Source organism: Cynocephalus volans, chromosome 6 (genome assembly GCF_027409185.1).
Source record: "Cynocephalus volans isolate mCynVol1 chromosome 6, mCynVol1.pri, whole genome shotgun sequence".
Classification (NCBI taxonomy): Eukaryota; Metazoa; Chordata; class Mammalia; order Dermoptera; family Cynocephalidae; genus Cynocephalus; species Cynocephalus volans.
In genome coordinates this window covers 159,126,030-159,268,203 of record NC_084465.1, presented here as the reverse complement: position 1 = coordinate 159,268,203, position 142,174 = coordinate 159,126,030, and the positions used below count along the sequence as shown (strand labels likewise).

General features: G+C 52.7%; 4 protein-coding genes across 5 annotated transcripts; 1 reads left to right on the top strand and 3 right to left on the bottom strand.

Moving 5' to 3' along the window:
* The first annotated feature begins 12,129 nt into the window (after positions 1-12,129).
* NINJ1 (ninjurin 1) lies at positions 12,130-24,292 on the top strand. The gene is made up of 4 exons (XM_063100463.1): positions 12,130-12,270; positions 20,239-20,467; positions 21,655-21,818; positions 23,585-24,292. The coding sequence occupies exons 1-3, from the start codon at positions 12,196-12,198 to the stop codon at positions 21,807-21,809; spliced, it is 459 nt and encodes a 152-aa protein (XP_062956533.1). The 5' UTR covers positions 12,130-12,195; the 3' UTR covers positions 21,810-21,818; positions 23,585-24,292.
* A 4,792-nt stretch (positions 24,293-29,084) lies between these two features.
* CARD19 (caspase recruitment domain family member 19) lies at positions 29,085-44,106 on the bottom strand. 2 transcript variants are annotated; one of them, XM_063100557.1, is made up of 6 exons: positions 44,013-44,106; positions 34,339-34,481; positions 31,950-32,103; positions 30,678-30,728; positions 30,343-30,414; positions 29,085-29,378 (listed from the first exon to the last, which is right to left on the bottom strand). In XM_063100557.1, exons 1-6 carry the CDS (start codon positions 44,017-44,019, stop codon positions 29,263-29,265), a joined length of 543 nt encoding a protein of 180 aa, XP_062956627.1. In that variant the 5' UTR covers positions 44,020-44,106; the 3' UTR covers positions 29,085-29,262. The 2 variants fall into 2 exon arrangements, with proteins under 2 accessions (XP_062956627.1, XP_062956628.1); XM_063100558.1 differs by lacking the exon at positions 30,678-30,728.
* Positions 44,107-44,448: 342 nt separating this feature from the next.
* Positions 44,449-82,780, bottom strand: SUSD3 (sushi domain containing 3). The gene is made up of 9 exons (XM_063101161.1): positions 82,693-82,780; positions 62,052-62,240; positions 60,198-60,351; positions 59,162-59,356; positions 55,028-55,142; positions 45,321-45,495; positions 45,144-45,221; positions 44,651-44,741; positions 44,449-44,527 (listed from the first exon to the last, which is right to left on the bottom strand). The coding sequence occupies exons 1-9, from the start codon at positions 82,778-82,780 to the stop codon at positions 44,449-44,451; spliced, it is 1,164 nt and encodes a 387-aa protein (XP_062957231.1).
* Positions 82,781-102,195: 19,415 nt separating this feature from the next.
* FGD3 (FYVE, RhoGEF and PH domain containing 3) lies at positions 102,196-133,486 on the bottom strand. Its single transcript, XM_063101160.1, is given in 18 exon segments — positions 102,196-102,323; positions 102,326-102,391; positions 102,394-102,469; positions 103,114-103,254; positions 104,803-104,943; positions 108,171-108,293; positions 114,665-114,727; positions 116,005-116,112; positions 116,542-116,572; positions 117,469-117,548; positions 119,144-119,236; positions 120,375-120,521; positions 121,957-122,015; positions 122,678-122,816; positions 126,193-126,349; positions 127,996-128,132; positions 128,849-128,959; positions 133,049-133,486. Coding segments are annotated over 18 exon segments (2,238 nt in total).
* Between the last annotated feature and the right edge of the window lie 8,688 nt (positions 133,487-142,174).

Below are 142,174 nucleotides of genomic sequence, written 5' to 3'. Positions count from 1 at the left end.
TCTGAGGTTTTTAAAAAAATATATGTAGTAGCCACTTATATTTCTTTTGATTCACTGTGACAGAGATAATGCTAAGAGTTTATTCAATAATTTTTTTGGACACACAACTAAACTACATTTCCTGGCTCCATGTGGCTAGGTGTAATCACACAACTAATTCTCACCACCTGCATGTGAGATGAAGTGACCTGCTACTAGGTGGAAATATCCTGCATCCCTGGGATTTAAGTGACAAGCAGGAGAGCCCTCTTACCCACATCATGCATGCATGAGTGAAAAATAAGTCTTATTGTATTAGCTACCAAAATGTTGGGGTTTGATGCTGCAGCAGAGCTTGGCCTCTTTTGACCAAAGTAATGATTTAGTTACCTATTGCTGTGTAACAAGTTACCCTAAAACCTAGCGGCTTAAAAGAAACAATAATCATTCACTATCTCTACCAGTTTCTGTGAGTCAAGAATTCAGAAGAGACTTGGCAGGATGGTTCTGGCTCAGGATCTGTCACGAGGCTGCAGTCAGATTGTGGCAAAGGCTATGGTCTCATCTGAAGGCCTGACTGAGGCTGAGGATCCCCTTCCAAGGTGACTCACTTGCTCACAAAAGGTTGGTGCTAGCTGCTGGCTGGGGCCTCAGTTCTTTCCCACAAGGGGTTCTCCTCAGGGCTGCTTGAGCGTCCTCACAACATAGCAGCTGGCTTTCCCCAGAGCGAGTGATCCAGGGGGAAAAGGCAGATGCCACACGTGCTCTTGACCCAACCTCAGAACTCAAACATCATCAACTCTGCTGTAATTTACTGGCCACACAGACCAGCCCTGATTTGCTGCGAGGGGAGTCAGGTGTGAATATGGAAGTGAGGATGATTGGGGGCATCTTGAGCCCGGCCATCCACTCAATAAATCTACTTTTAGAAATTAATTCTTAAGACAATCAAGGATGTGTGCAAACATTTAGCTACCAGGAGAGGACGGCCATGACAGCATTGTTTTTAGAAGGAAAAAAAAAAGGGGGAAACCTAGACGTCCATCAGGTTTAATAAATCATGACATGACCATAAGTAGAGTTGTATGCAGTCATATGTTGCAGAATTTTTATGACATGGAAAGACACGATTACAACACATAATTTAGTGACAAAATAACATATGTAGATTGACTCTGACTGGTAAAGAATGTGTCTTTATATAAAAGCAAAGGAAAGGTATGAAAGGATAAACATCTGGAATAGTTTGGCTGTAAACCAGCAAGTGTCTATACGCCTCCCCTCCCACTGCAGGTGAAGGACACTTTCCCACCATGTTGATCTTGCTTTGATCAGTGCAACATGGGCAGCATGATCAGTGGCCAGTTCCAGGCCTACACCTTCAGAAGACTTGCATGCTTTGCTCACCTCTCTGGGAGCTTCTGACTCCAACTATGGGAGAAACATGCCCCAGGAACCGAGTGGTCCCAAGAGAATGAGAGACACAAATAGAGCAGACATGAACTGAACCCACAGCTTGGGGCCAAGTCCACCAATACCAGCCAAATGCCAGCCAACCTACAGGTGCAAAAGCAAGACATCAGCACTTACCCTCGGATGCCTCTGAAGTTCATGGTTGTTGTTACTGATGATACAATATTAAAGTATGAACAGTTGTTATTTCTGAACAACAGAATTATTTTCTTCTATTTTTTTTTAACCTTCATTTTCTAAGTTTTCTACAATGAACCTACTTTTATAATAAGAAGATAATTAAGCATACATATATGTAAAACAAGCTTTTGGGAAATTTAAAAAGAAAACCTTGCCCGTAAACCCACCCTGTCTCACCGTTCTCATCCAGACATGTGGTAATCTAGTGATAATCACAGGATGCATGCTTGGATATCCTGTCTTTTCTCTGAAGTTACATTGTAAACACTCTTCTGTGTTGGTACATGTCCTCCACGACTAACATTTACAGTGACTGATACAGCCCACCAAGTGAATGCAACGTAGTATGTTTGTGCTTTTCCCACTGTTGGAAATTTAAGTTATTTCTGAAATATCATCCTCAACAATCACGGAACAATGGATATATTCATACATGTGCTTTCCCCCCTTCTCTTGGAGTTGTTTCCCGAACTTAAAGTCAAGACTTGGGACTATATGAGAAGTAATTAATATTTTAATCCTTCTTGGTATGTATTTAAACTTTTGCCTTCCAGAAGGAATCAGCCACTGTACCCCTCCACTATCTGTATTTACAGTGCCAGCTTGGAGCAAATACTGAATATCACCCACCCCATGTCCCTCAGGAAATGAGCCCTGATTTTTTTCCGAGGGGCAACGTACCCAGCCTACATTGGAGCGTGGGGTAGCAATGAAACGTAAGCAGAATTTATTGAGTGGGTTATCTGGAAAGTTCATTAAGAGGGAACAGGCAACTGAAAATGTCCCCTAAGCTTGCTTCTTGCTGCGACGAGTGGATCTTCAGTGCCATCTTGGTCCATGAGTCTACTTTGAGGGTAGATGTTACGCACTATGCAAAGCAGAAAAGAAAGATCCGCAGTAACATTGTGGAGGTGCCATGCTAGCCTTAGATTGCCTATCTCCAGACTTTGTTCATGTGAGAGAAAAATAAATCCTGTATTAGGGTAAGCCTTTGAATTCGCAATCTGTTGCTAGCAACTGAGCTACTTCTTTACCTCTCCCAAACAGCAGCTGGGTAGGAACACAGGGCAGGGTCCCACGAGCTGTGCCCCCAGAGGTTCTGGTGTATGTACAAGTTTGGGCACAGTAAAATTATAGGTGTCAAATAGGACTTAATTTTCAATCTGCATATTTTGTGGGACATTATAGGCAGAAGAAATAACACGAGCTGGAAAGCAGAGGCATTTTCAATGACACATAAGTCACTTCCTGGAGTGAGAGGCTGTCTGCTCTCATCTTACTGAGAGAAGGGAGATGAAGCATACTGTGGATGCCCTTGGACGTCAGGTGAGCCATGAATTCATGCCATTTACATCTTGAGGAACCACGGAGGCAGAGCATCCCTATGCAGACTTACCCTGTTTCTGTTCTCCCTCCCACCTCTCTCTCTCTCTCTCTCCCTCTCCCTCTCCCTCCCCTTTCTTTCTCTCATCTCCTCCATCTGTCTCTGTCTCTGTCTCTGTCTCCTTAACAGTTTCGGCAGGAGAGGTATCAGGGAGTCCCTTACCCAGGACAGGGGGAGTAACTTGCTTGTGAATATGAACAGGCTGCACAGGTGGAGAAGGGGCTGGAAAACTGACACTCTCCATCCAGAGCAGGCCAGCCCAGCCCTGCTGGCACTCTGTGAAAGGCTATTTCTGTCCTCCCTGCATTCAGAGAGACATGCCTTCCCCGTCCGATAAATGCCCCTTTGTGCTAGGAGGGTTTTCATCAACTCGTGAGATGCCCTCAGCCAGACTCAACTGCACACTGTCCCGGGCTCTGCCTAGCAACGGCCTGCGGGGGCCTGGCTTCCTGCCAGCTGAGAGGCTATTTTGGAGCCAGGGACAGGAAACATGGCATTTTGAGGAGCCGCCCTGGAGGCAGCAGCCTCTGCACAGCCCAGGCAACACGCACAGCCTGAACGGAGAGGCCAGAGGGTCACACAGAGGGGACTGGCTCTTGGACAGACCTGCCTTAAATATGGGGCTATGCAGAGCCACTAACACTCTGGTGGCTTTGCCCCGTGGGATCTGCTGGCACTTGGAGTTGCCTGAGCAGCAGGGGGCACCCCGTGTCCGGCCACAAGGGCACATGGCCTCCTACCTGCGGTTGATGGGGACCGTTTCTTGGACAGTGCTGGCTTCCTGGGCAGGCCACCTTACTCCCCAGACCTCCACATACACTTCCTGAAGAATATCTCAACTTCCAAATCCTTTCTATCAGTTTTGGTTAAGGAAGAAAAGAAGCCAGAGGTTAGCGGGCAAAGCAGGGTACATAAGGGAAACTCGGAAGGAGAAGAGGCTGTTGAGACCAACATTTTCAGACTGCAAGGCACAGACTAGTCTCCAGAGCAGGCAGGCAGTGGCCAGGGGGCAGAGGGCAAAGGGCAAAGAGCAAAGAGTATGGTGAAAGTTAAGCCCCCCTACTCCCTCACCTGGTCATCCTGCAGTTGAGTTCTCAGCAAATAAGGTTGTCTGGCACTGCTACTTTTCAAGGTTCTTGTCCCCACTCCCACCCCGACCCCCCGGCCATATCCTCGACCAAGAGAAGATGACACTCGCTTATCTGTGGGACTGACCGTGCTCTTCAACCTGAGACTTGCCCCAGTGAGGACATCTCCAGCCTGGTCACAATCACCCCATCTGGTGTAAAAACGTGTGAGCCGACCCTTGGGGCTTGGGACAGGACCTCTCTTCGGGCCTCTTCCCTTCACAGATTTATGCAAGTAAAATAACTAAAAATGGAGGTTTTGCAGTGTATTCATTTCTACCATGCCACACTGATGAATCCTGACTTTTCCACGGCAGAGGGACAAGGAGACAGAGGGTCTGTGGGAGGTGCAGGGCACCGGGCTTGCCCACACAGCGGCTCAGAGAGGGCCCCCGCCCTGCCCATGCCCCTTGTCCCACAACTTGGCCCAAATCCCACCTCGGGGCTGCCACCAATGGGGCCTCACCCAGAGGCTCAGGATGAGGCCCCGGAGCAGCAGCTCCAGCACCCCCTGGGGCTGGGTAGGAATGCAGGGCAGGGTCCCACGAGCTGTGCCCCCAGAAGTTCTGGTGTATGTACAAGTTTGGGCCCTCTAGACCATGGGGAATGGTGTTCTGCTCGTGTGGCTGGTGGTTAAAGACCACAGGCTGACTGCTGTGCCCTTTCTGCCACAGGGCAGGGACAGAGGGGGACAGGAGGGACCCATGGCTCAGGCTCCAAGCCCCAACCTTGTCATAGCTCCTGTTGGCAACCGCAGAGGTCTCCCCCGAGGAGAGTAAAGCCTGGGCTCAGCCTCGGGTCTGAGGTGGGCTGTGACTCTCCAGGTAAGACAGGAAAGGCCTCACCATGGCCTCACCGCGGCCGTGAGGTAGCTCCTGGCGGCCGTCTTCAGTGAGCAGAGGGTACAGAGGATGAACTCAGGCAACCTGGGTTCAAATCTCAGCTCAGTTTCCCCGCCTGTAGAATGGGTGCAGCAAGCCCACAGTGAGATAATACACGCCAAGCCTGGGACTGGAGCAACAACTGCTATTCCATGCGTGGCCTCTTGGTGGTGGTGGTGTCTCCACTTTCTTATATGCTTTGGGAAAAGAGCCATAATTCACGGCTGTGGACGCCCTGGCCTAGGGCAGTGGAGAAGTGTCCTGGAGGCCGTTGGGTGCTAACAGAGATGCCCCCCCTTCTGTCTCCTGAGCCATGGCAGGGGGTCTCCAGGGGAGGGAGCCGAGGGTAGAAGGCAGATGCTTTTGGACCCCAGTGAACCTAGTGTGGGAGGGTTATGTGTGCAGAGAGGATGCCCTCAGGGGCATCTGGGGGCTTCTTGGAGGAGGTGCCCCCTGACTTGGAGAAGGACGCTCTGGCCATGGGCAGAGGGGAAGGGAGGCCTACTGCCCATCTGACGCAAATTCACGTTGGTCCCCCGGTGACTGTAAGCCAAGCTGCTGGACCGGACACCGAGCTTTGAGACCCAGTTTACTAAGGAGATGTCACCTCGTCGTGTCCCTGGGGTTGGGCCCTCAGCCCAGCCAGCTCCCTGGACAGGCCAAGGTCAGCAACTGAGGCCAAACTCAGCATGGACTTTTGGGAGAGGAAGAGGGAGGTACGCAAAGTAGACCTGACTCGCCAGCGGATGTCTCTTGGCCAAACCACAGACCACCTGCCCTGCTGGATGCCCGTCCGCACTCCCACGCTTTCTGGCCTGGTGGCTTCATGGCCTGGGTCAGAAGTCCATGTAAAGCCCAAGAGTAAGGAGCCTTGGCAGCCCCTGTCATTAGTGGTTTGCTGAACGTGGGCTGAGCCAAGCAGGCTGGGCAAAGGGACACCTGGCTCTGTGCCTGGAGGCTAGACAAGGAGGAAGTGGCCAGGTCAGGCCCCAGGCAGTAGGCAGAGGGTCAGCACCAGGGGCTTGGAAGTGAATTTCCCTCCCTTCCAGGTGAACCATCACCAAGATGCCGGTCTGTTGGGGGTGGGGGCAGACAACACACACAAACACCCACACAAGGTGCTTTCAGGCTCTGGTCCAGGTGCAGGGCTCCATGGCAGACACATGGCATGCAATCAGGTGACAGGATGGAGCTGGCCACGTGGAGACCTGGAGAAAGATATTCTGGTGGAGGAAATGGGAGCACATAGACCTGAGCAACAGAGGAGTCGATAGGATAAAAGAAGGGTGGATGCTGGGGAGAGGTGAGGAGGGGAGAAGGGAGCAGCTGATGCAGGGGTCCGGGAGGAGGATTTCCATGGGAAGCCTTCAGAGGGATTTAAGCTGGCCAGTGACATAATCTAATTTGCTTTTTCAAAATAGGATTGAGATCAGCTGTATCAGAAAAAAAATAATTATGGCAGCCTCAAAAGAAGGTAGATTTTTTTTCTTACACTTAGAAGCCTAGAAGTGGGCAGCCCAGGGAAGACCTGTGCTCCATGCATTGGGGACGCAGGCTGCGTCTGTCTTTGGCTCTGCTATGTGAGGCTCCCACGCCCAAGGTCCCCTCGTGGTCCAATGTGGCTGTTGGAGCTCCAGCCATTACATTTCATTTTCTCACCAGCAGGAAGGAGGAAGTAATGAGAAATGGCACAACCGCCTCTGCTTAAGGCCCCTTCCCTGATGGTGGGCATACACCTTTCGGTGCCAGAATGTAGTCACAGCCTGCACCTAGCAGTAGGGGACACTGGGAAATGCAGTTCTGATTCTCGCAAGCCACTGGTAGAGCTAAAAATCAGGAGTCTGTGACTGAGGCAGAAGGGAAGAACAGAGAGTGGCGGATGACTACTCTCCCTACCACTTTGCTCTGGCAGCTGGGACAATGGTTTTGCTGGGCATTAGATGCCCATAAGTGCAAAGTGCCATCAGCCCCAACCCGGGCCTCAGGGAACCCCAATGGGAGAGACAGATGCACGAATGGGCAGGGACAGACCAGCAGAGCAGGGCTCAACAGGGGAAGCTGGGATGACTGTCTGCTGCCCCCTGTGCTTGGTCCACAGGCCTGCTCTTGCTGACTCTAATGGCTGCATTACAGTCCAGAGTGCGACGGCTGTGGTTTACTTAGCCATTCTCTTATGGTGGACCTCCACTTTGTTCCAATTGCTCAGTGGCCTTCTTTTTTTTTTTTTTTTTTGTCTTTTTCATGACTGGCACTCAGTCAGTGAGCACACCGGCCATTCCTATATAGGATCCGAATCCGCGGCGGGAGCATCGCTGCGCTCCCAGCGCCGCACTCTCCCGAGTGCGCCATGGGGTTGGCCCGCTCAGTGGCCTTCTAAGGCCAGCTGTGCCTCACTGTGTGGCCTGGGGCATGTCCTTTCTCTCGGGGGCGGGGGGGTTGGGAGGTATAGGACCATCACGTACCCGAGCGGGTGCTCTCTCACGTCACCCAGCCCGTTATCAGCCTTGCCTGACTGTGCCTCCTGTTCCCACTGAGCCCTGCCTGGTGACCTTGGCAAGTCCCTTGGCTCTCAGAGCCTCTGCTGTCTTGTCTAGCGTGGGAATGATGGCACAGCACCTCCTTGCAGGCCTGGCCTTCTGCTCTCCCCCTCCCGGCTCTGTGCCCTGACCTGGTGGGGGTTGTGGTCTCTGGAAACACCTGATAGAAATGCAGGCCCTGGGCCTACCTTGCCAGGCAACGGCCCCCTCAAGTGGGTGGAGTGGATGGGCCACACCCATACTGGCAATGCCACCAGCTCCCGGGGAGCTTCCATTGCCCCAGGCTGACCACCATCCCCTCTTCTCTGCTTGCCCTGGCGGTGGGCATGTGTGGGCAGAGGCAGGAGCTGTGCCTGCAGAGCTGCTGCCTCCAGCAGCTGGGCCACCTTGTGTATGCCATGCTGCCTTTCCAATTTGCTCTCTCCCTCTGTAGAATGGAAATGGCGTCCCTGCCTCCAGGACTCTCAGAAATGGAGAAGGCCAGGCACTGGCGCTCTCAGGCTCCCTGTTCATGAAAACGTGGCCTATCTGAACTGCTGACAGGTTGCAGCTTGAGGCTTCCCTGCACGCTCTCCTAGACCCAAGGGACATGTCTATGCTCCCCCATGATAATGTGGGCATCCCGGCTCCTGGGGTGGCATGGGTGAGGGAATGGCCCAGTTCTCCCGTTTCCACCCTCAGGGCCGGCAAGAGAACTCTCTGCCCTGCAAAGGCCCCATCAGCATGTCGTGCTGAGATGTGGAGGTCTGTGTGCGTGATGAGGGTGTGTGAGGCTCCTCGGTTGTGTCCCTGTCTCTGGCCCACCCACGATGAGAGCTGCTCCTGTCCTGGGTAGAGGCATCACCTCTGGGCTGGTGGATGGATCCGTCTGCTCAAGGTAGCACCGTGAGGAAGGCCTGGGAGTGAAATTTACATGGCCCTACATGCTATCTTTGCTGCCTCCCCACTTTACAGAAGAGGAAATGCACCCCAAGCCACACAGCTCAGAAGGGGCAGATTAGAACTCGACACAACGTGGGCCCCAGAATAACCAGCTCAAGTCCTTGATGTGGGACAGGGATGTGCTGAGCCTCCCAGATACTGGGGAAGCAGCCCAAGATGCCAGCCTCAGGCCGCTCAGCAAAGACCCATGTGCACACAGAAAGGGTGTGTTTGCGTGTGCACACTCAAGCACACCTGGGGTCTCTCTGCTGGACCATGGCTGACAGGACTCAGTCATCGTCCCCCATTGGGCCCATCCCTCTCCAGGCCAACCCCCTCCTCTGTGTGGCTCCTGGGGACACCTTCTAGTGGTCACTTCCACATGGACCCTCGGCTCAGGGTCAGCATCTGGGAGCTGGCCTTGGACGGCTCATGCATTCAGCGTCTCCAAGAGAACTTGAAAGCAGGTGGATGGAGGATGGCAGGGACACAGTGGGCACTATTCCTTTAAGACTTGTCCTGGGCCAGGTCCAGGAGAGAGCAGTCTGGTAAACAGCTCCAAGCACAATGGGAAAACAGACATTTCACAGGCAAATAAGGATGACACAACAGACCGGGAAATCCATCACTGGAGACACACATACACGGGATGGCAGCCAGGGACGAGGCCCTGCACGGCCTAAGCCTTTACACCCACACCCGACATCCTCCAGCAGCCCTAGGAAGAGCACCACCTCCACCCCACTGACATTTGAGGAAACTGAGGCTGGGAGAGGAGAAGCCCTGCCCAGGTCCCAGGAGCTGGCATAGAGCAGATTTACAAACCCAGTGTCTGATTTCTCAATTGTGATGCTGCAATCTTCCTGGCTTCCTCTTGGAAGGTGGGAATGAAGAATCTCACGCGTGGAGTTGCTGTGAGGCCCAAAGGAGAAAACACCTCAGGATGGGCCTGGGGCCTCCCAGGCCTTCCCGCCTGCCCTGCAGCCCGTGACACCCCTTGCCCGTAAACAGGCAGGTACAAGGGTCCTCTGAGAGTGTTCTCTGGTAGTCTCTGTGGTTTCCCCCACATCCCTCCAGAGCTGAGCTCACATGAGCCAGTGCAGCCCCCCAGGGTGGGAGTATGTCCCAGACTGTGAGTGGGGGTTGTTTTTGTGTGGATGGTGCCAACATTTAAAAGTCTAGATTTCCAGCTGCTCGTGAGCAATCAGGTGAGGCAGTATATTGAGAATAACAGTAATCACCACTGTAATGGCCCCTGTGCCCAGACCCTGGCCTAGAGACCCCCTCTGAGGCAGGGCAGAGGCATGACAATGTGATCCTCCATTTTCTCAGATGTAAAGTGGGCCAACACCAGCTCCTCCTTCCCAGGACAGCCCCATCAGGGAGTGCCAGGGCCCTGTGGTGCTGTCATTGTGGGCGGGCACTGTCCTGGCTGCCCTGCCCACACTGCATGCTTCCCATCTCCTGGCCTGGTGGTGGACCGGGCCAACAGAGGCCTGGTGGTCTGAGCTATGGGCTGTGGGACTTGGGGGCCGTGGTCAGGATGAGCTTCCGTGGCCTCCAGGGTGGTCCACACACACCCTTGACCCCCCAGATCCCCAGATGGGCAAAGCACTGAAGAATGCAGAGATGGGAAAAGGGAGGCCAAGCAACCAGCCCAATCCTACAGCAGGTGGGGACTGGGCTGGAATTGGGCCAGGGCTCTGGGCCCCCTCTGTCCCTAGCCTGCCTCCACCACAGGCCACTGGGATGTGCCCATGAGTCAGGAGCAGGGCCTGGCCAGGGCTGAGCGGAAGACTTGCTTTTTTCTGTGTCTTCAGTTTCACTTATAAGACTTGCCCCTCTTCCATAGCAGGGGTGAGGCACAGGGCAGGGGGCCAAGGAGCATGGGGGCTCACATAGGCGAGGCAGGCACTGGGCTTCCAATGCCAACTGGTGGCTGCCTGTCCAGCCTGCTGGCCAGAAAGACCCTGTCTCAGAGACCATTCATGAGGCAGGCACTGGATAGACAAGCCACTGCCTAGAGAACAGCACAGCCTTCCCAGGAGTTCTGAGCATGGACTCCCGGGCTACGTGCTCCCAGCTGGGCCTCGCCCCAGCTGGGCCACAGTTTCCTCCCCTGTCAGATGAGGGGAGAATGCCCACTCCCCAGGCTGTTAGTAAGACAAGAAGTGAGGGCTCTGGCCCCACACGGGGTGGCCTCCATGCCTCTTGTTCACGATCTGTCCCTGTCAGCTCCACAAGGGCAGGCTCCCCCCAACCCCTAGCACCTTGAACGGGGCCTGGCATACAGTAGGTGTTCCATGATTGCAGGATGACAGAATGAGCCTCCCCAGGAACGAGGCTGGGTTGTGGCACGGGCTGCCCTAAGGAGCTGTGTGGGGACCTTGGGCACCACCGCTTAACCTCTCTGCTCTTCAGTTTCTTAATGGGGAGGGAAAATAGATCACGCTCACGCGGCCTTGACCAAAACCCGGACTTATGCTAAGAACGCAGAAGGGCAAGCAGACACACAGAGAGGTTAAGCCACCTCCCTGAGCCCACACATCTACCGGGTGGCAGTTCTGGGATGTAGAGTCCCTGCAGCCTGGTCCCCACCTGGCCTCCACAAGGAGGTTGGGATGTCAAAGGGGCCGTGGGTCTGCTCACTCCTTCGGGGACTGCAGCTCAGGCATCAGCACGAAGTAATAGAATGCAGAAATCTGGGGTGCAGCCCAGCGCGGTGGGTAAAAAGCAGTGGGGTCTGGAGTGATGTCAGGGTCAGGAGGGGGAGGAGAGAGCAGCCTGGCCTTCATCCCAAGCTCCTGCAGCACTGTGTCTTTCCAGGGAGATAATGTCCCCTCCTCTCCGCATCCCACCTGGCTTCCCAGGCCTTGCAGAGGCCCTACAGGACGTCCCGGGAAACATGGGCTGATTGAGTCATCGGCTGGAAGGACCAACACGCCCTACCCAGCAGCGGCGGCTGGCTTGGGCACAAAGTGCCGCCTCAGGTCAAGGCGGGCCCTGTCTCCCTCCCGGACACAGAGGCTGCTCCATCACTCGGGAGGGGCTGACACCAAGTGGGGTTCGGCCACCTTGAACCCCTCTGTGCCTCCACTCTTGCGGCACGTCTGCGCCGGGCGGCCGTCATAACCCCATTTCCCGGGCGGGGACGCCGAGGCTCAGAGAGCCTGGGGAGCCCTTGCCGCTCAGTTCCTGAGCGTACGGAACCAGAGATGGGGGTGGCGGCTGTGCCGGAGAGACTGCGGTCCCCAGGGCGAGCCTCCCCTGGGAAAACCCTAACCCGGGCAGCAGCGGCAACACCCGCCCGCCTTCAGGACGCGCCGGGCAGGTTGTGAAGTGGCCGGGGAAGGGCTGGTTCTCGGCCTCACTTTAGAGGTAAAAAGCCTCGACGGAGGCCCAGAGAGGGGCCTGGCTTGTCCACGACCCGGCGGCCGGCACCGGGGGGCCGGGAGGGGGCGCGGGGTGCTCCGGGCCCCCCGCTGGGCCTGGGCCGCGCAGCACCCGCCCGCGGTCCTGCCTGAGCCCCGCGGGGGCGCCCCGGCCTGCGCTCGGCGGGTGCGTCGGGGCTCCGGGCGCGCCCCTGGCGGAGGCGGAGTCTGGGGACGGCCGCGCGCGGCGGGGCGGGCCGGGGGCGGGCGCTCGGCGGGACGGGAGGCGGAGGCGGGCGCTCTCAGGCCCGGAGCGAGGCGGGCGGCCCGGGCGGCCGCACCATGGAGTCGGGCCCCGAGGAGTACGAGCTCAACGGCGACCTGCGCCCAGGCTCCCTGGGATCCCCGGACGCCTCGGTAAGACGCCCCCTCCCCGTCGCTGTGTGACCTTAGCCGGCCGGGCCTCTGTGGGCCCCGCGCCCGCGGTCTCCAGGGCACCCGTGGGCGCAGGGCCCGGGGCGCGCTGCATCCGCATTGCGGGGTGGGGGGGACGCGGCTCCTCGGGCGAGGTTCCGCTCGCCAGGTCGGGGGCCCGCGTGGTGGCCCCGGGGGCTCCGGCCACCCCGTAGGGGCGCGGGGCGGGCTGGAGCGCTGCCGTCCCCGGCCCCCGCTACGCTGTACCCACGCCTGGCTTGCGCCCCGGAGGGTCCCGGGCGCCGCTTCCCCGATCGAGGACGGCCGGCGCCCTGTTCCCCGCCCTCCCCGGCTCCCGCGCTGCCCTTCCAACTTCCAGCCTGTCCATGCCGTCTCCTCCGCGCACTGCGCCCAGGGCGAGCGGAGAGTAGCAGCCTCTAGGCTCCAGGCCAGCAGCCGGCAGACAGTTACGTCAGCCCACGGTGACCACGCAGTCTGTTGCGTGCGCTGATGGGGAACTTGCGGCCCCAAATCCACTCACCTGTTCGTGAGAAACAGAGAAGCGTCACACTCACAGCCCGCGGGGTGTCCGTCCCCTAGTCTCCTGGGTGCATGTCCACAGCTAGCCCTGCCGGGCCTGGGAGGACTGCGAGTATGGCGAGCCCAGGCAGTGGTCCCTGCGCCTCCCACTCCCCCGCCAGAGTTAGAGCTGGCGCGCACCTCCTGCCAGTCCCCACCATACAGTCCCCCGCTGCTGTGGCAGGGCCTAAACCAGCCGGGGGGGGGGGGGGGGGGGCCCGTGCCTGGTTTCTTCATCCCAGGGCCCAGCACTTCCCGAGCTCCCTCGTGTTTGCGTCGCAGCCCTGGCACTGCCCTCTGGTGACTTGTTGACTTTGGACATGCTTTCATTTTCTGAGCCCCCAGGATGGCGGCAGGGAACTGCTGCCTCCTGAGTTTTTCCAGGCCTCTTATGGTGTGAACTTGACAGGGGCAGACATGCTCCCCAGGTGTTGGTGACCAGTCCTAGGCCAATGCTGTGGGGACAGGACATGTTCAGGGAGGAGGGACCCCAGGAGCGATGGGGGAAATTGGCCCTGGGATTGCGCCAACGTTTGTCCCAGGTTAGAGATGAGGAGCCATCACACTGTGGGACTTGACCAGTGTGTGAGATTCCAGGGACCTGGTCCTGATCCTGTGAAGGAACACTGGAGCAGGGGGTGCCTCCAGTTGTGTGTCCTTGGGGAGTTTGCTTTACCTCTCTGGGCTTTCTATACATGACCTTAAAAAGGGAGAGCATATGATCCCTGCCTGCCTTCAGGGAAGTGGGGGAAGCAAATCAGTAACCAACAGGGGCAGGTGACTTGGAAACTGGTTTGGAAGGGAAGATTCTGTTCCTCCCCCACCCTCGACCTTGCCCAGGCTGTGCTCTCCACTCAGGACATCTCTTCTCACCTCACAGGCAGCAGAGTGGGCTGTGCCTCATAGAGGGCTGGCCCCATCTGAGGTCCAGGGCAGATCATGTTGGGTTTGCTCAAGGATCACTGTCTTGGCTCTGAGGACCAGAGGGAGAGAGACACAGCCTCAGTCCCCTGAGCTATGGTCAGAGAGCAGAGATCAGCCCAGATGAAGCAGGAGAAGCCGAGGCAAAAAGTGAGGAATTCCCAAGGCACTGGTGGGCCGCCATGGTGGGTGGGCATAGAGATCAGGGAAGCCTTCCTGTGGAGGTGGGGACACTGGCACTGGGCCCTGGAAGATGGGAAGGGGAGGCAGAGATGGCCCTCTGAGATGTGGAGAAGGACATCCAGGCAGAGGGAACAGCCAGAGCAAAGGCCCAGAGGCTGGACCACTGAGCGCATGCAGGGCTGGGCAGGGGTGGTGGGACGGAAGGCTGGACAAGAGAAGCCTTGCAGGCCTGATCACAGGTCTGGTGGCCCAGGGGCCACGGAAGTGCTGTGAGGATGAGCATATTTCTCTGGGGGGGTCTCTGGTCACAGGCGGGAGGCTTCCTCGAGGGGCGGCCAGCCATGAAGACTGCTCTGCTCCCCCAGCCTGGGGGCCCAGATCCACCCAGTGGCCCATTCCCCTTCCTACCCTCAGGACCCCGCCTCAGTGTTTTCTTGGGCACGTCAGCACCGCACCTCAGTTTCTTATCCGTGAAATAGGGGTGATAACAGTGCCTCCCCCAGAGAGCCTTGGTTAGGACTAAATGGGCTGATGTACATGAAGAGCTTGGAGCAGGGCTTGGCACATAGTGTTGTCATCATGATCACTTCCTGCCGGCCATGGAGACTCTCTCCTGGTAGTGACACCTGGCCTGTGGTACAGAAAGGCTAGCACTCTCCCCAGGAGTGGGGCCCTGAGGAGACCCCCACGTGCAGCTCTTCAGCAGAGACGCCCAGTTGGGCCTTGTTGGGCCAGGGCAGTGAGGAAGCTCTGTCAATGCCCTATCACGTGCCTGGCACCCATGTTCCTTCAAGTGAGGGCCCCATCAGTGTCCAGGGATTGAGTTGGTGTCTTTGTTAAGTCAGCACACTTTTGGCTGACAGCAGAAGGAGCAGGAAACATCAATCATGTACAATGGCCCACAGCTGTGTCGTGCCCTAGGCTGTGTCCAGGCACTGGGGGCAGTTGTACATCAGACTCTGCAGCAGGGAGGTGGCCAAGCCAGGGTTGGGACACAGTCTCTGGTGCCACCTCACGCTCTTCCTGCCTTCCTGCTCCTCACAGACCTGCAGGGTGAAGGTTCCTGGGGCCACACTTGGGTCAAGAGGCCAGGTCCTCAGGGGACAGAGTTGTGCCCTGCATGACCTCAGCTGCCCAGGGGGAAGTTTGCTCTTTTCCTTATTTCTGCTTTCCTGGTGGGTCATGAGACTGGCCAGGTCTTTGCCATATTCTAAAAGTCGACCCTGACTGGCCAGTGCTGAGACTGCGGGAAGTGGTCCACCCAGCCCAGTCCAGGCCCCAGCTGCTGTGGGGACCCCGCCTCCTGGCACTTCCTGCTGTCTCACTGGGATTTCCTGCTGGGCGACCCTCTCTGGGACTGCTTCCTGGGCTTGCACAGCAGCGGACACAGGCCTCAGATGCTAGCCTCCAAAGCCAGCCCTCCTGGCCCAGCTGTGTGGCCCAAGCCAGGCAGCTTCACACCAGCCATGTCTGGGGAGTGGGCCCAGCAGCTCATGCCCCCACACTGGTGGGTCAGACGAGGGATGCCCAACACCCCAGTTAGGTCCTAGCCCACTGGGTCTGGGGGATGCTCCATTCTCAGATCCCCCCACCATCTACTGTTGCCTGGCTGAACCTGAGGGGAAGGACCTTGGGCACAGCAGGCTGCAGTGGGCCAGGATCTAGACTTGGACCCCAGGGCACTCCCTGGATCCTGCTTAGCTCCTGCCCAGGCTCTCCTTTTTCTTGTTACTGCTGTGTGTGTGTGTGTGCAGTTAATTATGAGCTGGTGGGCGCACTGGGGAGGTAGAGTCAAAGTAGTGAGAGCCAGAATCAAGGAGGAAGAACATCCCAGCCCTGCCAGCCACTGCTGTGCACTCTAATGGGTCATGGGGCCTCTGAGCCTGCCTCATTCAGTCCCCTCCACGTCCTGATCTGCCCGTTTTACAGATGAGGAAACTGAGGTATAGGGCGGTCACTCCGCTGGTCAGTGGTGCAGTGGGATCAGGGAGGACAGAGGAGGTGCCAAAGCAGTTCCCAGCCCCTAGCCCCGTTCTTCACAGACCCTAAGATGCACATCACCATATTTGTGGGGCCTAGCTGGTGGCTCCAGCCCCCCACCCACACTGCAACCCCCATCTTTCATCCAAGTGCTGAGTTGGCAGAGCACCCCTAAGGCTCTGGCCAGAGCCAGGCCTGTGGGTGCAGAAGGCCTGGTTCACATCCTGTCCTGCCCCAGCTTGGCAGGGTGGGCCTGGTACCACGTAGCCACATGGCCTGGTCCCCACACATGCACTGAGGCTGACTGGCCACAGAAGGCAGTGTGAGGAGCGAGCCATCCACCTCTGCACGGAGCCAACTGCCCCACCAAAGCTCCTTCTTAGCTTTTAGAGGAAGAAAATCTGGCCTCTCCAGCTCCTGGGCGTTGCTGAGGTTTGGGGGAAGTCCCGCTGGCCTTGGGGACACATTAATCAGGGTATTTGCTCCCTGCACCGCCCAGGCCATGGCACAAGTCCCGCCGGGGATGCCCAGTGCCACTACTGGTGGCCAACCAGGCCCGTGGGGCTACCTGACCTGTGAGGCATGGGCCCCTGGCTGACCTCGGGCCTTTCTAACCAGGTGGGCTTCCCAAGACAATGGAAAACACCCTGGGCCTGGGGGAAAGGGGTCTGCCTTCCCTGGGACTCGCGTGCACGGTGGTCACCTTCAAGGCTACAAGGCTCAGAGCGCCCCCAGGAGGCCTGGTGTGTGGTCCCCACCCCCACACCAACTGCATGAAGCCCTTAGTCAGCTCACACAGCTTCATTAGTCCCCCTGCCCAGGGTGGATGCCAGCTGTGCCATTTCCTGGGATAGCCCTAAGCTTTGGGACACACACTCCTGGGTTCTAATTCTGATCTGTCGCTTTCTCAAAGTGGCCCTGGCAAGCCCCTTTGAGCCTCATTCTCCCAGTCTGTAGAATCTGAGAGTAGCATGCCCTCTCACTTGGTGGATAGCGGGTTCCCCATATGTGCAGATGGGGAGACTGAGCTCAGCAGAGAGTATGTTGTCAAGGCCACAGGGCCAGGCTGTGGAGTGCTGAGCTTGACCCGGGTGTGGAGGCTTCCCAGCACCCGGGCCCTCCTTATAATTGCAGAGGCCAAATAGGAAGTGGATGGCTAGAGGGTCCAGAAGCCTCTTCACCAGGAGGGGCACATAGGTTGGGGCCCATGCTGGCCACTAGGGCTCCAAGGCCACCCAGAGTGCCTGCTCCACAGCCCCATGGCACACATGGGAGACTGAGGCACAGAGCAGGGATATCTGTCTTGAGGTCATAGAGCTGGAGCCTGGGATAGGGAGCCCCTGGGAGCTTAGCCCCCACAGGGTGGCCCCAGCCCTTGTCCCACCTCCAGGAGACCTGAGGGGACAATGGTATCAGCCACCAGGGCTTCTGAGCCACATAGCATGGGTTCGAACCCCAGCCCAGCCCTCACTTGCTATGTGGCTTTGGAGAAGGAGCCTCTTACACTGAACGTCACTTTACCTACCTTAAGTGGGTGTGAGCTAAGAGCTGAGGTCGGGGAGTCGGGAGCTGGGGGCTCTGTCGCTGATGGTGTTCATCATGTGTCTGAATGTTCCTCATGACTACATAGCTATAAAATATTTAAATGGTTCAGAAGAGCTCAGGCTAAAAAGGCATTCTTCCTCCTGCCCAGAGGCCACCACAGTTAGCCTGGGCATATGTGTATGTGTGGGTGTAGTTTGTGTATGCATGTGTGTATATACATGTGTACTGTATACGTGTGTGTTTGTGTATGTGTGTTTATATGTGTGTGGTATTGTGTGCATATCTATGTATGTATGCCTGTTCGTGTGTATTTTATATGTGTGTATGTATGTGCATATGCGGATGTGTGCATGTGTGCATTGTGTATGTATGTGTGTGTATATGTTTTGTGCGTGTGTGTTTATGTGCACATGTGTTTCTATATATGCACATATATGTACATGTATATGTTCCCCCACAAAAAGTGGAAACCTCTCGCAGGGTCTGCACCTGGCTTTCTTCTCTTTACCACAGTTCCTGAGAAGGAGACCTGAGTGAGCATTAGGGCAGCCTCTAGGGAGGGTACTTTGGCACTTGTGGTTTATAAAACTCAGAGCACATGCCCGCTGCAGGCCAGCAACCTCTGGGAAGCCCTGCACTCAGTGGGGCACATGTGTGATGGGGTGTGACCAGCCAGGTAGCTTTACAAGAGCAGAGCTGGCGACAACTTCAGTACTGGGCATAGGCCCTTATGCATGGGCCATCTGCACCCAGACCCTCGGCAGCCTGGGAGGGAACCCAGAGAGTACAGTGGGAAGCCTAGCGTGGGAGACCCCAGAGGGGCTTCAGGTGGGCATGGAATGACCTGAGAGCAGCACCAGGCCCTGTTTTTCCTGTGCACTCTCACATCTAGGATTTTGGCCCAAGTGAACTTGCTGCTTAGGAGCAGCTGAAGGTGAAGACAAATATTGGAATGTTTAGGCCAAGCTGCAGGCAGCAGAGCCCACCCACCTGCAAATTAAAACTTAAAAATACACACCATGAAAGCAAAACAGCTGCCCGCTATTAGTTCTATATCGGCTGCCTCGTTTGTATTTCACTGTGAATATTTACAGCCTGCAGAAAGTAGATACCTGTGTCTGCCCCTCCGGCCTCCTATCCCTGCATCTTTCATGAGTCTGGAAACAAGATCCCCCAGAATGGGCCCCAGGAGGCTGGCCACTAGCAGTGGGCTCTTGCCACTGCCTCCAACCCGGTGACCAGTCTCGGGAGGCTGCGGTCCAGGGCCTGGCATCCCAGAGTTGCTTGTGGACAAAGGGCCAGGGCTGAGGGAGCAGCAAGTTTGTCCTGGGTGGCTGGGGAGAGGCCTGGCCAGGGCAGCTCGAGGTAGACCGACTCTGGCTCTATAGAAGGAGCAAGCTGGGCACTTAGAGCTACCTTGGAATGAAACGGGCTGGCCCTGAGAGGTGACCTCCTGTGGTAGGAGAGAGGGTCAGGTCCTGCCAAGGGAAGTCCTGGAGGCAGTGACCTCTGGGTAGGGCCTTGGAGCATGAGGGTTCTGGCAACAGAAAGGACACTAGAGGCCCATCAATGACAGGCTGAGTGGGCTGGTGGGAGGTGACTCTGGAACTGGCCTCCAGGGCTAGGTGAGGGCTGGGATGGTCCCTAAGGTAGAGGAGAGGGACGTCACTGGGTGATGCCCACGACCCTGGAAAATAAATCAGAACTTGCATCCCTGCGTTATTATTCCGAAAACTAAGAAGGAAGTTAAGCTGACTGTACATAGTATGCCAAGACATCTATTTAGCGCCTGCTGTGTGCCAGGCGTGCTCTGGATGTAAGCGGTTTGCAGCTCACAGTGGCCAAGCAAGGAGGCCAGACCCTTCTGCAGGGCAGATGCCCCAAGGCTGGGGACAGGTGGGAGGGAGTGGTGGAGCCTGAGTGTCCTGTTGGGCCTGAGGCTGGGAAGTGGCCAAGGCAGGATAGACCATCAGGCCCAGCCTTGGAAGGACTTGTTTCATGCCTGGACCAGTGTGCACAGATCTGTCCTCCCACACGTCACTGTCACTTCCCTTCCTGGCACCGGCTAGGAGCCCAGACCTTGAGGGGAGGGGAGGCTGGGGGCACAGGCGGGCGCGGGTGGGCAGGGAGGAGTGGCAGGAGGGCGAGAGCCACAGCACTTTTCAGTGGAAAAACAGCATGAGTGCTGAGGTTGCTGTTTTATGTTTCCTTCCTCTCCAGGACTTTATTCCTAGGGAAGGTTTTATAAAGACCAAGAACATTCTTGCAGTCTCTCCTTAGAGTAATAAGCACTTCCCTTCCAGCACTTACATGGGTGGGGGCAAGAGAAGTCAGACCCCCCCCCACCAGCCCTGCCAAGGCCCATACCTGCCCCCTGGCCCTGCTTGACTGTTTCCCTCCACACCGCCCCCTCCTCAGTGGCTGTCCCCCTCCCCGCAGCCCCCACCCACTGGCCAGCGCTCTCCCCTCAACCAGCCCGCCCTGGCTGTCCCCCTACTCCTGTAGCCACCCCCTACTGACTGTCCTCCTCCCTGCAAGCCCCCCTCCCCCGCTGACCACCCCCTCCCCGCAGCCCCCACCCGCTGGCTGGGCCCCTCCCTGCAGCCACCCTCTGCTGACCGCCCCCTTCCCACAGCCCCCACCCTCTGGCTGGGCCCCTCCCTGCAGCCACCCTCTGCTGACCGTCCCCCTCCCTGCAGCCACCCTCTGCTGACCGTCCCCCTCCCTGCAGCCACCCTCTGCTGACCGTCCCCCTCCCTGCAGCCACCCCGCTGGGGCTGGAGGAACCGGCCCATCAACGTGAACCATTACGCCAACAAGAAGAGCGCGGCTGAAAGCATGCTGGACATTGCTCTGCTGATGGCCAACGCGTCCCAGCTGAAGGCTGTGGTTGAGCAGGGCCCTGCCTTTGCCTTCTTTGTGCCCCTGGTGGTCCTCATCTCCATCTCCCTGGCGCTGCAGATCGGCGTGGGGGTGCTGCTCATCTTTCTGGGTAGGTGGTGTCTGTTCGCACGCCCCGGGCACTGAGCGCTCACGGAGCTGCCTGGGCTGAGCCCTTCTCCCAGGCCATGTGGTCCAGGGTGTGGCCTCTGCCCACACCCTGCACTTTGAAAGAGCAGGGAGCAGAGTCAGGATCCTCAGGGCCAGGGCCTGTGGGGTTGGGACACCTGCTTCTCTGGCCCTCACTGCTCCGTGCCCCAGATGGTCTCAGCCGTACCAGTCCTCACGGCCTAAGAGGCTGGCCTGCTCATCAGTGCCCAGCACAAGCTCAGGGCTGTCCTTGGTGATGCTTGTCCAGCTAAGTTACACAGGAAGTGAGCGAGGACCCTGGGCCCCAGAGGAGTGACAAGGGATGCTGGGCCCTGACCGCCATTTCTGGACAGTGACTAGCCATTGGCGTTCCTGCTGTTTTTGAGCGTACACCCGATGTTCAGGCTACAGACACCAACGTTCCAGTCTTCCCCCGAACTAAGTAACTAAATATCACGTCCACTTTAGACCGACTTGTTCTGCTGGATGGACAGACAGGCAGAGGGACCACAGGCAGGTGGGGAGGTGGGGCTGGGCTCCTGGGGTCTTCCCTGGAGTCTCCCTGGGAGGCTGTCTTTCAGCTGCCAGAGCTCCCAGCAACCCCCTTGCTGCCCATCCAGGCGGGGACCTCTTCAGGAGCAGCCAGGGTTCCAGTTCACTCTTCCTGACCTGCTCCTGGCTGCGTGACCTAAGACTAGTGACTGACCTCTGGGGCCTCAGTTTCTCCAAATGGGCATAATCAGAGGATTAATAGATTAAGTCATACAAGGGGCTAGCACATTGGTCTTGGAAACCAAACCTGGTCTTGGGCTGACGTCCAGGAGCAGCATCCTCAGCTCTGTGACCTCAGGCGCTTGGCCTGTCTGAGCTTCAGTTTCTTATGGAGAAAGTGGGCGTGAGGATGCCTGCAGAGGTAGGGTCACAGACAGCAGGGCTGCCCAAGCCACGGACCCCATTGTCAGTGTTTTAGTGAAACAGAAGTATTTCCCTCCAGGGGACAAAACTCACCCTAAATGCAGCCGAGGGCCCTGTAAGGTCCACTCAGCACAGCTTGATGCACCGCTCCCCACGTGGGGTCTCCGTCCACATCCCTGGGCTGGGCGCATGTCTGGGCTGCCCTCAGCACCTTCCACTCCCTCTCGCCTGCAGTCAAGTACGACCTTAACAACCCAGCCAAGCACGCCAAGCTGGACTTCCTCAACAACCTGGCCACAGGCCTGGTGTTCATCATCGTGGTGGTCAACATCTTTATCACGGCCTTTGGGGTCCAGAAGCCCATGGTGGATGTGGCGCCCCAGCAATAGGGCACTCAGGTGAGCCGGGAGGGGGGCGTGAGACCCACCTCCACAGCCCTGGGGCTACTTGCCATCCAAGGCTCTTGGGGCATGGTGAGTCCGACCGGGGGAACCCTTGTCTACACCTGCATGGTCTACACCTGGCAGCTGCCTCGAGATTAGCCCTTTCCTGCACTGACCACCCGTGGTCATGCTGTTTAGACAAAACTTTTTTTGGAGCCACCGTTTAAACATCTGGAGAACTCATGTAAAAATGAGATTTCTGGCTTCTCTTGACAAAGTGAGGGCTGGGCACCCTCTTCAGCCCCACTCGGCAAGTGAAGCATCATATAAGCCCTCACCCAAGAAGGGGGCCCTTGTGTGATCCCTGCCAGATGTGCCCACTGGCTACACCACTCTGATCAGGACAGTGAAAGGCGGGATCTTGTCACGCAGAGCCCCTGTGACACCTCAAGTCTGCCCCTTAAAGGGTCTGCATCACCCACCTGTGCTAGGACAGACCCTGGCTGTGTGTAAGCACAATCGAGGCCACCCCCTTCTCGAACACAGGGTGAGGCCTGCAGTGTAGGAAGCACTTCCTACATCACACTCAGCCCTCCCTCTGTCATGCTCAGGGACAGCAAGCAACTGCCTGAGGTCCATGGGGAGGCCTGGGGGGCTCAGGCGTGACCAGGACCACGTACGCCACAGTCCACATGGCCTCTGGCCTAGCATCACTCCTTGGGTTTGTCCTAGAGGTGGAGGTGAGTTGCTGCGGGAGGGTGGGCACTCCTGACAGTGACCGTCTGTCCACCAGTAAGGCCCATGGCAGAGTTGACCGGAGCAGTCTATGCTCAGGGCAGAGCACTTGTGTTCTGGGGATGTAAGAGAAAATCGTACCATAGTAGCCACAGTGAACGAATGGATGGGACCCAGGTAGCCAGGCCTTTGGCTGCATGGCTCAGTTAGGAGTGTCTGGCCTCCACCTGGCCTAGTCCCTCTCCAGGCAGGAGCAGGCTTGGAGTGGCTGCTGCCCATGGTGGTCCACAGCCTCCCAGGACCCCTCAACCATGCCATCTCCCGTGTGGGGGACACAACAGTCCCAGTGCCCTGGCTGTGGAGCCAGAGGCCAACCTCTTGCCACGGCTGGGATTCGGGCGTCCTCACCTGGCATCCAACTCACTGCCAGCTGTGGCCCCTGTTTGTTGTTAAGTTTGCATCCTCACAGAACCCCTGGATGCCAGCACGTCTCTCACTCACAGCATGATGACCAGGCCAGATATTAATCGCCTGCTGTGTGCCCTGAATGCAGCCCTCTATTCTCCCAGATCATCCACTGTCTGCTGGCTGGGAATGGGATGCTGGGGCCTGTGGGCACGTGGCATGCATCCTCCTGAGCCCTGACCTCCGTGGTGACCTGGTGGTGTACTCAGGGTTGTCCTCAAAGGCCCAAGTCCAGGACCACTGTGCATCCTGTTGCTGGAAGCAGCCAGAGCAGAGTCTCGGGCTTGGGTGGCTGTGGTTGTAGCTGCCTGGCTCTGGCCCCCTGCAGTAGGTCAGGCCTTTAGATCCTGGAAATGACCCAGGAACACTTTATTCATCCTGGCTTCAGAGGGGAAACAGTGTTGGAGAGCAACGATGGCTTGCCCGGGTCAGAATTGGGCCCTTCTCTTTCCTGGGTCTGAGTGTCCAGGTGTCCACCTGGCCCTGATGCTCATGGGGTGTCACCAGGATGGGCTCAGAGTCTCTTCTAGGTCCCGCTGGCTGGCCAGGCAACTCACGTCTCTCCTCTCTCTTCTTTTCAGAACCTGGATTGCACCTGCCCAGCCCAGCCACCCAGACCCCAGGAGCTGCCGTGCCCTTGAACTGTCCACCTCCCTACACGTGGCACTCCCCAAAACTGTCAGAGCCCAGGCCAGCCTCTGCTGGGCCATGTCCCAGGATGAGCTGCTGCTCCAACTGCGACTGCCGTACAGAAGGCCACGTCTGTCTCTTGGCTGCTTTTCCCAGGAGGCAGCTCCCTCCTGGCGTGTGGGGGCTAGCCACAGGGTCTGGAAGGTCAGAACTGGACAGCCCAGAGAACTGTGCCCAGCTAATAGTCGTACCTGCCCAAGGACATGCAGCAGGTCTGTGGATGGGCTGGATGAGGGGACAGGGACGACCTCTGTCTCAGAACATTCCAGAAGGACAAGGAGATGCCGCTCCCCTGCCAATGCACCAGCATCCCCATCTCTCATGGGGCCTGCCACGGTCGTCTTGGTGATCCTGGCTCTGCCCACTTCCTATCCCAGAGATGCTGGGCAGCCAGCACTGCCTTTTGGCCCCAGTGGTGGCCACTGTGTCCGGTCTCAGTGCTTGGGCTTGGTGACCATCAAGAGGGAAGTGGGGCCACAGGCCCCGCATACACTCTTCACCAGCAGTGACCGAGCAGAGCCCCAGCCCCCTCTGCGGGGCTCCAAGCCCCCATTTTTCTAATCATGAATAATCAATAAAGCTCACACTCCCCCTTGTAAGGCTGCACGCGCCATCCTGTCCCTCAGGCAGGAGCAGCAGGATCCTGCACAGTTCCAGTAATCTCAGGTTTGGGGAGCTCTTTAGCTCTAATATCTCTCAGGGTGAGGTTTGGGGGCACAGATGCCGGGCTCTGAGGCTCGAAGGCCTTAGATGTCTTTATTTTATTTTTTTTATCTTGGACACACAGAAAAGTTGCAAGAATAGTTCAAAGAACTCATGCTCTCTGATGCGCTGCTTATCAATGTTTTGCCAGATGTGCTTATCGCTTGCTCTGTGGGCGGTTCTCAGCTGTGCTCCTGGAGGCTGCACCGCTGGTCTCGCAGGCACTTGCAGGGCCAGAACCTGGCATGGGCTGGCCTCCAGGGCGTGCCGTAGCCTGGACACCACGGGGTCCCAGAGTTGTCCCCACTGGGACTGCCAGCCTGACTGGAGGAAGCATAGCTGTCCTTATATGCACCATGTGCATACTCAGACCTCCCCATGGGGGCCTGGGTGTCTGCTGTGTCATTTATCCCAAAATAAGTAAAGTAAAGCCTCCATCTGAGTTCAGGGCAGGGTTCTTGCTCTGTCGGGGCTCGTGTGACCTCCCTCAAACTTGGTTCAGGGGGAGCATTTCTAGGGTGATTGGACAGGTTCCTCAGGGCTAGGGGTACGGAGGGCAGCTTACCCCATGGCTGCCCAAGTGAACTTCAGTGGCTTTGGGACTCAGGAACCAGGACTCCCTCCCAGGGTCCCCTCTCCCCAGGGAGTTGGGAAGGGCAGCGCATGTACGTGAGTCAGGAGGAGCAGCTTTGTTCACATGTGCAAATGCCGCCCCCGCTCCCTGTGTCCTCAGGCCTCTGGCAATCCCTGACCTGGGCAGAGGTGACACGTGCATCAGCGTTTTGTTTACCCCTCATGAAGTTCGAGAGCTCTCACCATTTCCTTCCAGTCTGCGTTGTCTTCTCGAGGTCCCGGCCCCTGGTCTGTCCACTGCTTTCCCCCCTGCAGTGGTGTCCGGCCCTGCCCACATTTAGTGGGAATATCCTCTATGGGAGGAGCAGAGCCCAGAGCCCGTCCTGGAGATGGCCACTTGCCACGTGGGGCCGCTCACCCAGCAGAAATCCAACTCCCAGGCTGCGAGCAGCTGACCTCACTCTCTTCTCCCTGGTCCCCATACTTCCCCAGACCCCAAGCCTAACCTGTCCACCCACGCGCCTACCAGCCTGTCCCCTCATCCCAGATGCTGGGCACTTGGCAGCCTGAGCTGCAGCCGAGGACAGCCAGCCCCATCTTCCCTCTCCCGTTGTCTCTGGTTCCCACTGTGGGGTGCCCCACCTGGTCCCTTCCAGGTGAGATACCTGGGTATCTCTTGCCGGCCTCTGCTGTCTCCTCCACCAAGCAAGGAGCCTTCTGGAGCTGCAGGGTGGGGGGTGAGGCCTCTGGAGCTCCTGAGGCCCCACTTCCTCGTCACTTTTTTCTCTGAGCCCAGTGGGCCTGGGGGGTGTGTGTGGCTCCAACACATGGGAAAGTAGCCCCGCGCCCCGCAGTCTGTGCACAGAGCCTCATTCCCAAAGTACCTGGGGGTAGAATGATCTAATCCTGGGCTTCGCTTTAAAATCCTCCAGAGGAATAAAAGTAAGGGAAATAGATGAAACAGACCTGAAAAAGCGCTGACAGCTGTGGATGCTGGGACTCATGGCACTGCTCTCTGCTTTTGTGTTTGTCCCATAAAGGGAGTTTCAGAAAGTAGTTGCTGCCTGAAATGAGTTCCGAGATACACTATGTTGAAAAGCAAGACGTGAAGATGGGTGGTGGGTGCAAAACCTGCCTCCAAATGGGGTGCTAGCTGCATGGCCACAAGGGCGCCTACGCCCTTAGCTCCTAGGCTCAGCTCTGTGTGGCTGGGCTGGCTCAGGTGCACACCGTTCACACTGGGTTGCTCCTGGCATGGCTGAGTGGCCCGTGGCCTGTGGTGTGTGCTGGACAGCAGCCACACAGAAGGAAACGCCACCTGCATGGCTAGTCTCATAGGTCAGCAGCCGGAGATTGGCCAACATGTGGCTGAGTTCCTCCTGTGGCTAGAAGAGGAAGTTTACTTGGACTGCACCCAAGGGGTGACCCCTGATGTCTATGCTGAGCCCTGGGCCATCAGCCAGGCTGGACTCCCTGGTGGTAGGGGCCTTGGGGACAGCGCATGGCTCCCCCTCCAGGTCTGGACCTGGTGGCTGGGGCTGACCTTTGACCAGGCACCTCGGTGTCCAGGTGAGTGCAGGTGTGTCCTGACCCCAGGTGTCCTCCCCCCACTCAGGCACCTGTGCCGGCTGTCCCCCACCTCCCCGCCCTCCAGCTCCCAGGCTCCATCTCTAACTGCCGTGCTCCTGTGGGCTCTGAGCCTCACTCTCCCAGCAGTTCTGTCTCAGTGCGTGCTGTTGTGCTGGTGCTCTCAGGAGAGCTTCCTCCCAGGCCTCCGCTTGGCCATCAAAGCTCATCTCTGAGGCCCCTTCCTGGGGTTTTTCCTGACCAATGTCCAATGCTGCCCCTCCCTGGCCCCTCTTTGGGTTTGAACCCCCTTTGGTACCTTGGGCTAGAGTCACCGTCCCCAGAGAGGTCAGTGTGGCTGGAGGAGGATCCCCCTGGAGCCGGTGTCTGAGCCTGGCCCAAGTCCAGGGCTGGTACCCTGAGAACTAGGGTCCTTGCCCACTGGGTCTCCTGAGAGATGAGAGGCTCTGCTGGAGCTGGGGGCGGGGATGGGCATCCCCTATTCACATCTGTGCTTCTACTTATGGATCTTCCAACATACGCCACTGCCCGCAGCCTCTGTCCCCAGCACCATCCAGCATACAGTAGGTGCTCAATAAATGTCTGAACCCACTTAGTCTTCCACGTGTGCTGGGTGGGCCCTGTGCACCTGTCACAGTAGTTGAGGGGTAGATGGAAAATCAAGGCCCAGAAGCTGGTCAGGGTGGAGCTAGCTCCTGGGTGGGTATGACTACCCTTGTAGAGCCCCAGGACCCAACATGTCCCCTCTGGCCTGACTCTCCCCTGCACCCCTCTGTGTGGCCTGCCAAGCCCCAGGAACCCAGCTCTGCTCTCACAGGGGACAGACAGTGCTGTGGTGGTGTGGGGGTGGGGCGCAGGCAGAGAGTGAACAGGGGTGTAAGGAGCAAGATGTACCTGCTGAGCTGGGGGGGATACCACGCGGGGAGCAGGAGGGGGACAGGCAGAGCTGGGATGATGGGAGGGCCTGTCTGGGAGTCTGGAAAGAATGTCCCCAGCAGAGGAACAGCCTGTGCATGAGCCCTGATGCAGGCGTGAGCTGGCCCTGGTGGAGGAGCAGCCTGGTGGGGGCAGTCATCTAGAGCTGGGAGTGGCCAGGGACACCCGTGAGATCAGAGGGTTGTTTTCTTAACTTTTTTGCTGTAATAGAGAGGTGATTAGATATGTAGGTAGCTAGATGGATAGGTGGATATCTGATAGATGGATAGATAGATGTGATAGAAAACAGATAAATGCTAGTTAGATGGACAGATGATAGATGGATGATGGATGGATGACAGATCGACAGATGATAATAGATTGGTAGATGGATAGAATGATTGAAAGATGAGGTATGGATGGATGGACGGACGGAGGGATGTAGGGCTCGATGGGTTACTCCAAGGCAGTCCCCGAGCTGTGTCCCCAGTGAGAAGTAGCCCTGTACCAATTTCGGTGCCTCACTTCCTGACAGGAATCCCTTGTTGGTGTCTCTCCATCGCTCAGGTGCCCCGTGTGTGTCCTTAGACATTGTGCTCACCCCTGCCCGGCTGAAAACACCAGCTGGGTCTTGCAAGTCTTGGGGGTCTACGGGCTCCCTCCCCACGGCTCTGCTTTCCCCCTCGCTTATCCTCTGAGGACTGGCCCATTTGACAGGAGCAGAGAAGGGGCGAGGACAAGGAATCCCACTTCACGGACGGGCAAGGTGAGGCTCAGGGGCTTGGAGGCACACAGCAGCAGACAGGCAGGTGAGATGGTTGGTAGCTGGGGGCTAACCCTGAAGCCACTCTCTCCGTGGGCACGAGGTCCCGGCAGGGAGGGCTTGGAGGACTGCCTTTCCTCTGTCCCTGCCCTCAGTCCCCTGACAGGCAGAGACGCGAGCAACGATAATGAGCACAGGTGCTGGCTGCAAGGTGACTGGGAACATCACGTCTGGGAGCCCTCCCCATCGTGGTTCCCACTCTTATGTGCTCCTCCCGGAGAGCCTGGGCCGCAGCCACCTCGCCCCATCAGTGGCGTCATCCCAGGGTCAGCGCCCGCTGAGGCGTCGCCGGAGGCAGAACGCACGAGCCTCTGGAAACCCCCAGTGGGAAACACAGACTCATGATGACTCTGCAGCTGACGAGTCCTCTTCCGTCTCCCTTACAGAAGGCTGGGGGCAGCTGACAAGGGGAGGCCACTGGGAGACGAACCCATCAGGGCCCTGCAGTGGGAGCTCGTGTGCGTGTGTCTGTGCACGCACATGTGTGCATGCGTGTGTGTACATGTACCTGTGGGAGGGGCACATTTGAGGTGGAAGGGGAGGGGACAATGCGAGGGAACCTCTGAGGTGGGAGGGGACCGTGAATGGAGGGGACCTCTGAGGGCGAGGGGAAGGGACAGTGTGGTAGGGACATCTGGTGAAGGTGAGCCCCTGTGGAGTGCCTAGTGCCCTGGGCCTGCACCGAGGGCTGGACTCAGAGATGCCAGGAGCTACCAGGGCCCAGCACTAGCTGGAGCAGCCATAGTTGGAATCATCTAGAAAACCGTCCTAAGATAAGGGAGTGAGACAGGTTGAGAAGACTTGAACATTTAATATAATTAAGCACCTTGTAAGGCAAAGGTGATGTGCTTCTTATACAAATTATAAATAATAAAAAAAAAGCATATAGAAAAAGAAGTGCGGGCCCCCTTGGCTGGTGGGCTGGGCTCTTTGGTTGAGCGGCGGGCGAGGCCTGGGGTCTGGGGTCCGTCAGAGCCCCCCAAGGTCATCTGCCAGGAAGGCCAGCAGATAACGGCTGACATGCCTGTCAACGATGATGGGCGAGAAGCCAAGGACACGCCGGGCCCCTGGCAGCCCCTTAGGGTCTGGAAGACAAAGGGGGAGGAGAAAATTCGAGAACCAGTGGTGAAGGTGAACTCCATTCTTCCAGTCTTGCTGGGCCCTGCGGGAGCTGCGGCAGGACAGGAGTTGGTACAGTCACTCCCTCCTACTTACAGTCTTGGTGTTTGAGTGGAAAAGACAAGAATTAAGGCAGACTCTGGAGCCTGCAGCTCCTACCGGAGTGACCCAGGGGCCTCCTAGTTCTGCTGCATCCGGGTTGTGTGAACAAGCGCCTTGTCCCCACTCCCAGCAGGCCTTCCCAGCATGTGACAAACTCAGGCATCATTGAAAAAAGGAGGTGGGCCAGCTGGGCCTCGAGGATAGAGGCTGCCCCCATCAAATCTCCCCCACCAGTGGGGCCTCAGGGACCTCCTGCCCATCATGCCTGTGACACTGGGCAGAGATCCAAGGACCGGGGGGAGGTAACCTGCTCAAGAACCACATGTGGCTCAAGGTCACTGCATGGCTCTAGGTTACATGTATGGCTCAAGATCACAGTGTGGCTCAGGGTCACAGTGTGGCTCAAGGTCACATGTGTGGCTCAAGGTCACATGTGTGCTCAAAGACACATACATGACCCCAGGTCACAGGTAAAACTCCAGGTCACAGTGTGGCTCAAGATCACAGGTATGACAGGGGTTTCTAACCCCCAGAGCCATGCTGTCCCCTTTCTCCCCTTAGGGGTCATCATTCTCTGACTGCAGGGAGCAGCTGGGGCCACCAAGGGCTGGGGACTCCACACCTTATTTCTCATGAGCCCTGCCAGGTGGGTGCTGTCACTGTCCTTCTGCACAGGTGAGGAAAGTGAGGCACGGAGAGGCCAAGGGGTCCCGATGTGTGCAGGGTTTGGGGGCCCTGTCCTGGCAGCCCCAGCTTGGTGGCTGAGGGCAGGCAGCCCTGAGTTGGCGCCTGCTCTGCTCAGGGTCTCGTGAGGCCCACCTGACCCACCTGGAGGGCAGCAGTAGAGGAGGAGGGCCAGTCCTGCAGCCAGGCCCAGGCCGGCAAGGAAGCTCATGGGTCCTGGGGAGAAACAATCGTGAACAGGGGCCCCGTGGGCCTTGCAGGGCAGGTAAGGGTCCTGAGGCCCAGGGGCTGCACAGGGCATGGGGACGCCAGGTGGGGGTGCTGCCTAAAGAGCCCCCCTGCAAGCCCCTCAGGGGGCTGTCCACCGACAGAAAGCCAGGAATGGAGCTTGACTTGGGGTGGAGAAGCCCCCTGAGGTACAGACGGAGCCCTGGGGAGGGAGGAGAGAGAGGGAGGGGAGGGCAGCGAGGAGGCGTTACCCCTGTCACTCAGCTCGCCGCTCCTGTCTAGCTCTGTGCAATCTGAGTTCTCTGGAAACAAAATCACAGAGCATGGTTAGTCATGGGCCAGGCCAGAGAGCAAGGTAGAAGTCACCACTGCAGGGAACCCAAGGCCACTGCTGCCCACTGGGGCCACCGGGCACCCACACAGCTACCACATGGTGCTGGGCCAGACCAGGCCATGGCACCGTGAAGACAGCCCTCCTCGAGGAGCCCTGCACAGTTGTGTCTTCTCCTCTAGTCCAGTTCTGTAACTTCAAGGCCTTGGATGTGGGAAGGGGTCATTGTTCCCTGGTGGCCACAAGGCACCAATGCAGGAGGAACACCTACTGTCGAGAGCCTGACTGGTGTCACTGTGGTGGCTGCCTTACCAGGCGTACCTGGGCAGAGGGCTTTCTCCCCAGACTTTCCATGGGACCTATCCAGCCAGCCAACCTGGTAGACAGGCCCTGGGGGCATCTACCTCCAGCAGGGTGTGGCTTGACCCCATCTGTATTTTGGAAGATCCGTGTGGAGCACTATGGCTGGGGAGGGAAGATCAGTCCTCCCTGCTGGCCTGCTGGCTCCCTGGGGAATGGTCCTGCCCTTGATCCCTCCCCTGCCCAGCGTCTTCACTGCACCTGGTGAGGCTGAGGCCTCCTCGGAGTCAGAGACACTGGCCGGGTACCAGCTGAGTGGCTTGGGGTGAGCCACCCAGTCCCTCTGGCTCCATCCTGTGGTCCGAGGACTGAGGGATAGCAGCCCCTCCTCCTGGGGCCCCAAACACAGAGGCCTCGGATCAGAGTTGCCATCCCAGCCTCACTGTGCCCTCCTGGTCCTGGCAGCCCCAGAACCTTGGGACTCACAAGTCTCCTGGGGCCAAAGTGCTCATTGCTTGGAGGATGGGACCCTCTAAACTGAAAGGCATGGTCCTCTGACCAGCCAACTTTGCCCGAAGACACACACAGAAACACCCACACGTGTGCAGATCGCTAGAGTGAAAGGTGGACACAACCTCAGTGGCTGCTGTGGGGTTAGGAAACTCCAGGCTGGGACCTCCTAGGAGCACCATGCAGCTGTGGAAACAAGGCTGTCACCTGCACGGAAATGAAGGGATCCCCACGGTGAATGAGGTTAGAAAAGAGGGGCTTAGGGGAGGAGATGCCCAGGCGTGGGCGGCTGCAGACTCAGGTGACCACTGAAGATCTCCACACCATCACAGCCGGCCTGGGTGGCCCCCTGGACCAGTGGGCAGTGGGGGTGTGGACTCACGCAGGGCGTGGCGGCTGGGCAGACTGCTGTGCAGGGGCTGGGCATGGATGTACAGCGCTCGGTAGAACTCCCGGCAGTCACGCTCGCTGCTCCGCTGCAAGTGGCTCAGGAGGTCACACAGACGCATGCGCAGGGATACCTTGGGGTTCCGGAACTGAGGGCACAAGGGCAGCAAGGGAAGGTCAGGCCCGAGGGGGACGCTGTGGGTCAGGGTGGGGTGCCGGCTCAGGACCCCCAGACGCAGCTCCCTCATCAGGTATCAGGAAACCCACCGAAAGGCAGAAACTGCGACAGCCACGACCCCTTACCTACACCCCTTTGGTGCCCAGCACAGCCATGGTCACAGGCACTGTCACTAATCCTCACACTCCTTGTGGGTGGGAGGTGGAAAATCGAGGCTGGGAGAGGTCGCAAAGAAAGCACAAGGCAGGTGACATCATTCCAGGCGTTGGGACTTAGTGTAGCTACCTGTGTGACCTTGGCAAGTCACTTCACGCTTCTGAGACTAGGTTTCTTCATTTATAAAGGGGAATAACAAACCCACATGGCAGGGAATTCACAAGATGAGGGAGTGAGTGAGAGCTCCCACTGTGCTGCAGTCTGCACGACCGTGATTCAAGTACTTAAAAAATAAGTGGAGATAGGAATGGCCTCTTTTGATGTGTTTGACAAAGAAACATGTGGTTCTAAAGGTCGTGGACAGGGCACTTGGCATTGACCCCCCACGACCAGCAGACTGTGGCCTCATGCTGCCACCTGGTGGCGGCATACCGTTCTACATGGCTACAGGGAGTGGCAGTGAACAAGGCGTGGAAACTGCATGGGAAAGCAGACGGCAGCAGGCTCCACAGGTGCCTGCGGAAAGGAGTGTGCACATGGAGGCCTCCCCTTTCTTGCATAAATGTCTGAAGCTTTTCAAAATTTTAAAAAATGAACATGCATTAGACTTCTAATTACAATGATGAGATGAATTTGAGCTCATAACTTTTTTTTTTTTTTTTTTTTTTTTTAAAGATGACCGGTAAGGGGATCTTAACCCTTGACTTGGTGTTGTCAGCACCACGCCAGTGAGCGAACCGGCCATCCGTATATGGGATCTGAACCCGGGGCCTTGGTGTTATCAACACCGCACTCTACCGAGTGAGCCACGGGCCGGCCAAGCTCATAACTTTTTAAATTGCTGTGTTACTTTCATAACGTAAGAGATGTCTGAGCCAGTAGTAGGACCTGTGTTGACTCCTGTTCTATTGTGGAACCCAACCTCGTCTGTCCCAGGATTGGCCCAACCCCAGGACAGCCCTGCAGGTGGCACTGAGCCCCACACCAAGTGAGTAAACTGCAGCTCTAAGAGGAGAAGGAATTTACTCAGTGTCACTTAAGGGGATAGTGGCTGGGCAGGACCTGGGCCCCAAAGGCCTAGCAGGTCTCTGGCACACTGCTCGGCCACTCCAGTCTTGGTGACCAGAGCTGGCAGGAGTGGGTGGGGTAGGCAATGCATGCCCAACTATCTCATCCAGTGACCCCAAAACCTGAAGCACCCCTGAGGGTCACCCAGTGCTGGGGGATTGGGCTGAACTAGACATCTTGGGACAGAGCCCAGGAACTGCATCTTAAATGCCATCTCCAGCAGAGCTAGTGTGGCATGGCCAAGTCAGCAGCTCTGAGAGGCCAGAGCCCTGTGACACAGCAACAGCCATCGCCCTGGGCACCTCCCCATGGGCTCAAGACATGGCCTGACTGTCCTGAGATGGGCAACCCTGAGCAAGTGACTGGCTCTTGAGCCCCAGCAGCCTTCTCTGTAGAATGGGGCAGTGACTATGGCTACATGCAGGGCTGCGATGAGAAACCAAGGACAGTCCAGGGAGGAAAGCACTTGGGCAGCTGTTTACCTGGTTCAGGTGGGCCAGTCGTCACCACAGCCTGTGAGCGTGGGGCTCTCACCATACATTTCACAGATGGGAAACCTGAGATTCCCAGCGGGACCAGCCTCACTGTGGCATGAGGACTCGCCTCCTGCCTCTGCCCTCCCTCTGCTCCACCCCCTCCTCCTGTCTTGTACTGTCATGTGCCATTTTGTGTTGTCACATGTTGTCTCCTATAACCCTCCCAGAAACTCTAGAAGGCGTCAGCAGGCCTGATAACATATGGACAGACTGAGGCACAAACAGCTGATGTTCTGGGCCCATTTTGGGTCATTCCAGAGAGACAGATTTGAGCTTGGGCAGCCTAGGTGCCCAGGCCCAGGTGTGGCACCTCCAAGCTGTGCTGACACACCTGGAACATTATTCCATCAGAAGCTGACCCAAGGCAGTTGGTGGCTTCTCCCACTCCAGAAAGGGGGGGAAATTAAGAGGCTTCCCACACAACCCCACCCTCACCTCCTCAGCACCTTTTCCGCCTCCTTGTTGGTGAGGATCTGTGGGTAGTAGCGGTTCAGCTGGAGAATGATCCTGTCCACCTGCTGCTCGCTCAGGCGCCCATGGCCTGTCAGGAAGGGTGTGTCCTGCACTAGACGGTCAGAGTAGGTCTGATCTGAAACAAAGTGAAAGCATAGGGCATGTGCCATCACAGCCCAAGAGGGACCAGAGACAGCAGTCTCAGTGCCAACCAAGAATCACAGACATCTCAGCCCATGTATGTGGTAGACATCGCACCCAGCCCAGAGCTGCCCCCCCAGCCCACCCACCCCAGCAGAAGATGGAAATGGGCGGGTGCAATAAGAACCCACTCAGATGTGCTGAGAAACAGCCAGAAAGGGCCACAACCTCAGGCCCTTCTTCTATGCCCAGGAGCTTATCACAGAAAATAAACTCAGAGGAGTTAAGAATTGGCTTTCCATGGGGCTGCCCACGGGGCCACCTGGAAATAGCTGGGGCCTGGGGAGGCACAGACTGCAGAGGAGGCCCAAATGTGGGCTCTGCAACTCTGCTCAGCGGTGCAGATGCAGGGACACAGGGCTCGGTGTGGCCTGCGCCGGCATCATCACGGGACAGAGCATCTCTGCAAGGCCTTAAGAAGCTTTCTCCAACGGCAAGCCAGCGAGCCCTCCCAGGGAGCTGGAAATGCTTTTTCCTTTGTCTTTTCCTTCAGAATCACTACTAAAGCATCATTGTCGCACCCTATTCTCACTAAAACATTCCTTAGAAGAAAAGGCCTTTAAAGCTGAGGGGTGAAGTGGAGGTAGGCAAGTATGAGGGCACAGGATCCCCATGGGCACAGAACAGGTACATTGCCCTACATACCTGTGGGCTACACAGGGGCTGGAGAAGGGGTGTGGAGCTTTATAGGAGTATAGTTTTTGCATGTAATTGAAGTTAAGTCGGTATCAATTCTTTAGTTGGTATCAAAACTTTAGGATGTTAAATGTAATCCCCATGGTAACCATAAAGAAAATGTTTATAAAATATACAAAAAAAGGGAATGAGAAGGGAATTGTATTAGTCTGTTTCTGTTGTTTATAACAAAATACCTGGAATTGGGTGATCTATAAGAAAATTAAATTTATTGCTTACAGTTTCTGAGGCTGGGAAGTCCAAAGTCCAGGGAACACATCTGGTCAGGGTCTTGGTGGTAGCAACAGTAACTAAGGGGTCTCATATAGCAGAAAATGGCAGGGCAGAGGGAGACCAACCTCTCAAGTGCTCTTCTTTTAAAGCCCTCAGAACCCTGACCATCATTATTAATCCATTCACTACGACATGGTCCTACAATCTAATCACCTCCCCAAGGCCCCACATTTCAATTTCTATAATGTTTCTAATACATAAAACTTGGGGGACATAATTGAAGCTTCAATGAGTTTGGGAGGACATTCAATCTACTATAGGAATCAAAATGTGTTATGACAAAAACAACTAAACAAAAAGAAGGCAGCAATGGAGGAAACGAGGGTCAAGAAAGCTATGAGACATACAGAAAACAAATAGCAAAATGGCAGAAATAAGTCATTCCTCATCGGCAATCACTTTAAATGTAAATAGATAACCTCTCCAATCAAAAGGCATAGATTGGCAGAATGGATTTTCAAAAATAATCCAACTATATGCTGTCTACAAGAAATTAACTTTAGATCTAAAGACACAAAAAGGTTCAAAATGAAAGGATATAAAAAGATATCCCACGCAAATAGTAACCAAAAGAGAGCTGAGGTGGCTAAAATAATATCAAACAAAATAGACTTCAAGTCAAAAACTGTTACAAGAGAGAAAAAAGTACATTAATAAAATGGTCAATTCACTAAGAATACATAAAATGATAAACATATATGCACCAAATATCAGAGCCCCAAAATATATAAAGCAAACATTGGCAGAATTGAAGGGAAAAATAGACATCCCTACAATAATAGTTGGAGACTTCATACACCACTTTTAATAATAGATAGAAACACAGAGAAGATAAATAAGAAAATATTGGACTGGAACAAAACCACACACCAATTATATCTAATAGACATATATAGAACACTCCACCCAACAAAAGAGACTATGCATTTTTCTCAAATGCACATGGAACATTCCTCAAGATAGACCACAAAACAAGACTGGCCAAAAAATAAGTCTTAATTATATTTTAAAAGACCGAAATCATACAAAGAATCTTTTCTGACCAGATGGAACAAAGCTAGAAATCCATAATAGAAGGAAAACTAGAATATTCATAAATATGTAAAAATTAAACAAATGGGCTAAAGAAGAAATTACAAGGGAAATTAGGAAATACCCGAGACAAATGAAAACAAACAAACACCAAAAACTAAAGGATGCAGCAATGCAATGCTGAGAGAAAAAATTACAGCTTTGTAGAAAAAGGAAGATCTCAAATCAATAATCTTATATTTTACCTTAAGGAACTGGAAAAAGAAGACTAAATCTAGAAGAAGAAATGAAAAAATAGACTAGAGCCACTAAAGAGCTAACTAAACCCAAAGCTAACAGAAGGAAGTAAATAATAAAGATTCGAGTGACAATAAATGAAATAGAGAATAAAAAAAAGAGAGAAAGCCAACAAAACCAAAAGTCGATTCATTGAAAAGATCAACAAAATTGACAAATCTTTAGCTATACTGACAAAGAGAAAAAAGAATGAAAACTCAAACTACTAATAGAATTGAGGACATTACTATCAATTTTACAGAAATAAAAAGGATTATAAGAGAATACAAAGAACATTTATACACTAACAAATTTGATAACCTAGATGAGATTATTAAATTCCTAAAAACACACAATCTACCAAACTGAATCATGAAGAAACAGGAAATCTGAATAGACCAATAATTAGTAGGGAGATTATATCAGTCATCAAAAATGTCCCAGGAAAGAAAAGCTCAGGGTCGATGGCTTCACTGGCAAATTCCACCAAACATTTAAAGAAGAACTAACATCAATCCTTCTTAAACCCTTCCAAAAAGGGAAGAGGAAGAAATCCTTCATAACTAATTCCATGAGGTCAGCATTACCTTACACCAAAACCAGACAGACACTACAAAGAAAGTAAACTACAGACCAATATCACTTATAAATGATGATGCAAACATCCTCAACAAAATGCTAGCAAACCCAATTCAGCAGCACATTAAAGATTATGCAATGATTTATTCCTGGAATGCGAGGATGATTCGACATGCAAAAATCAATCAATGTAATACACCACATTAACAGAATGAAGGGGAAAAAGTACATGATCATTTCAACTGATGCAGAAAAAGCATTTGACAAGATTCAACACCCTTTCATGATAAAGCACTCAACAAAGTAGGAATGGAAGAAAACCACCTCAACATGATAAAAGCCATACATGAAAAACCCACAGCAAACATCATACTCAAAGGCTAAAAACTGAAAGCTTTGGGCCGGCCTGTGGCTCACTCGGGAGAGTGCGGTGCTGATAAAAACTGAAAGCTTTTCCTCTAGATCAACAATAAGACAAGGATGCCCACTTTTGCCACTTCTATTTAACATATATTGGAAGTTCTAGTAAGAGCAATTGAGCAAGAAAAGGAAATAAAAGGCATCCAAAATAGAAAGGAAGAAGTAAAATTATTTCTGTTCACAGATGACAATGATCTTATATACAGAAAACTCTAAAGTCTTTTCTCTTTTAAAAAAACTGTTAGAGCTAATAGATGCATGCAGTAAAACTGCAAGATACAAAATCAACATGCAAAAATCGGTTTCATTTCTATACACTAACTATGAATAATCCAAAAATTAAGAAAGCAATTCCATTTACAATAACACTGAAAAGAATAAAATAGGAACAAATTTGATGAAGGCGGTAAAAGATTTCTACTCTGAAAACTACAAAACATTGCTGAAAGAAATAAAAGACCTGAAAAAAAGAAAGTCATCCCATATGCATGGATCAGAAGACTTAATATTGATATAAATAACAATACTATCCAAAGTGATCTACAGTACAGATTCAATGCAATCCCTATCAAAATCCCAATGGTGTTTTTTGAAGTAACAGAAAACCCATCCTAAAATTCATATGAAATTTCAAGGTACTTGAATAGCCAAAACAATCTTTAAAAAGAAGAACAAAGTTGGAGGATTCACACTTAATTTCAAATTTTACTAAAAAACTACAGTAATCAAAACGGTATAGTACTGGCATAAAAACAGACATGTAAACCAATGAGATAGAGTAAGAGAGCACAGAATTAAATCCTATTTTGAGTGAAAATAGAAATGTAAAAAATGAGAGTGAAATGACAACTCACAGAAATGGGAGAAAATACTTGCGAAGCATATATCTCATAAGGAATTAAAATCCAGACTATGTAAATAACTCCTACAACTCAACAACAAAAGATACAAACAACCCAATTCAAAAATGGGTAAAAAAAAGTTGAATACACATTTCTCCAAAGAAGATATACAATTGGTCAACAAGCACATGAACAGAAGCACAATATCACCAGTCATTAGGGAAATGCAAATCAAAACCACAATGAGATAACACCCGCATTCATTAGGATCGCTATATATTAAAATAACAAGTGTTGGTGAGCATATAGAGAAATGTGAACTCTAGTGCAATGCTGGAGGAAATGTAAAACGGGGCAGCCATTGTGGAAAACAGTCTGGCACTTCCTCAAAAACTTAAACATAGACTTACGTGATCCAGCAATTCTACTTCTTCGTGTATACCCTACACAGGTGAAAGCGGGGACTCAGATACTCACACACCAGTGTTCACAGAAACGTTATTCAAAACAGCCAAAAGGTGGAAATAACCCAGATGTTCATCACCAGATAAATGAATTATCAAAATGTGGTATATACATATATACAATGAAATATTATTCAGCCATAAAGAAATGAAATCCTGGGGCTGGCCAGTTAGCTCAGCTGGTTAGAGTGCGGTGTTGTAACACCAAGGTCAAGGGTTTGGATCCCCGCACTGGCCAGCTGCACCTCCCTCCCTGCAAAAAAGTGAAATTTTGATACGTGGATGTTACAATACAGATGAACTTTGAGGACATTATGCTAAGTGTAATAAATCAGACACTCAGGGACAGATACTGTACGATTCCACTTATATGAGGGACTTAGAGTAGTCAAATTCACAGAGACCAAGTAGAGGAGAGGTTATCAGGAGCTTGAGTCAGAGGTGGACAGAGGAGTTACTGTTTAATGGGTATAGAGTTTCTGTTTGGGATGATGGAAAAAGTTCTGGAAATTGATAGTGGTGAAGGTTGGACAACATTGTGAATGGACTTAATGCCACTGAAATGGCTAAAAGGGTAAATTGTATGTTCTGTATATTTTACTACAAAAGAAAAGGTAAATGAATAAATAATATGCTTGTATGGCTCATCCATACAATGAATATTGTTCAGTGCTAAAAAGAAATGAGCTATCAAGCCATGAAAAGACATGGAGGAACCCTAAATGCATATTACTAAGTGAAAGAAGCCAGTCTGAAAAGGCCACACACTGTATGATTCCAGCTACATAACATTCCAGAAAAGGCAAAACCACGAAGACAATAAACAGATCAGTGGTTGCCAGGGAGTAGGAGGAGAGAGGGATGAATAAGTGGGGCGCAGGGGATTTTTAGGGCAGTGAAAATACTCTGCATGATACTATAATGGTGCATACATGACATTATGCATTTATCAAAACCCATAGAATGTACAACACAAGAAGTGAACCATAATGTAAACTATGGACTTTAGTTAATAATAATGTATCAATATTGGTTTCTCAGTTATAACAAATGCTGCAGACCAACCTAAGATGCTAACAATAGGGGAGCCTCTAGGGTGGGGGAGTACCTGGGCCCCTCTGTACTATCTGCTCAATTTTCTGTAAATCAAAACTGCTCCAAAAAATAAGGTTTATTAATTAAAAAGAAATCCTATATGGAAAATTCCACTGTTAAAATTTTAAAGAAAATATGGGGTCACAGAAACAACCCCTGGGTTGAGGTGGGATTACCTGAGAGGAGCACAAAGGAACTTTCCGGAGTGATAGAAATGCTCTGTCTTGATTCTGCCTGGGATGGTAGTTACGTGGTTATAGATCTTTGTCAAAACTAATCAAACCATTCACTAAAAACGAGTGCATTTGCTTGGGAGTGAATTATACCTCAGCAAAGTTGACTTTTAAAAAAATAAGGTCATCATGTTAAGGGAAGTGGGGCCCCCCTCTGGTTTCATCCTTAGGGCATGGACTCAACCGACTGTCTTCCTCATATCTCTTTTCAGTCGCCACTTCCTCCTGGCTGGTCTTTCTTCCCCCAGAACATGGACTTGTAGTTTCTGGATTCTCCAACCCTGGCAGCAGCTATGCTCTGTGGAATTAGCTGCTGCCCCCCACCACATCCACAGTGAGGCCCCCGGCCATTCACCATGGGCTGCATGGGGAGGCAGCTGGGGGCGGGGAATACTGGCAAAGCCCTCAGCTGCAGAGTCCCCAGCAGCCTGTGTGGAAGATGGCTTGTCAGCAGCTCCCATCATGGTGAGGAAGCTGAGCATAGGGACATCCAATGAGCTGCTGAGGCCACATGGCCAGGCCCACCTGGGCAGTCTGGTTCCAGCCCCTGCAGCCTCTCTAATTAGAGAGTTAAAATGAATACTGGCTGAAGTTGATAGGGCAATCCATGTGCCAGGCATTCTGTGGGCTCTATACTTATTCATAAGCTTCATATTTCCGACAGCTCTGTGAGCAGGACCATCATCCCCACTTTCAGACAGGGAAACTGAGGCACAGCGAGAAGATAAGATACCTGCCCAAGACTGCAGCCAGCTAAGAAGTAACGGATCTGAGGTCAGGACTCAGGCACAGCAGCATTGGGAGCTACCTCCTGACATCCAGACTTTCTGCCCCTCTAATTAGCATGCTAATTCACTCTGTAATCAGCTGCATCAGTCTGCTCCCTGCCAGACCAAGGGCAGGTCAGACTGTCCTGTCCATCGCTGCCTCCCACGTATGCACTGTGCTGTGTGCATAGGGCCAGGCACATAGCAGACACTCACTAAAGAGTTCTGGAATGAATGGACATAGGTCCAAGGCTCAAGGGTGAGGGCTGTTGGTGGATGGTGGCCAGCACCGTATAGTGGCCTCCTCCCACCCAGCGAGCTCCTAGCCAGGCGTGGCCTCTGCTGCCCAAGAGCCATGAGTCACCTAGCACAGGCAGCACAACACAGGGGCTGAGGCCAGGCTGTGCTGCTCCGGGCTTCCTGTGGTTGCTTGTGAGCTGTGCACACAAACCACGCACAGGTGGCCACTCGGAAGCACAAAGTCACAAAAAAGGAAACCGCATCAGTGCCATGTCCTGATAAACAAGTCCCAGAACTGTTATCACAGGATAAAGGAAGATGGATTGCTCTGGCTGAAACCCCCACACCTTAGCCAAGCCCACGTCCCTCCCTTCCCACCCAGCTGGCCCCAGGACCACAGACTCCCAACCTGAACCTCCTTCACAGCCCAGACCCAAGCCCTCAGCCTGGCATTCAAGGCCCTGTGAGAGCCTCACACCCTCAGACCCCTGAGGCTTCCTGCCTGGCAGCCCCCAACCGTGCCATACTGCCGTGGACCCCAACCTGGCCTGATAATTCCCATTTCTGTGGTTTCCACCTGGTTAATTCAAGCTCAGCTCACTGTCTTTCCCCCAAGAGGATATCCTGAATTCCTCCGGCCATGCGCCACCAGGGTCTACACACTTGAGCACCAGTCTCCCCTCCCAATCTCTTGCAGAAGCTCCTCTTGTGCTGGCACCCAGCCTTGCTAAGATCACTCATGCCACAGCACACCACAAGGCAGGTAACCTGTCAAGCCCCTGCCCCACACAGACCCATCCTCCATGTTCTGTAGGCATCGGCTTACACATGCTCTCACAGTGAGGGGTGGCTCAAGGCAGGCCCCCAGTTGGTGCAGGGGAATGGTGAGCCCAGGACTATGGTTCTGCAGCCTCGCAGGGCTACCCATCTGGCCTTCCCATGCCTAGGCTCTCTGGGCCTCAGTTCCCTTTCCTGAAAATGAAGGGCAATGAGGGGCATCTAAAGGCCCAGCAAGTAGAGAAAGCACGTGGAAAGGGTGTACTGTTTCCATTCTCTCCTAAAGATAAGGCTCTACAGACAGGGCCTTAAGAGGCCCCTGCCTGAGCTGTGGTCTCCCAGCTCCAGGGTCCCCTCCTGCAGGAAGCTTTCCCTGACTGCCTGCTCCTCCACTGGACGGTGAGGCCAGGGGTGTGCTGCCTCAGGCTTCACCCACATCCAGCCCCTGGGACAGGCCTCCCTGGAAGCCCTCACATCCTGATGAACTTACTAAAAGAGGTGGGGAATCGGAGGCCTGGGCAGGGTGCAGATATAGGCACGAGGGCCAGCGCTTTTGTCTAAGAGACTGGCCAAGTGGCCTGGTGCATCTGCCCAATCTGAGTCTTTGTTTCCTCATCCAAACACAGATAGGATATTCCAAGTCCCCATATGGTCATTCTGGGCAGGAAGCACCCAATTCAGGGCCCAGTGCACAGTAGGTGCTCAGAAACAGCAGCCACAAGTAAGTGTTTGGAGGGAGCGGGTGGCAGCCGAGGTCTCTTCTGACATGGTGTCCTCGAAGTCACCAGTTTCCAGCCCAAGAGAACTTGTGTGCACAACTGTTGTGCAGGACCCAGGCCAAGACTCCAGGGAGCTTGACTGGAGATTTCTGGGGCCACCCTGATGCTCTGGACCACCCCTGGGTGACTTCTGCCCCACAAGGCAGAAGAGTGAGACCCTCAGGAATGAGGTGTGGCTTCTGGGAGTCCCCACATTCCCCAACCTCACTGACATGGGGTTCACTGGCACATCACCCTTATGGGGCTTCTCTAACAGGGGAAGGTCCACAGAGCAGGGTCACCCTGCTTGGCTGGGATCAGGAGGGAGGTGGGCAGGTTCCAGGCTGAAGAGGCCCTGGGCTGGGGGGTGGAGGGGATGGCTGGGCTGGGGGCACCCAATGTGGAGCACACAGCCTTAGGAGGTCCAGTCTTTGTCTCATTCCTCTAGGTCTGTTGGGGGAAGGGGAGCAGCCGGGATCCGTGGGTCCCCGGGGAGTGGGGAGGCGCTGCAGAGTCCCACGGGTACTACACGCTGTCCAGGACTGCATCGCCTGTCCCGCGTCCTCGGAGGTGGTGGTGAGGATGGAGCGTTGTACATCGCGCGAGAATCACAGCAGGACGCCGTGAATACTCGCTGGTGTCGCTTCTCCTACCTCCTGCCCTCTCACACCCAGTCCCACCCTGCCCACCGCCCCAACCCCGGGCGCGCACCGGCCGAGCCTCCTGCCCTGCGGCCCTCCCCGGGTCCCCACCCGGCGCCCCGCCCACCGCGCCCGGCGCCGCCCCGGCACCCATGCCCCGCCCGCAGAGACCCCAGGGACTCCCGCCACCGCGCGCGGCTGCACCCGCACCACCAGCGACATCTGACGGGCCAAGGTCATCTGTCCCCACCGCCGGGACGCGGCCCGCGGGCCACACGCGAGCAGCGGGACCCTGGGCCTGGTGCGCCCGACCCGGGCTGGACAGGCAGGACGCGCGCCAGCACCCGGCCACCCGGCTCGGCCCCGCGCCCACCTGTCATGGCGACAGACGCGGCGCCGCCCCGCCGTCTGCCCCTCCGTCCGCCGCCCGGCCCACCGGCTCCGGTGACCGGTGACCGCGGGCTGGGCTCGGCCCGCCCCTTTCCGCTAGGCCCCGCCCCCGCCGCCGGCCGCGGCGCCCGAGGATCCCGAGCCCCGCCCCTCCTCGCTGGGCCCCGCCCCTCCCGAGCCCCGCCCCCTCGCCGTCTTCCGCGGCGGTCGCGCCGGGAGCCCCGAGCCCCGCCCTTTCCTACGCTACCTAGTCCCTGCGGGCGTCGGCTACGGCGCCACGCGAGTCCCGCCCCCGCCAGCGCCGGACGCGAAGCGAGGAGCCCTGGGTTCCGTCCGTCACCGGGCCGCGCCCCAGCCGGCGTAGGCTACGTCCCGGGAGGGCGTTAAAGCGCTCCTCTGACTCGGGCCCCGCCGCCCACTCACGGCCAGCTGCCAGCACCGCCTCCCGAGAAGCCGACGCGCGCCTCCCTGGGCCCGCCCCGCCGGGCCACACCCATCCTGGTAGCCGGGCGGGGATCCAGGTGGCCCCGGTCCTGCAGGGCCTAGTCCGCCACCCCGCCCGTGCCGCGGCGCCCCACCCCCAGGAAGAGAAAACAGACTCCTGGAGCGGACGTGACTTACCCAAAGTCATGTAGCAGCCCAGGCTGTGGGGAATACAGGGCCAGGCCTGGGACCAAAGGCTGGTGGGCGTCCAGCAGCCCACAGGGATCAGCTAAGGAGGCCGTGCAGGGACAGTGACACTCCCCCAATCCAGGGGAAAGGTCGGACTCAACGGTGTGACTTGGGTGGGGCACCCCCCTCTCGGGGTCCTCAGTCCCGCATCTGCAAAAGGGGGCAGTGGCCTGGCAGTTTGACCCTAACTAGGGAGGTCATTTAGCCCGCCTGAGCCTCAGTTTCCCAGATTGTAAAATAGGTGGCCTTGGGCAAACCTCTCCAACCCCTCACTGCCCCTTCGTCACATGCCTGCCTTTTCATCTCTGGCGCCCACCGCAGGAAGCCCCTAGCCTCACATTGTGCAAACCCAAGAAATGGAGACCCGTGAGGGAAGGCAAAGCAGCACCCTCGCAGCCAGCAATGGCTCACTGGGTTTTGGTTTTATCGTTTTCTTCTGTACCTCTGCCAGCTGTTCCCATTAGCGCGTTCTCATTTGTGTTGCTGGAGCCTGAACCAGAATGCAGGACCAAGTTCACTTCTTGGGACAGCAATAAGAGTCCCAGAGGCCCCTGTGCCTTCCATCTCTGTGCCTCGGTTCTCCCCTGTGCTACGACCTCCCATCACGGGTGGGACGCACGGGGAATCCGGAGAATGGGTGTAATTGTCACCTGGAAGCCCCAAAACTCTTTGGTGGTCACTAGACAGGAGCCGCCCCTCTCCCTGAACACGGGCTGAGCCCCGCTGAGGATCCCCACGAGGCTGAGCAGGCTCAGCGTACAGGTGACTGCCCTGAGCCCCAGCTCCAGCCCAGGCTGAGGGGCAGCACAGGCAGGAGGGCGGTGTTCATCTGGCCTGTGGGTCCCTCCTGGCCTCTCACCTGTGCCTGCACAAGTCCAGGTCGGCTCCGGGCTCCAGGAACCCCTCCTCAGGGAGCCTGGAGCAGACCCCACAGTAGGCCTCCCCGCAGAGGGCCTCTTGCATATCCATCACACCTTGTTGTGGTGTCTAGCACTTACCTGTCTGGGTTCGTTTCACCCCAATCCACCTTCAGGGAGTCCTGACCCCAGTCCCTTAGAGGGAGACCATCATTCCTCCTTTGCATCCATTCCTACGTCCCCAGGACCACACCTGGCCATATAACGGACCAGGAAACTGAGGCTCAGAGAGCGGAGTTCCTCGCCCAAGGTCTAACAGCCAGGACATGCTCTCCCATGTGCAGGCTCCTTGGCTGCCTTAGGGTTTGGGTGCAGGATTTGCTCCAAGGACTCCTTAGGGTTTGCGCTCATGGACTCCTTGCTCCACGCCCCGTGGGATGTGCCCTAGGGGTTGGCAGGTACAGAAGACCTGCACCCAGGGAGTGACAGCCATGGGTGCAGAGCAGTGAGGGGGCTATGAGCCAGGATGCCTACTGGGGGTGGGGAGCTGCAAGCCAGCGGGCACTCCTTGGGAGGAGGGAACAGCACATGCATCCTCTCTTCTGGGCAGCTCCTGCTGCAGCTGCATGGAACCCGAATGGAAAGTAAGCTCCTAGGATGTGGGGGGCCAGGGGCCTGGGGACCCTCATTGGCTCCTTGAGTACTGTGTGTTTCACACAGTGGAGGGGCCTGGATCACCCTGTGCAGACTTCAGGGGTACCAACTGTGGTTGTCCCCAACCCCTGGAGAATGACTGGAAGCCCTGACCTCATACATCATCAAAGAAAAAATAGAACTGGACGGAAGTTACTCTGGTAAAAACAGATTTTATTCAGGTCTATTGCGGTAGGGGAAAAGAGACCTCAGTATAGAACTGAACTCAACTCTGAATACAGCAAGGACAAGTGGGAATTTATAGCCAAGGAGCAGGGTGGAGGTCAGTGAATGGAAAATTACTAAGAGTTGACATTAGAGATAAGCGGGTGCTATGGGTTGGATGTGTCCCCCAAAGTTTCATGTATTAGAAACTTAAACTGCACTGTGACAGTGTGAAGAGGATGGGAGATCCTATTATGATAATTGAAAGGTGGAGCCTTTAAGAGGTGATTAGATCATGAGGACTGTCCCCTTGTGAATGGATTGACCCATTCATGGAGTAATGGGCGTGGTTCTGATGGATTTACGAGAGTGAGTGAGATGCTTAGCTCTCTCTTGCTGAAGCCATTCACCATGTGATACCCTGCAACGCTGCAGAGAGTCACTACCCACCAAAACGGCCCTCACCAGATGTGCCCCTTGGTCTGTGGACTTTCCAACCTCTGACCTGTGAGAAATAAATTTTAGTTTTTTATAAATTACCCAGTTTCAGTTATTCTGTTTTAAGCAACAGAAACAATTGAATGCAGGAGGATTCAGGCTAAACAGTGCTAAGGGGATCCCTGCTGAAGGCAGCCAGGGCGATCAGACATCACCTGGGGATGGTGTAGGAGGAAGAGCCTGATCAGGTACGGAGCGATCAGATACCGAGGGTGGGGGGCTCTTGCTGCGCTGGCTGAGCAGGGTTCTTGTTAAAACTGGACCATGCAAGGAAGTGCACGGATGGGCTACGGGGAGGTTGAGGAGCTGACTAAAGTTTGGTCAAGCAGAGGATCTTTGTCAGCATCAGATATCCCAGCCCTGACACCCTCCCCACACCTCCCAACTGTCTCCATCTCTGTCTTTTGCATCTTTTGAATTTTATTACCATGACATGCTTTAGCAGATCAGAAAATAAACACCATTTTAAAGTTACATAAGGAAGGCTCATTCCCACGTGGGTTCTTATTTTCACAGGGGCAGCCCCTTCCTTACTGAGGCTTCTGCTCACCTGCCCTGCCCCCACCTGTTGGCTCTCCCTTCCGAGTACATCCCACATCCAGCCCTGCTCCCACCTCTGTGCCCACCATCCCATCATCTCTTGCCTGGAAGGTGGCAGCCACCTCCTCACTGGCCCCCTGCCCTATCCCCACGCAGCAGCCACAAGGGCCATAACCCACCCTGAGTCCGACTGTTCTCCCCACCTCACATCCTTCCTGTTCCCCCAGCAGCCACCTCTGCCATCCCACCTTTGTGTATGCTGTGCCCCCTACTGGAACGCTTCTCCCGACTCCCCACCTCACATCCTCTCTCCTCTCAGGCTCTGCTCCATGTTACTTACTCTGTGCCCTCCAAGTCTCTGTTCTTCAGAGTGCTATCACTGCCTGATGATGGTTTCCCACAGTCTCTGTGGCAGCATTCATACCACAAGGGCCAGCATGCAGTTGGCACTTGATGAATGCAAATGAATTAATGTTGACAACTGGGGTGAGGGACTGGAGGGCAAGGACAGGGGCTGTAAGAGGATATTGGGGCCCAGGTAGTCTCCCTGAGAGGCTGAGGCTGAACACAGGGTGTTCCCAGGCTAGGGGCAGGAGCTATATGACCCCTGTAGGGTGCAGGAGGCCTGCATGGCTGGAACTGACCTTCATTCTGCAAAGGGGCAATGTTGGGCAGTGAGGGGCCTGAACACTGAGAAGAGGCAATGACATTTTCTTCCCACATCCTCACATGAGCAGGGGTACCATTCGTTCATCCATTCACTCAGTAATTCATTCAACAAATGTCTCCTAAACGTGTGCCCAACCCAGAGCCAGATCACAGGGAAGGCAGAGGAAGCCCTGCACCCATGGGGCTCCTCCATTACTGGAGGACACAAACAGATGTTGTATTAGTCCCTTTCTGTTGCTTATAATAAAACACCTGGAAGTAGTAATTTATAAGAAAATGAAATTTATTGCTTACAGTTTCTGAGGTGGGAAACCAAAGTCCAGGGAACACAGATGGTGAGGGTTGTCTTTGGTGGTTTTATAGCAATGCTGGGGCCTCACACGGCAGAAAATGGCAGCGTAGGAAGAGAGAAACTCTCACGTGCTGTCCTTTTAAAGCCTTCAGAACCATGCCCCTGACCACCGTTAAACCATTAACTTAATTACTCCTTCAAGGACCCACCTTTCAATGACCATAATAGGATTTCCCACCCTCAACAGTTATGGTGGGAATTAAGCTTCTAATATAATATATAGACTTTGGGGGACACAATTCGATCAATCCATAGCACATGTCTATGTGTAGGTTCTAATAAGTGCTATCACGGACAGTCAGGCAGAGTAAGAACTGAGGATTCCTGGTGAGGTCACCAGCCTCCAAGATGGCCCCAGTGATCCTCACATCCTAGTCAAGCCCTTGCATGAACCAGGCTGGTATGTGACCAGTGAAGTGTGGCAGAGGTGATGGTGTGTGACTTCTGAGGCTGAATCATGGAAGGCATTGTGGCCTTGTGCCTTGGGATAGCCAGCTGCCATGTTGTGAGGATGCTCAAGCAGCTCTGTGGAGAGCCAAGTGTAAGGAGGAAATGAGGCATCCAGCCAACAGCTGGCACCAACTTGCTGTGAGTGAATCACCTTGGAAGTGGATTCTCAGCCCCAGTCAAGACTTCAGATGAAATCGCAGTCATGGTTGACCTCTGGCTGCAGTGTCAGGAGAAACCCTGACCAGAACTACCCTGTGGAGCCCAAATTCCAGACCCATCAAAACTGTGGAAGACAGTAAATGATGATTGTAGTTTTTGAGCTACTATGTTTTGGAGCTATCAGTTACGTGGCAATATGTAACTAACATGCTAGACATTTGAGCAGAGGCAGGCTGAAGTGAGGGAGCTACATGATAGCTGGGAAGAGTGTTCTAGAGGAAACAGCACATGCAGGAGACCTGAAGCAGAAATGACCCTTCTGTGCTTGAGGGACAGCCAGTGTGGCTGGAGTGGAGTGATCACAGGGGCCAATAAAACAAAGTGAGGTTGGGAGGTGAGGGGCAAATCATGCAGGGTTGCTGCAGGCCAGGCAGCTGGGAGCCCACCATCAGGGTCAGAACTTGCAGAAGGGCATGGTGATCTGCTCTGATTTACATATTTTTAACAACATCTGTATACATGAAAGAATTGAAAGCAGTCTCAGAGATTTTTGTATACAGATGTTTATAGCAGCATTATAGCCAAAAGGTGGAAACAACCCAAGTGTCCATCAAGGGATGAATGGATAAACAAAATGTGTTATGTACACACAATGAAATATTACTCAGCCTTAGAAAGGAAGAGAATTCTGACACATGCTACAACATGGATGAAACTTGAAAACACAGCAAAAGCCAGTCACAAAAGGACAAATATTATATATATTTATAATATATATATAAATATAATCAAATATAATCATATAATCATATATATATATATATTATATAGTCAAATTAATCGTAACAGAACCTTGAATTATGGCTGCCAGGGGCCGGGGGAGGGAGGAATGGGGGGTTAGTGTTTAATGGGGACAGAGTTTCAGCTCGGGAAGATAAAAAAAAGTTCTGGAGACGGGCAGTGGTGGGTGGTGCGCAGCAATGTGATTGTACATAACGCCACAGAGCTCTTACACTGTAAATGGTTAAAACAGTAAATTTCATGTCATGTCTATTTTAGCACAGTGAAAATCAAACCCTCTGGCAGCTGTGTGGAAATCGACTCTGGGGGGCTTGGCTGGAGGCAGGGTGACCATGAAGAGGCTACTTCAATGGTCCAGGGAGAGGAGGCTGAAACCAGCATGGTGGTTGCCCAGGTGGGAGAAAGGGTAGATTCTGGATGAATTTTGAGGGTGATCCGACAGACTTAGGAAGGATTGGATGTGGGTCTCACAGAAAGGGAAGGGCATGGGGTTATGGCCTGAGGGCAGGAGGGGGAGACTCAAGGTTCTTCTCTGAACACGCTGAATTCAAGAAGTCTGAGGGCACCCAAATCTGAGCTGTGTGACTGCTTGGCCAGTAGAATATTGTTCCGGGCCTAGGCCTTAAGGCACTGACAGCTCCCACTTCCATCTCTTGGGAAGCTTACTCTTGAAACCCAGCCGCGGTGCTGGAAGGAAACTCAGGCCATGCGGTGTTTCAACTGAGAGCCCAGCTAAGGTCCCAGACAGCAGCTTGTGTCAACTGCCAGACGTGCAAGTGAAGACACCTCAGGAAGATTTGCCCTGGCCACTACGTAACTGCAATCGCATGTGAGTTCAAACAAAAATCACCGAGCTGAGCCCAGCGAGCGCACAGAACCACGAGAGGGAATGATAACATGGTGGCTTCTGCTGTTGTTTTAAGCCACTGAGTTTTGGGGTGACTCACTGAACAGCAATAGGAAAATGAGATACCTAGGTAACTAAACTGTTGAATCGACTCACGAGACAAGTTTTTCCCCAAGTGGCGGATATTCCAGTGAATAATGATGTCTCTCCTTTGTGACATCTTAACCCAGTTCTATAACTTTTTAGCCACTTCTGGTATTAGATTGGCACCATTCTAGTACGTAAGGCTGACTCATGTTTCTTTGATAACTCAGCTTTCATATCATCTGAAAACCATGGGTCTCCCCAACACCAGCTATGAAAAACAGTTGAATCAGACCTCAGAGGACTTGGGGCAACAAGGAGGACACGGTCTCTGCCTGGGTGCTGCTCATGCTGTCTGCTTTTCTTCTCCTTTTGCACACCTGGAGGAGTGACCCTCCTGGAGCCTTTGTGGCTGGGTGGGGTCACATGCTTACCCGGTCAACGCTTCATGAACAAGAGTGATGTCTGTTCCCTCCAGGCCAGAGCGTTTTTTTGCTGGTGCAAGCCCCTCTGGCATCTCCTTCCCCTGCCCTGGAGATTGTGGACAACTGTGTTGGAATGGGGGCTGCTCCACCAGCTGGGGCCCTGGTGACTCCACTGAGCAGAGTCCCTGCCAGTCTAGCTGGACACAGTTGTAGTGGGTTAGAAATCTTGATTCTCCTTTGATCTTAGAATAGGATTTTTAGGTAATGCATAAATGAGCCAAAAGGGGATGAAAGTCCACAGGTAAGTTTGGCAAAAGCCATCTAATCAATTCTAATCACTCTTTAGGGATGGGATTGTGTACTTTGACTGTTTTAGGTTGCTGGTTTGACTCCGGCTTGAATGACTATTGACTAACCTACTGATGGTTCTTAAGATATGTTAAGGAAACTGCTTAAATATGCTAAGGAAATTGCTGTAGCAAGTATGTGGAAAAGTATGTAGCAAGTATGTGTAGTAAGGGTAAGCGGTTTGTTGGTGGTGGATGGACTTAGCTTTTTACAAATTGCATTCTGGAATGTTACATTGTTAATTTACTGCTGTCACTAGTTTTACACTGCCTGTTTTTATGTCCTTCTTTGATGATTGAATCAACTGATTTTTCTTTTGGAACTTCCTTGCTTGTCAATAAAAAGAATGGCAGACTTTGAATCGCTGCTCCTCCCCTGATGGGCGGCAGTCCCTCCTGGCCTCACTCATGTTACCTTGAGTGAATTCTTTCTTTCTCTTTTTTTCGTCTCAGTTGCACAGAGGGAAGTGTAACACACAGTGTGACCAGGAAATAAACTCGGTGGTTTGAGCCCTGAGATCCGGGTGTGTGTGTGTTTCTGCAGCGTACCCTTGCTGATCTGATGGATATAACAGAAGTCACTGTTTTCTGAGCTGGGAAGGTAAGTGTGGGAGGGGGTCATGTGGCCAGCAAGGGCCAAGTGTCCAGGTGGAGGGAACAGCATGTACTAAGGCCTTCAGTGGGCACGAGCTGGGTGCGGGAAGTGGTCCCTCTTCTCTGTTCCCAGCTCTAGTGGGAATTGGGCCTCTAGGGTTTTTTAGGGGAGGATTTGGGACCAATTCCTCCCCATCTTGTCACCTGGGGCTGAGCCCTACAGCTCTGACAATGCCCACAGGAGGACTTGGCTCTCTGATCTGAGGCTGAGGTGTCTCCCAGTCTAGCTGAGAAGCCCCTGTCCATGGTGCAGATTTGGAGGGTCCAGTGTGTTACTCTGCAAGGGGCTCATGCCCTGCCGCTCTCCTGGACAATGGCTCTACCCTGCCAGGCCAGTCATTCCCCTGCCATGGCATGGCCATGTGGACAGCCATTTCTGGAATTCTCAGTTACTGGAAGCTGGAGCCCTTCAACAAAATTCTCCTGTCATCTCCTCCAGCAGCCCAGGGTCAGCCACTTGGGAACAGAGCACCCATTTCCCTTCACATGCCCCCAAAGGCAGGCCTCTCGAACCCTCTAGCTCAGGCCCCAACCTGCCCCGCACAGTGGCTGGTCTATAGCCTCCCTCTGCTTGGCTCCCACCTCACCCCAATGGGAATCAGGGGAGTGGAGAGGGCTTGGGGGTTGGGGAGGTCTGGAGCTTAGAACAAGGACCCAGAGCACTTTGTCATCGCTCTGTATGGCTGGGGCTGCTGGAGTCCTGTAAGGAGCAAGGATTTTCTGACCCCTACAACATGAATCACCATCACCCTGTGTCCAGGTCAGCAAGAGTGGGTGGGCCTGGGTGCCCCCACCTGTCCCTGACCTGCAGTGGAGCCACAGGACCCTCAAGGCACGTGGCCCAGGGGCGCCGCTTTCTACTCCTGTAAAAGCTGGGGAGAGCATTCAGGAACATGCCAGATACCCCAGCAGACGACAGTCACTCTGCCCTGGCGAGGACTGGATCTCAGTGTCCCGCAGTGTGCTCCACAGCGCCCCGAGATGCCCCAAGCACGGTGTGAAGACCACCAAGCACACACTCTGGCCTCACAATCCCACTCTGGGAATCTACCCAACAGAAACAGCCCCCCCAGAACACGTAGGACATCAGTATCGGTACCAAGGTTTCCACAAATGTGACAGCCAAAAAACGTGAAACCACACGAGCATTCTTCAGTTGGGGATTTATCACATATCATGGGACGTCCATTAGATGGTCTGTTCTGTGCAACCATAACAAGAGAGCAGTCAGTTTAAGTGACACTAAAGCTCAACAAGTGTGGCTTCAGTGGGCAAGGGGCAGCGCGGGGCGTGGGCAGCTGCTCAGGCTTCCTCCTGACCGCCGGCTCCTCTGCAGCACGTGGACCCCATGTGGCTGTGGGCCTCTGTGCAGGAAGCAGCGCAAGGTCGACTTTTCTCAATGGACAGACAGGTCACACCCCAAATTGTGGGAGTCTGCAGGTATATTTTTAACTGGCCCAGGACAAACGTGGGGCCCGGAGCCTGGAGCCCGGAGCTACAGAATGAACTGAGCGCGCATCTTAAATGAAAACCAAGGAGCGGTGCAGCAGCAGGCACAGTCTCGAACCGCGTCTGCATCAGGCATGTGTGTGTACACAGGTGTCTGCTGTACAACCCGCTCCCTCTGGGAGGGAGGCTGGAGGCTAAGAAATGGGGTCACCTTTTGTAAAATTGCTTTGGCAAGTTCCTGGGTTAAAGGTGATCGTTTTAAAGTGTGTCTGCCAATTCTTTAGTACTCGTCCCACAGTGGAGTCCAGCTCTCCTCCCCGTGACTGCAGGGCAGCCTTCACACCTAATAAATAGACACAGAGTGACTTCTGAGTCCAGGACTTGAAAGGCCACCTGCTGCTCACACCGCGACTCTCTTCTTGGAAACTGTGGCCGTGTTGTGAGGAAGCCCTGGCCAACGAGGCAGCCACGTGGGGGTGTTCTGGCCAACACCTCACAAGGTCTGTGCTGACAGCCAGCAGCAAACCCAGATCTGGGAGTGACCCAGTGTTCAATACGACCCCAGTGCTGGCCGACTGACTGCAACCACCACAGGAGACTCCAAGTAAGAAGTGCCCAGCTGAGCTATGGCAAGCCCTGAGCATTTAAAGGTGAGAATAAATTACTGTAGTTTTATGCCACTACTTTGAGGTTTTGTTATATAGGGATTGAAAATTTGGACAGTTATTTTTTACCTTTGTATTTTTCAGGATTAGAAATAATTATTTAGTTTTATTTCGCACCCCTCAAGTGCACCCTACAATGAATGCAGACCCCTCAGTGGGTCCTGCTTGGAAGCAGCACATCCTGCGCAAGAAGATGCTAAGGCAGCCACCTGTAGGTGCTGCAAAGAAGTTTATTGTGATTTTCTCATCCTGCTATGCCAAACTAGACTTGCTTAAAACATCTCCCAGTCTCTTTAAAGGAACCCTGGTCAAAGGGAGGCTGAAGCTGGTATATTAACCTCAGCAGCAGTTTCAAGTAAGCCATAACTATAAAACTGCTATGGCCAGGATCCTTTGAGAAAGAACACTCCCTGCTGTGGTCACCAGCCTTTGGCAGCTCGGCCCCCAGAGGGTTCCCTACACGTGGAAGTTGATTTCATCGACCAGTCTTGAGCTGGATACAGGTTAGGTTGCACATGACCAGCTGGTAGGGTCAGCGTGGCCCTCCCAGTGTGGAGGCCGGGCACAGGCCTTGTTTGTTCAGTCCACCCAGGAATGTACGCCTTGAGCTGTCTGGGTTTTTTGTGGCCAGTTGAGGCAGGCAGGGTCTGCCCTGGGTTCACTGTGTGCACCATCACCTTGGCCTGGGGTGAGCTGGAGGGGCCACTGGGGCCCAGAGCACCAGGACCGGGGGTCCAGGGGTCCTTGTCCATGCCGGCCAGCTCTCTAGTGTTCTCGCCATGGTCTCTGTGGGAAGAGGAGGCACAAGTAGGGTGAGAGTGAAGCCAGGGTTTAACCCCAATTCCACGCCTTCCCCAGTGCTCAGGCCCCAGGCCTTCAGTGGACCTGGGGCAGACCACTGCCCTGAGAGCTGGGGAGCCCCATTTCTTCCTGCCAAGAGTAGTCCTGGGCCTTGGGGCTCACAGAGGCCACTACATCTTCCTCCTGGGCCCTGTCACTAACTGGGCCTGTTTCCTCACACACACAACCAGGGGTTGGCCCAGGGGCTGGACGCTCACCTTACTAAGGGGTGAGAAGGGGCTTTCTGGGGCTTATTCAGAGTGTGTGGCTGCCTGTCCAGGGCCTTGGGATGTCCTAGGCATTGAAGGGACACTGGGAACCAGGAACACCAGCGGGAGAACACCTTCCTTCCTGCCAGCCTATCCTCTGTGGTGGCCTGGAGTTGGACCACCCACCTTCTACATCTCAGTACCCTTTGGCTCCCCCAATCCCCAAAACACAAACCAACCCATTCTCCAGTCTGATCAGATGCTGGCCCCACCCCCGTCAGTCAGGCCCCGCCCCACCTCTGGCCTCCACACACTGGCCTCTGCTCCATAGAGGCTGCCCGGCTGCTCTGGCCTCCAGCCCTCTGCATGCTGCCCACTCCCCTAAGGTGCTGTTTCTCTCCTTCCCCTCAATGCAGGCTCTCCCAGTCTGTTCACTTCACACATCACCTCTTCCATGAAGCCTTCCCAGATCACTGCTTCCACCCACACCTAATTCTCAGAAGAACTCTAGGAAGTAGTAGGAATTAAGAAATATGTGTTGGGTCAATGAACAAGTGAATGAATGAATGAATTAATGGAAAGCAAAGGTAGCTTAGTGGGAAGTATGTGGACTTTGGAGCCTGAGTCTAAGCCCAGCTTCACGCTGACGAGTTGTGTGTGATTCTGGATGAGTTTCTGAACCTATCTGGTTCTTTACCAGTAAAGGGAGATGAAAGCAGCACCCATCCCTTCAGGTTAAGAGTTAGTATTTAGAAGAGTTTAGGACCATGCCTGGCACATTGCAAGTGCTGGGAAATGTTTTAAAAAAGCAAGGTTAAGGGGCAGACCCAGCCTTGCTAAAGGCAAGTTACTACCAATCGGGCAGCCTGGGCCCCAGGACAGGCACATCCAGAAGACTCTGTCTGGGAGCCAGAGGCCCAGAGCAGGGGACTCTGACTGCAGCTGCTGTGCAGCCCGGGTGGGAGCTGCCCTCTCTGAGTCCCATCAAGCTGGGCTGAGCGCTTGGGATCCTGTTGTGGCAGAGCTGAGGGGAAGAAGGCCTCTGCCCCAAGTGCACTGCCCCCCAACTCCCTCAGGGAGGTAAACACAGTTCCCTCCGCAGATCTGTACCACCTGTGGGTACAGCGTGTGCGTCTGACCATCCACAGTGTGCGTCCTGGAGCTCTAACAGCCGGTGTCTGTGGTGCAGGGACATGGCAGACGTGTGACCCCAGGCAGCACCCCTGGGAGCCCCTCAGCCTCAGGCTCCAGCCAGTGAAGCCCCTGCAGCAGTAGCAGCAACCACAGCAGCTGCCCTTTACCAGGACACCATGTCACTGTGAGAGGTGGCAGTCCTCCCCCCATACGTTAGGCGCTTTTCCTAATTATGACAGAGGATGATCTGGTCACAGTTTCTGTAATGGGGAGGGAGTGTCACAGGGTGGGCACCACAGAGAAGCTCTGAAACCAGCCTAGGAAATCTGACTATAGAAAGGAAATGCATTAGCCAGAACAGCCCCAACAAAGCTAAAATAAAAAGGAAAGGAACCTGATAAAAACACTTGCAGCCAATTGGCAGGTCAGGCTCCCTCCCGTAACACACACAGAGCCCTGGTATTCCTGAGAAAAACATAGTGGATAATCCATCAGAGAGAACAAAGGAGTAATACCAGCAATGCACTGTGAGCCAAGGTTTGGAGAAAACACTCCTCAGCGTTCATCAAAGACATGCCAAGAAAAACAACCTGTGTAGCTTACACCTGCTTAAGTCAGCAGCAGAAAAGAAATCATTAGCACTCAGTGATTATGCAGTTGTAAAAATAGCTGAAGGAACTTGCACTGGAGCTCCTGGAGAAAGAATTTGGTAATAAAAATATCCAGACTATTTGGCCTACAGTTTGTTCCTAGGATCACTGCTGAGATGTCATCTTGAAAAAAAAAGAGTGCTAAGTACGAAGACATTTACCACAACCTGACCTGTCAGCAGGTTGGGGCGGTGGGGGCAGTGGGGTCCAAGGGATATTGGAGCATTTGGAACAATGGGTAGCTATTCAGAGAGACCACCATGGTAAACAGGAACATGTTGTTATGTGGAAGAGCGTTTCTGCCATGGCCTCAATGACTTTACATGCTCCCGAAGCTTGAGGGAGATGGGAAAGTGGATTCCTTCCCCGCAGATATAGTGTGCAACACAGGACCACATAGGTCACCACCTCCTGTGCCTCAGTTTCCTCATCTGCACAAGGACAGGAGCAATAATGACAGTAACAGTCAGTATTCACTGAGCTGTCACCATGGGCCGGGGCCAGGGGCACATACTTGAACTCAGGTAACCTCAACAGCATGGGGAGGGGGGCATCACTGTGATCTCATGTGACAGGTGAGGAAACTGAAGTTTGGAGCTGTTACAGCCACATGATGAAGCCATGAGGGCTGGGAGCAAGAGCTTGGCTGCCTTGGAAGGCTCTGTATGCATGGACAGAAGCCTCAACCTCAGTGATGCCACCTTGGCACCCAACCCGAGTCTGGCGCTGTTCTCCCAGAGGAACTGAGCTCCTGGGCAGTGGCCGACTCCAGGGCCATGCAGGGATGCACACAATGGGCTGGGAACGTCTTGTGCAAGGCAGGAAGTGCTCAAAGAACGACACGGATGTATCAGCACAGCCTGGCAGGGCTCCCGCTGCAAAAGAACAACTGCAGCCCACAGAAAGCATGCTTGGAAATCACGCAGGGCAGGGGCACAGATGACACAACTTGGTCGAGCTGGTAACTGCGGAAGATGGGAGGCGGGACGGGAGATCTGTAACACTGTTCTACTTTTGTGTATTTGTGAGATTTTCCCACAATAAAAGTTTTAGAAAAGAATATTCATAAGTCCCTAGTGATACTAAAACAACAAAACAAAATGGAAAGAAAAGAAAAAAACAAAGAGCTCATCCTCATTCCTTGTTAAAGGAATGTCAAATTGCAACAGAATCGACAAGGTCACCGTTCTGTAACACCCAGGCAATAGTAGATCCAGCAGGATCAACCCTGGATGCTGAGGCCATGGGTCAGAGGTCACTGGGGCAGCAGAGGGACCCTAGCAGAGCCTCTTTTTCATGCCCTGACAGTGGAGGGATCTGGGGAACTCGCCTCAGCCAAGAGACCCCAGTTGGCATTGCCCATAGGGGCAGCCTGGCTCACGTCTATGATCTACACCCGCAGTCCCCACACCAGACATGCACAACCTGGCACGGTTATGTGGAAACACCAGACAGATCTAGATGGGGGTCTCCTGGCCCACAGCCCTCAGAAGGCCATGCTACAAAGAACAGCAAGCTCATCCCAGCTAAGGAGCCCAGAGCCCTGGTGGCCGAGTGCTGCACATGACCCTGGACCACAGGGCGGGTGCGGCTGGTGATGACAACACTGGGAGGTGCTCTCTACTCTACAGGCCTCATGCGGGCAGGACCAGATTTCTGGAGTCAGAAAAACAACATCCTGTGCTGGTTCAGGAAAAATACAATATGTGTGTGCCCTGAGAGAGAGAGAGAGAGAAAGGGAGGAGGGATAGAGGTAGCCGTGGCAGACACGGGTGTTTGGAACCTTCAGCTTCCCTGTAGCTTTGAATTTTCAAGATAAAAACAGTGGGGGTAGGAGGGGGCAGGACAGTGCTAGAAGGACCACCAGCCTCTTGTTTTAGGGTTGGGAGTTGAGGCCCCATGAATGTGGGGGCAGCAGGTGCCCCAGGTCCTGAGTAAGTTGCACCCCGCCCCCAGCCCCAATCCTGCCCACGTGGTGAAGGCGTGGTTGTCATGCGCCTGGCTGGGCCGGCTCCCAGGGCTGCTGCTGCTGCTGCTGCTGCTGCTGCTGCTGCTGCTGCTGCTGCTGCTGCTGCTGTTGTTGGTATTGAGGCCCTTGAGGCCCAGGTAGGCAGCCTGCACCGTCTCCAAGTCCTCGCCTCTCAGCTGGTACCACAGCTGGGCTGTCCTGGAGGAGAGAGTGCAGATAAAGGACATTGAGCGTGCACATGTCCCCAATGGTGGCACAGGGCAGCACGCATGCTCCACCAAGCCCAGGGCACTGTCTGCAGGTGCTGGGCCGAGCAACAAACCTCTGGAGAGCCGGACAGCGGACACTTCAGGTGTTGCAGGCCAGAGAGCTCCTCCCGCAACTCAACTCTGCCGTGGTGGCTGGAAGGCAGCCTGGCAACAGCAGAGGTTGAGCACAGTATACGTACAAAAACAGGCGGTGGAAAGTTCTAGCGATGGTGGTACTGACAGTTGCACACACTGTCAATGTAATTTACGTCACTGAACTGTACTCTTAAAGATGGCTAAGATGGTAAATATTATGTTATGTGTATTTTGCCACAATACAAAAATACAAACAACAAAAAAAGAATAGATTACTGTGGGGAATGAACCCAGTGGCAGGCCAGACTTGGCCTGTGGGCTGTAGTGAACCAGTGCTCGGTCTATGGCGAGTGTCACCCCTTCGGGTCTGAGGACATCCACGGCAGCTCTGAAGGCCACTGACACGGGATGCATTTCGTGTGTACGCAGGTTTAATAGAAAATCCGTGTGCCCAAGGGCCAGCCTGAGAAAGACCACACGGGCAGGACCAAGGGAGCCCTTGTGCCCCGCTGCACCCACAGCTGCAAGGCTCCACATGGCCGCCTTGTGGGCCAGGCGGTACTTGGTATGATGATTCCCTTATTAGCCAGGGCAGCCCAGGGACCCTCAGACACGAGCCAGAGCAGCTGTGGCAGGTGCGGGGTGGTCAGGATTCCAGGCCACAGGAGGACCCTGAGACCACGCAGCCACTGTACCTGTCCCTGTCGGAGCGCTGCTGCTCGCTCCTCTTCACGCACTTGAGGAGGCAGCAGGTGAGGAAGGCCACAGACATGAGCAGGATGACGGCGCAGCTCACAATGGAAGCAATCACCGCCACCTTGAAGCCGAAGGTCTCGTGTGGTGGCACAGCTGTGGGGGAGACAGCCACCAGCTCCTGGGTTGGCTTGTCCAGACCTGCCAGGCCTGGGGGTGGGTGGGGGCTGGGGCCCAGGAGTGGAAAGGGCCCTCCGTAAGCCTTCCGTTATCTGGGGGAAGTGAGGCACTGGTGGCTGAGGCAAGGTCTATGCAAAGTGTTTTTAGGGGTGGGGCTATCAGAGAAGACACATCCCCAAGCAGCAGGCATTTGGGTGGGGTTTTGCAGGCAGTGTAGGAGTTTGCAGAGCGGCAAATTGGAGAAGCTCTGATAGGGAGTTCACAATGATGGCCTCCCTGGCTCCCACCCACTGGACTCATGACTGAGGAGTGGAGGAAGGGTAGGCCACATAGAGCACATGACAGTAGACACGGTTTTGATGAGGACTTGCCTAGGCCATGGTCTGAGTTTTCACAATGCCTCAAGCTGGCAAAACCCTTCAGGGCCCTAAATGCCTTCTCAGGTCACTTTCCAGGAAGGCGCAAAAGCAAGGAAAATGCCTGACTTGTCACATATCAGCCATGGGACCTCAGCTATGTGCTAAGAGCTACCTACATCAGATTCCAAGGGAGGTTCTGGGAAAAAAGGCCCTGGGATCCTAATTTGAGAAACACCTCTCCCCACACAGCATGTCCCTCAACCCGATTTCCCCCACTTCCTGGCTGGATACTGGTCATCAGAACCAAGACACTGTCCAGTGGTCACACGGCCATGTTCTGGCCAATGGCGGATAAGGGGAAAGGAAGTGGGACAACTTTTAAGAATGCTCCTGAGAAACTGGGATGTGCCCTTTGGCCCTACGGACCCCCTCATCCCATAATAACTGCCTGGAACACAGCTGCTGCCATTTTGGATCATGATGTTGAGGCCACAACCAACAGAGCCACGACAGGGAAGGGGCCTGGGTCCCATCGCCATGGAGCACCACATGAGCCTGGCTACCCATCTGGGGGATTAAAGCTCCATTTTGGTTAACCCTTTATTTTGGGTTTTCAGCCTCTTGGAATCTAAACCTAATAGAAACTTCATTCTCAGAGATTTACCCAGCACATGGTCATTTTAAAGGCTCTGAGAAGTCCTGCAGCATATAAACCCAGCATTTGCCAAACTATATTGACTCTGCAGTCCTTTTTATGCACAAAACACATTAACATACTACACATGGCTTCACTTCGGAAAATGCCATGCCGGGCACTCAATAGGGACTATCTCATCGACCCTTCAACACCCTTACAACAAACACAACCAGAAAACTAGAAAACCGTCTCCTCCCCGAGACTGAGAGCTCTGGGGCCAAGCACATCATGGCACTCTGTGTCCCTATTACCTAGAATTCTTGGCACACCAAATACCCTATCGAGGTTTACCACAAGAAAGGAAGGAAGGAAGGAAGTTAATAGATTCCCACTTAGATCACAAAGCACCAGCTCAGACAGCACAAATAACCTTTCGGCATTGAGGGGCAGGGGCAGTGGCAGAGCCAGGATTAGAAGCCCACTGCTAAGGACATGAGCCAACGCTGCAGATGTGGAGTTCCGAGGGGCCAACGGCCAATGTCATGCATTGGGAGCAGGACCCTAAACACTGGTCCAGCCTGTGAGTGGACACCCACGCCACCCACATGATGGGATTTTGGGCCAATCTTCCACCTCTGCAGCTGCAGAGCTGGGGCAGCTCAGGACAGAGGGGGCCTTACACTTGCACATGGGGGTCCCTGAAGACCACTCGGCGAGATTCCCCTTCCAGGCGCAGGTGAGGAGACCGGACCCCACCATCTGGTGGCCAGAGGGGCAGTGGAACACAAGCAAAGTCCCCACAGAAGAGCCATTGCCACGGAGGACTTGGAAGGTGCCCTGCGGGGGCGGCCGCAGCTGGATGCACGTGCCTAGGGAGAGAGAGAAGCATGAGTGAGGCATGGGGGGCCGCTGCCCATGAAGGAGCAGGCAGGGGACCCTCCAAAGGCCACGGGACACCTTGGGTCACATTGGGCCATCCTGATGCTGGGACAAAGCAGAGCTGGGTCCCTACATGAAGTACACTCTACATGGTCTGAGGATTATGGTGTTAGGAAAAGAAACAAGTGTTGGAACACTATAAAAGCAAATATGCAATTGCTGTCTAAGCACAGCCCCAAGGCAGAAATCAAGAGGAAAAAGAGGCAGAGAGATTAACAGATGTGACTGCATGAAAAGTAAAAAGCACTTTTATTAGGGAGAAACAAATTACTCCCTAATAATTGAAAAACAAAAATAAACCCTGATGAAAAAAATTAGGAAAGGATATTTGGAAAATGTAGGACAAAACTTTAATACCCTTAATTTATAAAAAAGATCTTGCACATCAATAAAAGCTGAGCATCCAAAAAAAGTTTTTTAAATGGACGAATGGGTAAGCAAGCAATTCATGAAAGAGATATGAATGGCCAACAGACATGTAAAAATGCTTACCCACACAGTAATCAAAAAAACTCAAATTCGAATTAGAGCTAATCTTTCCCTCATTAACATGGCAAAGATTAAAAGAAAAAAAGATAACGAGCAAGTCAAAAAGAGCTGGGAAGTAACTTTTCCGAGATCAGAGTGTAGATCCAAATCTTTCCGGATGCAGTTTGTAAAGGTATTAAGGGCCTTATGTTGTACATGCTTCTGAGAATTTAGCTAAAGGACACAAGAATCTGTTGCCAAGACTGCTATCCCAGGACGTTCACCTCAGAGCCATACAGAACAGCCAAAAGCTGGAAACCACCCACCTCTCCAGCAGTAGGGACTGATTTACTAATCAAGGCACATCCAGACAACAAAATGCTATAAAATAATTACAATGATGTTGTCCTTAAATCAGGACACAGAGAGATGCTCTGGATGCAGTGGCAATCACAAGAATTTTTATAAAATAATAACAATGACGACAGCTTTCAGTTATAAGGGACTTACTGTGCACCGGACATGTCGTACGTGCTTTACGTGTGCTAACTCAGGGATCGGCACAGGAACCTTCCCAGGGCAGAACTATCTTATCCCCATCTCACAGATGAGCAAACTGTGTGTGCGTGAAGTCACTTCCTGAGGTCACACTTCTTATATGTTGCAGGACAGAGATTCAGAGCCAGACAGGGAGGCTCCTGTGTAACTTCCTCCTACACACACACACTGCGTGTCCTTTGTGTTTGGCTTCTCTTGCTCGGCACGATGCACCTGAGAGTCACCACACTGCAGGTACCAGTGCACGAAGTGCTCATTGTACAGATGGACCTTGTTTGTTCTGCTGTTCCTTGACCAGCATTTGAGCTGTCTCCAGTGTTGGAGAAAACTCAGTGAAACGGTTAAGGACATTCTCCAGCACAGCTCCTGGAGCTCTTCCTCCCGCTTTTCTGGTATTTCCTGACTTTTGAGCATTGACTGTGTACCGCTAGTGCATCAACAGAGACAGCAGGTTATGCTGCATGCAGCAAGTGTGACCAGGAGACAGCCTGTGATAAAGAGTGCCTGAGCATCTCTGTGCCTGCCTCCCTCCGCACAGATGGGGACAGAGATCTGGAGATGGGGCCGATGGCAGGGAGGCCCAGGCAGGCAGAGGCTGATGGACGCCATTATCCCACGACAACCGCTACTGACCTTCCCTGTCTTCTGTGCATTAGGCTTCCAGCCAGTACCATCCCCTGGGTGCCAGGAGTGGATGTCCTGCTATCCACTGCTCACTGACATGACCAGACCAAACTCCTGAGCTCCCCCAATCTGCTCGTCACGTGGCCTCTCCCATTCCAACTTTAATCTTAAATAGCAGGCCCTCCAACCTTCAGTTGCTTGGAACCCAAACCTTGGAATCTACCTGGACTTTTTCTCAATCCACAGACAAATCTCCAGGAAACTCTGTGGGCTCTAATTTCAAAAGGTATTCAAAATGTAACACCTTGTATTTCCAAGATGTCAGCAGTAGGCTGAATACTGTCTCCCAAATTTATTTGTGTCCATCTGGGAGCAGCCACGTGGGTCAGCTGTATGACGAGGCAGGGTCTCCATTTGTGGGACACAGCTGCCCGTTTCTCATCACATGCCTGAATTCACCAGCCACCTAGAGGGGGAAAGAGGCTCAGAGAGGTTAAGCCAACCCTCACCCCGGGCATGCCCCTGCCCTTCTAATGGCCTAGGGTATTAATGCAGCAGCAGCAGAAACCAAGGGTCAGGAACACAACAGTCACACAACCAGTTAATGGTTCAGCCAGGGGTCAACCGCAGCCACCTGGTTCTTCATCCCTTGGTCATTCCCATCCTGCCTGCCCCTTCAGTATCTGAGGAAGGGCAGCCTCGTGCCTGGGCAGGACCTGCTCCTTGTCTGTAGATCTTCATCATCAGCACGACTTTAACAACAGCAATGCATGTCTACATAGAATATTCTGTTCAAGAAGCACCCCACATTCTTTACCTCATGCAGCACTCATAATGATCCCAAGAGAACAGCAGGGAAGAAGTCATTATTATTACAGATGTGGAAACCAAGGCCCAGAGAGGTAGGCGGACCTACCCAAAAGCCCACTGATGGACGGGGGGAGCCAGCACCCACCCAGGGTTTAAGATTCCTAATTTAATAGCAGAACAAGAAACAGGGGTAGATATTTGCAACATGAATGCAAAAGAGGATTAGTATCTTTTCTAGATAAATAGCACTTATATATTAATAAGACAATGACAAAAATATGGGTAAATTAGGAAAGAAAAAAAGGACTCAAAAAACCAGGGGGCAGGCAATTCAACAAGAAAAGGAAATAAAAGGCAATCAGATCAGGAAGGAAGAAATAAAAATATGTTCATTAGATGACATATAGAAAATCTTCAGGAATCCACCCAAAACTACTAGAACTAGTAAGTTCAGCAAGGTTATAGAATACAAGGTCAACATGCAAAAATCAACTGTATTTTTGTACAGGAGCAATGAGCAAACTGAAAATGAAATTAAGAAAATAATTCCAATTATGATAGCATCGAAAAAATAAATTACTTTGGAATAAATTTAACAAAAGTACAAAACTTATATTCTGAAAACCACAAAATACTGATGAAAGAAATTAAATAAGACCTAGATAAATGGAAAAACATCCTATGCTCATGGATCAGAAAACAATATTGCTAAGATGGCAATACTGTTATGCACTGAATAATGATGTTTTGGTTAACTCTGGGCCACAAATACAAAGGTGGGCCCAAAAGATTAAAATGGAGGATGGCTGACTAGCTCAGTTGCTTAGAGCATGGCCTTAAAACACTCAGGTCATGGGTTTGGATCCCGGCACCAGCCAGCTGTACCCCCCAAAAAAGATTAAAGTGGAGCTGAAAAATGCCTACTGCCTAGTGACACTGCAGCCCTTGTAACGTTGTAGGGCAATGCATTACTTGTGTTTGTGCTGATGCTGGTGTAAAACCTACTGCAAATATGCCGAGGAGTGCCTCGCTCACACACTGAGTAACCCTCCCAAAGGTAGCTCAGACCTGCAAGACAGATAGCCAACCATTTGACCCATCAGGTCTGACTGACACTGAGGGAAAGGGCTGTTGTCTACTTTAGAGTTCTTTCATGTTTTAATGATTCCTACCCATCGCCATATCAAAATAATAGTTAATAACAGTTAGCTAACACTTACGGAGTGATGCTGAGTGCCAGACACAATCTCTGCTTGTATCTTAACTTTCATAACTTTGTGGGGGTGATGTTATTCTAACCCCATTTAACAAATGAGGAAAGTGAAGCACAGAAAGACTTAGTAACATAATTACAGGGCCCATGCTCACACAACTACAGCCAGTGAAGATAACAGGAAAATTCATTGCTGTTCCCTTTTATAATACACTTTCACACAACAAAATCACCTAATGGCACATGTCTCAGAACATATCCCTGTAGTTAAGTGATGCACGACTGTAGACCCCAAACTGATCTACAGATTCAACAGAATCCCTATCAGAATCCCAGCTTCCTTCTTTGCAGAAAATGACAAGCTGATCCTAAAATTCATACAGAAATGCAAAAGACATAAAATAGCCAAAACAATAGTGAAAAAGAAGAATGAAGTTGGAGGACTCACACTTCCCAATTTCAAAACTTACTACAAAGCTGTGGTAATCAAAACAGTGTGGTACTGGCATATGGACAGACGTACAGACCAATGGAATAGAATTGACAGTCCAGAAATAAACCCTCACATTTATAGTCAATTGATTTTCAACAAGGGTGCCAAGACAAGTCAATGGGAAAAGAATAGTTTTTCAATAACTGGTGCTGGGACAACCGGATTACACGCATGCAAAAGAAAAAGAAAAAAAAAATTGGATCCCCTACCTCACACCACATAAAAAAATGAACTTAAAATGAACCATAGACCTAAATATAAGAGCTAAAACTATAAAACTCAGAAGAAAACATGGGGTAAATCTTTGTGACCTTAGGCAATGGTTTCTTATATATGACACCAAAGAGAAAGAACAAAAGAGACGAATAAACTGGACTTCATCAAAATTAAAAATATTTGTGCTCCCAAGGACACAATCAAGAAAGTGAAAGACAACCTACTGAAAGGGAAAAAATATTTGCAAATCATGTATCTGATAAGAGACTTGTATCCAGAATGTATAAAAAATTACTACAACTCGGTTATAAAAAGCCAACCAAATTTTAAAATGGGCAAAGGATTTGAACAGACATTTCTCTAAAGAAGATATACCAATGGCCACCGATGAGCACATGAAAAGATTCTCAACATTACTAACGTTCAGGGAAATGCAAATCAAAACCACAGTGAGGTACCACTTCACATCTATTAAAAAGATAGTAAGAAGTGTTAGGGAGAATGTGGAAAAACTGGAAACTTATATGCTGCTGTGGGATTGTAACATGGTGTAGTGGCTTTGGAAAATTGTCTGGTGGTTTCTCAAACATATTCCCCTATGACCCAGCAATTCCACTCATAGGTAAAAACACATGACCACACAAAAATGTATACATGAATATTCATACCAGCATCATTCAAAGTAGCCAGAAAGTTGAAATACCCAAACATCTGTCAACTGGCAAGTGGATAAGCAAAATATGGCCCATCCATACAATGGAATACTATTCAATCATGAAAAGCAATCAAGTGCTGACACATGCTGCAACATAGATGAACCCTGAAAACATTATACTCAGTGAAAGAAGTCAGACACAAAAGCATACGTACTGTATGATTCCATTTATGTGGGCAAATCCAGAGAGACAGAAGTGGGGTAGTGGTTGCCAGAGGCTGGAGGGAGTGAAGAACAGGAGGAGACTGCTAAGGGGTGGGGTCTTCCTTTGGGGTGATGAAAATATTGTAAAATTGACTGAGGTGAGGGTTGCACCTATCTGTGAATCCACTAGAACTTACTGAGCTATACACTTCAAATGGGTGAGGTGTATGGTATGTGAACTATAGCTCAAAAGAACTGTTGAAAAGTCAGAGGGAAAATATTATGTCAACTAAAGAAATGCATATTTTGAACCTAAGATACTGTTTTTTGCCTCTTATCTTGGAAGGATTAAAAAGACCAGCCCATCAGGTTGGTGAGGGTGTAGACGGAGGGGAGGACAACTTCTGGAAGGTGGCGTGCAGGGCAGGGAGGGGCTGAGGGGCTGCCTTGCTCTTGGGCGTGTGTGGGCAAGGGGAGGAAGTGGTGGCAGTCGGCGGAGTTGGGAGTCCCAGGAGGCTCCTCTCTGCCCAAACAGAGCCTCCCAGGGGTGCTCAGGGGATGCCACTAACAGCAGCCCTAAACCTCAGGCCTTGACTATTTCCTGTAACCCTGGGCTGACCCTCACTGGCCTTGGGTCATCCAGCTCCCAGTGGTATAGGGGGGACTCGAACTTTGACTCCAGAGTCTGGGCTCTTCATGAACTTCCATGCTCTGCATCCATAGCTCTCAGTGCAGGAATGAGTGAATGAATGCATGAATGAATACATGAATGAATGAACAGAGGACTGGCAGCATGACCTCACAGACAAGAGTCTGAATCAACACTCCCCCAGGTAGCTGAACCCCTCTGCTTATTCAGGATCCTGGAATCTGATATGTCTTGTCCTTCTGGGCAGGAACACACAGCAGAGTCGCCACAGGCTGGCCACGTGGCCCCTTCCCCAGGACTGCCAGGCGGCCGACACTTCCCAGTCCCCAATTTAGAGCTGAGACTTCTGACTTCTACATTCAACTGTGACTCCCTAGTCCCCTGTGACCCTTGTGGAGAGGAAGCCCCTACCCTTTGCTTGCCAGAGGTTTGGAGTAGCCCTGGGGGAGGGGTCAAGGGGCTGGTTGGAGAAAGGAGGTCAGTGAGGGCAAGAGCGCTCAGAGCCGCAGCACCTGGCTGAGTGTCTGCCCAATGACAGGATGAATGGATGAACTTGAATTCATCCTTTAAAAATAAAAATAGAAATTTATCAAAAGATAAGATGCCAGGAGGGTGGACAGAGGGATGGAGACATATGTGATAAAGCAGGCACAGTGAAATGTGAAGGGCAGAATTGAGTTGGTGAGTGAACACTTATAGAATCCTTTCAATTCTGCTGCACGTTTGAAAAAACCAAAAATGCTGGGGGAAGATCGAGCATTGCCACTGGTAACTGACCGCCTGGGTACGTCCCCTCCTGCCCGCCAAGGCCGAGATGTGCAGGCTGCGTCTGTGCGCCCGATGCCCAGCATGGAGTACTCACTCTTCTGCTTGAGCCTGCATGTCACAGCCAGGAACAGAGGTTTCCATCAAACAAGAGGGTGTGACCAGCCGAGGCCTCCTGCACATCTGAAGCAGCCAGGACCCGCTTTGAAGCCAGAGAACCTGGGTTGCAGGGTCAGCCCGCCCTTACCAGGTGGGTAACCCTGGTCACTTCTCTGCCCTGAGCATGTGTCCCCAGCACAAAATGCCGCACCAGACAGGGTGGGGTGAGGACTGGATGAGATGACAACAGTCCCAGAAAAGAAATCACCACCACCGACTTCCTCTAAGTGCACCTTAGAAAGAGCAGCCCACATGCTGTGTGGATGCATGTTGTGTGACGGCGGGGTGGAGAGAGGGTGGGGTATGAGATGTCCTGCCTCGGTTCACGCTTCGCTTTGTCTGTCAGCAGCCCCACAGCCACTTCCTGTGCTCTCTGCCGCCGGGTTCCGCTGTGGCAAGGGCCACAGTGACTTGCACACTTCACAGTGACATTCCACAGTAAGCACCATCCACAACCCAGGGGGGTTGCACAACTTAAAGGACAGAACTCAGCCCCTTCCTAAGACCCCAGAGCCTCATAGATGTGGGGGATGAAGGGTGAAGTAACCACCGACAACCAAAGACAGCTCGCCAGCCATACACAACCACAGCTAGTGCTATGACACTGACCTGTCAGAAGCCCAGGATGTATCCCCAAACTAAAGACATAAAAATTTGGTGTACACACCCAGTAAAACTGACGCGGGCCCATAACCGCACTAGAGCAGGATGTACAGGGAAGGCTGGTGCCCAGTGGGGGTGGGTGGGTAATATCCAGAGGACTCAGAATTAAGGGCGGGGGTGCATCAGACCCTGGATTTCTAGCCAGATGACCAGGGGGCTCACAGACATCAGAGGCAGAGTGCCCCAGCTCCTAAGGTAAGAGCATTGCTGGAACGGTTCTTCCTTTGAATATAAAATGGACGAGTGGGGAAACCAACTAACTGTAGTGGGAAGGTGGGCGGGTGGGGGATGAGCTCCTCCTTAGGGCTCATGCCTCATGGCCCTGCCTCCCTGTATTATCTCACAGAAACTTCTGCCCCCCTGGGAGGCCGGGAGGTCCAACCTCCTTTAATCCATCAGCCCAGCAAAGCTTAGGCAGGTAAAGTCATGTGCTGGAGGACACAGGAGAGAAGCCGCTGGCTGAGAAATGGCCCCCTGTAGCCTCCAGCTCCTCTCCCCACCCCACACCAGGCAGGTTTCCTGCGGGGGTTAACCCATAACCTGTGGGGTCCTGGAGGGTCTGATCCTGATATGACCACTTCTCAGCAGCAAATCCCTCACCTCATTCAGTCTCAACTTCCCCATCTGCAAAATGGTGACCTGTCTTCCCAGGGTCACAGGAGGACTGGATCATCCGTGGAGACCTTGGAGCAGGGGCGGGCACACCAGACTGCTCCCTAGGCAGGAGCTTTAACTAAGCTACATCCAGAGCACCCCAGGACATGAGCCTCACTGGGGCTCTGGGCACCCAACCCCAACATCCAGGGGACCATCAGGACTCCACCCCCTTAGTCCACGGCACCCAGGGGACCCTCACCAACACTAACCCCAACAGGGTCTCATGCACCTCTTCCCTGGGCCTGAAAGGCCAGCGAACACTTCCTCTGAGCTGAGCCCATTTTTCCAGATGAGGAAACTGAGGCCTGCAGACCTGCCCAAGGCTCCTGGGTGTACAGTGGAAGCCCCAAGGCTAGGAGCCTGGACCTCTGCCCCCTCAGGGTGACCCTTTCCACAGGACTCAGGTGAATATGCAGCTGGGATGGAACAGGCAGCCAGGCTATGGACTATGAAGCTTCTAACTGTAGCCCCCTCCCAGGGATGTTCCCCCAAATCACCAAGGCCTGGTGGATGGGGCTGGTGGGCTCCAGCAACCATTTCCCTAATCCCTGTGCAACCAAGCCCTGCTCACACAGAGAGACTCCCCCCAACTCCCAGCCTGGAGACCCACAGCCACCCCTCGCTGACCCTCAATAACGCCCTTCCATACTTTGTGCCTGCTGTGGTCTGAAGATCATTCCCTCAAAAGCTCATGTGGAACTTAATCCCCAATATGGTATTTGTAAGGTGGGGCATTTAAAAGGTGATTGGTTGGGGAAGACTCTGTCCTCACGAATGTATTAATCCATCCTTAGATTAGTGGGTTAATGGTTTAATGGGTTATCAGGGTACAGACTGGAGGCTTTAAAAGGAGAGGAAGTGCTCTTGCTCAGCCCTGCGTTGCCTCAGGACTCTGCAGAGACACCCCACCAGAAGAAAGCCCTCACCAGATGTGTTCCCTGGACCTTAGACTTCCCAGCCTCCAAAACTGTAAGAAATGAATTGTTTCTTTATAAACTACCCACTGTCAGGTATTCTGTTATAAGCAACAGAAAACAGACTAATACACTGCCTAAGAAGGAAATGCCACCTATCCCCGCCCCTGCTTAAAACATGCATGAATGCCCAACTACCCTCAGATGCCCCTCCTGGGTCTGACCTGTGGAGTATACATAAAGCAAATGTATTTCTCAGCACCCAGTTTTCCCAAGCCTTGCAGTTTCTGTTGTAAGATAAAGAATTGTAACAGAGCAAGGTTGCTGGCTCAAAGACAGACAGGTTACTGATTGCTATGTATACTGTAAATTGCTGTAAGAAGAGAATGTTTGCTAAAATCAAGCTTTTGTTGGTGGATTGACTTAACTTTTTGCAAATTGTATTATGGAATATCACCTTGTTTGTTTTACTGAATGTTACCAGCTTCAATTGTTAAACTTGTTAAACTATACTTAGCAAATACCCCACCTATGTTATCTTCCTGAAACTTCCTGGTCTGGAGGATAAATGCAGGAAGGGAACCCCAATTTGGGGTTAATTTCCCAAATGGAAGGAATGCCTCTCTCTTGAGGGTTCTGGGAGATTAACCCCTTTTGGGACTTCTCACTGCTCAGAAGAGCTGGGCTTTGAGTAATCTTTTGCGGCTCCATCACCTAGGGGAAAAGGGGTGACAAATCTGTGGGAGGCAAAGCAACAAATGGTGACCCCGATGTGATGAATTCTGGGTCCACGGATCGGAGACTGACCTGCCAAGCCTTGGAAAGGAAAGGAAAAGGACATCCACCACTCATCCCAACAAAAGTGGGGAAAATAAAAAGGATGCCCGGAAAAAGGAAGAGGACGTCTACTCATCCCGTCAAGAGGGAAATCCTGGTAAGGGGGACTCACCCCGGTAAAGGGGATCACAGAGGTGGCTTTCGATTAAGCAATTGCACGCCTGCTGCAGTGTCTAGCTAGGGCTTTACCTGGAAGTTTTGCGTTCTTACTCTCTCAGTTTTTCTATCTATTCTTGTGATTATGGGTAGTTTACTGTCTAAGAGGGAAGTTCAACATAGTTCACTACTTCTACGTCTCCTTAAGGCAGTAGGTTATAAAGTAACTAACCGCCATCTAACTAAATTATTATTGATTATAGTGGTTTGGAAATTTTGTCGAATTGCTTTAAAAATTATTCAGAACCTTAACAAAAGGAAAAAATGTGTTCATGCCATTAAAGAGGATGAAATGCAATCCTCGCCCCCTCCACCCCCCACCTCCACTTTTGAAGGCAAACAATTCATTTGTTCCCTTGCTGGAGTCCTGTCTCAAAGAAGGACATAACATGGGAGTTGATGCTTGTCATGTCTTTTCCGTTGTAAGAACTGGGACTCAGTTGAGACATGAAAACCTCCCATTCTCCCTGTCTGAAAGATTTAAAAAGGGCATCACAGAAAGTGGCTTACATAGTACTTTTACTAAGGGATACTTAGAATCAATTGCTAATGGGTATATGATCCCTTGGGATTGGAAAACACTTGGAAAAACTGTTTTAACTCCTGCTCAATATACTGTATGGTTACAAGAATATAGGGAAGGATTACATGCTATTTCCCTCAAAAATTTATGAAATGAGGTTCAAATTAGCACGGACATGTTACTTGACCAAACAACTAGAGCAGCCATAAAGGCTTGGGACAAAATTCCTGAAACAAAATCTAAACTTCATCCTCTTGCTTCCCCTGATGTGTTTTGGATACAAAGATTAGATAAGACTCAGCCACTGTTGACATTATCTGTTCAACAAAAATTAATTACAGATTCAGGGGCTGATGTTACCATAATTGCTAAAAAGGATTGGACTTCATCATGGAAAGCAACTTCTTCACCAGTTACACTTACTGGATTAGGCGGGTTCAAAATCCCTTATCAAAGTAAAAACCCTTTGTTGTGTACTGGCCCCAAGGGACAAACTGCCTCCATCATGCCTTATGTTCCAGATCTCCCTCGAACTCTATGGGGCCGAGACCTCCCTGCTCAATGGGATGTTTATATTGGGAAATCTCCTTCAAAATTTATCATGATGGCCACGGCCACTGTCCCACCAGTCAAACTACAATGGACACCTGGCTCTCCAGTTTGGGTGGACCCCCTCTTAAGAGGGAGAAATTAAATCAAGCTACTTTACTTGTTAAACAACAGTTACAAATGGGACATTCATAGCCATTACATAGTCCTTGGAATACTCCCACTAAATCTTTTGCTACTGCTAGACAGGGACCCACTGAGCCTTATACAGATTTTATTAATCGTCTTTATTAATGTCTAGATGCTATATAACTAGACAAATTGACAATGTTCATGACAATCCAGAACTGCTATCACAAGTTTATTTATATTTAATCAAACAAATTAATAATGCTGGTTTACAAACAGCTCCAGATAAAATTTTTTTAAAAAGGAGCCTTGGAAATACCTTGGTTTTTAATCACTCAGAGAAATATACGGCCACAACATATATCTTTCCATATTCAGGAGCCTGTTACTCTAAATGATTTATAAAATTTACTTGGCCACATTAACCGGCTCCGCCCTTCTATGGGTGTTCCTGCTTATCAATTACAACATTTGTTTAATACTCTAAAGGGAGACCCTGATCTGTCCTCCCCTCCTTACGTATCTGAAGAAGCAAATTTAGAATTAAAAGAGATTGAATGCTTTTTATGTTCCAGGCAATTAACACGTATTGTTAAATCTCAAGTCATTCATTTCATTATTTTAAACACCCCACATAGTCCCACAGGTTTGCTTTGCCAATTTCTTCCTCAAATAGGAGTCGCTGAATGGATTTTCTTACCCCATCAGCAAAAAAGAAATTATATACTAAATTAGAACAATGTATTCATTTACTCACTAGAGGAAGACACTGTTGTCAAGTACTTACCAGATATGATCCTGATATTATTAATCCTGATCCTTCTAAAACTGATTTTTACACTGCCCTTGAATGATCAGAGTCTTTACAGATAACTATGGCTGATTTTGTTGGTACGATACAATTCTCATTACCCCACGATAAAATCTTACAAGGACTCCAGATACTGCCCATACAATTAAAATCCTGTTTATCCCCTGTTCCCCTCCCTCAAGCACTGACTATGTTTATCGACAGTTCTGGCAGATCAGGAAAGGGATCTATAACATGGCAGGAACAGGGAATCTGGAAACATTTCGTTACGATCCATCATAAGTCCACTCAAAGGGCTGAACTGGCAGCTGCCATTGTAGCTTTAGAGCATTTTTACAATCGGCCACTTAATTTAGTAGCCGACTCCGCCTATGTAGTTGGAGTCTTACAGGTAATTCAGGATGCATCTATCCATGAGGGAAATGATATTCTGTTATTTGAAATGTTTTGACATTTACAAAGACTTATTCAAAAAAGACATCATCCTTTCTATGTAACTCACATGCGTTCTCATTCTGGTCTTCCTGGCCCTTTATCAATTGGAAATGACATGGCTGATCACTTTGTTATGCATAATAATGTTTTACAGAAAGCTATTGATTCTCATCAGTTTTTTCATCAGGGAGCACGAGCTTTGGCCAACATGCATCAGATCTCTTACAGGCAAGCTCAAGATATTGTTCATGCTTGTCCCGATTGTCAGAGGTTTTCTACATCTAATTTCCCTGCAGGAGTTAATACTCGAAGAATAAAAGGTAATGAAATTTGGCAAATGAAAGTCACTCATTAGTCCTCTTTCGGACGTCTCAAATATTTACATGTTACTATTGATACTTACTCTGGTCTTATTCATGCCACTGCCCAAACAGGAGAAACTGCTCAACATGTTAAAAAAACATTGTCTTTCTGCCTTTGCCACCATGGGGATTCCAAATCAAATTAAGACAGATAATGGACCAGCACACACCTCCAAAGTCTTTCAAGTATTCTGTGACAACTGGAACATTAAACATGTCACAGGAATCCCATTTAACCCCACTGGCCAGGCAATTATTGAAAGAGCTAAAGGCCTTCCTAAATCTCAAATAGATAAACAAAGGAGGGGTAATATAGATATATGACTGGCCCCTCACGAACAGATCTTTAAAGTTCTGTTTACACTAAATTTTTTAAACTGTAATTCCCCAAAATTAACAGCCACAGAATGACACTTTCTACCTCCTAAAAAGAGACCTAGACCTTTGGTTTTATTCCGCTACCTGCCAACACAACCACAATTGTTGTGACCTGTCAAATTGTTAACATGGGGGAGAGGGTATGTGTCTGTTCTTTCACCCACAGGCCCTCCATGGATTCCTGCTAAGGCTATTAAACCTTATGTGGATCCCCAAACCAGACGAGGAATCGAATCTGATCCCCAAATCTCAATGCTTTGCCATCACACCTCAATCCATCTCACCAGGGATGGTACACATCAGACCACCAGTGATGATGGTGCCGACAACCACCTCCACTCCGACCTACATGAGCCCACCAGTAATGACAATGATGACAACAAGCTCCAAATTGACCCGGGGTAAATTGAAAAACTTCAACAGTCTAATAGTTTTCAATAGCTCAGCCCTTAAGCTCAGTAACTCATTTGAGAAACAAAAACTAAACTAAAATCTACCTGTTTAACTAGATGGTCTCAAATTTTCTGGCATCCAGCTGGTTATCTTACACAGACTTCTAAATTCTCTTCTAGTCTCATCTATGTATTTCTTCACAAAATCCTATGGTAGAATTCTATGCTATTTTCTTAAAAGGAAGAAAATTCTCCCTGCATCTTCTTGAAAAGGCTTGCACGCTTTGCTTTACAAGGCAAATTCGTTACCTTGCTTTCTTTAAAACAGGGTGAGGCCTCTCCGATGTCTTTTTAAAAATTACAATCTAAACCTGACTGTCCTTTTTACTAGTGAGCTTTTTTTACATCTTGAACAAAACCTATATGATCCTTGTTTGTTCTTGTTGTTTATGTCTGCATATATGCATGTGTAAGCTGTATGTTATGTCTATATATTCATGTCAGTATGTGTAATTCTGTTGTCTGCAAGGTACCAAACTGGCTTATAATTAACGTGCACTCATTAAATAAAGAAGTATACTTTTCACATTCACATGACTTAAATTTTCTGGTTTTGACAAAATAAATATATCTTCAAAATTTGATTTAAACTTTTTACCTAAATCTGTCTCTAGGTCAATATGTCTCCTTGTTATCTCAGCTCTGCCTCCTGGCCATGCTGGGAGAAACAATATCTTTTAGACATTATCTTTGTGAATACTGCCCTCTGCGTCTCTGGATTCCACTTGGCTCTAAATGCCACATGGAAATGTGGGACCTGAAATGGCTAATGAAAGGAGACCTATGCCCAATATTGCATAGGCCCTAGTTAACATTAACTGATAAGGGTATAGATCTAATATACCAAGATTTTGGCGGGGAAACCATAAACATGTATTTGGTAAAAACAGCTAAAACTCAAACTGGGTTTCGTATAATTTGCTCTAATAAATGGATGCCTATTTACTAACCTGTATGTGTAAAAATGTTCCTGTCAGCACACAATCGCTTCCTGGGTTTACTAATCTAACAGGATTAACTAGAGGTTTTCTCACTTAACTGGTCTTAATACAAAATTGTAAAAGGTTTACTTTGTCCTTTAGGTAACTGGTTTAAAAAACTTATTTCATGAAAAGTTCTTGTGCTCTCTGCCTTTTAAACCCTTTGTCACTTTGGTTTTACTTTTTGTAGTAATTTGTGATCTTATTCAACTAAATGTTTTAAGGCTTTTGTTATTTGACAAAACTTTCCAAAACTAAATTCTGAAAGCTCAACCTTTTGGTTTAAAATAACCTTAAGGAGTTCCAAGGGTCCGGAGCTTCTCAAAGGATATACAAGAAATGTATCAAAACTAATTGGCTTACTTAATAAATTAGACTATATGGGAAAGCATTATCAGTACTGAAGGTGTTATGGATATGTGTTCCAAAATTTTATAAGGTTCTTGAAAATCTGGGTCTTGATATAAATGCTACCAGTCATAATCTTGGCTCAATTACAATTTTAAAATGTTATGTCTTCAAATATTTCATGAAAAAACTCTGATAGGTACAGTTTCCTGATAAACTTTGAGTTCATAGCTTTGAACCAAAGTTCCAAAATTCTAATGAAGAAACTGATGGGTTTGTGAAATTGTTCACAAAGGTCAAAACAACAAAAGTTAATTAGTGAACTAATTAAAAAGAACTATGGGTTTTTACAATTTCCTTATTTTGAAACACTGCTGGTTCTCTTAATGTTTTGTTTTCCAAATTTAAGAAAACTCTCTCTTAAGCTATCTATAACTAACAACAGTTTTGTAAAATATCATTTAAAAACAGAAATTAAAGCATTTGTTTTCTCCCTATTTGATCCCCCCCCAAAATTTAATAACTTTAAGTGTCTTCATGATTATTATGGCAATGTGGCTATTTTTATAAGTTCAATGAAAATTAACTGTCTCTCTTTATAATGGGATATAATTTAAAACTTTGGATATAAGATAGCATGTCTCACTTCTAAGTTCTGACCCCTCTTTCATGTTGCCTTAATTTGGCCTAACTGCTGCTTCATCCTGCTGTTCATCTTTCCCCCTGACGTGGGACAGAACACCACCTGGGGATGAGCCTTCCCAGCACCATGGGATTTATACAAAGAAAAGTAAGACCTTTTCAATCAAGATATTGATCATCAATGCTTTCAGGAGGAATGCCTTGATCATAAAGGTGGAAATAACGTCTCCTCTACAAAAGCAGTTCTCTAAATTTTCCTGGCCTTAAAGAGGGTGTTTGTAACTTGGATGAGACACCCTGTTCTTAAACAAAAGATTTATAATTGATCAAAAAATTTTACAAAGACTAGATGCTTTGAAAGCAGTGATGTCCTGGACGGTTTAGCATCAACAAACCCTCTGGACTCAAAATCAACTATATGGAGCAGAATCCCATTCCAGAGTTTCCACAACTGGTAATTACACCCAATTCACAGCACCTGCAATGCTGCCGATGCAGCCACTCTGAGATGATGACATCATCTGTCCTCACCTGAAGTAAATTAAAAGGACTTGCTGTGCTAAATGATACTAACTTTGCTTTAAATGCTTTTGTCTTAACTGTGAAAACCTGATCTATAGCTTTTGCTTTTTCTTTTAAATAAATAAAACGGGGGTGATGTGGAGTATACATAAAGCAAATGTATTTCACAGCGCCTGGTTTTCCAAAGCTTTGCAGTTTCAAATGTTAACCTTGCAAAGGACAGGAAATTTTCTCCAGGCTATAGTCTCTGTTGTAAGATAAAGAATTGTAACAAAGCAAGGTTGCTGGCTCAAAGACAGACAGGTTACTGATTGATATGTAAAGATACTGGGAAATTGCTGTAAGAAGAGAATGTTTGCTAAAATCAAGCTTTTCTTGGTGGATCAACTTAACTTTTTGCAAATTACATTATGGAATATCACCTTGTTTGTTTTACTGAATGATACCAGCTTTGATAGTTAAACTATACTTAGCAAAAAACCCACCTATGTTCTCTTCCTCAAACTTCCTGGTCTGGAGAATAAATGCGGGAAGAGAACCCCCATTCGTGGTTAATTTCCCAAATTGAAAGAATGCCTCTATCTTTAGGGTTCTGGGAGATTAACCCCTTTTGGGGCTTCTCACTGCTCAGAAGAGATGGGCTTTGCGTAATCTTTTGCAGCTCCATCACCCAAAGGAAAAGGGGTGACAAATCTGTGGGAGGCAAAGCAACACTGACTCCTGCAATGATCCCCTCCCCCAGCTGTGCTTGGGGACACCCCATGTTCCCTTCCATGCATGAAAGCATCTGGTGGTTCTGGAAGACAGGGAGAAGCAAGATGGAGGCAGATGCCTTTCCTCCCTGCACTCTGGCCCCCACCCGCCTGTGGGCCCCCCAGGGACACTGGACAGTGCATGTCCCCCAGCCCTTTGCTGTGGCTGCACCTCCGACCACTTGACCTCCAGGCCCAGCTCTGGTGCAGTTTGCTCAAATGGAAACTATGTGCAAGTAAATCTTGAAGTGAAAAACAACAGAAAAAATAAAGCGAATGGATTTGATACAAAATAAAAACACACAAGGCACAGCCTGGCCCTCAAGCCATAAGGACAGAACAGCACGTGCCAGGCCTATAACCCCCACCTCACATCTCTGCCCAGCCACTGCCACAGCTGCACTCCCTCCCAACCTAGCCCTCACATACTGGGGGGGTTCACAGCCTGAGCTGGGTGGGGTCCCCATCCTCGCAGCCTATGCCTCCCCAAGCCCGCTCAGCTGTCCAGGTTCTAAGATCCTTGCTTATTAATCTTTTATCTGGAACCCTGGACTACAGGCTGGCCCCTTCCATCCTCCTTCCTGGCACCCATGTGCCCCCCACCCTGACTTCATCCACTGTGAGACCAGGTAAATAATTTCCTTTTCACGCCAGCCGAGGCTGTGGGAGAGAGTCCAGCAGGGAAAGGCAGGCCACCGGGCCTGGCCTCACCCGGACTTGGTGGCCAAGCCTGTGTCTCCGTCTGCCAGTGAGTCCCTGTGTGACCTCTCTCTGGGTCTCAGTTTTCTCAAAGGCAAAATGAGAGCCCTCAGGAAGCTCACAGGGGTGACTTGTGCACACACAGGTGCTCTGAGAGCAGGACCTCCAAGTTCCCTGCAGCGGGAACAGTGTGTGGCCCTGACACTATGAATGGGAGCTCACAGCCCTGCGTGTCCTCAGGCAAGTCACCTGCCCTCTCTGAGCCCAACTCCCTCTCTGAGGGTGAGCACAGGCTTCAGAGTCACTGCAGCCTTGTGTCTCCCAGGCTGAGTGGCAGGTTAGCCTCCACTGTGGTCCTCCAGAAGAGATCTAGGCTAATTCCAACCCAGGAAAAGTGTGCTCTCCAAATGCCTGGGGGGGCAGAAGGGAGGATCAAGACTCTAGGAACCTATGCCTGTACGTAGCAGCTTTGCCAACACCCTGGCAGGAGGCCACAGCCAGGCATGAAGCCTTGCTTTGATTCACACCAGCTCTCACTAGGCCTCGGTTTCTCTGTAAAATGGGCATAGCCCCGCTGTGGCCGGGTGCAGGAGTGAGGCCAAGAGGAGGTCTATAGAGCATGCCTTCACCTACCCATTGGGTCTTCTGCTGCCCCCCCTTTCCAGTCCCTTCCTCCAAGGTCCCTTCCGGGGGTGCCGGGGGGGGGGGGTGGTCACCTCCAGCCACTGGAACCCTGTGTTCTTGGACAATCTCCCAGATCAGGGAGTGCTGGAGCTGCCCTAGGAGCAGGAGCAGGGCCAGGGCCGGCCATTCAACAAACTTATACACCCCTGCTCCGAGCCAGCTTCCCTGTGCATAGGAGACAAGGAAATGCCATGGACTTCTGGATGCTAAGTCCGTCTGCAGTACTCTACTCTTTCATGTCTACTCTAGGAGGACCAGTGGCAATGGCCCCATTTTAGAGATTGTGGAAAAAAAAACACGCCCCAGTTGCTATGTTCTAGACAGTGCCAAACGGTCTCCAAAAGACCCCCAGCCCCATCCCTTCACAGCCCATTTCACAGCGGAAGAGAACGAGGCCCCATGGCAGGAGAGCGGTAGAGTCCAGATGATGGTGTCACCTGGCAGCAGAACAAGGACCCTCCCTGGGATCCACCTGGCCTGTCCACAAGCCTGGGGACAGGTATACAGTGTCCATCACTTAGCAATGGGGAAACCGAGGCATAGAAGTGGAAACCCAGGTCAGAGGGGGGATTTTAACTCCCAATGAGGGCTCCAGTGCCTGGGAAGTGCTCACAGGGGCTGGGACCCACCAGAACACAGGTCTGAGAGGAAACTGCGCTGTGGATGCTCAGAGGCAGAGCTGCAACCAGGTGGGACAAGCAAGAGCCAGGACCCTGGACTCTGAGACCCCACACCCACCCAGATTCCTATGCAAATAGCATTCTGTATGCAAATAGCCAGAGCCTCCTGCCACTCCCTGGCATTGGGCTAACCTTGGGCTGACCAGGGACAGGGCCCTCCCCCTCTCCAAGGGGCCCATGACAGCCACTCTCCCAGGCTGTTGTGCCAGAAGAAGGGATTCATTCACCTGGGACCCCAGGCAGTACCAGTTCCAGGACAGGCCCTTCTCAAACACAGGAACAACCCACTTCTGACCCCAGAACTAAATTAGGGGCTCCAAAACCACCAGGGCAAGGGGCAAGTCTCAGCAGCTTCCACAGGGCTGAGCTGCACACCTCTGCATTGTGACTTAACTCCCTGGGCTAAGTTTCCCCATCTGTGAGAGGGAGTTTCTCCCTCCCTCCTGCCCCAAATGCTAGCCTAGCCTTATGACCTGGACCAGCCCACCTTCCTCCAAGCCTCCTCAGCTTCTTCCTCTGCAGAGAGCCTAAAGCCAGCTCCAGCCTGAGATGCTCAGGACCCTTAGGCCCAACCCTGGTGGACAGTGGCCACGGAAGTGAGCTTTGGGGACATCTGAGACACAGGGTTCCAGATTGGTTCTGTTTCTGAAAGGGTTAGACTTCAGAAGGACTAACGGAGCATTCACACGGAGCCCTGGGCACCTAAGGTGAAAGGAAAGCTTTTTAAGCACATTCTTGACATCAAACACTTAGAGCTAACCTCCGCTCCTTCTGGAGACCTCTGAACCGAGGCAAGCCCGGCCCAATCCCAGGCCCAGCCGCCGGCTGACCTCCGACAGATACTCCCCTCTCGCAAGCTCAGTTTCTCCATCTGTAAAGCGGGGCTGGGGTGGTCACCAAAGAACCCCGAAGACGACACCTTCCTCTGGCACGGAGAGGGGGCCCCAGCTCGCCCCTTCCTCCCCCGGGGCCACGCGCCCCGCCAGGTGAGGCCAGTTTCGACTTCCCCAAGCACGTAGGAGGGACGCTGCCGGGGTCCGGAACCCGGGGCGTGGGAGGGGCGCGGCCGCCCGTGGGCTCCGCAGGCGCCCGGGACCGCGGCGGGGCAACCACCCCGGAACCGGAGCGCGACCGCTGGGCGAACGGCTGCGTTCCGCCGCCTGGTTTCGGGCCGCTCGGCGCCGGGCTTCAGTTCCGCTGGGGCGCCGCTGGGCCCGCGGACGGTCGGGGAAGCTCGTCCCCGGGGCGGCTCATCCTCAGAGAGGGCCCCGGCTGTGACCCGCTGCCCCCGGCCGCGCGGCCCCGGCCCCCCCGGCTGTGAGGCCGCCCCTCGACCTCCCCGTCTGTTAAATGGGTGCACAGTTCCGCGCACAGCCTCACAGCCCCGGCGCTTACCTGTGCGGTTCCCCGAGGCAGGCGTGGGGCCCCCGGCCCGCCCCCCGGCCCTCGCCCTGCCGCGGAGGGTCGCGGCCACCCCGCGCATCTTGCCCACTCCGCGGCGCTCGCCGGACCTGCAGGGGACGGGGGCGGGGACGGGGAAAGGGGGCGTGGCGGCCACGGGCCTGTCCAGCCCCGCCCCGCCCCGCCCACTCCCAGGTCTGGGGCAGAGGCCCGGGCCGGGCACCACTGAAAGCGACCCCGGGAATGTCAGAGCGGCCCAGCGGGAGGTGCTGCTCTAGGGCTTGCACGCGTGCTTGCCTCTGCCCCCACACTTCCCCTCCCCGGCCCCTCCTGCCCTGCTCTTCTCACCTTCCATCCTACTGTGGTTTTCCAGGTACTTCCATGTTTTTATTTTTTGAGTAGGGTTTTGCGTTCAGGGTGCATATTCAGCAGGTCCAAGAGCAAAAATCCTCCTCTCCCGCCCACCGTTCTCCTCACCACCCCCCGCATGTGGACCCTGCCCTCTGTCCCTTGGCTCGCTCTGTAGGCCAAGCCCTCTGAAGCCACCTGCGGTGAGTGTCCTTATTGTAAATCCTCACTAAGGAACCCCTCCCCCCGCCCACCGCCGGCGGTGGAAGCAGGATTCAAACCCCTGGGGTCTGGCTCCAGGGCGCAGACACACACACACCTGGGGACCTGCCCTCTTCTGACTTGAACCCTCCTGTCCAGCTCCACCTGCAACGGCTCCTGGATGGGCCTCAACGGGCCCAGAGCTGTGGTCCAGCCCCTTCCTCTCCCTCTGACCCCACCCATCTGCAGGAAAACCCCCTGCCAGACAACAATCAAGTGTGTGTGTCCTCTCTGCCACATCAGGAACGGCAGGAGCCTCTGCAAGGACCAGTGTGACCCACCCTCCTCCAGACCACTCTCTAGGACCATAGAATTCTCTGCCAAATGGCCCCGAGCCTACCTCCCAGGCCTGTATGGCTCCCTTTCAGGGTCTGCCTCCATGCACCACAGGGCAGATGGCAGCTGCCTGTCCACCCAAGGACAAGGCTGGGAGGGGAGGTGGAGTGGCTCTCAAATTGCTGGCCAGAGCCAGGTGGAAAGTGGAAAACGCCAGGCTGCCTGAGGCTCCCCACACCACCATGCTGTGACCCAGGCCTCAAGGAGTCCGAAATGCTAAACACATGGACATTTAGGGTGTGTGTTTTTCCTAAGGCTGTGTAACAAAGTCCCACAGACTGGGGGCCTTAGAACAACCGAAACTTACTGTCTCACAGTTGAGGAGTCTGTACGTCTGAGATTGGGGAGTCAGCAGCAGGGCAACACTCCCACCGAAGGCTCCAGGGGAGCATGCTTCCTGCCTCTTCAACTTCTGGTCATTCCTCGGCCTGTGGCAGCTTAATTCCAATGTCCCTGTGTGAGTATGTCTCTCTGTCCAAACTTCCTCCTCTTATAAGGACACCCGTCACATTGGATTAGGGCCCACCCTGATGGCCTCATCTAAAGACCCTATCTCCAAATAAGGTCACATTCTGAAGTAATGAGGGTTAGGAATTCAACATATGAAGTTTGGGGACACAGTTCAGCCCCCACCAGGTGGTACTGAGGCGAGCACAGCATGTTCTAATCTGAGCAGCCTGGAGCTTGGTTTGCACATTCTGACTACTCAGGCACGTGGTGCTGGGCCTCCATTTGTGCTGTTACAGGACCTGGGGGTGGCTGAGGAAACTGTGCCTTGTTGTGTCTCAGAACACCCACTCGCTGCCAAAGTCATCTTCAGAAGTCTCAGAAGGAATCTGGGGATGGTTCTGGAGGTGGAACTATGGCCTGTTTGAACCCCAGTGTAGGCCGTCCCATCTACCTTTTCCAGGGCATCTTGGAATGACACGCTCCTGGAGAGCCCAGCAACACCAGCCATGTGCAGGGAAAGAAACTGAGGCTCCTTAAGGGGAAGGCACCCGTCTACCAGGCACACAGATCACCTGGGCTGCCCCCATGGTGGGGGGGACCACAGCTCTCTGACTGGCCTCCCCATCCCCCAGGCAGGGTTGGGCACCCTCTCACTGAGGCTTGTTGTCCTCTGAGGGATGGAGATGGTCCTGCCTCCTTCCCAAGGCTAGCGAGGACTGTGGCAAGCTCAGGATGGAGCGCTGGCCTCCAGGCTGGACCGGGCAGGCCATGCCATCATTTGGGCTTGGCCCACCCACCCGGGTGTCCCAGCTGTCCGGATTCCCAGACTCCATGTCTAGGCCCAGACTGGGAGCAGTGCCTGGGCTGTGCCTGGCTGGGTTTCTCTGGGGCTCAGCCTTCTCCTCCAGGGAGCCCTCCCTGATGTGCTGCCTATCCTCAGGGTCCCCTCAGCCTGGGTTGTGTCTGTGAAAAGGAGAGGACACGTGGCTACCCTGGTGGAGGCAGGGGAGGCTGGGAGGAGCATGTGGGCTGCTGGCGTGGGAGGCAGGGAGAAGGCAGCACAATCAGGCGTGAAGCCTGAGGAACCGGCTGAAGCCACAGCCACTCCTCATCTCAGTTTGCAGGCAGGAGCACACAGTAAGTACACTCTCGGTGACCGTTTGTTGAACGGATAAGTTGGCGGGAAGGGAACCAAGGAGGCAGGGGGATGTCTCCAAGCCCTGGGTCTCAGTGTTCTGCTCTGTACAATGGGCATCACATGCACAGAGAAAGGGAGGGTCTGGACTGGAGGGGGGTCTCTTCATTCCTCAGGGCTTAGCTGAGGAGTTGCCTCCTCCAGAAAACCTTCCTCAACCCCCTGATTCACTAGTCACCGCCCTCAGGTTCAGAAATGATGACTTGGAGACAGGCAGGCATAGCAGGCCCCCTGGAGGGTGGGAGGGATGAGAGATTCATGGCCACCGCTGACAGCCTCCTACATGCCAGGCCAGTTCGGGAGTTGGGGACAACATGGCACAGGAGAGACAAAGTCTTGCTGGGAGCTGCTCCCCGGACTTGCCGTACTCCACACAGAGACCTTCACCTGGCCACCGTTGACAGATCACGGACAATCTTTCCTGTCTCTTGATTCCTTTCTGTGTTTTCTGAATTTTCTATAATGTGCGTATCTATTCTCTAATCAGAAAACAGGAGACAAAGATTTTAAATGCTCATAAATGTGAACTATTGTTTCCCACGACTGTTTGGATTTCCACTTGTCAGAAAAGGATTTCTGACTGTTTGGATTTCCACTGACCCCTCATTTTACAGATGGGGAAACTGAGGAGCAGAGATGGGAACTGTCTTATCCAAGGTCACTTGGCCGTTAAGATTACATCTCATTATCATGATCTAAGGAGTCCACTTCTAAGGATAGAATTCCAGGGGGCGGGTTTGTGTTTTCATGGGCCCAGAACTGCTGCCAGCTCAGCTGGGAGGTAAGAAGGTATGCAGATGGGTCAAGGGCGACCTGGGCTTAATGCTTGTGAGCCAGTTAAGCCTCTTTGATGCTCACTGGGCAGGCCCAAGTGCTGGTCACCGGAGAAGCGTGAGAGCCTTGCCCCTCCTCCCCCAACAGCCCCAGTGGCCGCTCCACCCTTAGCAGCCCCACGGCTCGGCAGGTTTTAGTCCTGCCTCTTCACCAGTCCTCCGGTTGGCCTTGGCACCCCTCTCGGTGCTCCGGTCTCTTTCCCACCTTCCCCTAAAAAGGGCTGAACTGTAGGGTTCTAGAGATTGGTAGCCACGCTTGCCAAAGCCTGGTGTCTCCCCCTGGAGGCCCAGGCTCAGGGCCTGGCTGGCACTTTTGGGGGAGGTATTCCTGAGGCCTCAGGGGGACATCTGGGTACAACCCCAGGCAGCCTCTCAAGGGTGTGTAAGGCTGGCTGAGGCTCATCCAAATGGAGACATTGGAGACTTGGCCTCTGGAGGCTGCTTGGAGGTCTCCCATTTTACAGATGGGGAGACTGAGGCCTGGGGGGTCTCCCCCTAGTAACACCACTCACTCCAGACCTTCTCCCTACAGCTCAGGCTCTGGGCCTGTCTGGGTTCAGCCTGTGGGACCTGGGAGTGTTGCCTGCATTCTCTGTGCCTCGGTTTCCTCACCTGCAAAACAGTCATCCTAGCATTCCTGTTCCAGGCCCAGGGTGGAACTGTGTGATAGGCAGAGCTTTGCTGCCTCCTCTGGAGGAGAGTGGGGAGGCTGTCCCTTTATTCTGCCTGCATTGACAGCTCCGGTTTTCTCATAATTACCCAGCTACCATTGATGAGGGCTTTGCTGTCCCCATTTACAGATGGGGAACTGAGGCTTGGGCCTGTGAGTCACACATTTGCTAAGTGGCTGCCTTAGTAGATTGCAAGGGACAAAAACCCAACTGAAACCTGTTGGATGAGAAAGGAGCCAGGACCCTCCCACTTAGGTCACTGGGGGTGTCTGCAGTGCCCCATCCCTCTGTCCCTCAATCAGCATGTTGCCCTCTGTCTGTTGGCCTCACTCCACACTGAGCAGGGGGCACGGCTGCCAGCAGCTTCAGGATTTTGAGAAAGACCCTCATGGCCCATAGTCCCAGAGGCAGGGCAGGCATCTTCCAGCATCGTAACCCTCACCCAAGGATGGATTACCCTGGCCCAATCACTGTGGCCAGGCAGAGGTGGCCGGATGGACAAGAGTTCCAGTATCTGTTGCTCACAAACCTGCAGTTTAGACAGGGCTCTGCATCTGGCCTCTGCCCCAAGGGGGGCATTCAATTGGAGCAGAGGGTCCATTCCCAGGATGCTTCATTACAGGGCTGACAAGTAGGTGTCAGCCATCGACACCTCTCCATAGGGCTGCTTGAGCTTCCATATAGCATGGCAGCTGGCTTCCTATAGCAAGCTTTCCAGGAGACAGGAAGTGTCTCAAGGCCTTGGCCCAAAAATGTCCCTTCTGTCGTATTCTATCCATCAAGCATAGAGCTCAGATTTAAGGAGTGGAAAGAAAGACCTCTTTCAATGGCAGGAGTGTCAACAAATTTGAGGGCCACTACAGGGGCCAATGCCTGTGCTTCAGACCTTAGCACTAGACCAGTTCGTTCCCAACCTGTTCATTAGTATCTGCCGAGCACCTGAGCATCAGGAGCCTGCTCCACCCAAAACGTAAGTGTGACCCCATTGTCCTTTGATGAAACACAGACACACACAAATACAGACACCTACAAACATAGGGGAAGGCTGGAGGGCACTGTGTGTATGGTGCTGTTGCTGGGTGGGGACACAGGGGACGGTCATGTCCACGGTGCTTAGCCATGCTTTCTAAACTGTTTCAAGAAATGTGCACTTCATCTGTCTGTACCCCTGTGTTGTAATGACACTGAGAGGGCAGGCAGGCACAGCCCATGACCAGGGACAAGATCATCTCTGGAATAGCCGATCACGGGTACACGTGGCATCCTGCTGATGGTGCACACAGCTTTTTCTTCCCCTATGAGGCCTGGCTCCACCCAGGTGGGTCCAAGCTCATGTGGCCATCCAGGGTCTCCCTACACCCATTTCTTTCCTGTCCCCTTCTACCCCCAGGGTCCTGAGCTCTCCCAGAAACCACCTCATTCTCATCTCCTCTGAGAGAATTACAGAGCAAGGGGTGGGGGGCCAACGCTAGCCCGTTCAGTGATTTTGTGCAAATTTGGAGATGGACGCAGCCCTGAGGACAGTGAATGAACTGTGTGGGGCCATCCCCATATGCCAGCTCCCCTGGAGGTGTACGAATCACTGTATATGTGTCTCAGTGTATGTACATATTTGCTGTGGGCTCTGCAGTGAACAACCTGCTCATTTGAACATGGCAATCCTTGGTGCGGAGGATGTCGCTGTGGCCTGTGGGAGGCTGAGGGCTCACAGGTCCTGCAGAGGGTAGCCACAGACTGCCTTCCCCTTGCTGATGGCCACTGCCTCTGGAAGCTTCCCAGCTCTTCCTTAGGGCCAAAGCTCCTTCCTTGTCTCCCAATTTTATTCTATCCACTCATCAAATACCGACCAAGGCTGCTCTGTGCCTGGCTCTGTGCTCCACACCACCAGTCTGTGATCTCTCAAGGCTGCAGAGCCCAGGAGTAAAATCCTCAGTTGCTGGTGAAGCTGTCAGGATAACTTGCCCCCACCCCCTGGAAGTCTTATCTTCAGCATCTCCCCAGCTCATCCCCACAGTGTTCAGCCACACGGACTTTCCTGCCCACTCTGTCCAGCTCTGCAGCTCTGCTGGCGCGTCAACACTCGGCTTGGGTGCTGCCTGCTCCAGGAAGGATGCCTGAGCTCACCGAGGCTGGACTGGGGCATACCATGGGCTTGTCACCCCCTCAACCCCCCCGTAGACAGATGTACATTGAGGACAGTGACCACACCTGGTTCATCTCTGTGATCCTGGAGCCCAGCATGGGCCAAGTACAGGGCAGGCGTCGCTAAGGAGCTGTGGAATATGTGAACGAGACATGGTGCAGGTGGATACGATGATGGCGCCGCTGGCAAACTCCTGCCATTCTTATCTCTCTGCTCACCAAATTGAGCTGTGGCTCAGAAAGTGGAATTTGGCTACCATATGAGGCTGAGCTCAAACCCTGGCCCTGCTCGGAGTGACTTTGAGCTGGTGACCTGTAGCAGATACTGCCTGTGCCCACAACGTCTCCTCAGCCATGCCCACGTGGGGGGGGCCTCGCCCCAAGTCCCAGCTGCCTGAGACTCCCTCTGGAGTCTCATGTTGATCATGTTTTTATTTTCTGTATTTTATGATGCTTTGATATCTGGGCCTTGCTGACTCTGGAGACACTGCCCCTCCCAGGGCTACCCCGTTCCTAGAGACAGTAAAGGACGGGCCTGTGATCACACCTTTCAAATGCAAACCACACAACCCAGAGCCCACAGTTCACCACCTCCTCTGTGGGGCTCCCACACTCTGGTCCACTATCCCCTGCCCTAATCACCCAAGAGTCAGGTACCAGACAACCAGGGAGAGCCCCTGTACCCAGAACCTGTTGAAATTATTCAAACGAGCAATCCTAGGCCTGTTTACCCAGCCTCACCCGCTCCTTCCTGTGGAAGCCACAATAAAGGCTCCAGCCCACAGGTCCCCCTTGCTCCATCCGCCTCCTGACCAACACTGCTGCTTCCCTGTGTGGCCCTGCTTGTCTGGGGTGGCCCTTCCTCCTGTGGGTATCCAACTATCTTTTCAATGACAGTCATCTCTTGATCTGTAGGCCTCACCATACGTGAATCATAATAAAACCTAAATCATTTTAAAATAGGTCCAAACTTGTTGGGGAATGAATGCTGGGAAATGAATGCTGTCTGGGGATCCCTTGAAGTGACATCAGGAGCTGGTGGGTAAATGTCCTGGCTTCTCTGCCTGTCGTGTGGGATGACACTGAAGTGATTGTTCTACACTGTGAGAAGCCAGCACTGGCCTGGTGCTCACAGCTCTTGTGGGACAGCAACAATATCATGGAACATCAGTAGTGGACAAGGCCACTCCGTGAGACAGAAAAACAAAACCACTTCATAATCGTGTCTTGGCACAGAAAAAACAAAGTCACTGTGAAAACAATGCAAATACTAACATCACCCTCTCCTGGGTAATACGAGTGGCTGCTGCTTCATCATCAATTGTAGCTTCAGCCCCACGTCTGTCCTCCACTTTCTGATAAAATGTACCGAGTACCCAAGCAGCCGTGACTCCCACTTCCTAACAGCGTCCAGTCCAGCCCGCTTCCTTGCACCCCATCAGAATCGCCTGATGCAAGCCCGTGTTCCATGCACGCTCCCGAGCAGTGTCCACTGAGACCCCCAGGCCTCCCCTCGGTGTGTACGCCCCTCACTGCAGCAAGTCTCTGAACACAGCTTTGCATTCCTGGGGTCTTCGACTGGAGGGATGGGGTGGTAGCTCCCAGAGTTCCCCTGTAGACTAAGTTCCAGTTGCCTCCAGACCTAAGTTGCCCAATTACGCATCCTCTGTATTAGTGTCCCAGGACTGCCGCGACACAGCACCACAAACCAGGGCCTTAAAGCAACAGAAGAATCCCCGGAGCGCCTCCTCCTGTGGCGGCACCACTCCAATCTCTGTCTCCACCGTTCTATCTCTGTGTGTCCTCTTCTTATGAGGACACCTGCTATTGGATTTAGGACCCCATCCTCATCCAGTATGACCTCTTCTTAATTTAACCAATTAAATCTGCCAAGACCTTATTTCCAAATAAGGAATAATAAGGTCACATTCTGATGTTCTAGGTAGTCATGAACTTAGGGGGTGGTGCACTATTCAACCCACTACAGTCTGACCCCCCAAAAGTCACTTTGGTCCCATGATCAAAAAACATTCACCCTATCTCAACATCCCCCAAAGTCTTAACTCATTCCAAAAGGGAAGAAAGGAATGAAGAGTCACTTGGTCAAAAGCAAATCAGAAATCCAGCAGGCAAATTCCATTAGGTTTTGTGGTGTGAAAATAATCCTCTGTGGCTCAATGCTCTGTCATCTGGGCCCATGGTGGTGGCCCTGTTCCCTGGGGCCTCGGCAGCAGCAGCAGCCCTATGTTCTCTGGCTCTGCCATTTGTGGCTCTGCCCTTCAAGGCATTCATTCTCCCTTCATTTCATCCCGCCTCTGTGCCTTTTAATTCATGCTGCAGTGTTTCTCCTGGTGTAACATTTGCAGAAACCTTTTTGGTCTCTTATGTAACTCACAGGGCCCATGCCATCAGATGACAGGCTCCATCACAGATCATTCCTGGATAACCCCATCTCTACTCCTGGATTCCACTGAGACAGTTGATTCGATCCATGAGTTACATGTCTAATGTCTTCAACAAAACGTTGTCCAGCAGCACCTTTGTGTTCATGTCCGACCACGCTTTCTCAACAGGAAATTTCCTAGTTTTAGCAATCTGGGCAAGCTGAGGATTTCCCAAATTACCAAGTGCTGGTTGCTTAATGCTTAGTAGTTTCTTCCTCAATTTATCTTTCCTCTCAAATATTATTACAAGCAGCAAGGAGAAACCAGGCCATCTCTTCCACACTTTGCTTGGAATCTCTACATTCATTCCTTACAAGCTCTACTTTCCACCCAAAACTAGAATACAATTCAGCCAAGTTTCAGCCACTGCATAACAAAGATCCACTTTTCCTCCAGTGTCCAATAGCATGTTCCTCAATTCCTTCTAATGCCTCACCAGAAGCACCTTTAATGTTTGTATTTCTATCAACATTCTGTTAATGATATATATATTCTCTAAGATGACAGGAGCTTTCTCTACAGCTCTCCTCTGTTCTTTCTAAGCCCTCACAAGGAACACCGAAAACAAATGTCCGTATTTGTACCAACGATCACTTCAAGGCAATCTAGATGTCTTAGTCTGTTTGGTGTTGCTGTAACAGAGTATCACAGACTGGGTAATTTATAAACAATAGAAATTTATTTATCATGGCCTTGGAGACTGGGAAGTCCAATATCAAGGTGCTGACATCTGGCAAGGGCCTTCTTGCTGTGTCATAACATAGGAGAAGGCACCACAGGGTGGAAGGACATACAGAGAGAGAGAGAGAAAAGAAGGAAGAGAGAAGGGGACTGAACTCTCTCTCCTCTCTCTCTCTCTCTCTCTCTCTCTCTATCTATCTCTCTCTCTCTCTCTCTCTCTCTCTCTCTCTCTCTCTCTCACTGGCCAATACAGGGATCGAATCCTGGACCTGTTCCTTTATAAAGAACCTACTCTTAAGATAATGGCATTAATCCATTCATGAGGACAGAGCCCTTACGGCCTAATCACCTCTAAAAGGTCCTATCTTTTAACACTGTTACATGGCGATTAAGTTTCCAACACTTGCTGTTTGGGGGACACATTTAAACCATAGCACTAGGCTTTTTCTATCAAGCACCTCAAAAGTCTTCCAGCATCTACCCAAGTCCCTAATTCCAAAGCCATGTCCATATTTTCACGTGCTTTTTACAGCAGTACCCACTTCCTGTACAAAATCCATATTAATTTCTTGTGGCTGCTGTACAAATTACCACAAATTTGGTGGCTTAACACAACAGAAATTTATTCTCTCACAGTTCTGGAGGCCAGAAGTCTGAAATGAAGGTGTCAACAGGGCCATGTCCCTTCTAAAAGCTGCAGGGGAGGATCCTTCCTTGTCTCTTCTCAGCTTCTGGTGGCTCCTGGCAATCCTTGGTATGTCTTGACTTGTGGCCACATCACTCCGATCTCTGCCCCCATCATCCCGTGGACTTCTCCCCGCTGTGTATCTCTGTGTCCTCTCCTCTTCTTATAAGGACACCAATCGTTGGATTTAGGGCCCATTCTAATCCAATATGATGGTTATAACTGTCACTTATATGAATGTTGCCTCAACATCCATCTTGCTCTCCTGTCACTGGTTTGTCACACTTGACCTCCATATTTTGAGGCAGTCTCCACCCAATTCCTGTTTTTTGTTTCTAGATAGGACAAGGCCCCATACCCTGAACCACTTGACCACCTCACTTCTGCTTTAACTCTGGTGAACTTGACATACAGCCGCGAGTTCCTGCACTTGGCCTCCCTTCAAATGAACAAATCCAGCCCTGTCTCAGGAAGCCCACCCATACAACATCCTGGACCCCAGTAAAACCTTCAGCCTGCAGGTCTCTCTCTCTCTTGCTCCTTCCCTGCTGTTCGAGAGCACATGTCCCAGAAGCTCCCTCCCCTTCCTGTTGGCCTTACGTACCAGTCCGTTTCTGTTGCTTATAACAAAACACCTGGAACTGGATAATTTGTAAGAAAACGAAATTTATTGCTTACAGTTTCTGAGACTGAGAAATCCAAAGTCCAGGGAACACATCTGGGGAGGGTCTTCTTTGGTGGTGGTTTTACAGCAATGCAGGGGTCTCACATGGCAGAAAATGGTGGAGCAGAGACAGAGACTCAGGTGCTCTCCTTTCAAAGCCCTACGAACCACAACCACAACCACCATCATTAATCCATTCATTAGGGCAGAGTGACCAGAATCTAATCACCTCTTCAAGGCCCCACCTTTCAATTAGCATAATAGGATTTCCCATCCTCAACAGTTACAGTGGGGATTAAAGCTTCAATACGTAAAACTTGGGGGACACAAGTCAATCCACAGTATTCCACCCCTGGCTCCAGAGTTCATTTCCTTCTCACAGGTAAATACATTCATTCCATCTCCAAAGTCTTATCTTGTTTCAGCTCAAAAGTCCAAAGGTCAAAGTCCCATCTGTGAAGTCAAAACAAGCTATCTACTTCCAAGATACAATGGTGGGACAAACACAGGGCATATACACCTGTTCCAAAAGGGAGAAACAGGCCAAAAGATAGGGGTAATAGGTCCTAAATAAGTCTGAAACCCAGCAGGGCAGACATTAAATCTCAAAGTCGGCGAGTTATGTACCTTGACTCCATGTTCTACATCCTCTGCCCGTTGGTATGCGGTTGGGTCCCTAAGTCATCAGGCAGCTCTGCTGCTATGGCTTTCCCGCTCTGAGGCCATGCTTCAGCTCTCTTAGGCTGGTGTTATACACGGGTCGCTCCACAATTCTGGGGTCTCTGTGAGGGTCCTGCTCCCAGAGCTCTACTAGGCGTGGCCTTGGTGGGATTTTTCTGCTCCAACTCTGACCCCACCTTTCCTCTTGGCATCACTCTAGGGAAGACGCTATGTGGTGACTCTGCCCCCAGGACAGATCTCTTCCTGGCACCCCAGGCTTTTCCATACATCCTTTGAAATCGGGATGGAGGCTTGCAAACTTTCACTTCTTTGGCATTCTGTGAGCCTGCAGACCTAACACCATGTGGACATTGCCAAGGCCTCCAGGTTGTATTTTCCAAAGCTGTGGGTCCAGCCACATCTGGGGCCAATTTAGCCATAGCTGGAGCAGCCAAAGCAGCTGAGGGAGCTTGTGCTGAAAGCAGCTTCCCAAGATGGCCCTGGGCAGCCAGCCCATGAAGGGTGCTTCATGCCCATTCCCAAGACCATTTTGTCCCCCTAGGCCTCTGGGCCTGTAATGAAAGATGTAGCCCCTGAAATGCCTTCAAGATCTTTTTTTCCTTCTCTCAGTAATCCCTTTCTTCTGTACTCATCTCCTTAGCAAAGTGTCCCTGGGCTACACCTTTGCTTTTGTGGCCAGTCTGAAAGTTTTCTAATTTTCTGCCCTCTGCTTTCTTTTGACTTACAAATTTTGGCTTTACCTCATACCTTTTCTGCCACAAGTCAGCATGGTCTATTGCAAGTAACCATGCGGTTCCCTTAATGCTTTGCTGCTTAGAATTTCTTCTGCCAAATGCCCTGGGTCAGCACCTTGAAGTTCCATGTTCCATAATAGTTTTGGGCATGAACACAATGCAGCCCAGTTCCTTGCCAGTTCATAGCAAGGGTGATCTTTGCCCCAGTTGCCAATGAGTCCCTTCTCATTTACATCTGGGATCTTCTCAGAACATCCTGTACTGCCCATATTTCTATCAGCATTCTGCTCACCACCACGTAACCAGTCTCTTAGACATTCCAAACTTTCTCTGGTTTTCCTGTCTTCTAAACTCGCACCAGCAGCTAGGCTTTTTCTAATCTGCTCCTTCAAATTCTCCCAGCCTCTCCTCTATACCCAGTTCCAAAGCTGCTTCCACATTTTCAAGTATTTGTTATAAGCAGCATCCTACTTCTCTGAAACCACTTTTCTGTATTAGTTCGTTTCTGTTGCTTATAACAAAATACGTGGAATGGGGTAATTTATAAGAAAACGAAATTTATTGCTTACAGTTTTGGAGGCTGAGAAGTCCAAAGTCCAGGGAACACATCTGCTGAAGGCTTTGGTGGTGGTGACAGTAACCCAAGGGTCTCACATGGCAGAAAATGGCAAAACAGAGAGAGAGACTGTCGTGTGCTCTCCTTTTAAAGACCACAGAACCACACCCCTGACCACCATTATTAATCCATTCACTATGTCATGGTCCTACAATCTAATCACCTCTTCATGACCCCACCTTTCAATTACCATAACAGGATTTCCCACTTTCATTATAGTGGGGTTAAGCTTCAATACATAAAACTTGGGGGACACAAGTCAATCCATATCACCTAGTGAGGCATGCTGTCTTCTGCTCTCTGGGCTCTGTGAGTCACAAATTTAATCTTTTTAGCCATTCTGGTCTGAGAGTCCCTCACGGTGCCACACCTGACTACACTGAAACGAACTTAAACACCTCACTTAAGGAATCACAAAGGCGACCCCATTTTAGTTTAACTAATTGCATGTGCAGAGACCTTCTGAGGTTCCAGGTAGACATGAATTTTGGAGGAATGCAATTCAACATCCCATACCCTGTACTGGCTTTCATCCCTTCCTGCCTCAGTCTCCACTCTCCCACTATGTTTCTTGGATGGCCTCCCAAAGAAAGGCCTTTCATTCAAATCCATGTAGCAATGTGGTTATAAGCAAAGCAACATCAAAGGCTGCTTCAGTAAGTAAGACAGATGAGCTACAGGAGAGCCTCACAATGGTTCTCAACCTTTGAGAACCATTTTCAAACCATCTCAAGCGGTGACATCACAGATGGCTTTCATCTCCTAGCAACTGATGTGTAACATTCCATTAAAAGGATTTCCCTGCAACAATGTCAAATTTATCCACTTCTACTACAATGCAGACTGAACACTTACATGGCGTGGTCTGCAAATTCTCTTCCAACAGAACCTCTTCAACCAAGAATTCTCTTTGTCCTCAAAATGCAGGTTATTTCCTTTCTTAACCACACACTCTTGTACAAACACACACACACACACTTTCACTCTATTACCAGCTTGGGGCCAGCAGTATAACGCCAGGTCAATGGACAATGTGAAAAATACCATCAAATAACAAATGATTAGAAAACTTTGGGTAATGAAACAAAAACTCAGCAGAACCTGTACATTAAAAGGCATACTGCCATTATCTTTTATGATGAAAAGAAGCCATAACTTGATGTGATAACCCTTAGCCTATAAATCTGCTATACCTGTGGACTGTTACTATTAAACCCCATAATTAAAGAAATGTAAAAAAAAAAAAAATCCATGTAGCAGAGTCTGCCACTGGGAGAACCACCTAAGACACAGCCTCCCCACGCCAAGCAGCAGGGTCCTCTGTGAGTGGGTGAGGGGGTCGCCCTTCCCTCTGTGCTTTTGTGAGGGCAGAAGAGAGAGTCCTGTCGGACCCTGGGCATGGGGCCTCACGCAGCCCAGTGGCCACCCCCTGACTCTGGGAAGTACGGTGCTTTGTGACTAGACCCCAATCTTATTCTTCGTAGAAGTATTTGGGCTCTGCAGCTGATAGGATTTTTCCAATGCCCTTTGGGGGCAGATGTTGGGTTTTCTTTTGTTTTCTGGGGTTTTTTTTTACAGGGGGGTAATTTCCTACTTTGAATTTTGATAAGGTGAAGGGAAAGCCGAGCTCCCTCTTTGGGATGGAGATTCATGAGGAGGTGGCATGCACACTTACGGTGGGCAGAGCTGGGCACTGAAGCCTGACTTCCCCAGGGACAGGCCTGGCTCTGGCAGGAAAGAGGAGGGTCTGGGGGTCGCTCTCAGAGAGGCTGTGAGCCTGGATTCTGGGTGGGGTACATATGGCCAGGGCAGGCCATTGTGGAGGATGTAGGCTAAGATGCAGCCCCTCAGGGCCTATAGGAATCTCCCTTGGAGCTTCACCTGGGAGCGGGGCACTGAGCCCAGAAATCCACTGGGTCAGCGGGGCCAGCAGGGTGGGAGTGCCGGCTTTCTAGGACGGAATGTGCAGAATGCAGGGTGGGGACCCGGCTGCTCCCCACCACCTGCCTTGGCCCCGCTGCCTCCCTTCTTGGCCCATCCAGACCTCCAGTTTTCTCCCTGTAAATGGGGTAGGAATCGCTCCACCCAGAGTGATAGATGAATGGTGTGAGAGAGATCGTGGTCAGGGAGCAACCTGGCCACGTGTCACAACTGACTGCTGTGGGGACCAGCTGGTACCCCTTGGGGACCATTGCTGCCTCGTCCTGGCAAGAGAGGGAGATGCTGAGGGGAAGGGTGGATGGGCCTGGACCACACCCCCCAGTGCCAGGCACTGCCCGCACAGACGTAGCAGTGCAGCTTCAGAGCTGACTGCCGCCGGCCCTGCAACTGGGAGTCCTGCAAGGAGGGTGTCTTGGGGTGGGGTGGGTGCCTGAAAGGAATAGACTGGGGTCACAGTGCAGCCACCCACAGCTGCCAGCTGGGCCTAGGGCTCTCCCTGGATGCCTTCTGGAGGGGCATCCAGAGGGGGATTGTCTGCAGAGACAGAGCAAGTGACTCTGTGGTATCAAGCCCACCCTCCTCCCTGGAGGCCCAGAGTTGCCCAAAGGCCTGCGCTCTGGGACCTGTGGTCTCGGGTAAGACGGCCTTTGAGGAGTGGTGACTGCTCAGAGGTCCCACGCTGCTGCCGATCCTCCTGCCTCCACGGGAGGGTGGGAGGCAGGCATAGCTGGAGTTGGACCCACCCAGGTCCAAATCCTCCTCCACCATGTCCTGGGGTCCTGGAGGCTTCTCTGGGCCTCACTGTGCCTGTCTCTACAATGAGACCCTATGTCTGTGGAGGTGCTGACTTTGACATCCCCGAGGCCCAGGGACGTGGGTAAGGCAGGAGAGTGCTGGGTCTTTTCCACCTCAGGCAGCCTCCGTTTCCCACCTGTAGGTCCCATAAAGACAGGGGTCTCCAAGCCTTTCCAAGGCCATCGGCAGTTACTCACTGAGCACCTACTACGCGCCAGGCACTGTGGGACGGGCTGTGTCCTGCCCTCTCGGAGCTTCTGTTCTACATGGGAACACAGAGGTTTAAACGAGAGAGTGAATAGTTAAACAAAGAGGCGAGGAGACCGTGGGGCGAGGGCTGTGTGTGGAGGCAGCACGTGAGCAGTCGGGTGCTGAAGAGGCGGCCACACAGAGACCTGTGGGAAGAGCCCCCAGGCACTGAGAGCAGGGCATGCCAAGGCCCTGGGGTGAGGCTGGCCTGAAGCATGGTGACTGGAACCTGGAGATAAGGGGCAGGAGAAAACAAGGCTGGAAGTGTGGCAGGGCCAGGGGCTACAGGTGCTGTCCATCCACGGGTCCCAGAAATGCAAGTGGCATTGAGGGCACTGGCTTCCCCACTGGACTGGGCACTCAGGGGGTGGGGCCTAGGAGGTGTGCCAGCAGAGCCTGGGGTGTGAACAAATGGATGCACAGTGAGAGAGTGGAGCCCAGCTGGCCCCCAACTCACTGTGTGACCTGAGGCAAGTGTATTCCCTTCTCTGGGCCTCCATTTTACTACTGTGGACAGGCCCCTGTTGGGGCTCATTCCTCTTCCCCAGGACTGCAGGAGATGCAGCCAGCACCCCTCCCCCAGCCTGGTGGGGACAGTGTGCCTGGTGGGGCAGTTGTTCCTGGTACCCACAGTAACACGAGAACCTCTGCCAAGAGCCTGTTCATGCCCTTCTCCCTTGTTCTCTCTTCCTTTTCTTCCGTTCTTGCACCTGGGAAAACCTTTCTGCTCAGTGCAACCTCAGCCCCTGGGCTGGGACCGGGAGCCCTCAGCCTGCAGGCTGGGCAGGCAGCAGCCCCGGGGGGCACACCAAGCCCCGACTCCTGTGGCAATCAGGCACCTCAGACCCTGTTCTGTTCCTTCCCACCTTCTTCATGCCCAGAGATCCTAGGAGTCCCCTCCCTGCCCAGCTTAGGGGCGTCCCTTCTACCCCATCCGGGGGGGCTCCCGTGCCTATGGGGGTTGGGGGCTGGCCTTGAGGAAGAGGAAGAGCAGCAAGGATGGCGAAGAGGCCAGGAGCCAGCCTGCATCCAGCAAGTGGCAGCTCTGCTGCTGCACAGATGCTCAGTGGCCTGTGCCCTGGCCCCGGCAGTGTGAGCGGGAGTAGGGCCAAGGGGTGGGGCTGTGATTTGGCTCAGATTTGGGATGACCAGCATCTGGCGGGTCCCTGCAACAGTTGACAGAGTCTGGAGCACACTTTGCCCGACGTCTGCGATGACGTGGAGTCAAACGCCCCTCGGTGCCTGGCTGTGCTTCCCAGTGAACTCGCCTTCTGGAGCTGTGCTGGACGTCCACCCAGGGTTGGTTGGGGCCACCATGATTTCAGACTCTGCAGCAGTTGCCAACATTTATCAGGATATTTCACAAGAACATCTGGATTTCTTTCATCTCTAGAAAAAGCCGGAAGCTCTGGCCACAAGGGCCCACGCAGGCCCACACCTGGGCAGGAACAATGGTTGAGTCTCCTCACATCACCGAGGCCACCGGCCTCTGCTCACCCTCTGCTCCCCCGCAGCAGGGTCTGCATCTGTTGTGAACCTGTGGGGACGAGGGGCCCTGTCTCCATCTCCACCTCCACTTGTCCCACTGCAGCTGATAGACTTTGTTGAGACCTCCAAGCCTGCCTGTTTCCCCTCTGTTCACAGTCGCCCCACCCCCAACAGTGTGCTGAGCAAAGGAAGGAAGCCCCCGTGGTCACTGAGACATCCTGCGTGTGGGGACCCCAGCCAGGCTGGTGGGTGGGAAAGCAGAGGAATCAGGGCTAGGGGACCCCACAGTACAGTCTCTGGGCCCCTGCAGACTGCTGTCCCTGCTGGAGTCACTGGGCCCTGTGGGCCAGTTCCAGGGACACACATGGTTCTTTTGTCTGTGACTCAGTTTCTTCACCTGTCAAGTGGGATCTTCCTGGGTTTGTGGTGAGATGGCAGGAATGGAGCTACTGGAGCAGGCAGAGGACAGAGCACCAGTGCCAACTCTTAAAAAGAACCACATTGGGGCGGTGGCAGGTAGTAATGTGTGAGCAAGGAGTGGGCTCGAGGGCTCAGGGCGGCCCTGCAGGTGAGCAGGTGTGAGTCGGAGCTGAGGTCTGACGGGAAGGGCAGGACTGGTGGGCAGCCCCTCACACCTCCTGCACCCACCGTGCCTGCCCCAGTCGAGCTGGGCCAGGGGCTTTGTGGCATTTTCTTGAGCAGTAGCCGGAGCTGGACCAGCTGCCTCTGTCCCACCCCAGTGGGCACAATCCAGTATGGAAGTGCTCAGGTCACTTTGCCTCACTGAGCCTCAGTTTCCTCAGTGTGGAGCGGGACTGCACAGCATGGTAAGCTTGGGGTGAGGCCCAGCTATGCAGCAGGGGCTCCCTAAGCTGTGGCTGCGGTGGCATCCCAAAAGCAGCCCAGCTGGCTCTTGCAGAAGTGTCTCTGTGCCCCCCTCAGCTATGCCTGACCCCATCTTACCTGCGCCCCACCCCGTCTCACCTGTGCCCTCCCACTTGACCTGTTCCCCCACCTCACCTGTGCCCCCACCTCACCTGTTTCCCACCACACCTGTGCCCCCACCTCACCTGTTCGCTCCTTCCTCACCTGTGCCCCCACCTCATCTGTGCCTCCATCTCACCTCTCATCCCCCACCTCACCTCTGCCTTTCTACTCACCTGTGGCCAGTTTCCCATTTCCAGCTCCCATGTCTGCCCTCTCGGCGCCCCAGATAGGTGCCCCATGAATCTGCCCAGGTGTCACCGCATGGTACCATGTGGATGTTAAAGGTGTGGGGTTCCTGAGGGACTGGACCCCCTCATCATTGGCCCCTAAATCCCCCCACTTTCTCCCAAAGTCCTTCAGGGCTCTGTTGCAAACAGTCTCCCATCCCCATAACCTTCATAAGGTGCCCCCCACAGTGCCTGGCACCCCACCCTCCCCCTCTCTCAGCCTGGCAGTCTTTGTCTTCGACGTGGCCCGGCTGCCTGCCCCCCACAGGCAGGAGCACAGTGCAGAACTGCTCTCCAGCCAGATGGGTGGCCCCTGAAGCTCAGAGCGGCCCCACCCCAACAGCAGCCGGCTGCCTTGTGCAAGGGGCCGGCCAGGCAGAACACGTGAGGCTGTGCCCGCCTGCTGGCGGCCAGCATTTATTTATGCAGGTAAGCACTGGATGCCCCACAAAGGGGACAGCCACAAATCTCACACACTGCCACACGTGGCTGGGCTGGGTCTCCTGGTACAGTTTTTGAGAGTGGTTTCTCAAGAGCCATGGTCCAGCCAGGATGGGGGTGGTTGGCTCAGCAGGAGTGGTGGGCTGGAGGGGCAGAGCCTCAGGAGAGGGCAGAGAAGGGAGGTGGATCCAGGGGAAGCAAGTCATGGGTCAGCTCTCATGGTATAGACAGGATGGGCAAAGCCCAGGACGGACTGCACAAGGCTCTGCCTGACCCTGGGCACTGCAGGTGTCCATCAACCGGGCAGCAGGATTTGGCTGCTCCTAGGCAGTGTCCCAGTCACCTTCTCTTGCCTTTTGGAGCTGGTGCCCCTGCACAGCCCACTGGGATGATGTTTACTTTGGCAGCTGGCCCTTGCTCCCCTGTTCTCACCCCCACTGCTGGGCTCTTGGCCAAGACTTGCTGGATGACCCTGGGTAGGTAGCTGCCCCTTTCTGGGCCTTAGTTTCCTGCTCTTTGAAGTGGAGGGATCTTCCAGGGCCATGTGTCCCAAGCCATTGGCCCACCCTCAGCAGTCCCCAATTCGCTTCTTGTGGCCTCTGTCACCGTATCCCAGGAAAGCAGAACCTTAACCTGGAAGTGCGAAGGGCAGTGAGAGGCTCAGCTCACGGAGCAGCTGGGGCCTGGGGCTGCAGGACCCTGGGCTGTCCTGGGCTGTGTCTTTGTGGGCAGCGGTGCTCAGGGCCTCCAGCATCACCGCTGCAGCTCTGTGGAGGGGCTGCTCAGGTTCCCAGACTGGTGGGCTCGCTGCAGCTTCCACACACGCCCGAGTCCAGCCTCTGCTCAGGGCCCGGCACGCTCACTGTGCTGCCGGGGAGAGGGATGGTAGGTGGCTGGCCATCCTGTAGCAGAGGAGCAGGGGGTCAGCGGAGCCCAGCTCCCCGGCCTCGGCTCACCCCAGGGAAGATGGTCCCTCCCAGGTGGCCACTCCCACAGGCCTGGTGGCCATGCCCACTCTGGCCCAATCAACAGGAGACAGGTGGCCCACCAGCTGTCCTCAAAGGAGGATGTGGGGAAGAGGACACCCTCCCCCTCCCATAGGACCCCCCAGGTCCCATGACCTCCCTTGGACTGCCCAGCCTCAGGGAGGAGAGGCAGGACAAGCCCCTGTGACATGGGCAGGCAGCAACTGGGGCTGAAAGGGGGCAAGTGAGGGGCTATGTGGGTCCCTGAGCTGTGCTGGCAGGTTCTGCAGCTCCTGCCTTACCCAGGATGTGCTAACGAATGAGGGGCGAGTGAATAAATGCCATGTGGGGAAGGAGGGACCAGCCCTTTGTGCCCCCCTGCCCCTCCTTGCACCATGGGTGGCTCTGGGTCCTGGCATCACTAGGTCCTGGCTCCTGTGAGTGGGGAGCAGAGGGTGATTCTGGGCCGCTGGGGGAACTGAGGCCCCAGGTCAGTCCCAGACAGATGGCTCAGGCCTGAGGCTCTGGGCTGCTGGAGGAGGGTGGACCGCCCAGCACAGGCCTAGGGGGGTGACACCCACCTGGTTGTCTCCCTGTGGGTGTAGCACCTGGGGGTCTGAGGTGGGGATGGTGGCCCAGACTTTACTGTAGGCCTCACCAGTGCCCAACAGCTGCAAGGGGCCACACAGCATGCTGGGCTGGGGGTCAGCAGTGGGCGGCTTCTGGGGACACAGAGGCACAGGTTAGGGGCAGTCTCACCCGCACTGGTCACTCTCTGTCCTGAGGAGTCTGGGGCAGGGCCAAGGCCTGGAGACACAGCCAAGGCCTGGACCAGCATCACCAGGTTCCCGGGATTACTGGAAGCCAGGCCTGTGGGGCACAGGGCCCACATGGTGTCAGGCAGGTTTGCAGGCTGGACCCTCTGGGGGCCACGAAATCATGTGTGGGTCAGAAATAACAGAGAAGGTCCAATGGCAAGGGCCTGGTTCGGGGTCAGGGGCGAAGGGACCGCATGAGTTTCAGTTGTACACACACCATGCACCACACACCACACGCACCACACGCTACACACCACACGCATGCACACACCCCACGTACAGTGCACCACCCCCCACACACGGGGGCACTTCAAAAATTTGTGGGTTCATATTATCTTTTAATTCTATTTTTCCACACACTTTTTGAAGTACCCTCGTACCATACACTCACACACACAACAGACCTTCCCTCTCTGTGACATGTTTCAGGGCTATTACGGAGATAACTTCCCTGGGACATCTAGATGTGGCTCAGGCACCACCTGCCAGAGCTGGTCCCCGCTCATGGGGGCCCTCCGAGGCCGAAGCCCACCCCAGTGGCCCTGTAGGCACACACCCCTGCAGCCCACAGCCCTTGGCTCCCAGAGCACTCCTCAGTATTTAAAATGCAGGTGTGAGGAACCTGCGCGGGCCGTGCAGGGCTTTGCCACTGAGATCGCTGTGCACTTGGTCCTGATCTTCCGTGCTGGACTTCTGAGAGGACCGAGACCCAGATCAGGGCTCCAACCACAGCTGTGAGTCACGACAGCTGGGAGCTTGGAGAACAGACTGAGCCCAGCCCACCCGGACCCCCCGCTGAAGCTCTGGGAGGGAAAGCACATTATAGAGAGCTCCCGGGAGACCCGATGTGCAGGTGGCAGCGAGAACCTCGGGCTGTGTCAAGTGGAGAGAAGGGGAAATGTGCTTTTCTGGAAGACCATGTTTTCTCTTTTCCATCTTTCCTGTGAGCCCATGAAATAGTGACTGTTCCCTTGATGAAGGAGGGTCAGAAAGCAGGGCCACCCTCAGAAAGAGGAGGGAGAGGTGGGGAGGAGGCGGCTGGTGCCCTGGCCCCGCCTGCCTCCAAGGCCCTGCCTGCCCTCTGCCTGCTGGAAGCGTGCCAGGCCATGGCACAGGGAGCGTCTTCCCTCCAGTGGGTCTCAAGGCCTAGATCTGGGGATAGTTCTAAGCTGCCTCCTCCATCAGGGTGACCCAAAGTGGAGCTGACACTTGTTTCCATCTAACTCCTGGGCACAAATAGTTCCCAAGCTCCGGCTCTGACTGGTCCTGAGAAGCCCGTGATGTTCTACATTTAATTGTTGGCTGTTCCCAGTGGCTGTCTCTGGTTCCCAGGGCCTGGAACCCCACTGAGACCCACCCCATCTGTCCTGGTCCCAGGGAAGCTCTGGAGCAGAGGCAGCTGAAGCTGTGTGGGCACATGTCCCAGAGGGCACAGGAGCCAGGACCACCCACCTCTGTGCTCTGCTTGGGATCGGCAGGAGCCACAGGGTTGGAGCTCGCAGGGGACCCTGGCTGCGTCAGGAAGCACTCTCTACACATGCGGCTCTGCCTGCTGTTCTCGGCCTTGAACTCGGAGCACTTCCCACAGATGACCTGCAAGACAGAGAGCACCTGTGACCCCACCTCACAGGGACAGAGGGCTGTCCAGGGAGAGGCTGGAAGGAGAGAAGTAACAGCGTGTGGAGGGGCAAGGGCTTCTCCTGGGGTGGCAGTGCGGGTGGTGGGAGCCCTTCTGAGGGCAGAGAGGAGGCTGCCCCTGCTGGGCGTTCAGGACCTGCCCTCCTCACCTGGGGGTTGGGTGACAAGGGGTCTGTGCAGGGAACGAAGAGTGGGAGCAGCCACCACACACAGGAGAAGATTCCACAGCACTGGTCATCAGGGAAGTGCAGATCATGACCCGAACAAGAAACCACCCACACACCTCAGGATGGCTATTATTTAACAGACCCCAGGAAATAACAAGTGTTGGCACAGATGTGGAATGCCAGGTCCTCCAGGAAGCCTTCCCTGACTTCCCCAGGCTGGGAGAGGCTGCCGGCCCCTAGCCAGAGGAGCCCTGAAGGCTGGCTGCTGCATGAGCACACTTGACCACAGCTGTGTGACTGGTCATTTACTTATCCGGAGCCTCAATTTCTTCATCTGTAAAACGGGGTGGTGGTGAGGTATTTGTGAATTCATGTAGGAAGAACTGGTGTGGGGGCGATGGGACCCTGGCCTGCTGCCCACCTGCTGAATGTTGCAGACAACCTGAAAGTCTTGCTTTAGACCTTTTGAGATTCTAGTTTGAACCTAATCCTGTGGGCGCTGTTGCTGCAGGACGTGGCGTTTGGACAGCAAGACTCATAGCACAGGCTGCAGGAGCTGCACTGGAGGGAGATTATTCTCTTTAAGTAGATGAAGGCACCCTCTCTTGGGGTCTCAGTTTTAAGGGGATTTTATACTCAGAATTTCTTTTTTACTGCTTCCTGTGTGAGGAAGCAGGAAAGCTGGGCAAACCGAGGTGATGAAAACTAAACTGAGCGCCAGCGGGCGGGTGTGGAGAAGCAGTAACATCACTGAGGGCCCAAAGCCTCCGCTGCCGGGTGGTGAGGCCCAGGCTGGCCATGAGAACGCCAACTGCAGGGAAGATTAGCAGAGCCTGGAGCTTCTGATCCCAAATACTGACAAAGTCTGGAGCCTGGGCTGAGCAGGGGCTTGGGCATATGTTCTGAGGATGGTTCTTAAATTAAAGCAACAGATTCCACTCAAGTCAGATGACAAAATCAGGGTGAGTTAAACCCCCCAATCTTAGAGAGTGCTAACTGGGCCCCAAACTGGGAGTTCTTTAAGAGGCACAGATTGCCTCACCCATCTGCCTGTCCACCCATCCATCATCCACCCCTCCATCCACCCATCCATCTATCCATCCATCCATTCACCCATCCACCCATCCATCTACCCATCCATCCATTCACCCATCCACCTACCCACCCACCCATCCATCTTTCTACCCATTCACCAGTCCATCCATCCACATCTATCCATTCATCCATCCATTCATCCATCCAGTCATCTATCCATCATGCAGCCACCCATCCATCTGTCCATTGATCATCAATCCATCCATCATCCCACCCATCCATCCATCCACCCATTCTCCCATCCATCCAACCACCCATCCTCCCATCCATCCAACCACCCATCCATTTATTCACCCATCCACCCACCCACCCATCCATCCATCTTTCTACCCACTCACCCTTCCATCCATCCACATCTATCCATTCATCCATCCATTCATCCATCCAGTCATCAATCCATCATGCATCCACCCATCCATCTGTCCATCGATCATCCATCCATCCATCATCCCACCCATCCATCCATCCACCCATTCTCTCATCCATCGATCCATCCATCCATCCATCCACCCATCCATCCATCTAACCACCCATCCTCCCATCCATCCATCCACCCATCCATTCATTCACCCATCCACCCATCCACCCATCCACCCGCCCATCCATCCATCCATCCATCCATCCATCCACCCATCCTCCCATCCATCCATCCACCCATCCATTCATTCACCCATCTATCCATCCATCCATCCATCCATCCATCCATCCATCCATCCATCCATCCATCCACTCATCCATTCATTCACCCATCTACCCATCCATCCATCCATCCATCCATCCATCCATCCAACCACCCATCCTCACATCCATCCATCCACCCATCCATTCATTCACCCATCCACCCACCCACCCATCCATCCATCTTTCTACCCATTCACCCTTCCATCCATCCACATCTATCCATTCATCCATCCAGTCATCTATCCATCATGCATCCATCCGTCCATTGATCATCCATCCATCCATCCATCATCCCACCCATCCATCCATCCACCCATCCTCCCATCCATCCATCCACCCATCCATTCATTCACTCATCCACCCATCCATTCATTCACCCATCCACCCATCCATTCATTCACCTATCCACACACCCATCCATCCACCCATCCATCCCAAGGACTCATCCATCTATTCCTCTCTCCCCTCCCCAACCCCCCAACAGTATGGTAAGGCTTTATGAAAGGGAGCGACAAGGAACAAGCCCAGGCACAAGCTACTGGTGCCCTTTGGAAAAACAGCTCCAAGGCAGCTCTATGCTGAGATCCACTTGCTGACATAGATTGTTTTAATACTGTAACCTAGAAATACTTGAATCATCAGTCTTCCTCAGGGACACTTTTATGTTCAGTATTAAGCAATGACTCAGCAGACCATTGTCAGGAGAAGAGGCTTTGGGGAGAGGGAGGAGGAATGATGGCATGCACTGGGGGCACTAGTCAGAGGTGGCACCTCGGCACACGGGCCACCAGGCCTCTGGCACCACTGGAGAGCCGGGGCCAGCAGGTGGAGCTCCCACCACAGCCACACCCTTCAACTTCCCCATCTCTTTTGCATCTCTCATGGCACGAGGTCACTATCATCCGCTGGTTCTCAAAGACACCAGCGTGGGGCTCTGTGGCTCCGAATCTAGCACTCTTTCAACTGCAAGGGGTGCTCAGTGCACACCAGAGCTGACCAGAAGAATGTGATTAGCTTCTACCTCAGATGGGACCATTTCCTGCTCCAGGGCACCTGCACCATGAGATGGGATCTGGAAGCACCTTGCAGGGTGGGTGTGCATTTCTCAGAGAGGCCACCATGGTCGTGTGCATGGGCGGGTCCTCAAGTGATGCTGCAGGTGAGAACCCAACTGGCACACTCTGCCACCTGACGCTTGACCCGTCTGAGATGTGATCCTCCCTCTTGCCTGGGACTCACCGACCCGCACAGCTTGCAGCGGTGTCTCCTCTTGGTGATGGAGTTGAAGGTCTCACCACAGCTCTTACAGCTTTGCTTCTCCTTGTCACGTCTGGTCTTAGAGGACAGTTTTCTGGAATCAAGCTACAGGAGGCAAGTAGCTGCTGTCAGCTTCCCAGCTGTGCATTGCCCTGCCCCATGGAGGGGGGTGGCATGGAGGGGCCACTCCAGTGATGATAGGAGCAATGCAAGCCCAGAGCAAACAGTGAACCATGCAGAAAGGAACGTATTAAGAGCTGAGTCACCTGCCCCCTTCCCTATTCCACCCCCAGAGGCTGCCCCAGCATATCACTTCCAGTAAGATTTTAAGTGGATTGAGACCTTGATGTTTGGAGCAATTTGGCCAATGACTTTATCTGGTGCACCTAAGAAAATAGTGACGGTAGCCAAAGCAAGACGAAAATGGGCTTACTGGGGTGGGCACAGTCTGCAGAGAGACCGCCCAGCATTGGGGACTGGGGTGTCCATGCCCACAGCCTGGGTCCTGCAGGCTGCAAGCTCCCAAGTGCCATCTTTCACACCAAAGATTGCTGAGGCTGGGCTCAGGGATTCACTCCTCTGGCTCCTGCAGTGCTGCCTGAACTGCCTGCAGGGGAGGGTGGTGTGGAGGGCAGGAGCAGATGCAGCCTGGGGCCACTCAGCCAAGCCTCGGTTTCCCTGTCTGATTGTGAGCAGTGCACAGTAGAGGACAGACCTCAGATTCCTGTCCTGGCCCTCATCACTTCTCTCTGAGCCTCAACTTCCTCATCTGTGAAATGGGGTAAATGACGCTTCCCTGGGCCCTGAGCCTCATTACAACATATGAAGTCCTGACTGGTTTTGGCAAGTTGCTGACTACTCTTTCACATTACTATGGCCTGCGAAACCCCCCCGCCAGAAGTGCCCCATCAGGTGACGCAACAGCTTCCTGTGCTTTTGAAACTCCCCCACCCCCAGTTTCCTGTCTGGGGAGGAGGCCAGGCCTCCCAGCCAGCAGCCACCCTCAAGGGTCCCTGGAGCTGACACAGAAAATGCAGTCATGAAGATTTTAAGAAATGCCAAATATGTTTATCAAATTCCCCAGGATGTCAGAGCTGGAGCAGCCACTGGGAATGTTTATCTCAACCTTTCCAGGGCACGGAGGGGGAAACTAAGGCCCAGAGACATCACTTTTCTGTTTAAAAGGAAAACACCTAATATAAGCTTATTATTAGCATTTCTGAACAAAATAAAATGAAGTCTTGGATTTGTTTTAAAATATTACAGAAAAATAAGTGTGTGTGTAGTGGGACGGGTTGCAGAGAAAATAAAAGCACAAAGTTGAAGCTTCTTGAGGCTGGGAGGGAAGGGGCTTGCTGCACTGGTCACCCCTACTTGTGTGTGTCCAAAACTGCCAACATAAAATGTGGAACAAAATAAACTAAAAATATGTTTAACGTAAACTCTGCAGGTTTGGGAGAGGGAGGTGAGCTGGCTGAGGCTGAGGAAGCCAGGAAGGGCTGGCTCAGCGTCTTGAGCATTGGAGGCTGGGATGGGCTACACTGTGACCCCAAATTCCTATGTTGAAGCCCTAACCCCCAGGACCTCGGAATGTGGCTGTATTTGGAGGCAGGGCCTTTAAAGAAGTGATTAAGGTAAAACGAGGTCATATGGGTGGGCCCTGACCCAATACAACTCGTGTCCTTATAAAAAGAGGAGATGAGGTCACAGACTCGCAGAGTGATGACCATGTGAGGACTCGGGGAGAAGACAGCCGTCTACAAGACAGGGAGAGAGGCCTCAGAGCAATCCAGCCCCACCCACATCTTGATCTTGGACTTCCAGCTTCTATTAATGGGAGAAAGTAAATGCCTGTTGTCTCAGCAGCCCCATCTGGAGTACAGTAGTCCCCACTTATCCACGGCTTCCCTTTCTGCTGTTTCAGTTACATGCAGTCAACTCTGGTCTGAAAATATTAAATGGAAAATTCCAGAAGTAAACAATTTATAACTTTTAAATTGCACCTGAGCAGTGTGATAATATCCTGCACCATTCCCCTCCGTCCCACCCGGGACGTGAATCCTTCCTTTGTCCAGTGTTTCCACGCTGCATATGCCACCTGCCTGTTAGCCACTTAGTAGCAATCTCCACTATCAGATCGACTGTCTGGTATGGCAGTGCTTGTGTTTGAGTAACCCTTATTTTACTTCATAATGCCCCAAAGCAAAGAGTAGTGTTGCTGGCATGCTGTGATGATGGTTGTTCTATTTTATTATTAGTTACTGTTGTTAATCTCTTACTGTGCCTAATTCATAAACTCTATCATAGGAATATATATATAGGAAAAAACATAATGTATGTAGGGAATGGTTGGCGGCAGGGTGGCCTGTCATGTGCCTTGTCCCAAGGGCATAACTGCTAACTCTCAGGGACTCCTGCCATGGTGCTCATGACAGCACTGCTTGTGGCTGAGAATGCAGGAGGCTGCGGGGTGGGGGTGAGCTGTCAGGGCATCCCCGTGGGGTAAGGACAGGCAGGGGGCTGGAGGAGCCAAGGCCGACCCATGCAGGGTGGAGCAAAGGCTGCAATCGGACCTGTGTCAGCCCAAGGACCAGTGGGAATCCAGTTGCAGCCAACGAGACAGAGAGTCTGCAGCAGAGAGCGGGCTCAGGGCTGGGGTCAGCACCAAGGGTCCCACAGGCTTCCTCTGTCAGGCACGTCTTCCCAAGGTCGGCAGAAGCCAGGCTGAACCAAGCGCGCAGAGGGGTGAGTCCCAGTCCTGCACCAGCTCCCACGGTGCTGAGGATCAGAGCCCAGCATGGCCCACTTTGATGTGGCTCTGCCCCTGACCATGCCCGTTCCCCCAGCACCAAGGTCCAGCTGGATTTGTAGACAGCAGGTGACCAGGTGGCTGAGGGCACAGAGCCCACCTCTGTGGCTAGGGACGGGTCTCCCTTTTTGCATGAGGTTGACAGGCAGGTTGACCTGAAGGGGGCTCAGGTTTTGTGTGTGGATGTTGGGATATGGGAAAGGCCAGGTCCAAGTCCTTCCAGGAAGATGGAGAATGCAGCTTCCACAATAACCGGCAGAGAGACTCCACCCCAAAGTGCCCCAAATGTGCCAACGTTGACCGAGAAAGTGGTCTCCGCCGAGGGCCACGGGGCTGTTCCCTCAGCATTTTCTATTCAGCAAATTCATCTGAACGTCAGGGAACTAGGACGACAGTTCAGTAAGACAGGACTGGACCCTCATCAGTGGCCCTGATGAAACTGCATGTGTCATATCAGATGTGGGAAACCCAGCAGCGAGAGTCCACACGGACACAGGCCAAGGTTTCAGGCACTGCCTGGGGTTGTTCCAACAAGGAGACCAGAACTAGACGTGTGACCCAAGCACCCAGCTGCCGTGGACACGGCAGAACCCACGGAGAGCTGAGCCCCGGGGCAGAAGCAGGCAACGCAAGCGGGCAGACCGAGCGTCCCCCAGCCTAGTGCAGCCATTGTGGCCCAGCAGACCTGCTGGCCCGGGCAGACCCCTGGACACGGACCAAAGCCCTGAGCCTCAGGGGCTCCCAGTGACCTCCTTGCCCATCTAAGGAGGTGGGTGGCAAACAGGAGCAGCGTCTGTGGGGCCCGCAGGCATCTGCCTCAGCTTCTCCAGTCTCCCAGCCCAGGCAAAGTGAAGCTCCAGAGGTGGCTCTTCTCCAAGCCTCCCTCCAGGACCAACTCCGAGCCTCTGTCTTTCCACAGGTTCAAACAAGGCCTTTCAGGTTCCTTCTGTGTAGAACATTCTCTGATCTGGGCACTGATCCTGTTAGTCTCCACCATGGGTCCCCTGCCCTCACACAGCCACCCTGTGGTAACCCCCTTGGGCAGCCCCAGGCTCTTGCTTTTCCTACAAGCAGCGCAGGTCCTTCCTGCCGGGGCCTCCCTGACCACGTGGCCCTCCCACTTCTGCTTCCCTGCGTCCCTGGGGCACTGAGGGTGTGTCCAGTCTCCAGGGCCTGAGGGCTCTCCCCTGGGAGAAATGCACAACAAAGAATGGGTGGCTCTCACGGCGCCTGGAGGGGGCAGTGACCACTGAGGACTCCACAGGCCCATCCCAGGGCCGAGGGCCAGATGATGCAGAGTCACCATGCAGTGTCCAGCTTGGCTCTCCATCTGAGCTGCCTGGGTGGGAGGCAGTGCTCCAGCCAGGGCATCATTGCAGAGGTTGTCAGGGACGTGGGGCTGGTTGGGGAGCACCTCACGCACAGCGGTGCTTGCTGCAGAGTCCCTGCCACGACCACCACTCTGGGCAGCTCTCACACCCGTGAGTGCGTGCTGCTTTTCATAACGTTCCTAAATGCTCCAGAAGAGGGCCTGCGCAGTCTGGGATATGACCAGCCTCACGCGCACGGTTTGGCAGTTCAGCAAGTTGCTGATGGGCTGATTCAGCCCCTGGGGCAGGCCGCAGGGGTTCATTGACTTGGGCAGAGCAGACAGCAGGTGCCAAGGCCCCAGGGCCTGGTGGAGAAGGGGAGGCCTGGGCATCGTGGGGAGGGTGGGCAGGAAGCAGGGGGAGGCCAGACAGGCCGAGAGGCAGGAAGCACTTGGGGAGTTTAGACGGTGATGAGACGGCTCACCCCAGGCTGCCTGTGCCATGTCCACACTTCCTGACTCAGTTTTAACAAAATTTACCCTAAGGGCAGAGGGAGGCCAGGCAGCAGCACCCCTGGATAACGGGCTCTCTTCTTGCCCATTTGGTATTTATTTTGAAGTCCCTCCTGTCCGCACTGCACTCCCTCCTGCTCCTGAAACACTTAAGCTTTCCCTGAAGCCTCAGGAGTTTCTTGGAGGTTTCCCAACACCCGGCCAGGCCAGGGACATGGCTGGTGGGACCCGCCTGGGGAGGGGGCGGCAGCCACCATCAAGCCCACTGTATAGACCTGCTGCTGCCGGGCTCAACACTGTCCCACTCAGGTGTGCGGAGGGTGGCGGGAGGAGGGGCTGATGTCTTCCTACTAAAGATGGAGATGACATCAGGGATGCTTCCTCCCTGTGACAGTGAGACAGGTGGAGGTGCAGGGGCAGTCACCAGTCCGCCCAGCCCCACCCTCCACTCCCATCCAGGGGACAGCCCTCTCCCTATGCCTTCCTTCTCCCTTTGTTCAAGGCCCACTTACCTCGCTGCCCTGTGCCAGTTTCTTCCCCCATAAAATGGGTTTGGCCATAACAAAAACCCCAGAATAGCTGTGATAACCTAACAGGGCAATGTTTATACGTAGAGAAGTCTAGGGTTGGTGGTTAAGTTCAGGCTGAGTCATCAGCTGTTCTATGCCTCATCTAGCTGGGCACACACACGCCCAAGGCGGAGCACTGGCACTGGTGTGTGTGTGTGTGTGTGTGTGTGTGTGTGTGTGTGTGTGTGTGTGTGTGTGTGTGTGTGTGTGTGTGTGTGTGTGTGTGTGTGTAAGACAGATGAGAGACAGAGACAGAAACAGATGGAGAGACAGACAGAAACAGAGACAGAACTCGAGGGAAGGGAGGCAGGCTTGCAGGAGAGAATGTGGGGCCCTGCCCCCAAGGCAGTGCTCTGGAGACCCAGTGGGAGAAGCAGACCCCATGTCTGGGTGGGGCTTGGGGCAGACAACCCAGGGGAGCGCCACCTACTTCCTCCTGAGTCTGGAGAGCACGGGACTAAGAGAAGTGCCTGGGAGATGTGCTTGAGAAAGTAGCCGCACCAGGGTGGTCCTGGCCTACATGCCACTGTCAGTGTTAGGCCTGATGGCTAATGACAGTGGCTCCGGGTACTGACGCTCACTATGCAACAGGTTCACGCGTGCCGCATCTTATATAAGCTCCCGCATTAAACAGAGAAGAAGGGTTTCATCCAAGGTTTCATAGCAAATCCCAGGTGGGCACATCGGCACAGCCTACCTGCCCCAAGCTGTGCCTTCCTGGGCTGTGCTATCTTAAGTTGGACGAGAATGTGGTTGAAGAGAGGGGAGGAAGCCCAGGCCTCCCTGACTGAGGCTCCAGGTGAGGTCTCAGGGTGAGGGTCTCTGCATGAGGGACTCTCGCTGCATTACTGAGCCTCCCAAGGACCTGCCCCACATTGATACATGTTTTGACAAGGCATAATTTACACACAGGAGGACCACAACCATTCATCTGGAGCTCAGAGAATGCTTACCCAACGTGCAAAGCCGTGTGGCCACCACCCAACCCAGCTTGTAGACTTTCCTACACCCACAGGCTCCTGCGTGCCTTCTGTTGAGAGCCACCAGCAGTGACCACAGCGAGGACCCATCACCAGGCCCTGGTCTCAGACACACCCAGGGCATGAGTCGCATGGTGGGAGGGCAGGCTGACTCCCTGACCCCTGCCCTACAAGTTCCCCTGGTCTGAGTCTCCCCCTGCAGATCTCCCTGGTCTGATTCTCCCCCTCGAGGTCCCCTTGGTCTGACCCCTGCCCTCCACCTCCAGCCCCTCCAGCCGCAGGTGTGGGTCACTCACCCCTGTGGCACTCCTGCCGCCATCAGCTGCCCCTGTGGACTCCATGGAGCTTGCACTCACCACCTGGAAGGGGCACAGAGCCTGAGTGAGAGGAGGGTCCACGGCCGATTGGCACATCCAGTGCAGCAGGGGACATTTCACAAAACCCCAGCACCCCGTGTGTTGAGGGAAGATGCGGAAAAGGGAATTAGGGTCTAGTATTTGCTGTGATCTTGGGGAGGCTGCTCCCCTCGCTGGGCCCATCTGTACTTGAAGCGTCTCGTGAGATGAGCACTGCCCAGTGGTGGGCGGCTGGTAGCGACGCCTCCCGTGGCGCCCCCTGCTGGGGAGGCTCTGAGACACTGCAAGTCGCACAGTGAGGATTCTCTCCTCATCCATCAGGGATCTTTGTGACAGTCTCTGCTGCCCCAACTTTCTAAATGGAGAGCAGCGGCCAGCTTAGCCTCTGGGCAGAATGAGCTCGGTCAACTTAACAACAGCTGTGCTCAGAGTCTTCCTTACTGGAGCAAGGGCCCAGCACGAGGACCAGGGCATGGTCTTTCCTGGGCATCTCTGCTGGGTGTGTCCTCGCTGCGGTCCCAGCGCTGCCCACCAACACTGCCCGGGACCAGCCCCTCCAGGGCTTCCCTCACAGCAGGCAGAGATCAGCTTTTTCTTCTGATCCTCTCTCCTGAATCCATGGAAGCCAAAACGGGAGGAATGACTGTGCTGGGCCCCCAGCGCTATAGCCCTGACTCCCCTGCTGGCTCCTTGGTGGGGACCCTGCTGCCCTGCCTCTTGCATGACCCCGGTATCCATGTGGAATCCCCACGGGACCCGCAGGGTGGCTCTGCTCAGGGATGGAGAAGGCGCTGCCCCCAGTGCTCCCCATAACGGTCTCTGAACTGATGTCTCCTGGGTCACAGGGGCACTGGGGAGAAAATACAGTCACAAAAATGTGCCCACAGCTACTGGATGCCCTGAGTCCACCAGAGTGGCCTGTGGCCTGGGCATGTTACCGAGCTTCTCTGAAACTCAGTTTCCACAGGAAACACCTCCGTGTGCAGGGCTGCCCCGCTGATGGCTGGCACAGGAGCGCTTGCTCCATGCCCGTGTCCTGCCTCCCTGCCCGCCTGGGCACTGACAGCACAGCCGTGGGGCCCAGCAGGCTGCACCAGTGTTCAGTGAAGGGTAGGTAGGTGAATGCGTGTCACCGTCCACCTGCTGCCCTGGTCCCTGGCCCCAGCATGGGGAAAGTGCGGGGGGGCTGAGCTTCCCACTCAGATTCCTGCCCCTCTGCCCGTTGCAGGCAGCCACGACCCCTCAAGGTCCCTCTACAACCAATGTGGGCCGCGACTCACAGGCGGGTCTGGAGGGAGGCTGGGGTCCTCGTCCTGGCCGAAGGCGCCGCTGAAGGCCTTGAAGGTCTCACTGTTCTGCTTGTGCTTCTCGATGGTGGCCTGGATGACCTGAACACAGCAGGGCAGAAGGGGCCGTCAGGGAGCGTGGCAGGACACAAGCCTGTGAGGGGGACGTGCCTGCCTCTGTCCTCAGGATGGGGCCCTGAAGTTCGTGGAACACTGCCTGGTCGTCTCATTTCCTCCTGACATCTAGACGGAGATCCGCCCCAGGGAGAGGACACCTAGCCTGTGGCCCCTCCAGGCCTGTTTATGTTTACTTATTTACGGGGGTGGGGGACTCAAGCAAATGGATTGAAAGGTTTGTGGCATGTGAAGGTGGGTGTGAAGCACAGCACGGTCACTGCCTGACTGCAGGGCAGGACACAGGGCAAGAGTGCAGGGTGGTCACGGGTCACCCTCTCTCTCTGCTCCAACACAAATGGCCATACTGCTCCATAACTTGGTCATCTGGTTACTTTAAAACTTTAGAAACTTCACCTGAATCCATTCTTTCTTCTCTTCTTCTGTCCTATAAAAACAAAAAGTATTTTATTCATCCAGTCTTGGATACTGACTCTAAACCATCAGCTGCTCTCAGCTCTGGAGGAAAACTGGCCCCCAAACACTCATGGCCAGGTGGGGCCCTGTGTGATCAGATGTAGCCAGGCACGGTCAGGCATGGCCTGGTGGGGCCAGGTGTGCCGCGCACAGCCCTCTGCAGTAAATATAAAGCAACGTCTCCCTGGACCATAATGGGTCGCTACAAAGATCTCACATTGTTGGTGGGATGTGGAAGAATGGACCTTCCACACACTGCCAGTCAGAGCACAGGCCTGGCATCACCTCACAGGGTAGTATGACAACACCCACCAGAATACAAAAGACATACTACCCTTTGACCAGCAATTCTACGTCAGGAATCTACCTGACGTACATAAGGACACACAGGCACAAGCAACTATATAGGTATGAGCACACTGCTTGCAGGGCCATTTGTAACAGCAAGAGTCAGTGGGAGCTGGTTAATGATCACGATGGGGAATGACGCTGCTGTAGGAAATGATGCACAGATGTGGGGTGATTCTTGATAAATTCTGAGAAAAAAACAAGATGCTCAACAGGCTGTATGTACAGTAAACAGCTACCTGCAATTAAAAAGTAGACATCTACCTATGTGCATAGAAAATCCTGGAAGGACACTTAAGACATGGTTAAGAATGTCTGCTCAGCCCAGGGCACAGGAGGTAGGCATAAGCTTAATTTCCACTGACTTCCCCTTGATACAGTTAAACTTTAAACCATGAGTAAATGAGTACATAAAAACATATCACAAGGTTATCCAGTTTAGAAAAAGAAGCCATCTGCTAAAATTCTAGGTCAAAGACATTCGCATGGTGCAGACACTATAGACACTCTGTGCCATACCGAGTCTGCAGCTCCAGGGATCTTTTTCTCCCTGTGATGATGAACGTATGTCCTGGGTTTGGGTTGACAATATCCTGCACCTGAAGGGATAAGGACCAAGAACAAAACATAAACAAAAACAATACAGTCATTTTAGCGGGTCCTTAACTACAGCCTCGTGTTTTCTGACTTGGAAGCATTTTCCTGAGGAGGAGGAGAGGTGGCCCAGCAGCCCTTGGGTCTATAGGGAGGGGAACATTGAGGCTCAGGGACACGGTGGCTGGGGGCCAGCGCTGCATGAGCCGGTCCATGGGGGACAATGGGCCACTCATCCTGCCCAAACAGTGCTGGAACCTCTCATCCTCTGTGCTCGGAACTCTGCTGGCCAAACCCACTGGCCCATCAGACCCCCCACCAGAAGTCACTCCCAGGCAGCTCCATGGAGCCAAGCTTTCCCCACGACTGCACCGCATCCCCGCAGCCACCATGTCCCCTTTGGAGGGATGAGGATCTTATGAGAGGGACAAGGAGGGCCTCGGCCACTCTGTAGACACCCGAGCTCCCCAGGGCAGGTGCATGCTGAGCTTAGACACTTAGAAAAATGTGCGCCCAGAATCAATGAAATAGGGTCCTTTCTTCATAGAACCGCAGTGTCAGATTACGTCCTCTCCCATCAGGACAGAGAACACACTGGCAGGTCTGGTGGCTCCCGGTGCTCCTCGGGCCGACCCCTGTCAGAGCCACGAAACGGGCCGGCCAGCGGCTTGAGGGAAATACAAACCCTGGACCCTGCCTAGAATTTCCAGATTTTCCCACCCCACACGTTGAGAACTTCTGCATTAACACATCAAATTATTAAAACATGGCTGATTTCTGATAGAAAAACACTAAAAAATGGTTTCTAATAACAATGGAAAAAAGTATTTTTTCTTTAGTCATTACTTTTAACAGTATTTCTTAACCTGAGTTCAGAGAATTTCAAAGTAAGAAGGGGTTTTTGGTGTCATTTAAGCAAAACTTAACTTGTTGAAATGATGAAATACTTTGATTGAACCAGTATTTTTGGAGCACCTGTTAAGGCAAAGCCCTCTCCACAGGGGCTAGTGATCCTTTCAGCCCCCCGTGCCCCAGCCCCAACACCATGAGACATGGGACAGGTCACAGAACAGGCTCACAGAACAGGGGGACAGTAAAGACAAAGGTCGTTCTGGACGGCACCACAAAGGCGTCTGCAAAACCTCTTCCTAGTTTCGAGATGGTGCAAGAGAGGAGAGAGCTCTGGACATGGGGTCCAGGCAGGGTCTGTAAATGGGGCCCTGAGTCCCAGCCTCACAGGTGACAGGGGTCAGCCCAGATCCTGGCACCTTCCACCTCCCCCACCCCCGCAAGCCCAAAGCTGCACACTTTAGTTCCCAACCACCTACTCTCTCGGCCCCATCCTTCAAGCACGAGGCGGCAGTATCCTGGCAGGTGGGCCAAGCAGAGAGAGGGAGATCCTGCCCACGTGGCCCAGGAGACCAGGGCCAAGACGCTGTTCCAGCAATGCCTTAATCACTGATAGTGGGCAGCTTGGAGAGGCGGGCGGGGGCGGTAGGCTGCACAGTGGTGAGCACGGAGGTGGCCAGAGCCCTGGTGTCCCCACCCCTGCTTGATGCCCCATCCAGGGGGCATGTTTGGGAGGGAGGGGCTCACTGACCTGGAGGCCTGAGATGTCCATCTTCTCCCGGACACTGAACTTCTGGCCCTTGAGCCGCAGCTTGGGCACACAGTACAGGACCATGCTGTTGAACTGTGAGGGGGACAGGCCCATCAGGGACGGGAGCTGCCTGGCAGGTCACCCACAGAGGCCCTGCTGAGCTCCTCACACGGGACCCTTTTAAGTTTTCCTTTAATGTCATTTAAAGTGAAAAATATATTTTAAAAGATGTGGGTGGTAATTTTAATATGGTAAGAACTTTGAGTAAGGAGACTATAGAGCTAGCTATATTTTTGTCCAATTTCTATTTTTTAATTTCTCAACCATGAACATGGGCTAATGGTGTAATAAAAAACAAAACTTTTGAATGAGCTGCTGGCACATGCACCAGCTAGGATGAACCTCTCAAGCGCACATGTCGAGTCAGAGAAGCCAGACTCATCTCATGGCGCTGATGTGGCATTCTGGAAAAGGCAAAACTATAGAAACAGGACATAGCAATGGCACTAGGGACAGGAGCTGTTGGGGAGGGTGGTGCTAAACCACAAAGGGTCAGGACAAGGGAGTTTGGGTCGGGGGCTGAACGAACTGTTCTGTAATTTGATTGTGGTTACAACGACCGCATTTGTCAGAACTCAGAACTGTATAGCAAAAGTGAGTTTTACTCAATGCAAATTTTTAAAACGTTGGAAAAAAAGTTTCAATGAAATAACTTCTTATTTGAGAAGAACAGAAGTTAGAGGAAAATGAAAAAGGGGAGAAAGAGCATGTTTATTCCTACTGCCCCGCGGCACCTGGGGTGGATTCCTCGTTGTACCCCTTCTTGTGTTTTTTCCCTCCCTGTAGGCCAGGGTTTGATTCTGGGAAAGTCAAAATCATGAAAGCTGCTACCGTTCTCTAAACTCTCTGGTTGTTGCAAGTTGAAGGCTGCTCAGTTCCAGAGGAGGCAGGTTAAGGAGCACAAGGACATTGGCTGGGAGGGATGAAAACGTGAGATGTTTGCAGCAAACGGGGCAGAGCCATAAACAAAGGTTTGGTGTCTGAATGAGGAGGAACTAGGCTCTGTGTATCTTTGTGGGGGCTGGGGGGGTCTTGGGGGTCTCAGAGGGCTGCAGCAGTCACAGTAGGAGAGGCCACAGAAGAGCCATGTTCTTGGGCAGCCAGAGCCCTGCCTCAGTGCCAGGGTTCAAGGGCAGAGGTGAGGTAGGCTCTGAGGCAGGGCTGGGCTCACCAGAAAGAGGTGGCGGTCCTGGGCCGTGCCGTTCTTGGCTGACAGCTTCTGGATGTGGCCTTCCTTGATCAGCTCATTGGCCGGGTTGACAATGTCCTCCTCCCCGCCCAGTTGCTCGTATACCTCTAAGAGCTTGTGCATTTTCTCCTGCAAGAGACATGGTTCAGGCAGAAATGCAAGGTAACAGGAATCAGAGGCCTGAGGGACCTGCTGGAGACACACAGGCGTGACCCAGACAGCAAGCCTACTGACAACAGGGTGGGAGGGAAAATACGCGTGACATTCAAGTTGGGTACTGAAGGATGAGTAAAGTTCACCATGTGGAGAATAATAATCATAAATGACAACGATGGCTAACTCCATTGCTATGTGCCAGGTAACATTCTACACACGATACGTGTTTTAACCCATTTAATTCCAACACAGACCCTATGGGGTGGGTGCCATAATCATCCCCAATTTATAGACAAGGAAACTGACATATGGATGGGTCAACTGAGTGGATGACCCAGACTCAGCTAATCCATGCATCTCCTTCCCCTGGCTCTGGTGACTGATTGGGTGGTCACGTGGCCAATCAACACCCCAAGGTGTGGTGGGACAGCGTTGGAAGCTTATGGCGCTACCTCTGAGACAGAAGCCAACATAGTAGAAGCCAGAGTGGAGCCCACAGGGACCTCAACAACAGCAACATGGTCTGAGCCTGGACCTGGGTGCCTCAGCAACCCTGTCCTTGGACTTGAGTAGTCTCAGCCTGCACACCCTGGAAACAGGCCAGGTTGGCTGCCCCTTCTGTCTCTGGTGCAGATGCAGAGTGGGACAAGTGAACCACATGACACAAAGCAGGGTGTAGGTGGCACTAGAGGAGCTGGCAGCAGAGAGTGTGGAGGGGAGGACTGGGGCAGGGCTGAGGGCCTAGTGGGAACTAGAGGAAATGGGCAGGTGCCTGGTGTATGCACAGTGGGACTGGACGTGCCTCTGCCCTCCACCAAAGGGATCTGGTGTGTACTAGATATGCATCTGGTACAGACTAGATGGGCTGGGTGTGCACCCAGTGTGCACTAGGGGAGCTGGGTGTGCCCTGGCATGTACTGAGGGGACTAGGTGTGTACCTGATTTGTACTAGGGGAGCTGGGCACGTACCTGGTATATACTAAAGGGGCTGGGTGTGCACTAGAGGGCTGGGCATGCACAGAGCCAGCCCATGAAAGAGACTAATGCAGCTCAAGTGAATGAGTGAATGAATGAATGAATGAATGACAACACTGAGAACTCGTACTTACCGTGCCAGGTCTTGTTCTGAGCACTTTATGTAGAGTGATTCTTTTAATCCTCACAACAGCCCAATGAAACAGGTTCTGTCAGTGTCCCCATTTTACAGATGGGGAAACTAAGGCACAGAGTGCTAAATAATTTACCAAGGAGCACAGTATAGTGAGGGGCAGGCGTGTGTCTAGCTACAGAAGGAGCCCTTGACCACCTGGGAACAGAGCAGTGAAGGTGCTGGCTGGCAGGGGTCACCCACCCTCACTCTCCCTGTACCACCTTGCCAGTCCCCTCCTGGAGGGACACCCACACTCACCATTTTCCGAATGGCAGCATTGGAGTGGTTGGCGGCTGTGGAGATGAGCTCCAGAGACCCTGCAGGAGGAGGGCACAGAGTCAGCGTGGGGCCTCGTGGTGGGGCTGCATGTTCTCGCCCCAAGAGGCTGACTCTGCAGCTCCGGGGCAGCTGCTTCCAGTGGCAGGTTCTGTCCTTCTCTTGACCTTTCCCACAGGTGCCTGGGCTGCTCCATGGGCCTGGCCCAGGTGTGGGGGGTACAACCCATGGCCCTGCAGACACACTCTGCCTGCTGGGGGCCTGCTGAAGCCAACAGCAGGTGGAGGCCCCCCACTTTCCTGCACAGACCCCTGCCCTCTGATGCCTGCCTGACATACTGTCACTGCCCTTGGACCAGGAGTGGCCCCAGCCAGCCCCATGAGGCCCATTCCTGGACAGGGCCTGTGTGTAGCAGTGCCTTCCCCAGCACTGACATCCACTGTCACACTTCGAGCACGGGAGACTCTTCTCTGCCCTCAAAGACACTAAGTCACTTCCTGAGTTGTTCAGGGGGTTCTCTCTGTCTGTCTGTCTGTCTCTCCTTCCCCTCTGTCTTCATCTCTCTCTGCATCTTTGTCTCTGTGTGTCTCTGTCTCTCTCTGTATCTCTGTCTCTGCCTCTCCCTTCCGTCCTCCCCCAGGGTTCTCGGCAGGTTTCCCTTCTCCCTCCCAGGATCCCTTGGCCTTGTGGCCACCCCACTCACTCTCTGCATCCTTCCGATCTGGGGCATCCCGCGGGAGCCTCTTCAGATAGTCCTTGAGCAGCAGCTCATATCGGGGGACCCTCTGCACGGGTTCCAGCATGTGATGCTGCAGCGTCAGGTTCCCGCACACCTCTTGCTTCTGTGGGGGACAGGGGACAGCGAGGGTCAGGCCGAGGAGTCAGTGTGGAATACTGGCCCCATCCCTTGCTTCTGGCCACCACAGCCCCAGGAACCTGCCCAGAGCTGACTGCCCTTCTGGACACAGCTGGCACAGACCAGCTGGGGAAACTGAGTCTCGGAGAGGCTGAATGATGGAGCAAGGATCGGAACCGTGGGAGAGCTGCTCTAGGCCCGAGCTCACTCTTTCATACATACCCTCACTGGAGAAAACTAATGCCCAGACAAAACTGACTCTTCTCCTCAAGGGTGATTTTTCCCCACTGGCATTCACCTGTGGGCCTGAAGCTGCTCTGAGATTCCTTCTGCAGATTCGTCTCATTGTGAGCACAGGAGTGAACGTTTGGGTGGGCAGGTGGGGTGCTGAGACCCAGCCCATGCTGCTCCACCCCTGCCCAGTACTGCCCCCAATTCCCCCACACCTCTCTGCCTCTCTCTGAAGCACAGTCCCTGTTCTACCCCTAACCGAGCCCCAGGTATGTGTGTGCTGACAGCCGGCCCTCAGCCCAGCTGTCCCCACAGGTGTCACCCTGTCACCTCTGTACTCCCCGCTTGGGTCTTCCTGCCAGTGCCACCTTGTCTTCTCCCCCAACAATGCTCACTTGGCAGAGTGTCTTGGCCCAGAGGGCCCGCTGCCTCTGACGTACAGTCCACCTGCTTCCCCACCCACCTGCCAGCAACTCGACGGCCTCAGCTACCCTCATCCGGCTTGGGGCCCAGAACAGAATGGCCTCCAGTTCAGATGAGCTGAAATGCCTTGGATACAACAGGGGTAGAAAAGCCCTAGCTTGCAACCTTCATAAAAACAACTGTTTTAGGCAAGAATCATCAAGAGATGGTGAGGAACAGCATATTTACGTAATCTCAAAGTATCTTCTTACAAGAAACTTAATAACAGGGGACAGAAGCCTAACTTCACTGTGGACAGGCCTGGCAGACACATCTTTAATCAAGTGAGCATCCCCAGAAATGGGACAAATGGAAATTGAATGCCACCAGGCAGGACGCGGTGAGAACACAGCCTTACTCCGGTGAAATTTCCACAAAGGCACGGCCTGAATTGAATCATGAACAAACAGCCCACAAAACCAAACCGAGAGACAGTCTACAAATAACTGGCCTGTACCACCCAGAAGGACAAGGACAGAGGCCTCTTCTAGACGGAAGGAGACAACATGATAACGAACGCACGCGTGGTCCTGGCTTGGGTTATGACCAAGAAGAAAAGAGAGAAAAGAATATTATTGGGACACCCGGCAACGTTTGAGTGTGTGCCATGGAGCAGACAGTACACGAAATTCCCTGGCTTTGGTCACTGTGCCACGGGCTCCCAGGGGAGTTCACATTTAGTGATAAAGGGCTACTGCGTCTGCAACTTAGTCTCAAAAGGCTCAGAAATAATAATCATATGAATGTGTTTAGAGAGAATGGCAAAGAAAACAAGACAAACTGTTAACAGTTTGTAATAATTTGTCATTATTTGCAACTTTCCTGTAAACCTTTGAAATTATTTCAAAATAAAAGTTTAAAGAATTAAAATAAAATTTGGATTGAACAAAGCAAACCTTCAAAAGCCACGAGAGCCTTGACTGTCATGTGATCTGTTTTGCCCATGCAGGGGCTTCTCAGCCTCGGCACTAGGGACGTTTGGGTCAGAGCATTCTCTGTCGTGGGGCCATCCTGTGGGCTGCAGGGTGTGTGGTGGCATCCCTAGGCTCCATGCATTAACGTTGGCAGCACTAATGTCTGCAGACACCGCCCAGGGCCCCTGGGGGTGAAGTTGCCTGTGGAGAATGGCTGAAGTGTGCTGAGCCTGGGGTGTAGACCCCTCCCCACAGCTGCCCAGCCCAGCACCCGAGGTCTGCCCACGGTGTGGGGGACACCCTGGCCAGTTGCTGGGCTGTGACCACGGGCCAACACTGCCCATGAGTATCCCCAGGCAGACGCCGCCTGGGACAACAGCACTGGTGTGGCTGCTGTAGACATTGTCTGTCATCCCAATCCTGAAAATGTCTAGTCACTTAAAGGCATACCAGACCCAAGAACCTGGTCTTTCAGGTGTGGATGAGGGACAGCAGACTATGCCCGGCAAGAACCCGTTTCACCACGCCCAGGGAGGGAGCTGCAGGGTGAGCAAAGGTGCTGCTTGGGGAGGTGGGAGGCTACTGTTCTGTGGGGACAGCTGGGATGGGGCCAGCCATGAAGGCCTGAGATGCACACAGGTGGGTGAGGGCAAAAGGGGAGAAGGGAAGGACTCGGTGTGAGGACTTGACTCTCCTTTCTGGGACCTGACGCTGATACTGAGTCAAAGACAATTTAAGGACTCGGGGGATCTAAGACTTTGGCACTAGGAAACCATGGGTGACCTGGTGACAATGGGTAAGATCTCAGGAAAATGCAGAAAGTTATAAGGGGTGGCCCCAAATCCAGGCCCAGCCTCTGTACCCCCAGCACAGAGTGCGCTCAGGCTCCAGAAGCCCTCCAGGGTAAGGGGGCAGGGGAGGCAAGTGCGTGAGCATGTGCGGTTGTGTGCACGTGCATGTGCACACACGTGGGGTCACCAGTTGCATTGGGACAAGCAGCTAACTATAAAACTGGATTCTTACCACAATCCATCTGGAAACTATTCTGAAGTAGCTTTTAAAATTTTTTAAGTGAAGCCATAAAGTTAAGGAAAAAACATACTTTATATAATCTTGGAAATGCATTCATAAGCATTACTTTAAAGCCTTTTAAAAAAATTTCACCTTTTAAAAAGAATTGTTGAACCCAGCTCTTTAAAAACCCAAAATTCTGTATGGCAAACAACATCATAAACTTAAAAAATAAAAGGTCAATGGGAAAAATAATTGTGACATTATGACAGAAGATGGCTGAAGTTCTTAACCTATAAAAACCTACAGTAAGAAAAGGCCAACAGCACCAGAGAAAGAACAGCGAGGACTAGGAACAGGCTGTCTGCAGAAACAGAGAAAGAAAAGATCAGTAGAGCACTTTTTAAATGCCTGCGCTGGCTATTGAGGGACACTGTGGAGTCAGAGACCCCTTTGAATCCAGGTTCTGGAAGTGATAATCCATGATGCTGTCAACTGCACAGCTTGTGGAACCACGATTTTCCCATCCATGAAATGGAGATGATGACTTGACCCTGGGAGTTACTATAAGGATCAAAGCATCAACAGAACATCTGAACATATCCCATAATTTTACTAATTTTTGCTGTGTTCCATATATTACTTTTTGGAGTAAAAAAAAAACATACATGTTTTTTAAAAAAACCACACTCGGCCCCGTGCACCTTGGGGACGCGTGTGCTGCACGCCTGCAGCCTTCCCTACCTGGATGCTGTGGACGACGTCTCTAAACAGCAGCGAGCGCCCCGTCCATGTGCTCACCAGCCCTACGGCCCTGTCGAAGTTCTTGACGTACTCGCCGTACATCTTCAGGAATGGGGCCAGCTTCTGCAGGATGTCCCCAAGCCGGGGGTTCGTGTCCCTTTGTGGGGGCATGAGATCATCAGAGAAATGGCCCGGGGGGAGGAGGAGGGAGCACTGAGGTTAGTGGACGTGAACTTCACCAGGGGCCTACAGGATGGTGGCAGAGGGCAGTGGCCTGACTTCCAGCTCGGTGTGATGGTGTGAAAATCGGTCACCCTCTGAGCCTTCGTTTCCTGCCCTATACATGTGGGTTAGAAGAGTGTGTTACAAAGAGATTAAATGAAATGATGCCTATAAAAGACTTCAGTGGTGCAGGTTTAGAGCCAGTGCCCCAAACACAGGAGACATTCGCAGTCGTAGAAACACTCAAATGATGGGCCACAGTTATTAAAGAGGATCAGTGAAATGCCACTTTGGTCCTTTCAAAAGAGCAAAGATGAAAAATGAAGCTTCTATCCCATGCTGGCAAAGTCACAGGGAAAGTAGCACTTTGCAGGACTGACAATAAAATCCAACTGCTGCTTTGGACAGGGATGTGCAGATAAGTTTCAAGAAGCAGAAAAATACATTGATAGTCTTTGACCTTAGAACTGTTGGAGATTTGTCTCAAGTAAATAAGCAAAAAGAAAGAAAAAAGCCACAGACAAAGCCATCACTGAGCGTTACTATGAAAGTGCACATGTGGATTTAATTTAAAGACTCACCAACTGGGCGGGGTGGGTGAGTCACTGGACTCCCGTGCCACTTTTATAAAAGGCGCCAAGGAGGCCACATGTGTGTTTGTGGATTAACAGACTCTAGTGCCTTGAAGGAGAAAACCCGTCTCTACCAGGCGTGGACTTGTCAGCCAGAAGGTCACATGTAGTCCTGACCACCTTGGGGACACAGTGCTGATCACCTTGGGGACTTCGCTTAAATCCCACATGCTCTGCAGCTGGACCATGTCTTTCTAAAGATGTACGAATCGACCCAGCCCCTCCCTGGGCCACAGATAAAAAGACTTCCCCAGTCAAGCTCCCTGGCCCTGTGGTCTCTGGGACTGAAGCCTGGAGAATGGGTTTGCGGGACACTAAGGGCCAGGCTCCTGCTGTGGCAGGGAAGCTGGGCCTGTGAAGGGGGCAGACAGCAGAGGCCCTGACACAGAGCTGCAGTGGAGCACAAGAGTGGAGGGGGACACGTAATGCGGGGAACTGGAGAGCCCGGCCACCACGCCTGTGATGTTTTCCTGATTGTGACTTGCAGCCAAGCTGTCTCTCTGCTAACAAGGCACAGAAGCGGCAGAGGGACAGGACAGACCACAAGGACGGCAGGAGAGGATCTGGCGTCCACCGTTGAGGGGAAGAAAGTCTCATTTTTTAAAGCAAAGGTGGATTCTATGCTAGGAGGGAAAATAAAACCACTGAGCACTACTTATTCACTGTTTGGGGCTTCGCTTAAATCCCACAGAGCCCTGAGTGTGGTGTTAGAATCCCTCAGTTCTACGTCGTCTGCTTCCTCAGAAATGAAGGCATGGAGACATTAAGTGGCCAGTCAAGGTCACCAGCCAGGAAGGGGTGGGGTCGGGATGTGACCAAGGACTAGGCAGGGAAAGGAGGCTCCCAAGCCACCTGAGAGCCCACCGAGTGCCTGCCTGGCTTTCAGGCATGTGAGCCCCAGAGTTAGAGGCCACCCGAGGCACCCCAGGTGGCCATGAATGCTACTCACCACTCCTCTGTGATCCGTGTCTGCAGCTCAGGCAGCAGGAACTGCCCGTGGAAACGGTGGATAGAGGAGATGTTAGAGAAGATGCCTGTGGTGACTTCTGGAGGGATCCCTGCTTCCATCAGCCTGGTGCAGAAAACCTGGGCACAGAAAGGCCCACAACAACCACTGAGTGTTGTTCACCGCAAACACTTCTAATCTGGCATCTGCCACAGGTCTGGGCACTCGGGAGGGGCTGCTTCCACCGTGTCTTTTCCTAATGAACTTCAGAGTCCTTGTCCCTCCTTTTTATCAAACTGGTTCACACAGCCTCCTGTTCTTAGTGCAAGATTACTTATGGCTGAGGATTGTGGGTGAGGGAGGAACAGTCCCTTGAGGACAGGGGCAGGACATCTTTCCTCAGCCACCATTCATGGGAAATGGAAGGTCCATATTGTCTTCTCTGGCTTGCAAGATAAAAATAGAAGCAACGTGTTCGATCAAAATTCTGGTTTCCACTGGCACTATATTTCCTGTGCTCACAAGCCCCATGTTGCCATGTAGACAGGTATGAGTGGCACTCACTGTCCCAACTGTTTATGCAGAAAAATTTCCAGAAGGCATTTGCATGTTCCAATAATGCAACTGCCAAAAAGAAGTATCTAAAAGGTGACCGGACAAACCTTTTTTCCAGAGCCAAAAGCACTGAAAGCAAAAAATGTTTCTAGACCAGAATTAAATTCGTCTGAGTTTTAGTATTTCAGTCATTTGTACTCCAACCCTATGCTCAACCAATGCTAAGAGATAGGGAGACTCTGAAATTGCCCACTGAAATTCTGGACGTGAACAAAGGCAGGCCCTGGGCCGTGTGGGCTACCTGGTCCAGCAGGTGCAGCCTCCTCACATAGGTCTCCTCAGTGTGCAGGAGCTCCTGGGCAATATGGAGCAGCTTCTGTGGGTTGGAGCACTGTGGAGAGAGGGTGAGCAGCTCACCTAGGGAAGATGAATCTTGGGGAGGCAGCATCTAGCAAGGGCTACCTGCTCTGTGCTAGGATGATCAGGGGCCACCAGGGGCAGGAGGAAGCCACTTGACTGGGAGGTGGTGTTCAGTTCTCATAGATGGTATTTCTAGGGAGGTTTCTGGGAAACGCACTAGAGTGTCTGCCATTCTCCAAAAATCCACTGCAGTGCAGAAATGACTCCACCAAATCCAGAGCTTTGACTGCAGAGCAGCTGCAGTGCCCACATCAAACTATATTGCAGAGTGACATCAGCAAGATGGTGGGCTAAGAAACTCCAGGTGCTTCCTGCCCCACAGAGACACGGGGTTAATAACAATATATGGACCAGGACACCTCTGTGAGGATTCAGTTGAGAAGCTACAGCACCTAAACCATTACAAGACCAAGAAGGGATTCCAGAGAAAGGTGTGGGAAAGTCGATAGTGTTTGACGTGCTTGCCTCTTTGTGCTGCTGTAACAAAACTCGAGACTGGGTAATTCACCAATAACATCGATTTATTTCTCACAGTTTGGAGGCTGGAAGTCTAAGATCAAAGCACCACCAGGTTCAGTGTCTGGTGAAGGCCAAGTCTCTGCTTCCAAGATGGTGCCTTGAATGCTGTGACTTCATATGATAGAAGGGATGAAAGGGCAAAGGGGGGACAAACACTGTGTTCTCACATGGAAGAAGACCAGAAAAGAAGGAACCCGTTCCCTCATGGCGGAAGAGAAGAAAAGGAATCCATGTACTCCCTCCCCCTCTTTTTTAAGAGCCTTAATCCCATCCATAAGGGCTATGCACTCATGACTTAATCATTTCCTAAAGGCCTCATCTCTTAATACTATTAAGTTTCAACATATAGATTTTGGGGGACACACTCAGACCACAGCAGTTCCCCTTTGTGCTCCTCCCCCTATACAGCATAGCATGCCACAACTGGAAGGAAACTTCCCACACTGAGGCTCCTTCTGCAGAGCAGGAAAAAAAAAGTGAACCATGAGTCCAAAATTCTGACTTGTCTGGGTGCTGCCCAAGGAATTGGTCACCTAACTGGAGTGCTGATGAAACCAGCACCAGAGTTTGAAAGCCATTGAAAACAAAGGCTAGCAGCCCATTAGAGCTTCAGTTCTGCAGGCAGGTGTTGAGGGAGCAAGTGATCAGAAAAGGCTTGAGGGAACCTAAAACTTCCAGCTGGGCTGACTGGTGAAGGTGTTCCCCTAAACAAATGCAGCATACAAAGATTGGGAGAGGTGGTTGCTTTTTCAGATGCTCAAATTGTAGTTAAAAAAAAATTATAAGGCATACAAAGAGACAGGGAAACATGGCCCAATCAAAGGCATAAAATAACCCCCCCAAACTGACCCTAAAGATACACAGATCTATGAACTACTTGAGAAAAAAATCTAAATAGCTGTTATAAAGATGATCAACAACCTAAAAGAGAACATAGTGGAAAACTAAAACAATCAGGAAACAATGTATGGATAAAATGAGAGTATCAACAGAGATAGAACTATAAAAAAAAGAACAAAATAGACATCATGGAACTGAAAAATAAAATAATTGAACTGAGACATTCATAAGAAGGGTTTAACAGCTGACTTGATCAGGCAGAAGAAAGAATCATCCAACTTGAAGAGAGATAATTTATAACCATAAAGTCAGAGGAGCAAAAACAAAAAAGAATGACAAAAAGCAAAGAAAGCCTAAGGGATTTGTAGGACACTATCAAGTAGACCAATATATGTACATGTGTCTCAAAGGAAAAGAGGGGATAAGGTGCACAACTTTAAGAAGACACATAAACTAGCAGAGCCCCCAACAACACTCTCAATTCCTCGCCCCACTGAGGACCAAGGAGAGAAAGTCAAAGTGCTAAAGGTTTGAGTCTAATTGAGCATCAGTTATTTCACTTAACCCTGAAAGACACCCCCTTTTAAAAGCATAAAGGCCGTGGGCGGCCTGGTTAGCTCAGCTGGTTAGAGCACAGCCTTATAACACCGAGGTCGGATCCCTGTACTGACCAGCCAGCAAAAAAAAAAAAAGAGGATAAAAGCATAAAGGCTGTCATAGGAGGGGTGGGGATTTGGCCCAGGAGAGAACTCTCTGGAAAGGGGCCCAAACCCCTGTGCATCAAGGGATGCTGGACCAACCCCTCTTGTCCCCCTAAACAGCTCCCAGTCTGTTGTCCTTGCAGTCCCCGTGTGAGCGGCAGCTTCACACTTGGCCCACGTGTCCCCTCCCACATCCTTCATCTCTCCTTAATACCTTTTCTTTATTATTTTGCAGCGTTCTTCCAGCTAATTCCTTATGGTGCGGAGCCCAGCTCGCCGACGTGAAGTGTTTGTAAACTTGTGTCCCCACCCCCTGCCAATTCAGGATCTCTCATTCTACCTTGGGGGGGAGAGATGAGGCACAGGGTCCCAGAGCTTCTGTGCAGTGCCTCGCCCCGAGGACAGGCCAATGTGTGATGGACAGAGTTCTGATCAGGCACCCGTGATGGAGAAGACAAATAAACCCATTCCCATCAGTCACAGAAGCATTGGAGTCTTTCTGTTACAGACACAAAGACTTGGGCCTTCTCCGAACTAGCCTCTGGCCCTGGGCACATCCCGGAACTAGAGAGGGCCAGGCCTGGGGGTCTGCACTTTTCCCCAGCACCCAGGAGGCTGAGGATCAGTGCTGGTGGGAGCACACTTGAGAGGCTCGGGTGGTGTGGCCCGCAACAACCGCATTTTTTATTGTCCATATTCTGACGCTTTGACATCTGGGCCTTGCTGACCCAGGAGGGACCGCCCCTCCCAGGAAGGGCCAGTACCTACAGGCAGTAAAGGAATCACCCATGATCACCCCTTTCAAATGCAAATCAACCAACCCAGAGCACACAGCCCACCACCTCCTCTGTGGGGCTCTCACATTCCAGACCTCTATTCCCTTGCCTCAATCACAGCAGGGCCAGGTACCAGACAGCTAGGGAGAGCCCCTGTGCCCCAGAACCTGCTGAAATTATCCAAACTAGCAATCCTAGGCCTTTTTATCCTGCCTCACCCGCTCCTTCCTGCAGAAGCCACAATAAAGGCTCCAGCCCACGGTTCCCCCTCACTCCCTCTGCCTCTGGACCGACACTGCTGCTTCCCTGGTAGCCCTCCATGTGTGGCGTGCCCCCTCTTCTAGGGATCTGTGAGTAGCAAATATCCTTTCAATGGCAGTCGTGTCCTGATCTGTTGGCCTCTCCATACCTGAGTAATAATAAAACCTATATTAAAACGCGGCCCCAGCCTTCTTTGTGAAGTTGGCTCACAGCGTCCAGGCACTAGGTTACCCTTCACCTGCCAAGCCCGTCTCCCGACACCAACCGCATTAGCAAACAGCACCCAGGAGACCTCAGGCCTGACAGAGTCCAACACCTCCAGGGACACAGTCACTCGGCAACCTCCCCATGCTGAGCTCTGGTTTCTCTAAGCCCAGGACCACCTGCTGTATCTCTATCTCCCTGTCCCAGCTCTGAGCCCAGAGCCCAGTAAATGCTATAGAGAAGCAAACAGCTTTCTCTCAAGGCGAATTCACCGTGCTCTGCACACCACTCACCGGGGAATGATCTGTTCATGTCTTCACCCCACAGCATGTCCCACCACGTCCCGAAGAGAGCAGAGCACCTGGCCTGCACCACGCCCCCTAAGCATGTTCGACATTCTCTGGGCCTCAGTTTCCGCATTAACAAAATGGGTGGTACTCATGCTGCCTGCCTCACAGGAGTTCTGTAAGGCTCAAAGCAAGCAGAGGGCAGCTGTGGGCAGCATCACCAGTAGGGCTGACCATCATGCCATCCTGGGGTCAGGGATGTGCCCACTGTGCAGACATGGACACTATGGCTCAGGATTGAGGTCACTGCCCCAGGTGTCAGGTGGGCCTGGCCCAGCCTTTCCTGGCAGACACCATTCCAAGAGCCTCTCCTTGTGAGCACGTGTCCCTCATTCACGAGAACAGAGCATGGTGGTGCCCACTGCAAACCTCTAACCCCTCCCAAGGAGAGCCCCAGTAGCCTGTGCCAGGAATGGAGGAAGGGGAGACCTACCTTGTCCTCTTCAGCCCTCAGGGAGGTGTTCTCAGAGTCCGGCTCTTTGTCCACATCACTGTCAGCCTCTTCCTGAGGGGCATCCTTCGGGGCCTGGCTGTCCGGAGCTGTCTCAGGGTGCAGCCCCAGCATGGCAGGGCCCAGGCCAGCCTCACAGCCCTCTTCGCAGGGGAAGTTCTCCCCAGCCACGCTGGAGGAAGGGCTGTCGATCCCACTGTCCCGGTTGGGGATCTTCATGTCACTGCTTGGCTCCCCCACAGGGCCAGTGTCCAGAGGTCCATGCCCTGAAGCAGCCAGGCTGCCAGGGTCCCCATGGGCACAGGGCCCAAGGGGGAGCTCTTGGAGCTTCCCCAGAAAGGAGCTACCAGGTACAGCATCTGCTGCCCCTACAGCAGCAACAGGTCCTGGAGGGGTTGAGGCCCCCCCACCTGACTCCATCCTCAAAGCCAAGCTCACCAGGCTCCTTCGGAGACTGGCCAGGCCCTTTCCTGTTGGGGAGAAACAAGCTGGCTCACTGCCAGCCAGATGTGGCTTAGCCCCTGGGTGCAGCCCACCTCCCTAATGCAGCCCCCAGGCAGCGCCCCTGGGAAAAGGTCAGCCTCGAGGAGGCAGGCTGGGGCTGCACGAGAAACAACAACACCCCAGTCAGCTTCAGTTGGGTCCTGTCCACACAGGCTTTCAGAGAATGGCAAGTGGAAAATGTCTTATTTTTAAATTGTTTCTTTACGTGAAAAAAAAATAAGTAAGCTGTAGTGGGAAGCTATCTGCAGCTTAATAAATTCAAAATATAGGCACAAAATAATAACAATAACCAACAGGAGCACAGTGGTCTCTGTTTATAACGCACTTTTGTTTCCACGGAGCTTTTCAATCCTATGATCCTCCCAGAGGTAAGGCCGGTGTCCCCATCACCTCCTCCTCACGGTAAGTACTGCCAGCTGGACAGGTGACAAAACAGCCCCTGGAGTGGGCCCTGACCACCGCCTCTCCCTTAGGACACCACACCTCTCCTGGAATCCTGGGGGTAGGGAGGGAGGCAAATTCAAGTGTCAATTCTAAGTGCACAGGGAATTCACCAGGCCTCTCTGAGGAGGGTCAAAGGTGAGACTGGACTAGAGTGAGATTGACATCCCCCAAAACTGTCCTCTTGAACCCACAATGAGCTACAGAGCAGCTAAGGGCCTTGAGGGACGGTCACTGATCTCCTACCTGATGCCGTCGGCCTCTCTGAGGAGGGCGCTAAGGTTGGGGGGCAGGCGTCTGGCTTCCTGCTGGAGTCTGGGGTTGGCTGGCAGAGGCTAGACAGATTCGTTGAGAATCTCTTCTTGCCCAGCAGGTTTGAAGTGGAGCCGTTTAGGGGGTACTGAAAAAACATTGTTGGAGAATGAAAACCACCTTCTCCTACTGGCTTTTGGAGGAGCTGGAGGCCCTGGTTCTAAAGGGAGGCGTGGAGAAGAGCAGCTCTGTGCCCCCACCCAGTGGCTTGAGAAGGGCAGAGCAGGAACCAGAGGCCATACCACGTGGGTTGGCAGTGCCTTGGCTCGGACGGAAACTCAGGCCAGGATTGAACTTGCCCCTGTCACTCAGTGCCTTGCGGCCGGGGAGAAAGTGTCACCTCGAACATGCAGGCACCACTCAGTGTGAGCACAGCTGGTGGGCACCTCTCCAGTCCATACCCCAGACCCGCCCCAGACACACACACAGCAGCTCCCTTGCACACCCACACCCACACAGTAGCTCCCGTGCACACTCACACACACACAGTAGCTCCCATGCACACTCACACACACACAGCAGCTCCCGTGCACACTCACACACACACAGCAGCTCCCTTGCAACCCACACCCACACAGTAGCTCCCGTGCACACTCACACACACAGTAGCTCCGTGCACACTCACACACACACAGCAGCTCCCGTGCACACTCACACACACAGTAGCTCCCATGCACACTCACACACACACAGCAGCTCCCGTGCACACTCACACACACACAGTAGCTCCCTTGCAACCCACACCCACACAGTAGCTCCCGTGCACACTCACACACACAGCAGCTCCCGTGCACACTCACACACACAGTAGCTCCCTTGCACACCCACACCCACACAGTAGCTCCCATGCACACTCACACACACAGTAGCTCCGTGCACACTCACACACACACAGCAGCTCCCGTGCACACTCACACACAGCAGCTCCCTTGCACACACCCCCACACACAGCAGATCCCGTGCACACTCACACACACACAGTAGCTCCCGTGCACACTCACACACAGTAGCTCCCGTGCACACTCACACAGTAGCTCCCTTGCACACTCACACACACACAGCAGCTCCCTTGCACACCCACACACACAGCAGCTCCCGTGCACACTCACACACACACAGCAGCTCCCGTGCACACTCACACACACAGCAGCTCCCTTGCACACTCACACACAGTAGCTCCCGTGCACACTCACACAGTAGCTCCCTTGCACACTCACACACACACAGCAGCTCCCTTGCACACCCCCACACACACAGCAGCTCCCATGCACACCCCCCCACACACAGCAGCTCCTGTGCACACACCCCCACACACAGCAGCTCCCATGCACACTCACACACACACAGCAGCTCCCGTGCACACTCACACACACAGCAGCTCCCGTGCACACTCACACACACAGTAGCTCCCGTGCACACTCACACAGTAGCTCCCTTGCACACTCACACACAGCAGCTCCCTTGCACACCCACACCCACACAGTAGCTCCCATGCACACTCACACACACAGTAGCTCCCGTGCATACTCACACACACACAGCAGCTCCCTTGCACACACACACCCACATAGTAGCTCCCGTGCACACACACACACACACAGTAGCTCCCGTGCACACTCACACACACACAGCAGCTCCCTTGCACACTCACACACGCATACAGCAGCTCCTTCACACACACATTCACGCACTGACTCACTGACACTCATATTCTGCCAGCAGCTTCTTCACACCTCCCTTCCTCACTTGCTAAGCAGAATGAAGAACACGCAGTGAAGAAGAAGCAGGCTTCACACACGCATGCGCACAAAGGACAGAGCTGTCCCAGAGCTTCAGGCAGAGGTGCCTCCAGGCAGGCTCCAGGGGTGTCCCCAGTGGATTCACCAATAGGCTCTATGGGTGGAGCATGTTCCCACCCAGCACAGGCTCCTGAGCACTCGTTCATCTGGCAAAACTACTTTTGAGTGGACCTTTCTTTGAATGACTCCAAAATCAGATCAGATGGGCATTTATCATTGGCTACTGCCACATTCTTAACGAGCTTAATGGGGAGAAATATCAAGATTCCTAAACAGAAAATACATGTTTTGCTGCATTCTTCTCATAGCATGGGAGATAAACTCAACTTTCCAAAAGTCAGACATAACATAGCAATAAAAATATACTGGATGGAATGTGAGCCACACTCAGCCACAATGTGTTCAAATGCAGCTGTCTGGCAGGGCAGTGCCTGAGTCAACCCCACCTCGGTGGAATTATGCTTTTGGTCAACACGGAGGAACAGAAATCAGATTTATTGTCACCTAAAACAATAGAGAACAGACAACACATATGAAGCAACAGTTTACAAGACACTGTCCACCAAGCAGCAAAGCAGGGTGATCCCTGAGAGGTGAGAACAAATGAGGTGAGGCCTCCTGCTGCCCCAGCTCACTGCCTGGAGAATGTTTCCCAGCCATGCAACCAGGAAGGGGAGCCTGGTGGAGACCAAGGTGGCCAAAGTTCATAGGACAGAGCTCTGGAGTGGAGAGAGTTGCACACAGGGAACCCGGAGATCCACAGAGGGGCTGCTTTGAGGACTGTTCAGAGTGTGTGTGTGAGGAAACTACATGAGGCTGGAGAAAGAACCACCTGAGAGGACCAGAGGGAGCATGACCCAGCACCTGCACAGGGCAGGGAATATGCCTGTTCCCACCAGCCAGCATGACAAACCCTCAGGTTCACAGGGCATTAGATCGAATACTCAGGAGGGTCTTCCTTCAGTAGTGGGGATAATTAGTCCTGCGATGATCACTGCTCTAGTCCCACCTAATAAATACTAACAAATCTTAACAGGAAGACCAAACTGTTTACAACTTACCTGCAACTGAACAAAGTTCAAAAATACTCATAGAAATACAAAAGTATCCAGCACCCAGCAAGGGTTCTGGATAAAAATTCACAATGTCTGGCATCCAGTAAAAAATTACCAGGCACACAAAAGGACTATGTAACCCATAATGAGGAGGAAAAACTCAATCAATTGAAACTGGCCCATAACTGACACAGCTGTTGGAATTAGCCGGAAGGCTCATTAAAACTGCCATTATGCTCTTATTCCATTGTGTTTAAAAGTTAAGTAGGAACATGGAAGATATAAAAAGACCCACATCTGAGGGCTGGTTGACTAACTCAACTGCAAGGTCATGGGTTTGGATCCCTAAACCGGTCAGACGCCAAAAAAAGAAAGAAAAAATGAAAAAACTACACATAAATGTATAAATGTTAATTAAAACAAAACAAAACAAAAAAACCTTGAGAAAAGACCCACATCAAACTTCTAGAGATGAAAATTACAAAGTGTCCGATCAAAAGCACACTGGCAGGGATTAATGGCAGAATAGACATTGTGGAAGAAAAATTAATGAATTTGAAGAGACAGCAATAGAAATTATCCAAAATGAGAGAGAGAGAAGGAATTAGTAAGATTAGGAAAACTTCAAGAAGCATAATACATGCGTAATTAAAGTCCCAAAAAGGGATGGGCAGGACAAATATTTGAGGAAATAATGGCCAGAGTTTTTCCAGATTTGATGGAAACTATAAATCCACAGATCTAAGAAGCTCCATGGACGCAAAGCACAAGAAATGTTTGTAGTTAAAACTTTTGCCACACGGAAAACTCCAGGTTCAGAGATCTTCATTCATGAATTCTACCAAATATTTAACAAAGAGATGACACTAATTCTACTCAATCCTTTTCAGAACAATTGGGGGAAAAAAGGGAGTACAACATGGATAAATCTAGAAATATGCCAAGTAAAAGGAGCCAGACAAAGGAGGAGGAGACCTACTGTGTTCTTCCGTTTATATGGAATTCTAAAAAGTGCAAACTAGTCTATAGTGCCAGGAAGCAGACGCCTGAAAGTGGGGTGCGGGTACAGAAGCTTCTGATGATGGATGATGGATGGGCTCCTTATCTTGATTATGGCAATGGTTTCAGGGTTTACACATACGTCAAAGCTTATCAAACTGTACACTTTAAATATATGCAGTTATTACAGCACTATTCACAGTAGCCAAGATAAGGAATCAACCTGAGTGTCTAGCAACAGATGAATGAAGAAAGAAAATGTAATATATACACACACACACACACACACAATGGAATACTATTCAACCATTAAAAAAGAGTGAAACCTTGTCATTTGCAGCAACATGGATGAGCCTGGAAGACATTATGTAAAATGAAATAAATCAGGCACAGAAAGATAATCACCACTTGTTCTCACTCATATGTGAGAGCTAAAATAAATAAATAAACCGAACTTTTAGAAGTAGAGATTAGAATTGTGGTTACTAGAGTCTGGACAGGGGAGTGGAGGGGAGATAGGGAGAGGCTGGTTACCGGACACGAAATTACAGCTAGACAGGAACAGGAAGTTCCAGTGGTGTGCAGTAGTGCTAGCATCTGTAATTAACAATAATTTATTGTATGTTCTCAGATGGGTAGAAGACAGATCAAATGTTCTCACCAGAGAGTAATGATAAAGTTTGCAAAGATGAATATGCTGATTACCCTGACTTGATCATCATGCATTGTATATATGTATTGAAATATAACTCTGCACCCCATAAACATGTAAAAACAATGTGTCAATTAAACGATAAATAAATTCCGATCAAATTAAATAAATAAATGCCTTTGATTGTATGCCAATTATACCTCACAGGGCTGTTTAAGAAAACTCCCACCTTCATCACCTTTGAGTTATGCGAACTTGGCGAGCTGCCCACGTTCCTCGGCGTCATTTTCCTTACAACAGAAGGAAGGCTGGATCATGAGGAGTGGGGACCACAGCCCAGGGAGGCTCCAGCAGCCCAGGGCCACCTGGATATCCCTGCCCACGGAGAAGGGTGAGCTGTGCTTGCTGGGGCCCTCGAATCAGGACCGTCTTATCATGGAAGGGCTTTCGTGCAAGAGCAGAGGAGCAAACCGAATGAAGGAGGCTCATCTCCAGCTCTGCATTTGCAAACTTGAGTTGCACATACCTGTTATGGATTGAATTGCATCTATCCCCCAACCCGCATTTATGTGCTCAAGTCCTAACCCCATACCTCAGGATGTGGCCTTATTTGGAGACAGGGTTTTTACAGAGGTCACCTAGTTAAAATGAAGTCTCCAGGGGCTGTGAGGAGAGGAGCAGGATGGGTTGAGGAGCCTCTTAATTGTCACTTCACTCCCTTGTGTTCTGTTGCAATGACCTTACAATGAACATGTGTTGCTTTAAAATAAAAGAGACAATAAATAAAATGAGAAAAACAAAGAGAAACAGATAGAGGGGCAGATGGAGGATGAGCCACATGGAGAAGGGCAACTGGGCAGGGCTGCCACCTCCTCCAGCCAAAGCCTCCACCTGAGGCAGCCCTCCTGGAGTTAACCCCACCTGGAGTTAATCCTACTTTAGGTTAGTCCTAGTGGAGTTGAACCCTACTTGGAGTTCAGGGTTTTCGCTGTCTGCGGCTGGCACATGCACACATAGGAACGCACACACACATAGGTACACAGGCACATACACATGTGTGTGCATACATGCACACATGTACCTAAGAACACATATCACATATAGAAACAGACACATATATGCACACTCACATCCCATGTGCAGGACGGTGTCAGTGTCTAGCACTTTCTCACACTCGCTCACTCATAACTGAGGTTGGGGACATTCCTGTGTTTCAGACAAGGACCACAAGGCTCAGCAAGCTGACCCTGGCTGTTCTCATCTGGTCATGCCACTTTGAACTTTCTAGGCTTGGGTCACTCTGATATGCTCAGGGCTGGGCACACGTCACCACACAGGCATCCCCAGCTCTCCCTTTAGGAAGCCCTGAGCTGCCTGAGCTGATTGAGGCTGGCACCTGCTACAGACTCAGCCAGATCATGAGCCCCAGACACCCAGGCTGCCACCACCCAGCACGAGGGACTCCACAAATCTGAGGAAATTAAGCACACCCAGCACCCAGGCTCCTGGATCATTCATGTGGCTCCATCACAGCAGCCAGTGGACAGGGTGGGGTGATACTGTGGTCCCTGCCCTGGAGTCTCCCACAGCTCCGTGGCCACAGGAGACAGGCAGGGACAGTCCCACAACCCACCTCTACCTGCCTCTGGATGTCCCTCCCAGGGGCAGCGTGGGAGCCCTCCCACTACAAACCACCACGGCACCCATCCACCTCACTGCCTGTCACCTGGTACCCTAAAGGCCACGCGAGGTCAGGACCTCTGCAGCCCTGTCACTGGAGTGGCCCAGTGGCCCTCGCACACAGTAGGCACACTGTTAACTATGTGTTGAGGGAGCAAAAAACACATTTGTGGTGGTTTTAAAACTGTCCACACATTCTTTGACACTCCTCCAATCTAGAGGTGGACTCTAGGTCCCCTCCCCTAAAACATGGACCTGCCTTAGAGACTCGCTGTAACCAGAGAGCAGCGGGCCTCAGGGCCGGGGCAGGAGGAAGGCACAGCCCCGGGACTCTCGCCCTTGGAAGCTGGCTGCTGTGCTGTCAGGGAAACCAGCCGCATGGAAAGGCCACATGTGTGTTCCAGCTGCAGCAGCCGGAGCTGTGAGTGAGGGGGCGGTTGAAACGAGTCCCAGCCTTGTGGGTCAGAGCCCCGGGGAGAGCTGCCCTGCTGAGCACGGCCAGCCCAGAACCAGGAGGATGATGACGAGAGGGCGGCTACTGCTTCACGCCGGGCAGGTGGTCACCCTGTGACAGAATCCAAACAGCAGGGAAAGATGCTGCCCGTACTGCACACACCTGCAACACAGGCCCTGGGCCACCGCTGGTCCCCGCACAGCTTTGCCTTGGCTTTAGTGCCTTTAGGTACAAAACCTACGAAGGCCGTATCGGCAGGGAGCAAGGCCCAGAGTGCCCTGGCCACACCCAGGTGGAATGACCAGTGGCCAGTGGCTGGTAAAGTTGGGAGGTGCTGGGAACACAGGGGACTTGTCTCGGGGTCTCAGCCTGGGACATACTCTGGCCGCCAGAGGTGTGGCCAGGGGTCTCCATCGTCTGCTCAGAGCACAGTGGGTGCCAGCTGCTTCAGATTTCGGATGAGGGCCAGTGGAACCTCAGAGCAGGACAGGGGCTTGAGGACAAGCTGGGGGGGCTGAAAAAGGAGATCGATCGACACAGCACCTCTCCATTTGCTGGGACACTGCAATCAGACACTCTTATAGCTCCTACCAACACCTTTAAGTCGAGTTGACAACAGGCTCCAGGCGGCCCCAGCCTCATAGGAAGCCCTGCCTAGACTCCTCCCTGCTCTGGTCTCCCCACTGCTGTGGTCCCCTCGGGTCTCTCAGGACACAAGAGCCCCCACAGACTGAACATGGCACCGCCGGCCTTCAATATGATGATCTTTTTTTTTTTTTTTTTTTGTCGTTTTTTCGTGACCGGCACTCAGCCAGTGAGTGCACTGGTCAGTCCTATATAGGATCCGAACCCGCGGCGGGAGCGTTAGCTGCGCTCCCAACGCAGCACTCTACCAAGTGCGCCACGGGCTCGGCCCCAATATGATGATCTTAAAGGCAGTGTGGCCATAGTTGGCCCCGAGGCTCCGTGTCCAGTGTGATGCTGTTTCTACCCCTCAGCGTCCAGACAACCAGGGACAAACTCAACTTCCCCGGGCCTCAGTTTCCTTGTCTGTAAAATGGACATGATAATAGTCCTGTAAAGATGCCCCAAACCTGAGGCGGTGCACAGCTGTACCTCCAGACTGGCCATCTTTGTATGTTTTTGGCAGCCCTGACAAACATGGGCAGAATACCTCGTCAGTCTGATGGGTTAATGTCACCTGAAATGCTC

Coding starts and splice junctions, on each gene's coding strand:
- NINJ1 (XM_063100463.1), top strand. CDS start 12,196: ATGGAGTCGGGCCCCGAGGAGTACGAGCTCAACGGCGACCTGCGCCCA. Junction 12,271..20,238: donor TGGGATCCCCGGACGCCTCG/GTAAGACGCCCC, acceptor CCCTCCCTGCAG/CCACCCCGCTGGGGCTGGAG. Junction 20,468..21,654: donor GGTGCTGCTCATCTTTCTGG/GTAGGTGGTGTC, acceptor TCTCGCCTGCAG/TCAAGTACGACCTTAACAAC.
- CARD19 (XM_063100557.1), bottom strand. Junction 30,729..31,949: donor GCCCAGCCGCCACGCCCTGC/GTGAGTCCACAC, acceptor TTTTGTTTCCAG/AGAACTCAGATTGCACAGAG. Junction 29,379..30,342: donor CCTCTACTGCTGCCCTCCAG/GTGGGTCAGGTG, acceptor TTTGTCTTCCAG/ACCCTAAGGGGCTGCCAGGG.
- SUSD3 (XM_063101161.1), bottom strand. CDS start 82,780: ATGCGCGGGGTGGCCGCGACCCTCCGCGGCAGGGCGAGGGCCGGGGGG. Junction 60,352..62,051: donor AGGGACCCCCATGTGCAAGT/GTAAGGCCCCCT, acceptor TCTCCCCCACAG/CTGTGCCACCACACGAGACC. Junction 55,143..59,161: donor GACAACCACGCCTTCACCAC/GTGGGCAGGATT, acceptor CTCTTCCCACAG/AGACCATGGCGAGAACACTA.